The following is a 144,179-nucleotide window of genomic DNA, read 5'->3' on the forward strand; positions in this document are numbered from 1 at the left end:
ACTCAGCCCCTAAAAAACAAGCCCTCATACAGCGACGTCGATGGATAGATAAAGGAGTTACGATTTTTATTTTTTTTTGAAGGAGGGTGGGGGGGGGGGGGCGAAAATGTAAAAAAAAAAAGGGGGCCGCGTCCTTAAGGGGCTAAAGATTTACTTTTGTGTAGTCACATTCCAAGAGCCATAGCATTATTTTTCCATCAACTGTATTCCATTTTTTTCAAGAAGCAAGATTAACAAAATCTTCAATTGTGGCATGTTTTTTTTTTTTTAATTTCTAATGGTGTTCACAGTGCAGTACGAGGGGCTGCTGATAAGTCTTTGGCTTTGTGTTCTTTTTTTGTTTCTATGGTAACGAATGTTACATCACATGAAAGCCTTGTGTCTAATATATGTTTTCAAACCGTTGTGTTTGTAGCTTATGGCAACAGTGATCTAGGCACGCGGGAAAACAAAACGGCAGAGTCTAAGGCGATATTCACAGCAAATGAGAGCAGAGGAGTGCTAAAGTCCGCGAAGGATATTGATGGTGATATGTCGCAGACATTGGGGGATCAATGCCCTTCATATTCTACAGTTAAGAACTGGGTTGCCAAATTTAAAACAGGCCACTTCAGCACCAATGATGAGGAACGTCCTGGACTGAGAGAAGTTGTTATTCCGGAGCTCGTCAATGCTCTGCACAACCTCATACTGGAGAATCGGCCAATTTCAGCTAAAGGAATAGCAGACATCATGGGGATTTCTCGTGAACGTGTTTGTGTCATAATCCATGAACATTTGAACATGAAGAAGCTTTCTGCAAAATGGGTCCCCAAATGTTTGACAACAGATCAGAAAAGCATGCGAGTGAAAAGTTCCCGCTCCATTTGTCAGCGTTTCCGTACTGATAAGAACTTCCTGGATCGACTGGTCACTATGGATGAGACCTGGATTTATTTGTATGACCCTGAAACCAAGGAGCAGTCAAATGAGTGGAGGCACAGGGGTTCTCCTCACCCCAAAGAAGTTCACGGTGCAAAAATCAGCCACTAAGATGATGGTGTCTGTGTTCTGGGATAAGGAGGGCATGCTGCTAGTGGACTACCTTCAAAATGGTTCCACCATCAATGCAGGGTATTACATTGAACTTCTGGACCAATTGAAGGCAGCTCTGAAGGCTGAAAGGCATGACAAGCTGTCCAAAGGAATCTTGTTCCTGCAGGGCAATGCCTCCGCTCACACTGCACAAGCGACCACGGCAAAACTGGTGGAGCTAGGCTTCCATCTGGTAGACCACCCACCTTATTCACCAGATCTAGCTCCCTCCAACTATCATCTGTTTCCAAACCTGAAGAAACAGCATTTCTGATGCCATGACTGCTACGGATGACTGGTTTGAGGCACAAACGAAATCCTTCTTTTTGCAAGGCGTACAGAACTTGGAATACCGATGTAAGAAGTGTGTTGAATAGAGATGAGCGAGCATACTTGCTAAGGACAATTACTTGAGCGAGCATTGTCCTTAGAGAGTACCTGCCCGCTCGGAAGAAAAGATTCAGGTGCCGGCGGAGGAGAGCAGGGGGGGAATGGAGGGGAGATTTCTCTCTCCCACCCGCTCCCCCCTGCTCACTCCGGCTACTCACAGCTCACCCGCACCCGAATCTTTTCTTCAGAGCGGGCAGGTACTCGCTAAGGACAATGCTCGCTCGAGTAATTGTCCTTAGCGAGTATGCTCGCTCATCTCTAGTGTTGACATCAGTGGAGAGTATGCGGAATAAATGTAAAGTTTCATCTTCCTATCTCGTTTCTTTCTGGTAAAGCCAAAGACTTATCAGCAGCCTCTCATATAAACGGTAAGTTATATTAATTTTGCAGGCCAGTACGATTATGTCAATTCCAAATTAATAGGTTTGGTTTTTTTGCAAATTGTTCACTTTAATAAAAAAATACTATTTTGTTTATTGCTGCATTCAAAGACCTTTTTTCCCCAGTCGTCTCCACGACAGCACCAATTGAGATTGCCTCCTCCTGATAGGACAGGAACATACTGAGAGGTTAAAAGCTCCCCCCCTTCCCCACTTTCCTCAGTGTCTTCCTGTCCTGCCAGGAGGCAGGATCTCTGAGAGGGGCTGGTGGAGAAGCCAGCCAGGATTACTTACAGGCGGATCGGAGGGCAGTGGGTCAGCCTGTCCTCCCTTCCAAGCCAGAGGACTCCCGGGACGCCACATGGGGTGGTAACCCTCGGGCCAGGTTCCTCCCGCGGCGGCCCATGGGGGTACAAAGCGGGAGCCTCAGTCCTCCTCGTCCTTCCTGCAGAAGTTGCAGCGCGGCGCTCCAGAAAGCCCTTTGATGGCGGGGGGCCGCGTCACATGTCCAGCGCGATGACGTCATCGCGTCTGCTTCAGGAGCGGAGGGGGCGGGGCTTAGTGCAGGAGCGCGAAAATTTAAAAAAACATAGGAACCTGAGAGAAGCCAGAACAGCCAGCATTACAGGTCACAGGGTATCTGCAGCACTGGTACAGAAATGACTGCTCCAGCCCCAGAGACAGCTGAAACCTCAGCCTCAGCGGCCGTAAGTAGCCAGTGCGGCAAAAAATACAATGCAAATACACAGTATGTTGTGTATGGAAAAATTGCATATTTACCCGCAAAAATGCTTTGTTTGTCAGGGGGATAAAAAAGACATCCCCCCAGAACAAAACCAAGAAAATGCGTGGAATGCGGGACGAGACTGCCAGCTACGTACCAGAGGCCCCTATGCAAGGCATGCGTAGCTAGGCTAGTCAGAGAGGAATCGGGGGGATTCATGGAGGACGTTAGGAAGCTGGTGAAGGAGGAAGTTAGATCAGCCCTAACGTCACAGCTGGCACCGCCAGCGAAACGCCAGAAAAAGGCGTATGTTCCCGACGAGCCTTCCGACTCCGAGAGTTCTATCGGGTCGGAGCAAGAGGAACAGGCGGCCGAGGAGTCCTCAGATGATGAGGACCACAAAAGATACTTATTCCATCAAGACGACTTAACGGAATTGATTAAGTCAGTCAGGGCTACACTAAAAATGGAAGAGCCCAGAAAACCACGTACCTTACAAGATGAGATAATCGGGGGACTAGGGGAGAGGCGCAAGCATACCTTCCCAGTCCACAAGAATATCACCAAAATAATCCAGAAAGAGTGGAGGAAACCACACGCAGGCTCCTTCTCCGCTAGAGGGGTAAAAAGAAGGTACCTATTCGAGGAGGAAGTCTGCGCAAGCTGGGAGGAAGTACCTAGGGTAGACGTCCCGATGGCCAAAGTAGCCAGGAGGACGACCCTGCCCTTTGAGGACGCCGCACAGTTAAAAGATCCCATGGATCGCAAGGCGGAGGGCCTTCTAAAGAAATCATGGGAGGCAGCGGCAAACATACTTAGGCCAGGGATCGCAGCCACTTGTGTGGCGCGGACTCTGGGGGTATGGCTAGAGCAGCTGGAGCTACACCTAACCAATAAGACGCTGAGGGAACAGATTCTAGATTCCCTTCTGATCCTGCATATGGCAACAAATTTCCTAGCGGACGCCGCGGCCGAAACTATCAAACTCTCGGCGAAAGCTACAGCTCGCTCTAACTCAGCCAGAAGAGTGCTATGGCTGAAATCGTGGTCAGGCGACCTAGCCTCAAAAAAAAAGCTATGTGCCCTCCCGTTCTACGGCCAGTTTTTGTTCGGACCGGACTTAGACAAGATTCTAGAGAAGGCGGCCGACAAAAAGAAGGGATTCCCGGAAGAAAAGCCACAGAGAGGGAAGACCTTCTTCCGGACCCCAGTGCAACAGCCCGAGGCCTACCGAGGCAAGGGCAAGACAGGCCGCTGGAGTTACCCCAAGGGGGGCAGAGGAAGGAACATCCTCTTTAACCCCCACCAGGGGGAGCCAAAGCAGAGACCCTGACGCCATCCCCGTAGGGGCAAGGCTGGGGAGCTTAGTGGATCAATGGGCCGCGATTTCCGAAGGCCCATGGATCCCAAAGATCTTACAGCAGGGATACCGGATAGAGCTGGTGTCCCTCCCCAGAAGAAAATTCATTATCACGGGAGGCTCCAAACAACAGTTACACCTACTAAGGCAAAGCGTTCGGGACCTGCAACAACTAAACACAATATCCCCGTACCGTAGGACGAGGAAACCCAGGGCCATTATTCCAGGCTCTTCCTAGTAAGAAAACCCTGCGGGAAGCAGCGGATGATAGTAAACCTGAAGCCTCTGAACACCTGCATCAGATACAGAAAATTCAAGATGGAGTCCATCGCCTCAACGATAAAGTTGATTCCCAAAGGAGCCTACATGGCATCCATCGATTTAAAGGATGCTTATTTCCACGTACCGATCCACGAGGGGTCCCGGAAATACCTAAGGTTCGCAGTGGATATGGGCAAGGGAATAGAGCACCATCAATTCAGATGCCTGCCCTTCGGGATCTCCTCAGCACCCAGAATCTTCACCAAAATTATGGCAGAGGTAGCCGCCTACCTGAGGAAGAAGTCGGTCCTAATAGTACCCTACCTGGACGATATTTTAATAATAGCAGAGTCCAGAGAACTCCTAACGGAACACCTGGGGATAGTGCTAGAACTTCTCCAATCCTTAGGATGGATCATAAACTGGGAAAAATCCAGCCTTGATCCCGACAAGCAGAAGATGTTTCTGGGAATAACGCTCAACTCAGAATTGCAATGCTCCTGCCTACCCGAGGAAAAAATACAAAAAATCCGACGGTTAGTCAAGACTAGAGATGAGCGAGCGTACTCGGATAAGCACTACTCGCTCGAGTAATTGGCTTTATCCGAGTATCGCTGTGCTCGGGTCTAAAGATTCGGGTGCCGGCACGGAGCGGGGAGCTGCAGGGGAGAGCGGGGAGGAACGGAGGGGAGATCTTTCTCTCCCTCTCTCCCGCCCGCTCTCCCCTGCTTCCCACTGCGACTCACCTGTCAGCCGCAGCGGCACCCGAATCTTTAGACCCGAGCACAGCGATACTCGGATAAAGCCAATTACTCGAGCGAGTAGTGCTTATCCGAGTACGCTCGCTCATCTCTAGTCAAGACCTTTCGTACGGAGACGATTATGCACAATTCGGGAAGCCATGTCTCTCCTGGGAAGCTTGATGTCATGCATTCCAGGAGTGGCATGGGCCCAGGCTCACACCAGAGCTCTGCAAGCCTCAGTCCTATCCATGTGGGACAAGAGGCAGTCCTCTCTAGGGACAAGAATGTACATCCCAAGCATGGTGAAAACATCCCTGCGTTGGTGGACATCCCCAGAGAACCTGCGGAGAGGGGTTCATTGGCTACAAAACCCAGCCACTCACATCACAACGGACGCAAGCGCCTGGGGATGGGGAGCGCATGTGGGGAACCAGTTCTTTCAGGGCCCCTGGCCTCAAAGGACGAAAGAACAGTCCTCAAATTACAGGGAACTACAGGCCGTATGGCAGGTCCTACAGCAGTTAGGGAACTCGCTACGGAACTGGCATATAAAGATACTGTCAGACAATATCACCGCGGTCGCCCATATATGATACCAAGGGGGCACAAGATCTCCCGCCCTGCAAAACATCGCACAGAAAATCTTTCACTGGGCAGAGGGCCGGATCCTTTCGATCACGGCAACCCACTTGAAGGGGACGCTAAACCAAAAAGCGGACTTTCTGAGCAGGAGGCAAATAGACCCAGGAGAATGGTCTCTCTCCCTGGAGGCGTTCAGAATCCTGACCAACCGGTGGGGGACCCTACAATTAGACCTGTTCGCAACCAGGGAAAATGCCAAAGTAAGCAACTTCTCCCTCCGGCCGGGAGATCAGCCGACAGCAGTAGACGCCCTAGGCCAAGACTGGGGAGAGGGGCTGGTGTACGCCTTTCCTCCTATACCGTTGATCCCCAGAGTCTTACAACATTTCAGAACCCAGGTATGCACACTAATCCTGGTGACCCCCTTCTGGCCCAAGAGAAGCTGGTTCGGTCTTCTAGCAACATTGAGCGTCCAGGACCCAGTCACCTTCCCTACCTGGACAGATCTTCTATCGCAGGGGCCACTGAACCACCCGAGCTTAGACAAGCTCCACTTAACAGCATGGCTCTTGAGGAATCCTCACTAAAAGAGAAGGGATTCTCAGAGAGAGTAGTAGAAACGTTAATGTCCAGCAGAAAAAAAGACGACCCACCTTATCTACCAGAAAGTTTGGAGAAGGTTTTCATCATGGAGACAGGGAAGGGATCGTGGGGATTCTATCCCGGACATCCCTCTAATCTTAGAGTCCTTGCAGGAGGGGCTAGAGATGGGCCTCTCTCCAAGCACCCTGAAGGTCCAGGTCGCAGTCCTTAGCGCCATATGTGACACAAAGTTCGCAGACAACAGATGGGTCAACAGGTTCCTGACAGCAGCAACTAGATTACGGCCTAGGCCCATAAATCTTTTTCCAGACTGGAACCTTAATTGGGCTCTAAGGGCCATGACAACGGTACCATTCGAGCCGATCGAAGCACTACCCATAAAAATGCTTACTATCAAGACCATTTTCTTAGTAGCCATCACCTCCGCAAGATGGGTTAGCGAGCTGCAGGCCTTGTCCATTCGCCACCCGTTCCTGAAAATCTCGGACACCAAATTAGTATTTAAAACGGACCCGGCGTTTATGCCAAAAGTAGTATCACATTTTCATAGGTCCCAAGACATAATAATCCCCTCATTTTTTAGTAAACCTAAAAACGAGGAAGAAAAAACCCTAAGCTGCCTGGACGTTAGGAGAGCAGTCCTAGGCTACATAGAGGCGACAAGCCACTGGAGGCGGGACGACAACTTGTTCGTCCAGTTCAGTGGCCCAATAAAAGGGAGCAAAGCAGCGAAAAGCTCCATAGCCAGGTGGATCCGCCTAGCCATCATAGAGTCCTATAAGGCCCTCGGGAAGGAAATCCCCTTAGCTCTTAAAGCCCATTCTACAAGGGCAGTAGCATCCTCATGGGCCGAACATAGCTCAGCCTCAGTCGAGCAGATATGCAAAGCCGCAGTCTGGAAGAAACCCCACACGTTCGTTAAACACTATAGGGTAAAAGTGCAGCAGGACGAGGACATGGCCTTCGGCCGCAAAGTCCTCTCGGCAGCAATCCCACCCTAGGGAAACTTTAGTTGGTACGTCTCAATTGGTGCTGTCGTGGAGACGACTGGGGAAAAAATAGATTATACCTACCCGATAATCAGGTTTCCAGGAGTCTCCACGACAGCACCCGTACCTTCCCCCCCTAAATTGATAGAAAAGAAACTATAGAATATAATATAAAAAATAAATAATATAATATTATAATCAACAAAAAACCCCGGTTAAGGGAAGAAATTTAAGTTGAGCTCCTACCCCGGCAATTCGTTAGAATCCACTGAGGAAAGTGGGGAAGGGGGGGGAGCTTTTAACCTCTCAGTATGTTCCTGTCCTATCAGGAGGAGGCAATCTCAATTGGTGCTGTCGTGGAGACTACTGGAAACCCGATTATTGGGTAGGTATAATCTATTTTTTTTTCAAGGTGTGCACTGTGCAGGTTAAATAATGTACAAAATTTTTTCTATGAGTCATCATGAACACAATACCACCACGTATGGAATTTGCCATAGCAACCCATTGGGGCTCCGATAGGTCACAGAGGGAGCCACCTCCATCTGTCTGCCTTTTACATGCTGTGGTCACACTGACCGCGCCATATAAAGGGTAAAATAACGGGAACCAGAGGTATCTTCGATCCCAGCCTCTGGATCAAGTACCCAGCTGTCATCCGACATGGGCTGCAGAATAAAGCTCTTTAATAGCTGCTGTCAAAACACGTATGGTCTGTTGTTAAGTGATTAAGAATAGCCCTATAGGTCACACAAAAAAAAAAAAGCAGCAAAAATAATTTTGGTAGCCAAAGAAAAAAAAATATGGTCAATAACTCCTTAATGCTATAGAACGTACAGATCTTCCTCCATACAACCCGGGCACGGGCTGTTTCTTACCCGGCAGCAACAGCTCCAATAAGCGGCATGGCTCATCAGAGCTGTAAACCCTTTAAATGCCTTTAAATCCCCCGGACAATTTTCAAGGGTCCTATACGCACCCCCATGATGAGATCGAAGGGAGCCGTGCGGGTGTCATGGCAGCCGGGGGCCTTCTGAAAAGCTCCAGGGCTGTCATGGCAGTATACCTATCAAACCATCGCTGTGGAGTGGCTTGATTAACTGCCTGCCTGATAACAGTATGATGTAATGCTATGGCATTACATCATACTGCATGAGCGATCAAAGCAGCGCAAGTTGTTGTCCCCTGTAAAAATAACAATAAAAGTTTTACTATTAAAAGAAAATAAATAAATAAAAAGTACATGAAAGTTAAAAAAAAACAAAACCCAGAAACAACCCCTTTTGCCATACGTGTAATAAAAGAATCTAAATAAAACAAAAATACATATTTGGTATCGCTGCATTCGTAAAAGTCTGATCTGTCAAAGTAATGATTGAATTATTTAACCAGCACGATGAACGTTGTCAGAAAAAAAAAAAAAGCAAACTACAGGTCGTCCTGCAAAAGGAGCCCCCTACACAAATATGTAGATGGAAAATAAAGATGGCAGAAAATATTAAAAAATTAAATCTCTTTGAAAAAAAAAATCCCGCGGCGTGGCCTCACCGGAAAGCCGCAAGATTTCCACGGGAGAGCTGCAGCTTCAAAATTCGCAGCATTTCCCCACAGGTTTTGGAGCGTTTCGGCCGCCGGCATTCCATTGCGGCTTTCTCTCCCCATAGAGAGGAGTAAGGCCGCAACGGGAAAAGAAAAAAAAAAAAGAATTGACATGCTGCGGCTGTCAATTCTGCTCTGCATCGCCGGCTTTGCCGAGATTTTTGCAAAATCTTGTCCATGTGGCTGGCTAATATCAGGATTAGGAGCCATGGGCGAATTTGCCGCACAAAAGTTCTGCACGGAATTTCCACGGCAAATCCGTCCCGTGTGAATCCAGCCCAAGGTCATCTTTGTTGCAGTTTGTGTGCTGTTAAAACAAGGCGCACCGAAAGATGTCGGAATTTCATTTTGGTTCCCATTTCTCTCCACTTAGAATTTTTTAAAATGTTTTTCAGTACATTATATGGTACATTAAATAACACCATTAAAAAATGCAACTAGTCCCACAAAAAAAAAAACCAAGCCCTCATACAGCGACGTTGATGGATTATTGAAGGAATTCAATTTATTTTAAAGGGGGTAGGGGGGGGGGGGTTGAATAGAAGAAAAAAAAAAAAAAGGAAAAAAGCTTGGTCACTAAGGTGTTAAAGGGGCATTAAGGACACCTCGGGCAGCCAGAGAGGTTAGGGCGCTTTTACACTGAATGATCGATCAGATTCTCTGGTTCGTGGGTATCTTAACAATAACAGTTCAGCGTAAATGCTGCCAGCGAGTTCAGTTTCTGCAGGCATAGATAGCGAATGCCCATCGCCCCGTGTACACAGGCAGTCGTTCATGTATAAACAAATGCCTACTTACTGTGAATGGAGGTCGGCGGGTGGGCAGAAGCGATATCCAGTCCGCTCCGCCTCCCTTTACCGCTGGGACGACTGTCACTTAAGCATCCTGGGTAAAAGGACCCTAAAGGATCAGGAGTCAATTAATGCCCGCCCGCCCCACTTAATAGGTTTCTCCGTTTTGGGCGCTTTTATGCAGTGCGGATTTCTTCTACGAGCTGTAAACAAATTCTGCACTAAAATCCACATCTATACTTGCAGAAATCTGCAGCAGCAAGTTAGGCCTCTTTCACACAGGGACCTACACGCATAAAAAAAACAAAAAACAACTCACGGCTATCAGAACCAATGGTTTCCTATGGGAACGTTCAGATGTTTATTGCGCGTCTAAAATGTCTTCATCTGAGCGTTCCCATAGGAAACCATTGGTCCTAATAGCCACAAGTTTTCTTACGTGCCTAGGTCCCCATGCCTTGCAGAATAATTCTGCAGTGTTAAAGCCCCCTCTATAAATGATACAAAAAGTGTGTTTCAGGATATTCTTGGTGGTGACTTTACTGGTTAACCCCTTCATACCTAGAGAAAAATTTCACCTTTTGGAATGCTGCAGTTTTTTTTTAGTTTACTCTACCATATCTCACCGTTTTAAGTTTCTAGCCGTTTGCTACATCTGTACATGTTCCAATGCTACGGATCCAACGCAACAGATTTTGGTGCACATTTCCCCATTTGCATCTTCTCTGCTTGTCTGGAGAACTTCTGAGCAATGGCAGGAAAGCTGTCTCAACTTATCGTTTGCTTTGCGCCTATTCTGATATGCAGAGAAGACGCTGCAGCCACTCACCAGGGATCCCTGCACGTACCCAGTCAAATACAGAGAAGCAACACTGAGCATTTCGGACTACAATGGAACAATTAACTGAGGTGGACACAGAATAGAAACAGGTGGCGCTATTCTAACAACTTCTGGAACATCCGAGGATGAGAACCTTTTTTTTAAAATAAGTGTAAATACAAAAAATGTTTTCAATAAGGATTAATAGATTTAACTTGGAATACAAGGGTACATTTATCCCAAACCAGAGTTTGGCCAGCCAGTCTCAGATCAGTGTGACTGGAGTAAGATGCACCAGATGTAACAGATACAAGCCTCTCCTAGACTGGTTGCATCTTGGCCACCCGTGGACCACCTGCTGCATGCTAGGGCTGGGAAAGCCTGCTGTAGATTCCTGCTATAAATTTACAGTTCATGGCCCAAGTTCTAGTGAATTTGAGAAGGCATAGGTAGCCATGTTTGTCCCACCAAGCCATGCCCAATTTGTATGAAAGTGGAGAGGGCAGCAGGAAATGCAGGAGAACTTGCACAAAAATGTGCAACTCTTAACTCTTTCCAATCCACTGTCTGACCTGTGAAGACATTATGATTTAAGGCTGTACAGCTTCGATGTTGGAAGATGTCCGTCGGGGTTCTCTTACTGTATATTGCCAGCCTCTCTGCTGTCGGAGGCTATCCAATGTGTCACCTAATGCAGTACTGGCTTTAGCCAGCATATAGCGCCGTTGTATAAGAGTAAGCCCCCTAGGAAAACCAGGATACAAATTGGACTGGAAAGGGTTAACACTAGAATGTGGTGTAAAGCATCTTAGCGATAGACCTGCGACGGCACCACCTTACGTGAACCGATGAGTAAGTGTATATCCAGCCATGTTATTTCACTACATATTTTCTCCTAAGACGTGACTGTCTTGGGCATGAGGTCCACTCCATTGTAGTAATCTGTTTTTCTCCTAAGACGTGACTGTCTTGGGCATGAGGTCCACTCCATTGTAGTAATCTGTATCTGCTGTTCAATAGGATTCACAAGGCATTGGTTGGAAATCTGAATTTCACCAAAACATTTTCAGCAAAATTCCAATGTCAGATTAGTTAAATGAAACCTGCAGTAGGGAGCGCTCTGCAATGATCCTATGGCTGCAGAGACATGGAAGAAATGCAAGTGTGGCCACTATATGTCCTGGCACCAATGCGATCTTAGTGTTACATCTGCCTGGCACAGTACAAATGCCAGACTACAAGGTAATTCTATTTTTGGCTAGTCCAGCATGGAATATCTTGGTGCCATCTAGATTTCCAGACCACTGAGAGCAATGGAAATTTATTTCACTGTGCATGGCCATTATCAGATAGCAGTAATACAGCCATAATAACACAGTTCTTCTGCAGTTGGAACTGTGTAAGCAGTGATCCCCAATCGGTGGCTCGCCAGACATTTCAAAACTGCAACTTCTAGCATGCTGGACAACTCCCAGAGCACGCTGCGAGTTGTAGGATTGCAACAACTGGAGAGCTGCAGGTTGGAGATCACAGTCATAAGATGATGCAGGTTCAGTTTAAGATGTCTTAGTTCATTTTTTCTAATGCGTTTCTGTGGTCAGTGATGCTACATTTGATGACAATGCTGTAAGAAGGGGAAAAACACCAACGCAAACAAAAATATAGTTCTCATATTTATTCTGAGTAATACAAAAGAAATCCAGATCTAAAAAGTTTAATCTTCGTCTTCTTCCTCCTCCTCATCCTGGTTGATCTGGAAGTATCTTAACTCATAACTTTCCTTACTGTTGGCAACCACACGCAGCCAGTCACGTAGACTGTTCTTCTTCAGATATTTCTTGGTCAGATATTTCAAGTACCTATTAAAAGAAAAAAGGAGAGCTCAGAGACTTCAGGACGTTCAAAGCAGGATTCACCCATTCAGTGATAAACTAAAAATATAGAAAACCCTCCTACAAACATCTATCACAGTCACCCCCAAAGCTTTAACTCTACAGATGACTTTTCAGAATAGGCTGTCAAAAGATGGCTTTTGAGCGATAATCGTTGCGTGTAAGTGGGCCCTAACTTGCAGTCAGTCTCTCCCTTCCTCCCTCCTCCATACATTTCAATGAACACAATGACTTATCTTCCTCCCTTGTTCAATTGTTTACTGTCAATGGAGAACAGGCAGTGGACAGCAAACCAGAAGGAAGGGCGCCCCCCAGTGGCCAGCACTGTAGGGATTTTTCAGCGCAAAAATACTTCCGCAGAGTTCACTGATATTGTGATGGATTTTCAAACCAAGAAACAAACAAACTTTCCATTTATTAATGTCACCAGTGAAGTTTAAATTAGGATGAAATGTTTTCTCTCCCTATTTTCTGTTGTCAAAATTCGAAGATTTAGTCTGGGAAATATGATTTATATACATTACCTTTATCCTTCTTAGTTACATCTAGATGCTTAATATGTTAGTATATGCCAAAACAAGCCTCTTACAATCACTGAACTGAATGGATATTGGATGAGTAAATGATTAAGATTTACATCAAACTGGGAAACACATTTTGGGTTCCCCTTTTGTGGACACTATTACGTACTTGCTTCAGAGCAACTCACTACTTTACATCTATTAAAGGGAACCTGTCACCATTAGAGATGAGCGAGCGTACTCGGTAAGGACAGATACTCGAGCGAGTATCGTCCTTACCGAGTACCTGCCTGCTTACAAAGATTCGGGTGCCGGCAGGGGAGAACGGGAGGGAGATCTCTCTCCCCCGCTCCCTCCTGCTCACCCACACCCGCATCTTTGCGGGCGAGTAGGCAGGTGCTCGGTAAGGACGATACTCGCTCGAGTATCTGTCCTTACCGAGTAAGCGCTCTCATCTCTAGTCACCATCTTTTTATAGCCCTCTGTGAGAGCAGCACAAGGTAGTGACAGGCTGTTAACAGTTTTTCACCGTATATCTGTGCAGTAGTTTGGGAGAAACTTTTATTTTTAGTGTCAGCCAGGAAAGAGGATTACAGGAAGTAGTCCTCAATATTTATGAGCTGCAGGTCTCTCTCTCTCTATGTACAGTAACAGGATAGTAGAAAATTAGTGGCTAAAAAGGTGGGGTGGGTGGAGCTAGCCTTCATGAATATTTAGGAGTAATTCCTGTAGTCCTCTATGTATGTGCTGCTACTGATAAAATGTAAGTTTCTCCTAAACTACTGCAGTGTTACATACACTAGACCTATCAAAATTCTACCAACCTGACACCACAAGGGGATGGTGTTTTGGCGTCTCTAACTGGTTTTCCAAGTTGTAAGAACTCTGGGCAACCCCTTCCCCGTGCATTAAAATAAACGGCGATATACTCACCTCTCCTTGTTCTCGCTGTGTCCCACGACGGCACTTGGTCCCCCACTCCGGTCTTTGTTGACAGCTGCAGTCCCGACAAGTTTACGGGATATCACAGGGGCTGCAACCAATAACAGAGCTCAGCGACTGATCACTGTGCTCTGCTATTGTTTGCAGGCCCTGTGACAATCCAAAAACTAGGTGGGACTGCAGCTGTCAGAGACCAGAGGACCGAATGCCATCGCGGGCCACTGCGGGAGAGCTGAGCTTTTCATTACTTATTTTAAAGCATGGGGGAAGGGATTGTCCAGAGTTCTTAGTACTTGAACAACCCCTTTAACCCCTTGAGTGGCGGGTTTCCTACCACCCTGTCAGACCCACCAGGGCAGGTTTTTTAAAATGGTCTAATCATTGAATTTCAACTAATTTTGCAGTTGCGTCTCAAGAGCCATAACTTTTTCATTTTTCCATTGACATGGCCATATAAGGGCTTGTTTTTTGCTGGACAAGTTGTAGTTTTTTAAACAGGGGGGAGGAAAAAAAAAATGGGGAAAAAAGAAAAAAAGGGGCCATGTCATTAAAGGGGTTGTCCCGAGGCAGCAAGTGGGTCTATACACTTCTGCATGGCCATAATAATGCACTTTGTAATGTACATTGTGCATTAATTATGAGCCATACAGAAGTTATAAAAAGTTTTATACTTACCTGCTCCGTTGCTGGCGTCCTCGTCTCCATGGTGCCGACTAATTTTCGCCCTCCGATGGCCAAATTAGCCGCGCTTGCGCAGTCCGGGTCTTCTCCTCTTCTCTATGGGGCTCCGTGTAGCTCCGCCCCGTCACGTGCTGATTCCAGCCAATCAGGAGGCTGGAATCGGCAATGGACCGCACAGAAGCCCTGCGGTCCATGAAGACAGAGGATCCCGGCGGCCATCTTCAGCAGGTGAGTATGAAGACGCCGGACCGCCGGGATTCAGGTAAGCGCTGTGCGGGTGGTTTTTTTAACCCCTGCATCGGGGTTGTCTCGCGCCGAACGGGGGGGGGGGGGGGGGGGGGGGGGGTTTAAAAAAAAAAAAAAAAAAAACCCGTTTCGGCGCGGGACATCTCCTTTAAGGGGTTAAATAATGTATTAACTTCCTTCTCTGGGTCATTACGACGCACACGGATACCACATGTGTGATTGTATTTTTGATTTTTTTACAAAGTAAAAAGGGAGACAAGTGTTTTTATAAATTTTTTTATAATTTTTAAACTTTTTTTTTTTAATTTTTTTTTGTCTTTTTAGGGGACTTCCACAGGGACCCATCAGGACCCCTGATCACATTCCGGGGGTCCGATGGTGACAGCCCTTTACATGCTGCAGTGACAGCCCTTTACATGCTGCAGTCACATAGACTGCAGCATCTAAAGGGTTAACACAGCAGAGATCGGAGGTTTTCTCTGATCTCTGCTGTAAGAGCTGGTACCTAGCTGTCCTCTCACAGCCGAGCACCAAGCTCTCCCTGCCACGGAGACCATTGGCTTGCTTCTGACAAGCCGATGGTCTCTATGGCAACCTGTAAACAAACCAGGAGATTGCCGACATATCGGCAATATCTTCTGCTGGTTTTTCAAAGCCCTTGCTATGTTCTCTGTGGGTCTGTGCAGGCAGAGCACACTGTCACAGCTTGTGGCATTGTGCTCTGCAGCTCCCATAGTGATACATAGCCCGGAAATCTTCCGGGGTATATCACTATGGGCAGTGGAGCTCGTCCCAGAAATCTTCCGGGCGTGCCACTCAGGGGGTTAAGGATCGAGCCATACGGTGAGTTTCAGGCACTCCCCAATGATGTGATTTGTGTGCAATTTTGGTATTTGAAATACCCATCATAGACACACAAAAATGATGCTGACATGTTGCATGTGAGTAACAATCACGCATGACTTCAATTGAAGTCTAAGGCCCCCTGTCCACAGGCGATGCGAAGTCCCGCGGAAGATTTCCGTCGCAGGAGCAGCCGCCGATTCTCCGCCGGTCAGCCCTATCTGATAGATAGGCTGGCCGCGAGCGGAGAATCGCAATGATTCTCCGCTCGTGGACTGATGCCGGCGAAATCACGCCCGTGGACAGGCACCGTAAGCTGAAAAAGCTGCTGGGGATAAATTCCAGCAGGTTTGGATTTTTCATGATAGTAGTCACATCATGTAACATGTAGGAATTTAAATCACGCTCACAACCATTACTTGTGAAATCGCTATGCATCCATGACTGCAGTAATTGTGTTGTTCTAGCCTAAGAAGTCACAATACTACTGCTCTGGGGGAAGAAAGAAAAAAAAAAAAAAGTACCAATACATGCCGGTTTTACAATAGTTGGTGCAACTCAGCAGTGAACAAGAGCCTGAGGCTGGTTTCACACGGGCGATCCAGATTTCGCATGTGAGAGTTCGCAATGGAATCTGGTGAATCTTCGCTTTTCTGTATTGTGGATGACCCCGAACGCTCATCAGCGGTCATGCGCAATACAATTTTTGGGAGGAAATATTTCTTTTTCCCGCGCCGTCGCTAGGCGATGATGCAGGTACCCACAGCCTATCCGCAATGTCAAATTACGGATGGGCTGCGGGTCAAACAGTTTTCATTGACTTCAATGGAAGCCATCGGTGCAGATTCTGCACAAAAATAGAACATGCAGTGATTTTAAATCCCCTTGCGGAAATCGCAATCGCTATTTGCTCATCTGAGCGGATATGCGAACGTTCTATTTTTTTCAATGTGTGTGGAGTACCGCAGATCATCTGGGCGGATTCTGCAATTGAAATCCGGTCATGTGAGACCGGCCTTAAGTAGTAGATTTAAACCTTATTCACAGGACTGTTTTCAGTCTGTGTGCTGACTCTACAATGGATTAGACACAGAGCACAAGGACCAATAGCAGCCACTCAGGCCATTCACAAATGTGATTTTTCACGCAGACAGATTGTCTTTTTGAAAAATAAAAGATGCAACGTGCCCTACTCTGGCTCGTCTTCATGAGCAAAAAGACCACACAATGGTCCATGAGAATTAGTCAGCACAAGGACCGCCATGTGAATAAAGCCTTAACCAGCAAGGAAAACAAGAATACAACAAACAAAAATAAACCATCCTGTTCTCTGTGTACCACCCTTGTCCACGGACTGAATCTGCCATTACAGCAGTAGAGAAACACTAAACCTAGAAATAAAAGATAAAAAGTAAACAGGAGAGCAAATATGTAGAAATCCAGCAGAAAATGCAGGGGTTAATCTCCTGCTTCCTTCCATTTTTGTCAGGTTAATAAAGGGGTGGGATTTAACCAAGGGGCAGGGCTTAATATAGGTCCTATTGCACACATGGTAGAGGGGGGAGGCCCCTGTTACAGCCCATAGGGTAAGGCTACCTACACACTGGCGAGCGCAATATTGGGCCTGAGAAGCTCAGCCCGATATCACGATTGACCAACGTGCATTTCACACCGATGTGAGGAGGGTTTTTTTTGGGGGGGGGGGGGGGGGTCAAAAACCTCTCCCATCACTTCTGTGAAGTAGTGATCATCTGGCACAACTTTCGGGCGTGTTAGAGAATTGGCAAGAGTTTCCCATTGGGAAACCAAGCACCGCACTCACATGTACATCGCGAGATGGTTTACTGTCCCATTTAAACAACAGGCAATGCGTTCCGAGGAACGTGAACAGATTGGACTTACCACGATTTTTTCGGAGAAAATGTATAGGACTCCATTCAAAAGAATGGGGTTCATAGTCGCCTGAGTTTTGTGAGTCTCGCAACGCAACAAACTCATGCGAGATTCTCAGCTGTGTGAAACCGGCCTAATAGCGACACGGGGACAGTGAGGAAGTGGGGGGACACTGCGTACATTATATATTCGGTACTAGAGCGTGAAGATTATGAGACAGCCAACATGGTCATTTATAAGATGATAAAGAACCAGCAGGAGTCTTGCAAGAATGGAACTCAAGACTTGCTCCTCATATCACTCACCTCTTGGAAAATGGTACTTCTGATGTCACAGTGATCTTGCTCTTGCTTCTCTCGATGGTGACAACACCACCACCCAGGTTGCCAACTTTCCCATTGACTTTGATGCGGTCGTGCAAGAACTGTTCCTGTAATGTATTGTGCAGATTCAGAACTGAGATCTCACCAACGTAGCAGGCACATACAGTACATAATACATAGCTGGGGACCCCCTCTATGACATCTATGTACCCCAGTAAGGCAAATAAGTTGTGCTGATAGGATAAAGCCTTTATAGGGCCACATGCAACAGATTTGCACATTTCCTGTGTGGAAACCATACTGAAAACCTGCAGGAAAAGTTCAGTACAAAGCAGGTGAATTATTCATCACTAAATCCTGTGCACACGAGGAGAGAGAAAACAAAATACAGGAAACTTGAAGCTCCAAAAGAATCTATAATGAAGAAATGCTGGTTGGCATGGTGCCCTCCCTGTACCAACATTACATACCCCACCATAGTGGGGAATCCCTTTACTTTTAGGTACGTCCCAATCAGATGAATGCTCTGCGACTAGAGATGAGCGAGTATACTCGCTAAGGCACATTACTCGAGTGAGTAATGCCTTAGCCGAGTATCTCCCCGCTCGTCTCTAAAGATTCGGGGGCCGGCGCGGGTGACAGGCGAGTTGCGGCGGGGAGAGAGATCTCCCCTCCGTTCCTCCCCGCTCTCTCCCGCCGGCCCCCGAATCTTTAGAGACGAGCGGGGAGATACTCGGCTAAGGCATTACTCGCTCGAGTAATGTGCCTTAGCGAGTATACTCGCTCATCTCTATCGGTGACCCAACACAACAGCGGCTGCACAAAATGCTGAGCGTGGCGACAAGTTGCAGATTGCTGGACCAGTATAATACGCACCAAAACCTGAATGTTTTATACCAGAAAACTGGGACGACTTGCTAAAGATTCCCCGTTGTACATTAGAAACTTTTAGAACTTGAGTGATTAAGATTTGTTTCCATGAAACAGTTAAAGCCCTCTAAAGCATTGGGGGTCTTACAAAGTTAGCAGCATCCATGATGCCATCTTCCACCGGGTGTGTGCAGTCCAAGGTGAACTTCAGCAGCTGCTTCTTCTTCTTGCTCCCCTTCGTTGCGGACTTTTTCTAGAGAAACCAACAAGCAGTAATTAGATCGACACGCTTCCCATAACGGAAATCTGAATAAAGTCAGCCCTAGTGACCCCATAGACTAAAGTTATGGGCTCACAGGAGCTGGAACACCCAATCCAGGGATGTGACTAAGGCCTCCCGCACACAGGCGTTACGGTAAGCTCCGCGATTTAAATGGCGCTTTGCCATGATTTACTTTCTCTTCCATCCGTAGGGAGGTGCGTCTGACAGCGGAGTTTAGCATACCCCATCACTGATGAGGTGCGCTAAACGAGCAAAAATAGAACAGACATCGCTGCGATCGGGTATTTAGCATGCTAATATGCAGTGCTAGAAGACGATTGCTTTACATCGGGCCACTCAGGCCTGTGATTACACGAGTGAATGCATGTCCTATTTAGGTATGTGATGAGCACCATTATTATAGTCTGGTACATAAAACACGCAGTAAATACATGTTACATGCACATTTACTGAGTATTACACACGTAATATGCAAGCTACATTCGCTCATCTGAGTGAGCCCTTATACGTATCCTCCTCAGCATTCCTCCCATTAACCGCAGACTGCGTAGAATAAGAGGACTAGCCCTGTCATTCTATGTGGGCACCTATGTAATCCACGCTGCGCATGCATCCCTTAGCTTTCAGGGGGGACAGGGAGGGTATAACAATCAGATTCCTGGGTCACTATTGCAGCTGCTACGAGCCCGACAGATTCCCTTTAATTGTCGGCACATCCCCTCCTAGCTTATTAACATATAGTTTACCCTAAAGTTTCTTTCCCCGCGGAGCGCTGCACATATAACTGCGTTACGCTATAATCTGTATCAGCGGCTTCCAACCTGAAAACCACTTCTCCCACTGTGCCCTGCAGCTACATGCTGGGAGCTGTAGTACAGTCCCCACTGCCTGAATATTAGTTTCTTGGTCTTTCCTCCAGAGCGCTGTATACCATAACCATACAATACGGTATGGATTATAACGCACAGCTCATGTCCACATGAATGTTATATTCTACCCCAACGTGTCTGCTGCGCCCATGGACCCCTGTGTAATAAGAGGTGCAGTAATGTGTATTGCAGATAATTACAAACACCGTAAGCCACCTGGAAACTATCTATACATTCTAATGTGCTAATAGTAAGAGGGCTATCCGGCCAGGAGCTCCGTGCATTAAGATATTACAGGTCAGGCGTCAGTAGTGCCCAGAATATAGCGTCAGACATGACTGCTAGATCCAAGTATTCTAGGCCCTCTCTTGGGGAGTCATTATTATATATATATGAGAGGCTCCTGTACATCGTGTGATTGCAGATCAGGGGCTGTCCACATTAGGATACAAGAAACTGGACACAAGTACAAGTCATATGAAACATACATTAAGATTTAAAACAGATACATTAGCTAGCCATACGTTTCTAGAAGTTACATTAAAGGGTTTTCGGGGCCATGCGCATTACATTTCCTGCGTCGTTGCTTAGCAATGATGCGGATACCTACGGCTCATGTGTAATATAATTGTATATGGGCTGCAGGTATATCCGTGACCATAGAGACCAATGGGCTCCATGTTGTGGATCCCCATGTAAAATAAAACATGCTGCGTTCTATTTTCCACAAATGGATGACACAATTCTGACCCGCTAATGGGAGCGAACTGTGTGATCCAATGCGTTTGGTTGAACTGCGTATTACCGCGGATCAGACCCTCACCGAATCTGCAATTCACATCCGGCTGCGTCAGGGGGTCCGTTTTCTTGCTTCGTTTGGCCAGGAAACCCCCCTTTCCTGTTCCCCAACAGGTCTGTCTGATGACGGAACCAAACAGATGACTGTTTTTCCATTGAACTACCCAACATGTTACCAGACGAACAAAGGCCCGCGTCCAGCGCTATTTCTTCCAGGATCTTGTGCCGGATCTGTGATGGACCCCCAGCCGAAGGGTCCAACGCCAATCTGAAGGCAGCCTTCATATAGCTATGTGAACGGTCCCTTAGGCAGCAGTCACACGGGTTTTACGTATGCTAAACACACACATTCTTATGCTGCTACAAGTATATAAAGGGGTGTAGTTTATGGAAACCCGCAGCCGGAGGCAGGCGCCCGCGGGAAAACCCGCAGCCGGAGGCAGGCGCCCGCGGGAAAACCCGCAGCCGGAGGCAGGCGCCCGCGGGAAAACCCGCAGCCGGAGGCAGGCGCCCGCGGGAAAACCCGCAGCCGGAGGCAGGCGCCCGCGGGAAAACCCGCAGCCGGAGGCAGGCGCCCGCGGGAAAACCCGCAGCCGGAGGCAGGCGCCCGCGGGAAAACCCGCAGCCGGAGGCAGGCGCCCGCGGGAAAACCCGCAGCCGGAGGCAGGCGCCCGCGGGAAAACCCGCAGCCGGAGGCAGGCGCCCGCGGGAAAACCCGCAGCCGGAGGCAGGCGCCCGCGGGAAAACCCGCAGCCGGAGGCAGGCGCCCGCGGGAAAACCCGCAGCCGGAGGCAGGCGCCCGCGGGAAAACCCGCAGCCGGAGGCAGGCGCCCGCGGGAAAACCGCAGCCGGAGGCAGGCGCCCGCGGGAAAACCGCAGCCGGAGGCAGGCGCCCGCGGGAAAACCGCAGCCGGAGGCAGGCGCCCGCGGGCTCATAGCCCTTCGAGACGATTCTCGTTTGAACAAGCGAGTTGCATCACCTCTAACTTGTGCGCATTCCTGCAGCCCGTTTAATCTGGCAAATGCATGGCTGGCTCATCCAATGGGAGGCGCTCCGTCGCTGTAAAAGTGGGACTGAACCATCGTGGTTCACAGAAACCACTGCCAGCAGGATGGCGATGGCCTACGGAAGCAAACGCCTCTCGTCCGTCACCGGCTGCGTCAGCCCCAACGATCATCCTTCACTTAGGCTCATTTGAATATTTTTTTTAAATTTCCCAACGCAGCATTACGCTTCAATCTGCTTACTTTGGCGCACAGTACAGTGTGGACCGCTACGGTATTGTGTCCTGCAAGAAAAACACAGGTTTTCCCTCAGGTAGCTGCGCGGTGGGCGGAGCCACACGACAGGCTTCATTCTCTAGAAAATGTTTAGGTTTTAAAAACAGACAGAAAAGAAAAAAACTCCAAGATTCCCCTCTTCCTACTTTTTTTTTTTAATGACACCCTCCGCGCCGGCGCGTCTGTGTCATCGCCTAGTGACGGCGCGGAAAAATAAATACATTTTTTTCAAAAACACCCTGTACGGCGCATGAGCGACAACGAGCGCCAGCGGTCATCCTCCGCACAGGAAATGGTATGCGGGGTCACCGCCGGATTCCGCATGCAAAATCCGACCCGCTGGTCCGTGTGCCGCGGCCTAAACCCCCGTAAGGGCGGTGTCACACCTGCGCTGGGGATGCCCGTTTCCTGTACCGGGGAATCCCCATTGCCGGACAGTTCTGTCCCAGGATGGAACCATTGACCATAATGGGTCCACCTGTCTGTCCGCTCGGCTTCGGATGGCAGTAGTGGCGCCGCACTGCCCTTTTAATATGTTGAGGTGACCTGCGATGGAACCTCCAGCCAATCAGCTGCCGGCTCTGGGGGCCTCCTGCACTGGGCCCTGGGCACACAGCACACTCGCAGGCCCCTACAGACATACACTGCACTCAGCGGTAACCCGGCCGGCAGGAGGATTACTGGAGGCCGCTGGGGCGGAGGATGCGGCCTGCTCCTTCCGGCGCCCCTCGCACTGCAGGCTCTGCGCCCCATATAACCGGCCGGCCGCAGTCCTCCGCTCCCCGTCGCCACCCCCGCACCCCCCGGTACAGGCTGCGCCCAGGCCGCGACTCCTCACGCCGCACATGCCGCTTCCCAGCTGCCTCCACAGTGCCAGGCGGACAGCCGCGCTCACCGCAGGGACATCCCCGGTACAGCGGGAAGGCAGGGGGCATCCGGGGAGCCGCGGCCGGGAGCGGAGGGACCCAGCATGTACCGTACAACCCGAGGAGCTCCATACTAACCACAGGAGCCATGGCGACTTCAGATGGCTGAAAGGAAGAGGAAGCCGCTGCGCATGCGCTATCTAAGCGACACCTTTGCAGTCGAGCGCCGAGAGGATCGATTGGCTGTAGTGCGCATGTCTGTAGACTATACGTACGGCGACGTCATGTGCTGCTGGGTGTGGGGTGTGCTGGAGGAGTCACTGGCCTTACTGAAACCTAACTGTGTCTTAAAGGGATTGTCCACCTCTAGATACCATTTCACACTTCACATATAGAATTAATGCAAGAATGCAATTGACAAAGCAACGGTTAGGTGGATTCACAACTGCCCGAGTGATTGTACTCAAAGAGTGGTCATAAATGGCTGCACATCCAAGTGGAAGAATGTATCAAGTGGGATACCACAAGGCTCTGTCCTGGGCCCAGTGTGGTTCAACATTTTTATAAATGATCCGAAAAAGGGAATTGAGGGGAAAATGATCAAATTTGCAGACGACACAAAGCTAGGAGATTTCTTCCTGCCATGACTTTCTTCTTCACACTCTTTCCATCCTGCTTCCACAACCCCTAATGAACTACTTAGTAGCTTCTTGTAGTAATAGTGCCCATGCTGTGGTCCTATTAAGTAATAGTGCTCCCGCTGTTGTCCCCCTATATAACAGTGCCCCTGCTGTGGCCCCACCAAGTTATAGTGCAACTTCTGTTGCCTCAATAAGTAACAGTGCGCCCGTTGTTGTCCCACAAAGTAGTAGTGCTCCTGCTCTGGTACCACTAAGTCATAGGACCTCAATATGGACCCACTTAGAACTAAGGTCCCCTCTGTGGCCCCAATTAGTAATAAGACTGAATTAGTAATATGACCCCCCCACTGTGTTCCCACTAAGTGATACTGACCTTTCTGTAGCCCCAACTAGTAATGGGACCCTTCTGTAGCTCCAGTTAGTAGTAGGGCCCCTGCTGTGGTCCAACTAAGTGGTAGTGTCCCCGTTGTGGTCCCAAAAAGTAATTATGCCCTGGCTGTGGTCCCACTAAGTAATAAGACCCCCTTTGTGGCCCAAATCAGTAATAGGTATCCCACTGTGGCCTTCATTGTTAATAGTGACCCCTTTGTGGCCTGAATTCGTAATAAGACCCTTCGGTGCCCCAAATTAGCAATATGACCCCCACTGTGGCCCCAACAAGTAATACTGACCCTTATGTAGCCCCAACTAGTAATGAGACCCTTCTGTAGCTTTAGTTAGTAGTGGGATCCTTGCTGTCGTCCAACTAAGTAGTAGTGTGCCCACTGTTGTTCCAAAAAGTAATTATGCCCTCGCTGTGATGCCACTAAGTAATAAGACCCTCTCTGTGGCCCCAATTAGTAATAGGATCGCCACAGTGACAACAATTAGTAGTAAAATCCCACTGTAGCCCCAACTGATAATAGTCACCCCAGTTGGTAATAGTGACCCTTCTGTGACCTTCAATAAGTAATAGTGAACTTGTACCCCCTAACTTGTAATTGGACCTTCTGTAGGCCTTCTATAGCCCTAATTGTGAGACCTACTTTAGCTCTCTGTGGCCTTTTCAATTAATAAAAGTTTCTCTCTGTGGACAATAAAACCTGCCCCGCTGCAGAACTTACAGTAGGTTCCTGACACACACAACACGGGACTTGTGACCTGACGCTGCGCGTGCTTTCTTTCACAGCATGGCCTCGCTCCTCCTCCCCCTGGCGCTGTCACTCAGAGTACAGTGAACACGGAGCTTGGGGGAGGAGGAGAGAGACTATGTTGCACGAGATATGCGCAGTGTCGGACTAAAAGTCGCAGATCCAGTACTGTGAGTGTGTCTGTGTCAGGAACCTACTGGAAATTCTGCAAGCAACTGGTGGTAGGGCAGCACCAAACACTTGCTGGGGGCTCATACTCCCCTGCCTCCTGGCCTAGCCTGCCCCTGGGGGCCCCTGAGCCAAGAGTGGTTCCCCTAACCTCCCACATGAGCAGCACACAGCACAGTACACTCACTGCACTACATACAGATAGTGGTCTTCTTTTGGAGGGACAGTTTCTTTTATATCCAATCCCTCCGTCGATGTTTGCCTGTTACAAGGGTTGTCTAGGTTTAACAATCCTTTCCCTATGCCTCTATTAAAGCACATTGAGGTGATAGAGACTTCTACTACCCAAAGTGGACAGCCTGTACAAGCCGTGGCCCCAGTGGGCACTGTCATCAACCACTTTACATCAGGTCATCTACCAGATATGGTGCAGTAACGTAATACTAGTGCAGGGGTGTATTTGGGGGTCATGTGCTAGCCAAGGGTGACAAGTCAAACTTTCTTGGCCAGTATATAAATACACACAAGGAAGTCGGGCAAAAAGCATGGGAAGTAGCACAAGCTTACGTGATTGACATCAAATGTCCATGGATTAAAACCCGTAATCCTCTTTATTTAGTCCAGTGCCTAACGCATTTCAAGGCCTGTAGCCTCTTGTTCCGAGGGCTGGAGGTATACACAAATGCTCCATGATGGAGTTTCTGGTGTCGCATAACAAGAAGTATCTTGATCATCCTTCCTCTGCAGGTGACACCAAGAACTCCCTCAGGGAGCGTTTGTGTACTCCTCCAGCCCTCGGAACAACAGGCTACGGGCCTTGAAATGCGTTGGTCACTGGACTAAATAAAGAGGATTACGGGTTTTAATCCATGGAGTTTGATTTCAATCAAATAAGGTTGCACCACATCCTATGGTGTTTTTTACCAACTTTCTTGTACAAATCTTCCAATCACTATCCATACAATTTTGGTTGATAGCGAGTCTTGGGACGGCAGCACCTTACCCACTATACACAGGACTTACACAATCCAAGTGTCTGCGATTTACTGCCCATTGGGCTCACAGACAGAACTATCCACAGGGCCCGCATATCAGTCCCAGGAGGCATTCCATCGGATTTCTTCATTGCACATTGGCCTTTGTAGTATTTAAAGGGGATCTGTAAGCTAAGCTTATGGGCTGAAAGTAGATGACCTGCTGAGTCCAGGGATGTAAGTGTTATACTTACTTCCCCCATCATTCCCCGGATGTCCACCCATTATAAAATTAGAACGAGGGAACTACTTGGCCCAATACACTGAGCGGCAGCTTTCAGTGCTGACATTGGGGGAACGACAAGGGAAGTAAGTATAACCCTTGCATCTCCGGACTCTGCAGGTCACCTACTTTCAGCCCATTAGCGTCGCTATATAAATAGAAGTTTGTCAGACAAGGCAGGTAGGAGAGCTCCCCATTGAATGTTACTGATTGGTGATCTTTTTACTTATTTTTAGGGGGGCCGTGTCACGTCCATAGACCCTCGCTGTAGGGTGAGGGCAGCCATGTGTTGGCAGAGCACTGTCAGCCTAGATACTGTCTGCACGTCACTGGGAACTGTTCTGCCCTGGGAAAAGCCAACGCATAGCTGTCATTCCAACAAGTGGAAGCAGACCGAAAGGGAGCGAGAGCACGGGGCGCTGCCACTACTTACCTCACAGATCTCAAGTCTCTGCAGGTCAGCAAACCAATTATATTATCCAGTAGATGATTTTTATTATTGCAACTAATATTATTTATACGTCTGCCAATAATGTAACGATTGTTTGTAATCCAATACATTCTGTTGTGCACTTAGTATAGAAATCATAGGAATGAAAGGTTCAAGCAATGCTCTTGTAGTTTGTAGCACAAGGAGTTAAATATTTTCACCAATGTTTCCTCTATTTCATTGTACAACATGTTCAATCTGTAACATAGGGCCGAGTCAAGTAGGCATGTGTATGGGCAGGGGGTCGGGAGAGAGGGCTGGCGGCCAAATCAGTGTTCGGCCATCACCTATCTAAAGTGTTTATGACTAGAGATGAGCGAGTACACTCGCTAAGGCACATTACTCAAGCGAGTAGTGCCTTAGCCGAGTATCTCCACGCTCGTCTCTAAAGATTCGGGGGCCGGCGGGGGGCCCCCAAATTTTTAGAGACGAGCTGGGAGATACTCTGCTAAGGCACTACTCGCTCGAGTAATGTGCCTTAGCGAGTATACTCGCTCATCTCTATTTATGACCAGTATAAGATTTGCCAGGTTTTCAATAGGATAAGTGGGTGCTAGAGATATCTGTTGCCGCTTATCTCATCCAGAAACAATAGATTGAATTGCTTAAAAAAAGTAAGTCATAAAGTAATAAGCCCGGTTGCCCCTTATTAAAAAATGGCCACCGCAGCAACTCCAACCAACAGATTTTGGCTCTGGTTGTAACTTCTGATTTAGTAATATATGGCCACATAGGGTGATAAGCCTTTTTGAATATATATATAATATAATGACTTGTGTCTAGCATTAATTTCTCTTGCATGTTTCTGCCATCCTAGACATGTCCGGAGGGATATTCTCTCCTCTAGAGAATCTACATGACTTGGATAAGGCCAATTGTCACCCACTGGCCTGTTTCCTGTGCCATGAGCAGTATGAACACCCGTGCCTGCTGGACTGTTACCACAACTTCTGCGCCAACTGCCTCCGTGGTCGGGCTGTAGACAACCGTCTTACCTGTCCTCTATGTGGGTAAGTGACCATGAATGAAACAACTACAGGTTATATGGTGAAACCAGAATCCAAGGCATCGGGGAAAACACATTCACTTTCGCAAATGATTGCCTCATCCATGCCGCATATGCAACCATAGACCAAGAAACTATTAGCCAGTTTACACCAGCTGACATACATCGCATGAAGGTTTATTAAAAGGGTGAAATGTCTTGCACCGGATAGTAAGACGTGACAGTTCATAAGACCCATTTACATGCAACAATTATGGCTCAAAATTAATTCAAATTATGGCATATGAGCAATAATCCTTGCATGTAGACGCTGCCATCGTTCACTCTTCGGCCGAACAATGACTTTAAGGTGAGCTGTGTTCTGCATGGGAGTCGGAGTTACATTGTATTCAGCTGACAGTCTGCGCGGAGCTCAGCCCATATACGGGGATCTGCAAACAGCTCCAGGAGGCCCTTTTACATGAAAATGAAGATTATAAAGTGCTAATGGAAATTAGTGTCCATTAGCACTTTATGCAAAAATATTGCTAAAACTATTAATCTTTCAATTGTTTAAATGTAAATGGGCCTTTACTCTATATATTGTGCTCTGTTAGGTCTTCATGGAGGATGTGATCATCTTCAACAACAAAAAGTTTTCAACATTTTATAAGTGGGTCCTTGCATACCCGACATACGATGCTAGTGGAATGAGATCTGTTGGTTTCGTTGCCGATAATACAAAGGCTGCAGATAAACATATCCTTTGTTACCTCGCATTCATTCTTGACATGACACATAGCGGATCTCGGTGGCTTTAGCTGCGAACAGCTGCAAGTAGAGTGTTGCTACTTTTAGCCCAGACATAATGCCGCGACAAAGGCTTCTGGGACGGACTACAGCGATAAGTGGACTCTGCTGATCCTGATGATGTATTGTTGTCACACAGGCAGATAATCTCACATGCTCCAGTCCATGTATACTCATGTTTATGTATACTGAGGCCTTATAGTAAATTAGGTGACACTGTTACAATGACGTATGCTGTGGGAGTGCACAATACTGACACTAAGCCTGGGTTCACACAGGGCGGATTTGCTGCTGTTTTGCCGCGGATTGTCGTTGCATATCCACACTGTGGCAAAACCGCTGCGTTTGCAGTGCAATGCAGCACAAATGAGTTTTGCAAAAAAGCTGTTCTCACAGGGTGGATTTTTCCCGCACAGCCGCAGTGCGGAAATGCAACTGCAGCGCGTTTTTCAAAGATGCAGCATGTCCATTCTTCTGTCTTTTCCGCAGCGCTTTTTTCTCCATAGACCTCTATGGACACAGCACAATCCGCACCAAAATACACAGCAAAAAGTAAAAAACGCTTGCGGATTTTTCCGCAAGAAAATCCGCAAGCCAAAATTAACCTTTGAAGCGGTTTTGCTGCTGAAGCATTTCTTCTACGGCAAAACCGCAATGGAAAAACCACGGCAAAACCGCAGCAAATCCGCCCTGTGTGAACCCAGCAGTAGGCCGCTCTACTGGGTTTGACAGCATCATTGTAATGGGTGATGACTTCATTGTAAAACACATGAAAATAGAGGAGACAGCACTCCATAATTGCAGCATTAGAAATGCCATGTTTGAGCGCTGCTCTGCGAACCCCAATTGAAATCAATAGAGGCGTGGTACCGCCATAAAAAGTGGTCTGTGTGAGGGTGGCCTAAGGGCGGCTTCAGACAAGACTCAGCGTGACATATTTGCACAGTGAACGAGGCTGATTTGCATGTGTGTCTACGCTGATTCCTGTACTTTTTTATGCATGTAGGGCCTGTTCATATGTGCACAATATCCTCCACCTTGATTTAAAAGGCTATTTAGCCTAACGAAGTGTGCTTTTTTTCATGGAATTGTGCAGCGTAAAGCACATTTGCGCACCTCTGCACTGCAGATAGTGGGAGTAGAGGCACTGACTGTGAAGGGACTGAATCAGCACTGCAGCCCCTCCATTCTCAGGATTGTTGGGTGGTTCAGAGGTCAAACCTCCGCTGATCATAAAGTAATGGCATATCCTAGCAATATGGCGCTACCCCTTTGAACATAAGTATGGCGGTATGCATGAATTAAAAAATGCAATACTGAAGGGGTGCGTAGGCCGCTAATAGAACTTTCTACTACCCCCTATATAAACTAATTGCAGGGTCCCACTGCTGGTATTCTCAACTGTTAGTGCCAGAGAAACTGTCTCCTTATTATCCCCCTGCAGATCAGTAGGTGTCTGTAATACAGAGGTGCAGAGTCCATGAGCAAACTGCTGTGAGGAGCAGATCTACACCCTGGGAGAACATTGTACAGCCATCATTAGGGCACTAGAGAGAAGGAACTAGAGAGGGTCCATGCCAGATTTCACCTGAGGGCTACATCATCCATACATGTTACAATGGACTTTCATGTTTGCATATCATGTCTGTGTTAGGATGGATTCACACAGGTGAAACTCGGACCGATATCGCACTTTTAAATTTGTGATTTTGGATGTTTTTGCGTAAAAATACATCACATCTATGTACTTGGGATTTCCACATGCGTGAAAAATTCACAAGTGTTTCCAATAGTTTCAGTGATAGAATTCGCATTGCACTTGCATACAAATGGCATGGTATGTGAGTCTGATGCAAATTTTTTAAAAGATCCCATAGGAAATAATAGGCACTACTTTGCAAGGATTCACCCAAAATAGCACATGCAGCAATTTTTCTAGCTCTTAGCATCGCTGCAAGATAAAAATCAAGATATAAAGATATATACCGTAGTAGTAAAAAAAAGTTAAAAAATTAATAGCTGACGACCACCAGGTGGCGCTGCAGTATGAACGACTATTTTACTTTCTGAAGCCAACTATTTTATTTCATGGATAGGAAACATGTTTTATATGTAAGCTGCACTAATAATTATGTTTAAGATATTTTCATTCAGTAATTACCCATCCACTTTGTAATTTCACTTTCAGGGATTATTCGCACGGGCATATAATTCAGCAGAGGCCGAAACTATGGACATACTTGCTTTTTCACACATGATCTGTGTGAAAGAAATCTGTCTGTTTTTCGTGAACAGGACTAAGACATGCAATGTGCAGGGTTAGTGCAGATTGGGTTGCACATGGACGGGTGTCCGATGCAAGTTGAACTTGAATTATCTGGTGCAACATGCATGTGAATAAACCCTTAGAGTTCCACAAATTGGAGCTAAGGTATTAAAGGGGAGTATATTCTGGGAGTTTTCAAATGTTTTCTATTGGTGACCTGCATCTCGGATCCCTGCCAATCAGCTGATTCCCGGGGCCACTGTCACTGCAGTCACACAGCAGGCAGATTGTGCTGACTATAGCGCAGCAGCCCTGGTTGGTACTGCAGGTGCTACTCCCATTGAATCCAACGGGAGCTATACCAACCTGGGCTGCTCCCGGGCAATCAGTTTCTCTTTTCGTCTGCACAAATTGAGTTGGTGACTGTTGCCCAAAAGTTTGACCAGAATAGGACACGCTGCAAATTTTCTTGTGTGTTTCCTGGGCATTGAGAGATGCACAGAAATCACTCTGGATCCATTATTTCAAATGAATCTACTTACACGCATGATTTTTCTCTCCCGGCGATGTTGCAAGACAAGAAAATTGCAGCATGTCTTATTTTTTGGGTGATTTTGTTGAAGCATCACGCATTATTTGCTATGGGAGCAAGGGAAAAAAATCGTATCACACTTGCATGTACATATAAATGTGATTTTACCTTTTTGCTATTGGAATAACTTGATTTTTATGTGCGTTTTTCACAAGATGCTCCAGAATTGTCATTTCAAGAGGATTATATACAAGTATTTACTACAATGGTTATGTCAGGAGCGGTGTCAGGGCCTCTTTAAAGGGTTGCATGGAGTGCTGGTCGCACAAGAACGCTGACGCTCCATTCACTTTCAATGGGACTGACAGATATATCCAAGTGCTAAGCGATCCGGTATTTCTGTCTGTTCCATTGAAATGAATGGAGTTCCAGTTGTGCATGCTTAGTCGATGCTCCATTCAGTCTGACATCACTGCAGGGGGATAAGCGACCCCACAGTGACAGGCAGAGGGGGACACAGGACTTGGAAGGAGTCTCAGCAATGTTATATCTTTGGAGGGGGATAAGTGGCTGCTAGATAGATTGTTATTGAATACTGTCAAAATCGTCAGGACCTGCTGACAGATATCTCATGTCTGCGTATTATAGCATAGAAACACTTTACTTTTCCATCCCGCAGGCACCAGTCTGTAGTGAAAGGAACCAACGCTTTACCCCCGGTGGACAGGTTATTAAAGTTCCTTGTGGACAGCTCTGCTGACTCTGGAGAGATTGTACAGTGTGCCAACTGTGACTTGGAGAACAGAAGGCAGGTATGAAAAACCTAAGAAGGCTCACTTCTAGCTGTAGACCACCTGGGCCAACAGTGTTGAATGCAATCAAATTATAAAAGCACAGGTTGCTCAACTATAGATCAGACTCAGGGAAAGACGTGTTTTGGTATATGCATGATATATGTGTATTCAATACTATTTGCGCATTAAATCAATGAGATTTGCTTGTGTTTTTCGTGCGCATAAATACACAGCGGTTATGCGTTAATAAAAAATGCAAGGGGGGCTAAACTGCACATTGAATAGCAGAGTTTCGGTTGGTGAATACGCAGTGTATTCACGGACTGAAACTAAATACGCCTGTGTGAATGAGCCCTCACTCAGATCTTTCCTTTACTTCTTATGTAAAAATAGCTGATATACCTGGCTTAGCCCGAGTTAATTTGGTACTGGTGTTTATCTGGTGTTCACACGGAAAATCTTATGAAGTCGTGGTTACTTTAGAGATACCGAGGAAAAAAATATGTTCACCATTTTGCATAGTTCTCTGCGTTACCCACGAAACACCACGTGGAGGTAACCATGCAACGTTTCCTTTATATAAAATGACATCAGGAAGTGAGAGAATTAGATTATGTACGTAAAATTTAGATGCTAATTCTTTTGCGCTTAGAATTAAATAATCGAGTTGGGACCCATTAACTTTTCCTATTTATGACATAATCAATGCTCGTGCCAAATTTCAAGTTTCTATGACATCGAGAAGTGAGAGACTTAGATTATGTACGTAAAATTTGGACGCTAATTCTTTTGCACTTAGAATTAAATAACGAGTTGGGACCCATTAACTTTTCCTATTTATGACATAATCAATGCTCGTGCCAAATTTCAAGTTTCTATGACATCGTGAAGTGAGAGAATTAGATTATGTATGTAAAATTTGGACGCTAGTTCTTTTGTGCTAGAATGGAATAAACGAGTTGGGACCCATTAGCTTTTCCTAGGTATGACATAATCAATGCTCGTGCCAAATTTCAAATTTCTATGACATCGGGAAGTGAGAGAATTAGATTACAAACGTAATTTTTGGACGCTAGTTCTTTTGCGCTTAGAATTGAATAATCGAGTTGGGACCCATTAGATTTTCCTATTTATGACATAATCAATGCTCGTGCCATATTTCATGTTTCTATGACATCGGGAAGTGAGAGAATTAGATTACGTACGTAAAATTTGGGCGCTAATTCTTTTGCGCTTAGAATTGAATAATCGAGTTGGAACCCATTAACTTTTCCTATTTATGGCATAATCAATGCTCGTGCTAAATTTCATGTTTCTATGACATCGGGAAGTTGGAGAATTAGATTACGTACGTAAAATTTGGACGCTAGTTCTTTTGCGCTTAGAATTGAATAATCGAGTTGGGACCCATTAACTTTTCCTATTTATGACATAATCAATGCTTGTGCCAAATTTGAAGGTTCTATGACATCGGGAAGTGAGATAATTAGATTACATACGTAAAATTTGGACACTAGTTCTTTTGCGCTAGAATTGAATAATCGAGTTGGGACCCATTAGCTTTTCATGTTTATGACATAATCAATGCTCCTGCCAAATTTCAAGTGAGAGAATTAGATTCCGTACGTAAAATTTGGACGCTAGTTCTTTTGCGCTAGAATTGAATAATCGAGTTGGAACCCCTTTACTTTTCCTATTTTGGACATAATCTATGCTCATGCCAAATTTCATGTTTCTACGACATCGGAAGGTAGGAGAATTAGTGGCGAGTCAGTCAGTGAGTCAGTGAATGAGTGAGGGGCTTTCGTCTTTATATATATATATATATATATAGATCACTTACTCACCCACCTCAAAAGTATCTCCAAGTTCATCCTTTTTCACTGTGGTAACTCTTATTGTTCCTCTGATTGACTTTTAGTATTGCAGCTTACTTACTACGAATCAGTCTGCCTTCATTAAAGCCGTTTTCAGGCAATTTTTAAAATAGTGCTGGTGGCCATACCACAAAAAATAAAAGAGCCTATACTCACCTGTCCTCACGCCCTGCATCTCCAATGCCACACTTCATTCTCCCCACCATTGCTCTGTTTACTGCACTCAGTCTCTAAATAGGACCAAGGACAGAGGATGTAAAGACCAGGGTCTGACCCTCATCTTTTCTTCCTCTGTCCTTGCTCGTATCACGTTCACCCTCTGGGCTAGCATGCATTTTAGGCGGGCAACACGGGCCAGCACCATTTCTGCATAAGCCAGCTGAGAGACACCATTACCATACTTTCGGCAGAGAACCCCTTTGATCTGTCTTTCTACTCTCTTCTCCTATGAATAGAATGTCACAGGCTGCTGCAGCCAAACTTAGACCTCAACGATACACAGGGTCTGGCTCTTTTGATACCTTTGGCCAGCATGCAGCAGCCATGTTCATCCTTCTGTCCAACCACTATACCGATGCCACCACCATATGCCAATCACCGTATTGGATGCCCGTCCACTAAAAATTACAATTTAAACTTGTCACTCTTATCCATAAAGCTCTCCACAGTGCTGCACCATCTTATATCTCCCCACTTATCTCTGTCTACTAGCCCTACTAGTGCTCTATGTTCAGCCAATGATCTCAGACTAACCTCCTTCATAACCCGAACCAACCACTCCCATCTCCAGGACTTTTCTCATGTTGCTCCAGTTCTCTGGAATGTGCTACCCCAGACAGCCAGATTACCAATATTAATAGTTTTAAGTATGACTTAAAAAACGTTTCTGGCAGGATTATCACGTTTTATAAACTGATTTGTTATCTTTTAGCAATATTATTCCTCATCCCTTCATTTAATAATCCCCCCCTCATTGCAGACTAATGCACTTTATATTTGTATATAAATATGCAGCATGCTAGCTGGTGCCGCCTCATGCAGCTTTATGTATATTATCCTTTTCATGTAACCCCTCTTCCCAAATTCCATTTTGACTGGTGGCCCCCTCCACTGGAGAGGTTGGAATTGCCCCTGCTTATACTCGACTCTCAGAATCAACAGGAGACATCTACTGCTTTGTCTAATCTACAACTTTATTCTGTACCATATATCAGCAATTATCAGTACAGACGTGAAGGGAAGAGTATAGCAGCAGTTAGCGATAGAAGAGGAGAACAGCAGATTCTGTGATTTCCTTGCTGCAACTGGATCCACTGCCTGCTCCATATCCGTCCCAGTCGTAGGAAGGAAAGTCTCCACACTGTTTGGGGCTTGCTTCTGGGAAGTATCCCCCTCCTCCAATGCAATGCTGCAAAGACAAGGATGGGTTGTAAACAATGCAATAATATATAAAGGAAATGTCTGGGTTATGTTCTAAATCTTGCTGTTGGCCCGTCAATCTGAAGGTCTTTAATAATGGCATAGAGGGTTAACAACATGGGCTTTATACAGTACATGTATGGTCAGACTCTACAGGCATCATTTCTCCCTCTTAAAAGGGTTGTCGGCTCTAGACAATTCCTTCCATATATTCTGTTATGACAGATCAGCCACTCTTCCAGCCCCTAAGCGTGGGTGAGTTTAGGTGTCTTCCTTCCCTTCTACTCAATGTGACATACATAGGAGCAGACTGCTTAGAAATCTATCTTATAAACAAGGTAGACAAGGACCATCTAATGGGTATTAGGGCCTGTTCATATCTCATTATGGTCTCCCTGTCCAGGGGTGCTGTTGGGCTTTCCTTTTAAGTTCCTGAAAACTGCCCCCCTGGATGGGACCTGAATGGAAACTATTCATACTACCAATAGGTCACCATTTCAACAGGTATCCATTAGCTTCTGGAATTTTGTGCTGGAAAGAATAGCGTGATGGACTGAATAGTTTCCATTCTGACCTTTTCCAAGGGTGCCGTTTTTGGGATTTTAAAGAGAAAGCCCAATAGTACCTTTGGACAGAGACCATAATGAGATGTGAACATGCTGTTAGATGTTCAGCCAACGTTCATTCAGCAGATGGTGGGGAAAAAAAGATCAAGCATTTTGAATTTCAACATGCTCAATCCTTTGTTGTTAAGTGAGATAACCTTCCACCAGAGGAGTTTGTCAGTGACCTACTACCCGCTACCCATTAAGAAGATGTGCATGCTCAGCTGAACCCATGTGTATAGAAGGGACGAAGTAATGGCTAACAGCTATTAGATCTGTATGGCCACCTTTAGATTGTAATTTATGTATTATTTGTGTACTACGAGGGAGACCTGGGGAAGACTATATGTAGAAAACATTTTATGGGTATTTCTACAGAACAATACATACATGTTCTGGGTTACATCCGGTCACCTTCATTCCTGGACACAAAGCCAGTGCTGCCTTTTCATTGTTAAATACTCGAAACTGGATAAAACCCGGAACAAATTCAGCTGTGAAGAGGGGAGATGATTAAGGAAGAGTGTAATGGGATTCTCTTACAGTATAGCTCTACACATGAATTATATATGGCAGTGCAAAACATATGTTATGACATCTGGTCACGGCCGGTGGTATCCCCTATCTCCTCCTGCTGTCGGTCATGGCTAGTTCCATGTCCTTCACCTTCTCTGCAGTAAATATGAAAAAGGAATACCATACAAGCAGCACTCACTCGTTGCCCCTCAAGGGCGGGATCCAATGGTGCAGAGCCTCAGATCAGAACCCGGACCACGATGCTGCCTCTACACTTTACGCCTTCTCTGCAGTAGTTATAGTTGTCATTTTCCTAATGCCCATAGGGCACACACAGTTGCCTCCTAAAGGGCCAGCACGTGTACCAGATTTTCCATCCCAGGCCAATTCAGACTAGCCATTATTTAAAACACTCTCCCCTACTGAAGACTGCCTGAGCAATTAGTTCTGCAAAGGTGTGTCCTGGCTGATTGACTCCTATTTCTGCTCTACTCAGCTTTCCTGTCTTCTATAATCCTGATCTCAGCTTTTTTGTGGACCACACTATATTGCTGATTATTGCTCTGACCCACCCTTTGCTTGTCATATCATTATGCAGGTCCACCTGCCTGGACCTCATCTTTGTAACCATGTCTCTGCTTGCTTCTCTGGTACTACGCTATGGTTATCCTGACCTTTTTGTGTAAGCTGCTACGACACCAAGACTACTTCTTGGGAATTAAACTGGGGGTCTCTGTAGAGAAGACCAGATTCCGATAGGTGTGGTTAAAGGGTGAATACCAGGGAACCGCAGGTGCTGCCCTCAGAAGTAACCTCAAGCTAAGATGCTTTTTGACATGGTGGATCCAAACCTGCAGCTCTGACAACATACAGGAAACTGGTAAATACAACTAAGAAGGAGCAGCTCTGCTTGTCTCTAGGAAGTCAAGTTTATGTCAATAGTGCAAGACAACTCTACTGGCAGGACCTTATATCCTGTCAGAACAGAGAATTGGGCACATTGAAATACAACATGCCTGACCCTTCCTTTGCCAATATCTGCCATTGGAGGAAAGTATGGGGGATGGGTGGTTGGGAGAGGGGAGGCATCCAGTGTTTCTGGAGTTGATTCATTCCTAAACTACATTTTCTTCTATTTTATCCAATAGATGCATTCAAAAGTCTTCAGTTTTCTCATTAGTTGCTATCTTGGGCTGTAGAACTTTACATCTTACCACACCCCTTGCAGATTCAGCGACGTCACAGAATCTTAGAGTTGATTTCTGCTATCTATTGTTTATATCAGACATTGTACACTAATCTTATGTGAGGAAATACTTCATACTCTCACAAAGCTTGCTCCTGAATCCATTGCACAATATCATATTATGGTTTGGTTGAGTTACTCTCCAATACATTCTCCAAATGTCACATTTATCAGCTTACCTCCTCCCATAGAGGATCCTAAATTTCATGTGCATGGATCCTATCCCAAGTGCTAGGGATTCCCAATATGGCAATACTTGAAGGTAAGCACCATCCAGCAATCACTGGTATCACATTAACACTTCTGGTGTATTGAAGAATATTTAAAACCGTGTAACAAGCATCATGGGTAGGAGGACAAACATGGCAGCTATGCATTTCTGCCTTCTTCATAGCAACTAGTTTTAATATGATACTGGTGATTGCTGGATGCTGCTTTTCTTCAAGCTGTGCATTATGCTGGAGGCAATCAGCAAGATCTTGGAAGAAAATGTAGTATTAGTTATAACTAAAGAACAAAAAAAAGTAGATAATCTTTTTTACCTCTGCCAAATGGTGAGTAGTAGTTAGCCGCTGTCACGGCACTTCCAAAGTCATATACAACAGGAACATCAGGTCCGTTATTAGTTAGGCAGCTTCCAGCATTGTACTTCACTGGGTATTTCTATATAGATGAATTAAGTATGAATAAAAATGGAGCTAGGTATGATAACAGAATACAACAAAGAACATTATCTTACCAATCTGTTATTGGCTAGAGTATGTTGAGCCTATACCCCCCCCCCCACTCTTATACAATCATGAATTCTAACAATATCTGACTGCTACCCTCAAGATCTGTGTCATGGTAATAAGCATGGTGTCCATATTACCTTGTACAGATGGAAGAGGTTTCCACCTTCTCCAGGGAGGAAGCCAGTCTCAGTGTGGTATCTCAGAAGAGCTAAATCTCTCCATCGTGACAATGGAGTGTCATTGGGAACATGCCACATACCGAGATCCTCAGCACTTATGTCATGATATCCTGCATTCTTAAATAGATTATATCCAATTTATTTGTTAGTTTTAGGTCATATTTTGATAAACTAACATGCATTAAGTTTAGAAGCATAAACTATCCACACTTTTTTTTACTCAGTGGGACATCTGATGTTAGCTAAACAAATCAATTCTACCTCCATTGATGCCCCCTTGTAATATCTAGGGTGTCAATTATGTTCATCCTGCCAGTCTGGATCCAAAAGTCAAACAGATGGTGCTTTTTCCCCAATTTATAAGGCATGAAACGAACGTCTGCTTGAAGATGGAGGTAGATGAGCTGAATATCTTACATCAAGTGACATCAACATGTGAGGTGATGTGACATCAACCATCCCAGCATGGTGGCCCAGAGCAGTCTAACTCTGCCCATGCGGAATTACTCACAAAAAAATTGCTTATATACACTGATAGTTGTGGCAGCCATCAATGGGCAATCTTGCTAGTTTTGGCCACAGAGGAATCGTGTGAGACGGATTGTGATCAGCCAATTCATGTTTAGATTTTGGGTCAAATATAAAGATTCAGGGATGGAACAAACAAACTTTGGATTCAAATTAGTCCCCCAGGATAAATGATGCTCAACTATACGGTATAACATAAACTTTTTTACCTTGTAATCATCACTGGTAGCACCTCCAGTAGAACCAAAAGTGGCATAGTTTGCCCAATTGCCATCTCCTTGTGGACTTTCAGCTCGATTACCCTGTTGGCTGGACCAGCGATCCCCCACAGTACACCTTCCATACACGTCATTCTCATGGACACTAGCAACTAATGTCCAGCCTCCACTGGCGGTAGTCATGTCACAGAACGTCTGGTAGGATTCACCAAAACTGGTCATGAGGGTGTATATCCCATCTGCCATAGCAAAAGCATCATAGATACATTACATTAATAATTAATTAAGAAACACTGCTGATATCAGTCCCACAAATGTATCTGGACATCCTCAACACAGGAGATACGCGAGTAATGATCATGGGGACTTCCTGTCGGACATCCTATTAAGAATTACTGTATATAGTCTGTCTCTTCTCAGGCTCATATGACTGCTACAAGCAAATATTACATTATATTCATCTGAATAGTAAATACACATAACAAAGACTGGATTTAAGTGGCCCTTTAAATTGGCCTACGATATCTGCTGCAGGTAATTCTAGCAGGCACCTTGAGCTGGTTAGAGAGATACCTGAGAATCTGTAACACTAGATATGACCACGATACAGTCATTGTAATCACATCTAAGGAGTCACCTGTTGCATTTGGGTCAAAGATCTTGATCTCCTTGCAGTTCCTGTAGCCGTGTATATAAGGCACCATGATCGGGTCGGGCACAGTGGGTTCAGCGTCATCATTCCAGCATGCCAGCAGGTTCAGGACATTCTCCTTCTTCTTGGAAATGGGACAGTTTTCTAATCACATACAGAAGAGGCAAAAAGTGCATCTTGGAATGCATGTTCATATGATGATGGCATTTCTTCATTGAACTGGAGTAGGGAGGGAGGATACTGGCCCTTAGATAGCATCTCAACTAGATTAAGTGTTCGTATAAATAGATAAAGTATCCAGTGTATTACAAGGATATATAAGCTGGCTGAGATACTGCTATCTGGATGGAGTGCAGTGAGTGTACTGCCCCATTCATCACTTGTGTGGGGGTCTTGAAGCCCACTCCTAGCTCTTGGCCCACCAGTTGAAGCCTGAGTTTGTACAGCACTCTTCCTTCCATTCTGCTGCTCAACAGGGGTCCCAGAAGTGGGGCCCACTGATCAAATATTGACACCCTATTCTAAAAATTGCCAATACAAAATCTGTGCAAATAGTGGGCCCTAGCATCTGATCATGCTCCAATATTGTCTGTGCCTCTTTCTGCTTACAGACACTTCCAGGATGCAGTGGAGAACTGGGAATGCTTGAGGCGGGAATACCCCTTTAACTCACTACTAGCAAGAATGACAAATCATTATTTTGTGTCCGTATTTCTAAATGTTACAGTCTTGTCATTGCTACACACAAACTTTTTATAACAAGAATAGTCCCATTCACTCACAGCAAGCAGTGATCTTGAAATTGGTAATTAAATTGCAAAGTATATCAGAAAATACCAGTCCTCATTCACTGTGGTACTACTCACCACATGATGTGCATGTGGAAACATCACTTTCACCAACCACCAGGGGGAGCAAAAACAAAGAGTGCAGGAACATTTTGGTCTTCGCTACGAAGAAGCAATATATTACATTAGTACAGGGGTTAACGCTAAATGGGGATCTTTGCAATTAAGAACACTATTAATAAATAGAATGTAGACTTTAACAAAATGATGACATATCTTTATGTTTAGTTTTAATAGTTACATAACATTCCTATAGAGAAAAGATTGCAAAACTAATCAATAATAATCATATGTTGCAATTTTGTAGCCCGTGTGAAAGAGGCCTAAGGGCTCCTGGACATGAGCGGCATTCTGATGCTGAATAGGCACGTCAAAAAATTGTGTCTAAAAAGAACCCCTGGTTTCTTATGGCTTCTTTCAGATGAACGATTTTTTGACACACCGAAAAAAACGCGATTTCTCTCCATCAAAAGATAGGACATGTCCTATCTTTTGACGGCACAACGCTGGCGGCTCCCATAGACTCCTATGGGAACCGGCCGGCAAAGGGAGGGTGCGGAGGTGGAGCAGCATACTTGCGAATAGCAGCTGCGATGTGCTCATGGCTGCTATTCATTCACCTGATTTAATGCTCTGATAGCCGCGCTGCTTTAGTGACGCTCGTGTGAAGGAGCCCCCAGAATAAAGGTTTAGGGGCCTCTTAAAACAGCTCAAAAGGGATGTCCAGTCCTGTGTAGGTTATTCAGATTTATAATATACGACACCAATCCCTCAGCATTGTCAAGATACCTGCTTACTGGGTGTAAACAGAAACATTCCTGTTTATATTTAGGGTAAGTTCCCATGACGGAAATTTGCAGCGGATTCCAAATCAAATCTGCAGTAAATTTCGCCTGTCATGTGACCCATTGATTTGATTGGTAATCCACTACCATTAACTAATATTGGTATGAACTATCAGCTTAGGGACTCTTTCACACAGGTGACAGCAATATCGCCGCAAGAAAATTGCAGTGATATCACGTTGCGTTTTCTCGCGGTGATATAACGATTTTCTGTTACTACAAAGTCGTGTGTGGTGCTACAAAGTCGAGCGACTTTGTAGCTCTCTTTTCCAGGATTTTCAGGAGGTGCTTGAAATATAAGCCCTACCCTGAAAATAAGCCCTAGTTGCATTACAAAGAAGAAAAAAAAGAATACATCATCTAACAGGCGTTGCTGGCTCTGCGGCACTTCTACTGAAGCTGCAGCACTTGTCTGTAGTCTTCAGCCAGTGCCCCCTGGTGAAGGAGGTTAAAAATCCCACCTCCAGGAAGCCAGAACGTCTGTAGAAGTGCGGTGGAGCGGACAGCGCTGTTAGGTAATGTATTTTTTTTTCATACAGCTAGGGGTCATTTTAGTGGAAACAGTAGGACTTCCTACTGTAAAATTTGCATCACACCGCATAAAAAAGTCTCAGCTGTGAGAAATATTAAAATTCTGGCGGTAAATAAAAATGCATCCATTCACCAACAGCAAGCAGTGATCTTGAAAATGTGGGGAGAGTGAAACACAAACTATAGTACATTAGAGTAAACGTTGATTATACAGTGAGGCTGGCTGTCCTCTCTCACACCAGACTGTACAATGGTGAAGCTAGGAATTCGTTCACGTTTACAAAGATTCATTTAATTTCCTTACCCCACAATGTAAATGCCCTGGCCAAGGCAGACTGGTGGCAGTACTCCCCCCGGCACCCAACACCCAGGACATGTGCCCCACCAGCCCACTAGATACACCCTTCTAGACTAATGACCCAAACACCCCCCTCTATATGGCGGTGACGTACCTTCTGCAGTGCACCTGTATGGCAGGTATGGAGTCCCAGTACATGTAGCAGCGGGGGGCACACAGCTCTGATGTGGACCACTGATCTGGAAGATAAGACAGCCAGCTTCCTAGACTCCCCCCATTCACTGCCATCACAACACTCGATTCCACTACTCAACTGTCACTCAATGTTTAATTGAATAGCCTTAATTCTGTGTGCCTCTTCTAATGACCTGCAGTGTCACCTTCTTAGTGCCCTTCCATCCGCTCTCATGAAACAGGAGTGCCAAGCTGGGTTACAGCTTCCTAGTTTGGGTATCATAACACAAGGCACATGAAATCAATGGTTTCATTGTGTCTCGTTATGCGTCCGCGATTATCATGGCCGCATGATGGGACAAAAACATACCCATAAGGCTTCTTCAGACGACTGTATGTGCAAATACGCTCGCCTCAGCGCTACGTATTTGTGTATGGACAAGTCATTTTTGTGTGGTCATGGCACATAGTATTGTAGCAATAAAAAAGACTTCGGCAGCATCCAGGGTGCAAATTGATATCCAAAGTTTTATTCCCCCATCGCAGAAAAACAGGTAACGTTTCGGCCATGTTGGCCTTTGTCAAGCTCGACAAAGCTCTGGCGACCTGCTTTCTTAGTACTGTATTTGTGGCGTACGGCATGTTCACATGTGCATGCAAAACACCCTCGCCCTGATTTAAAAGGCTATTTAGCCTAATGAGGTCCAAATGTAGTCTCCCCCCCCCCCCCGTTATTGCGCAGCATATTGCACATTTGGGAGGATTCTGCAAATGTGCAATTATTGATTACATATTTGTGCACCTCCCATAGACTTCTAAGGGGCCCTGGGTGCGCAAATATGCAGGAAAATAGAGTAGGTCTTACTTTTTTGCGTGCGGAGAATGCACTCGCACAAATCTTCATGGGAATGAACCCATTGAAATCAGTGGGTTCTATTCTCTGTGCAAATACGGTCACTTACACTGTACTTTTTGCACACATGGGGTTCATATGCGCACGCAACACCCGCCCTAATTAAAAGGCTGTTTAGCCTAATGAGGTCTAGATGTGATCTCTTTTTTCTCGGAATTGCACATTTGTATGCGCATTGAACGCACCTCCCATAGAGCTCTATGGGGACCTTTGGTACGCAAATGCAGACAAAAATAGAGCAGGTCCTATTTTTTTGCGCACGCAAGAAAGAAAATGACATCAGACCAACTAAAATCAATGGCTTCTATATTCTGCATATTGTGCATGCAAATACGCCCATGTGAAGCCGCCCTCAGTCTTTATTTCCTTCACGACTTACATAATAGTACCATAATCACATGAGCAGTCGGGTCACTGCCTGCGGTGCATAGAAAAGACTACTGAGCGCACGCTCAGAATGGCGAGGAGCAGTTCTCTCTACGCATCGGCATGTAGCACAGCGCCAATATGGGGCACACAGCAGGGAACTGATACAAACCTCAGATTAGATATTGTCTTTTACACTGTTCACTGATTACTGTAGTTTATGTCGGCGGTCCGGTTCCCTTTTGGGCTCATGCCCATGAGCGTTGCGGGATACGCCTGCAGATTTACGCCATGGGAGTATGCAGTAGAAATCCGTCCGTGGTCGCATCTTAAGATACGACAAGTGATAATATGATAGTGACAATGCAAGCGATAAAGTGCTCTGTGATTGGATGAGTGACATATAATACCGGCGCCTGTTCTTCTTCTTCATCCAGGATGGTGAGATGATGTATTTCTGCAACACCTGCAACCAGCCCTTATGCACTAAGTGCAGAGATGAAACCCATAAAGCTAAAATGTTCTCCTCCCATGAGATTGTGCCTCTAAGTAAGCGAGCCAAGGATATTCACAAGAAATGTGGTAAGTGTTAAGGCATACCAGCGGTTAAAGTGACATTACTCCTGATCGTAACCCTTTCTCAACATCCACTGTATACAGTCAGCCGGCTCCATACTCAGCGGGTGTCAGCTGACATTCTGCTGCAACAGCTGGGATCAGAGACATCTTTAATTCTGGCCATTTAACCTGTTAGATGTCACAGTCAATAGCAATTTCAGAATCTAAGGAGTTTGGCCGAGGGGTCCGACAACCCCACAATAGTATTACCTTAATTGCGCTGACCTGAAGAATACAATTAGCATACCATTTTTACCATTCAGTGAATGCTGAAAAAAGCCCTCCTCGTAATCCCTAAAAATTGTGTAATTGCTATTCTTTCTTCATTTCACCCCACAACTTTTGATAATGTTTATAAATAATACGTGATTTGTTACCATTAGACAGTACAACTCGTCCTGCAAAGCAAACCCTCAAAGGACTATGTCTGGAGAAGTTGGGTTGTTAGCAAACAAAGAGATGGAGATGCGGTACTGGCTTAAATTTATGGAAAGGAGGGAAACAAACACCAGGCCTCCTGGGTGGAAAACCAGTTGCCATAATAGAAGGCAAAAAAAAAAATCACTGCTGGCGGCCATACTTACTGATATACTGATACAAAATACAAGGGCAGGTATCAGCATCACATCCCTCAGCATGCAGCGCAACCTGCTGGGTTGAATTGTATGTGGCGTCATTAATAGTTTGCAAGCCCGCATGGTATAATACACATATCAGTTGGCCTGCCGCACTCTGTATACCTTATCTATATGGGCAGGCATAATACTAAGCAGCCCCCTGCGGAATATTCAGCACCAAAATCTGCGCGGCTAATGTGCGGATTTTGATGCAGAATTGAAAATCACTGAATTCTGCCAGCAATTCCGCATCAAAATCCTCAGTTAGATGTGCAGATTTTGGTGCGGAATTCCAGGACGGCATATTCTGTAACGCTGTTGCTGGATATTCCGTCCCTTGTGATAGCACACTATACCCGCCCTAGTATCTGTATATCAGTATGTATAACACTGGCATATGTCCTTTTCCTGTGATTTGTTTGTAACCATAATGGAGGACCAATTTTGATGGCCCCCTCTCTTCTTTGTATACTGGTGGTAAGGCAGAGGATGTCTTGTAAGACAGGAGGTTAGGGTAGTATAGGAATTCCGTAAATAACTGCCCATTCCATGCCCAGCACCCTTTATCAGTTGTGATCGCACAATTCTTGGTGGATCTATATGAGGCTAAGGCTGCATTTTAGTTTCTGCATTGGTAAAAACATTTGCAACAATCAGTCGTTTCTCTTCCATGCAGTGGTCAGGTTTAAGGTGTGTCAATATTTGCAGTGCTTAATAATGATCCAAAATGATAAGAAGGAACCATGCATTACAAATAATTTATATATATAGTTTTCTAATCATTTCTGTCTAAACATTCCCACAGCCTTACACGAGGAACCCTACATTATGTTTTCTACAGAGAAGAAATCTATGCTTTGCATCAACTGTTTCCGCGATATGCAGGTGTAAGTGATAATATTGTGCTATAAGAGAAATCTATCTATATAGCTATCTATCTATCTATTTATCTCCTATCTATCTATTATCTATTTATCTATTTATCTCCTATCTATCTCATATCTACCTATCTCATATCTATCTATCTCATATCTATCTATCTCATATCTATATATCTATATCTATCTCATATCTATCTATCTACCTATCTCATATCTACCTATCTCATATCTATCTACCTCATATCTATCTATCTATCTATCTATCTATCTATCTATCTATATCTATCTATCTATCTATCTATCTATTTATCTATCTATCCCATATCTATCTATCTATCTATCTATCTATCTATCTATCTATCTATCTATCTATCTATCTATCTATCTATCTACCTATCTCATATCTATCTGTCTATCTATCTATCTATCTATCTCCTATCTATCTATCTGTCTATCTATCTATCTATCTATCTATCTATCTATCTATCTATCTATCTCATATCTATCTATCTACTTATCTATGGGCTCATTCACACGGGCTAAAAATCAAGCAGAAGCTAGCTGCACAAATAAATCACAGCTAGCGCTGCAGAAAATGGCATGAATGTGTGATTTCCCGCTATCAAGTCCCCAACTTAATTAGTGGTAAAATTGCCCATTCACACAATTGGGAGCTGCGTGTTGCAAAAAAAATGCTGCCGCTCCAGAAGGAGAGAGAGAACGATGAAGGAAAGCCTCCAGAACAGCCCCTTCTCCACGGCGCTTCCCTTAATCTCAGCAGGGCTGCAGGAATTCCCTAGCAGCAGGGAAGAGCTGTTCCCCTGCAAGGGAGAAGTAGGAATTCCCCCCGGTAGTGGGGAGAGAGGGGTTCCCCTGTAGGGGAGTAGGAGGAATTCCTTTGTAGCAGGGATAACCACTCTCTCCCCACTACAGAGGAACCTTACCTTTTCCCCCTGCAGGGGAACCCTTCTTTCTCCTGGTTGCAGTGAAATCCCTTTATCTCCCTTTGCTGGACAGCTCGCATAGTCTCCCATAGGAGATTATGGAGGCTTCTGTGATTTTCTGCCAAAAGATAGGTCAAGAGTCAAGACCTGTTTTTTCACACAGCAAGGAATTTCAGTGGCTGAATTCCTATTTTTTTGTTGTTGTGATTTTGACACGGCTACAAATTGTTCATCTGAAGATTTCAACAGGAAACCATTGGTTCTATTAGTCGCGATTTTTTGACTCATGTAGCTTAGCTGCAAAAAATCGTCTGTGTGACTCTATCTATCTATCTATCTACCTATCTCATATCTATCTATCTCATATCTATCTCTCTCATATCTATCTATCTATCTATCTATCTATCTATCTATCTATCTATCTATCTATCTTTATCTATGCCCTATCTATCTATCTATCTATCTATCTATCTATCTATCTATCTATCTATCTATCTATCTATCTATCTATCTATCTATCTATCTATCTATCTATCTATCTATCTATCTATCTATCTATCTATCGATCATGGCCCAAGCAACAAGGCCTCTCACTAGCCAAGCTAGAAACCAATTGCACACTGATGAGGGGCAAAATCCCTGAAACAGCTGTCTGTGTATGCTTTCTATGGCTTGATTTTCAATTCTCAATCATTGTTTTGAAGACTTGTTTAACCCATTCCCGCTGCAGGGCGTAAACTTACGTCCTGGAGATAGCGCGGGATCACATATGATCCCGCGCTATCCCGCTGCGGGAGCCGGCTGTCAGTCACAGCCGGCGTCTCGCTGCAACAGCGGGGGGACATCGGAGATGCACCCGCCACTGTTAACCCCTTCCCTGCCGCGATCTAAGTAGATCGCGGCAGGGAAAGAGTTCACAGAGGGTGCGCGGCTCCCTCTGTGTCTCCGGCCGGAACTCGCGATGTCATCGCGAGAGCCCGGCCTGTCACCATGGCAACAGGACGCCAGACACTGGCGTCCTGTATTGCCTATGCCTGAGATCGCTGTATGAGCGATAAGGCATGGGAGAGCAGTAGCTCTGTCATGCCTTATGACAGCGATCATCAGGGCAGTGGTTAAAGTCCCTCAGAGGGACACAAACAGTGTAAAAAAAAGAAAGATTTTAAAAATGAATTTAAAAAAATGTAAAAAAAAAGAGTAAAAAAACCATTTTTTATGCTTTTTCTCAGATTAGCATAAAAAAAGGTAAAAAAAAAATAAAACCCCACATATTTGGTATTGTCGCGTCCGTAACGATGCGTACAATAAGTTGCACATGCTTTTGACTGTGCACGGAAAAAAACGCTAAAAAAAAAAGCTAAAAAACTGAGGCAAAATGCTCATTTTTAGCATTTTGCCTTACTAAAAACGCAATAAAAGTGATCAAAAAAGCCGTATGTACGCCAAAATGGTACCAATAAAATCTACAGCTCGTCTCGCAAAAAATAAGCCCTCATAGAGCTCTGTACATCAAAAAATAAAAAAGTTACGGGACTTTGAATGCAGCAATTTAGAATAGAAAAAAGATTTCCAAAAAAAAGGGTTTTTATTGCAGAAAAGTGGGAAAACCTAAAAAAAATGTTAGAATTTTGGTATCATTGTAACCGTACCGGTCTGCAGAAAAAATGGAAAGTCTCATTTATGCTGCATGATTAACGCTGTAAAAAAAAAAAAAAAAAATCTATGGCAGAATTGATGCGTTTTCTCTCTCTGCTATCATTAAAAAAAAAATAAAAATTTTACAATATAGTCTATGTACCCAAAATTGGCATCGATAAAAAATAAAGTTCGCCACGCAAAAAACAAGCCCTCATACGGCCGCGTCGACGGAAAAATAAAAAAGTTATGGCTTTTGATAAACGGAGAAGAAAATCCGCCAAAAATTGTTGCGTCCTTAAGCCCAAAATAGGCCATGTCATGAAGGGGTTAAAGGGTCTGACATTGCTTTGAAGGTATGCTGCCATCCAATAGATGGCGCTACAGAGGTATTGTTCCATCTTCCTTATTTGCATACAATTAAATTGGAAATGTACTAATATAATGTTACTATGGGGGTTTATAATTCTATTGCTGGAGTGATCTGATAGCAGCTTTCAGGGCTGCAGCTGATATTCTGTGATCTTTTGGTGGGAGACGCAAGAAATGTAAATTCATGCTGCACCAAGGTCATCAGTTTCTGGACACTTACATGCAAGGCTATACATACATAGAGGCCCTTATAATGTGGGGCCACAGGTCAAATTTTCCCCATCTTCCTTACCTTTAGTCGTTATGAGATTGTGTGGGTCTTCCCCACTTCCAGTTGTGGGAAGGAAGGTGCATCAGGCTAAGGGTCGCACCACCTTACTGTACTACAAGAGATAGGAAGAGATTCTGAACAATCCCATATTGTATTGTGCTATGTGACCCCGCTGACTATGTGTTACTCCGGTGGCCACTGTTCTCATCAGAATATATATAATTCTTCTTTTTAAACAACATGTTTCATTGTGTGTTTATGGGTTTTCAACAGAGAAAGTCGGGCTCATTGCATTGACATAGAAACAGCCTATATCCAAGGATGCGAGAAGCTGGATCACGCTGTTATGGTAGGTGGAAGCCATAAAGGGTATTGATGCTGCAGCTGCTCCTGACCATTCTCACTGGTTCTCAGTGCTACAGGAATACAGGGTGGGCCATGGAATATTAGCCCGTCACCCCACACGCATGAAAGCGGTCTAAAAGGAATATCTGTCTTGGTTGCCCATAGCAACTAATCACAGCGCAGCTCTAATCTTACCTCAGCCGTATAAGAAGTAGCTACCAATCACAGCGCAACTTTCATTTTACCTCCGCAGTATAAGAAATAGCAACCAATCACAGCACAGCTTTCATTTTACCTCCATAGTATAAGAAATAGCATCCAATCACAGTGCAGCTTTCATTTAACCTCAGCAGTATAAGAAGTAGCTACTGTAGTGGCCCAAGACACCTATATCTGGCCCCTCCATAATTGTCATACATGTCATGTCTTCAATGTGGATGCACTGTGCAGTGTCTTGTCTGCTGTTATGTGTATTGCACAGCTGCAACATGTGAAAGGTTAATGTCTGAAAGTGGCTGGGATATGTCTTGGAAAGTAACAGTTCTGTCTAGTCACTTGATGTCTACCCTCTATAAGTACGAGTGATTGAGAGCAAGGTAGGGTCCTTCTACTTCAATGGCTGAGAGAGGAGTGAGAATGCTGGCCACATGGGGGTACCTTCAACCCTCATGTGGTGAAGTGATGGAAGAAGAGGAGAGGTATCCAGATTTCCACCAGTCTAGGAACCACCTCTGAGGAGTGCAAGGAGTGAAGAACTCCGCCATGCGGTGTTCTACAAAGCAAGTTCTGAATAAGTGTCAGCAGAGTGTTGTGTCCCCCTCCGGAGTTATTCAGAGTCACAGAGTGTGTGTGTGTATCCAGGAGCAGAGCACCGAAGATAACTTAGACTGTGGGCCCGGTTTCATCCTGTGTTGTCCTCCCTGACCATCTGCTGAAACACTGTCCTTCCTGCACGTGCGAATAAGCTGTATTTCTGCAAGAAGTAAAGTTCCAGTCACTGCCCGTTCCCAGTGATTGAGGTATTCAAAGCTAATTGTGGACTCTCTTATTTAACTGCCGAGAATTTGCCGGTGTGAAAGGAACAGTGGTGTCACACGTGACATCTTCAAGTCCACTACACTTATACCGGTAACTGCTGTCCCAGCGTTGCCTGTAAGAGGCCTAGCGGTGCCTTGGCCAAGGTTCTATGTGTCTCTCCGGGGAGGAGTCTAGTAGAGCCACCGTGACAAGTCACACTTCTACCTCACCAGCTCCTCATGTCTTGGTCGCCGTGGGGCACCACATTACCACTCACAGTGCAGCTTTCATTTTACCTCAGCAGTATAAGAAATAGCAACCAATCACAGCGCAGCTTTCATTTTACTTCAACAGGATAAGAAATGAAGGCTGTGCTGTGATTGGTCGCTATCGGCAACAAAGACAGATTTTCTTTTAGACCACTTTCATAAGAATGCGGTGTCGGCCTACTTTTCTGTGGTCACCCTGTATAACAACATCACTATATGTGGTCGTGTGCTGCGACTTCGTCTGCTATCACATGGCCATAATATAACCACATTTTGGCATCAGTATTATGGCTGCAACACCAGGAACCACTCTAGTTTTACAAAACCCAAGTATAGAACCCTATGGCTCAGTACAGCATGGAGGGCTGGGATTTGTAGCCTCCAAACTGACCATAAAATGTGCAAAAAAAAGAGACCGTGTTTGTGGTCAAAACGTTGTCTGGAGAAATAAAGGCGCATCGTCAGTTGATGCAACATTTTTTGCACTATTTATGCTGCTTTGGCCTTTTTCTTTTGGAGGTTATGTCTAAGGATTGTGGAGTTTCATTCCGATTTCTGGAGCTTTGCATACTATCCACTTCCCACATTGTTGGTTTCCTGGCAGTGCTGCTGATACCTATGTACTGATGACCATGAAATCTGGTCATACAGTATTCCAGCTATGTGAAATCAGGCATATGCTAATTATAATGGAGTAAGAGTCCTTTTAGACGAGCCGGTTAGTATTTGAACGAGCAAATGATGTAATGACTTGCTCGTTCGCTCTCGTGCAGCCTGTTTAGATAGGCAGATACATCGTTGGCGCATTTTGTTTACATTCGCTGTGTAAGTGGATAAGAGGAACTGGACAATTGCTGTTTAAACTGAACGATTAGTGAATGGATCTGTGCCAGCGGTACCAAACCAGGTCGCTGCAATACGGCCAATGCTATCTGCTTTCAGAGAGTGGTGCAGCCATCAGCTGAACACCAGTGATGCTGAGTGGTGGTCCACTGATTTCACCCCTTCAGATGCAGGGGTGAAGATTACTGCAAATCTGCATCAAAATCTGCACCAATTTGACAGATTCCTTTTCAGATTTTCTGCTGTGGAACACCACACTGATTCCGGTACTCTAAAAGAATTGCTGGATGGTTGGCAACCCTGGATCTATCTATATCCATTTATTATATACACATATTATACACATTACCAGTCTATATATTTACAGTTTTGGTTATTTAATGTAGACAGTGAAGGAGCTGCAGACCTCAACCAGAGAGGCAATTTTCCTACTGAAGGCCTTAATTGAAGAGGTCCGGAACAGCGCAGATGAAGAGGAGACGTCAATCAATACTCTGTTCAGCAGCATGCAGGTATCCTGGGAACATACACAGCATGGATCTAAGACAGGAGTAATAGTACTAGACACACATATTCAGACGTGTGGTCATACTATAGAAGGGGTAGCCAGTATGCATGTGGAATTGAAACTAACACTACATGATTTGCTGCATGAGTAAGATATGTGTAGGATGTAGTGTCAGAGTGTGTGTTTGAAAAAAAACACATAAAGATAGGTCCTGTCCTATCTTTCCTGCATGTAGTATTAACTAGGGGTAGGAAAGGTAGGGCAAAGTCCTATATTTTTTTGGACGCAGTATTCACCCCCCAGAAAAGAGCTAGTGAAAACGAAACCATTGAAATGGTTTCATTTTGTCCTGTTATGTGCTATATACTGCACGGAACCGTGTGGCGTCTGCCAGTTTTCTGGGTTAAAGAAATCTGCTACTGGATAGAGTCAGGGGTAATGGGGGACAGACACTATAACTTAGAGGGGCAAAGAGGGGGACACTATAACTTTGAGGGGAATTCTCTGCACAACTTCAAACAGAAAGTTTTATATAACACATGATAGCTTATGATCCAGCAACGGATGTGACTACAAGAGAAAATTATATAATTGCAGATGTCCCGTATACCTGCCTGTATTTATGTATAAATGACACTTTCATGCTGGGATGTAACTTGAAGCTTTTGCAGTTTGCAGAAATTTGATCACCATAGTTAGACTCTTGGGGTCTAACCCTCTTTCCACTCATAAGATCCAGACCATCCCTTATGAGGTAGACTCAGGGGGTCCTTGGCCTACAGCTCTCATTTTGAAATCACTGCTTGATACTGTGTATGTATGTTTGACAATCCCCTGCATCAGCCTCCTCATAGTAACATAGTATGTTAGGCTGAAATAAGACGTATATCCTTCTAGTTCAGCCTATTATCCCCCCAGTGATAACCTCTCTAGGTATTGTAGTCCGCTTATTCCATTTATTACTTTAGTTGCCCACCTTTGTACCCGCTCAAGCTCTGATATGTCCTTCTTAAGTATCGATGCCCAAAACTGTCCACAATATTATATGTGTGGTCTGATCAGTGACTTGTAAAGAAGAACAATGTTCTCATCATGTGCCCCTAGACCTTTTTTGATGCTCACCATGATCCTATTTGCCTTAGCAGCAGCTGTCTGACACTGGTTGTTCCAGTTAAGCTTATAGGCAACTAAAATCCCCAAGTCCTTTTACATGTCAGTGTTATCCAGTATTTTCCTATTTAGTGTTTAATGGTGACATGTATTTCCTCTGCCCATGTGCATACCTTTACATTTATCAGTGTTAAATCTCATTTGCCACTTTTCTGTCTAAGCCCCCCAACCCATCCAGATCAATTTGTAACTGGATTCTGTCCTCTCTTGAGTTAATTACTTAACATAGTTTTGTATCATCTGCAAATATTGATATTTTACTGTACAATCCTTCTGCTAGGTTATTAATATATTAAAAAGAATAGGGCTCAGTACTGCCCCCTGTGGTACCCCACTAGTAACAGTGACCCAATCAGAGTATGTACCATTTAGAACCACCCTCTGCTTTCTATCACTGACCAGTTACTTACCCACTTACACATATTCTCACCCAGACCAAGCATTCTCATTTTATATACCAACCTGTCGGGGACATAGATGGGGGACCTGATCAATCCTGCTTCTATCACCGATTTGTGACAGATTGACTACACCAAGCGCTGTTGTCACTATGACCGCTTGTCATGGCCTCAATTGATTACTTTAGCGAGGTTGCAAGTGCTGAGTTGTTAGAATACAGGTGGATTTGTACCCAGCTTTCCCAGGCTTCTTCATGCATGCAGAACGGAAGCTCAAATCACCCCTGACTCGGTTTAAATGTCTCCAGCACTCTACAATACCCGCACACACTCACTGCCACCACCAGCTTTTATATCACAAGCAAACTGGAACCCAGACTATGAATCATGAACACAGCCTTCGGAGTTATGACTCATTTAAAAGCGGACAAGGTTCGACTAATAAATTGCAGATTTATTCTAAAAAAAGATTATCAGTGCTAGATTTCTATGTAAGTACAAAAATATACAGAAAAGGATGTTACAGTGGAGATAAGGTTTACAGGCAAACAAAACAGTCAGTACTTAAAATAAACAAGGAAGAAATAACAGAAAGATACCAGATTTGGGATGTTCGGTCTAAGCTTCCGATTGTGCAGAATCACAGGAATCAAACAGGAAAGTCCATATGCCGTAGCGCATCTCCGAAGGTCTGACACTGGGTCTGTCTGACCCCCAATTTTTAAGGTTTTCTCAGAACACACCTTCCCCCGCCCCTCCAAAGTCATTCTGTTAGGGAGGGGGGGTAAATGTGTTCGTACCTGTGAAAAAAACCATAATTTCCCAATTCAGTCAAATCTCCACAGGAGATCTTTCGATTTGGAGTATATGCCTGGCATATTTCCGGTCATGATTTTATCTACTCAGCAATACCAAGCATCCAGAAAGTATACCCAGGTACACGGATACACCATTTGGGGGTGTTCTAGGGCCTGCAGCTCCATTACTTTAGATGCGCTTTAATCAGCTGGCCTGCCTAATTCCGAAAATATAATTCATATCAGGCTAGGACTTTCATGCGACCAATATCCATATTAAGAGATTTCCCCTCTTAATCTGATTTTTGGAGCCAGGGTTTCTGTGAGAAATACTAGAGGTGTCAATGCTTGCTGGCAGGGAGGTAATTAGCATCCCCTGTCACTGGTTAACTTTATTGTTATCATGATCAAGCACTTCTGAGGCCACATGCATCAGAGTTCACTTTAGGAGGGGTAGAGATGAATATTGAACAGCCCACTCAACTTTTCCTTAGTCCAGAATGGTGGCCAGTTGACAGATAGTTGGGTGACACTTTACCAATATCATTATATATAAGATATACAACTCTCCCCGGTCCAGTCTAGAACTTCCCTCCTCGTAGAAGCTGATCTAATTGGTTTGACAGGAGTGACCTTTTATAAACCCATGCTGATATGGAGTAATACAGCTATTTTCCTTAAGATACTCCAGGATAGCATCTTCTAAAAGCCTTTCAAACATTTTACCCACAATAGAATTAAGAGTTACCAGCCTGTAGTTCCCAAGTTCACTTTTCAGCCCCTTATTGAATATTGGCAACACATGAACTATACGCCAACCCAGTAGTACAGACTCCGTCATTATGCAGTCCTTAAATTTCAAAAATAATGGTCTGTCTTTTTACATTATTTAATTCTCTTATAACCAAGGGGTGTATGCCATGAGGACCCGGCGATTTGTCTATTTTAATCCTTTTTAAGGCGGCTCTGCACTTCTTTCTTGGTTAAACTAGTGACATTTAGTGGAGAGTTTACTTTCGCACTCTGCATCTTATCTGACATTTCATTTTCATCTATGAATGCTATGCTATCCTTGAATTTTTGGTAAAAAAGGGGAGTAAGACCTGAGAAAACTCAGACCTCAAGGTTGCATTTCAGAAAGGCAGATTTTGAAGAACTCAGAAAGAAGGTGGGAAGAATCCAATGGCTGGATGTTCTTAAGGACAGAAATGTCCATGAAGGTTGGGAAATATAGCGAAATGAGATTCTCAAAGCACAATCGTTAACAATCCCTAAAAGAAGGAAGAATGGGAACCAGGATAGATGAACACAGAACACAGAACTTGCACACATGTTAAAAAGGAAGAAAAATATGTTTATCAAATGGAAAGAGGGGGGATATCTAAAGAAGAATATAATCCGGTCTGCATAAACTGTAGGGCAGGTGTCAGAAAAGCTAAAGCTGATAATGAATTGAGGCTTGCAACAGAGGCCAAAAGCAATAAAAAAAGGATTTGGAGGTATGTCAAGAGCAAAAGAAAATAAATTGTTGATTTTATGCCCCTCAATTTGGACCTCTGTTATTCTGTCAGGTCTATTGGTTAATATTAAGTGCAAAATGGCCGTCCTACTAGTTGGGTCCTGTGCAAGTTGGGTAAGGTAATTATCTTTAGTAATCGACAGAAAGTTGTTACCTTTAAGAGATCCACGGGTTTCGGCACCCAGTTTATATCCGGATAGTTAAAGTCTCCCATTATAATTACCTCATTGTGATTTGCTGCTTCTTCTATTTGCCTCAGTAATAGATGTTCAGCGGCTTCTGTTATATTTGGTGGTCTATAAAAAAAACCTATGAGGATTTTATTATTGTTTTCCCCTCATGTATCTGAATATTGTGTAGCTTATTCTTCTAGGTAATATGTATCACTGTGAGTTTAGAGTATCTGTTCTATAGAAAGACTTGGGCTTTACAATTAGCTACATCACTAAACTTCTTGAAATGACCTCTGCATACGTTATAAGAAAATCATAGAACTAGTTAGTACAAAAAAATCTCATGCAGTCTTCAGTATATCTCATTCCTTTGATCCTTTAAAATCTTCACAGGAAAAGCTGGCCGAGCGCAAGAAGATCCTTCTGAAAGCTGTTCAGTGGTGAGAACTCATGTTAAACTGTTTGATCCATTCTTAAGTTAGGAGGAGTGACATAACACTTTTTACCTGGGCCTACGACGCAACCAGTAATAACTCCACATTAGTTCTTACAATTCATGAAGAGAACAAAGACACAATATTCTTGCTGTCAAAATGATTCACAATAAGAAAGGACTCCAACAGTCCATATTGTAAGTCAATGGGTTCCATCACGCGCCATTGGGGACCTATTGTACAATGGATCTGCTATTGTATTGTGCTTTCCATTCTGACTGGGCGCCATGATACAAATGTTATCAGAACCCTAAAGTGCCCATACACAGTAGAGGAAAGCCATCTAAACATACTTTGGTTGAACCAGTAGCCTGTCAAGTGTGTTTCCAGGGATCCTGACTCTCCTCCGATGGCAGATGTAGTGGAAGAAGGATTAAGTATGTTCAACTTCAACATGTCTGATTGTTCACACAGGAGATACATTGTTACTTGAGCTGTCTGGCCGTTGGTTACACCACTCTCTTTTTTGGTATTTAGGTGAGCTAATAACCGAGCGGCACCGACAAGTGAACGCTTCTGACTCACTTGCCTTATCAGGTCCTATGTTTACGCAGGATGATAGCTGCCTGTAATTGATCGTTTGAAGGATTACTTGGGTGACTTTTTGCCCCTATATAAGTACCAAAAGGTATATGTGCAGCTTTAGGCTGGTTTCACAAGAGTGTATTACAGCCTAACCAAAGGAATCTATGATGCTGTGAGTTCAGGTCAGTAGAACCGCGGTTGGTCCAGGATACTCGTCTATTTTATGGGCACATAAATGCACCCATAATATGCTCATGTGAAACTGGCCTCATAATGTAATATTTCTAGTAGGGAAACATGTTGTGCATTCATTAAATTGTTTTATTCTTATATTCTTTTTTTCATGTTTGCAGCCAATATGAAGAGAAGGAGAAAGCCTTTAAAGATCAACTCTCTCACCTGGCTTCCCTTCTACCCACCTTACAAGTAAGTGACCTCTTGTTACATCTGCAACACATATACAGTGCTGAATGTTACATAATAACCTTGAATCACAATGATTACAAAGAGGCTAGAGTGCATTTACACTGTCCTTTTTATATACCTTAGGTTTCATTTATTTCTATTTGCAAGATATCTGCTTTCCATTAGAGCATTGAAACATTCTTGAGATCAACCCGAAAACTTGTCCTGATGATATCCAGCTTGTATGCAGCATTTGTTACAGTGTATCAGATCTTTCTCTTGTGATAGCCAGTGTATCATTGTCAGCTGCACATGATTAGGACAGTTTTTGAGCCTCAGGATTTAATCAAGTATGTATCCATTCACTGTTAGCAAGCAGAAATCTTGAAAATGGTGAAAGATGTAAACGAACAGATGTAAACTATGTACAAGAAAAACTGTCTTTGTTGTGTATAATAATCAATCATAGAGCAGCTTTCATTTTTCAAGGGAGCTACAGGAAATGAAAGCTGAGCTGTGATTGGTTGCTAAAGGGAACAAAGACAGTGTTTTTTTTTGACAGTGTCATAAATCTCACCCAATGTACTAAAGAATGATACAAAATTTTTATATAAAAGGGGAAGTCTTTTTTAACCATTTATTATTTGCAATGTTTGAGGGGGACTAGGAAAAAGGGGACTTTGTGCCCCCAGACTGGTGTATTTCTTTGAGCATTTCTTTTTCTGTGTGTTAGGTCCATCTGGTCACATGTTCTGCATTCCTCAGCTCAGCTAACAAGGCTGAGTTTTTGGACCTTGGCTACGTAAGTCTCTTCATATCATAAGAGCACATATATACATCAGCTATAGGGTGATTCAGGTTTTGTTATGAGTCTCTAGAAATAATCTCACATAATCGTCCTACAGCAACTAATGGAACGTCTGCAGAAAATTGTAAAACTTCCACATCGGTTGCGACCATCACAGAGCAGCAAGGTAGGTTAAATTGTTGCTAACTTTTTGACAAACTTGTGCTTATGTGATCGCCAATGCGATTACTAACAAAAGTGCAAATCACTTTATTTACTTAATATGATGTTTTTGTGCTGAAAAATCATGCTAAAGCTCTGGCCTCTAGGCGTTTTTCCTTTCTTTTAGGCCGCTTCCACATGGGCAACACGATATGGATGCGAGAAAATTGCAGCGCTATTGCACCGGTGGTCCATGCGATATCGCTGCGCTTTTTTGCGGCGATAATACGATTTTGTGTCACTACAAAGTTGCACGTGGTGCTAGAAAGTCGTGCGACTATGTAGCACCACGTGTGAGGATTTTCGGGGGGGAGGCTTGAAATATAAGCCCCACCCTGAAAATAAGCACCAACTGCATAAAAAAAACATACATCACCTAAGAAGTGCTATCAGCTATGGCGCATCTTCTCCCCGGTCCCTGGCAGTTGACTTTAGGCATTTCTCCCTGGTCAGGGATTTGTGAATCCCCACCTCCAAGAAGCGCTGCCTCTGATTGGCTGAGCGCCATGGCGCTCAGCCAATCAGAGACAGCGCTTGATGGAACAATCACAGCCCTTCATTGATTCATTGAATGACTGTGATTGGTTTATTGAGTGCATGGCACTCAGCCAATCAGAGGCAGCGCTTCCTGGAGGTGGGGATTTACAAAACCCTGACCAGGGAGAAATGTGTGAAGACAATGCCGGGGAATGGGGAGAAGACATGCCAGAGCTGATTATTCTTAGGTGAAGTAATGTGTTTTTTAATGCAGCTAGGACTTATTTTATTGCTTTTACAGTAGGACTCTCTACTCTAAAAGTTGCATCACACCACACGAAAACTATGTTTTTGTGCAATGCAATGCAACACATAGGAAGGCTCCATAGGGAAACATGGGCTACAAAAATCGTGGCTGTATAGAGCATGCTGCAATTTTGTAGTCTCGCAATGATGCAGGCTACAAAACATCGCTCGTGTGGAAGAACCCATAGGAAAGCATGGGCTCTACATACATGCTATTTGTAGCACTGTCACATTGCAATAAAATCGCATGAGAAAATCACCCGTGTGGAAGTGGGCTTAATTTTCTGTCCACTGTTTGCTGTCATGGGAAGCCTGTCTCCACTAGTAGAGACACCTGCCATAAATAGAGTACAGGAAGTGTGTGCGGGGGAGTTTTTGCTTGCTGTTGTCATATGTTACTCATATAAGTTTTTGAAGAGGAGTGGGGAAGTTGTAGATAATACATAGTGATTTACTGTCACAGCTACTGAAATCACAGCTACACTGCTCACTGCTGATGTATTAACCAGGGCTGTGGAGTGGGTAAGCCAAACCTCAGCCGCCTCAATTTTCCCATACTCCAAGTCCCAACTCCTTCATACATGACTCATGTTTTTTTAAGTGATAAATTTACTGTATTAGAATGGTAACATTTGTCATCACCATTTTGATAAAATAATCAGGCTATTTAGATAGAACATAAAACATATTTATTGGAATACAATTTCAGAACACAAAACTTTAATAAACTCTTATGAAAGTAAATATGCAAGAAATTCTGCATTGAATTAATTACACCAGATTTATAATACATGAATTCATAATTATAATTTATAATATTTTTTTAAGACGGGGTCGGTACGTTTCTAGTCTCCACCTAGCAGCTCAAGGAGAACTGAGAATTAGAGAAGCAGTCTGCAGAGAGGAAAATTAGTGAAAAATGCAAAATAAATGTCATATAACGACCAGAAATACTGTTATTCCTCATGCACATGTATAACAGCTTATTCTACAAAGTAATCTAAAAATATAAGTGGTGCTTGGGCTTGGAGAAAAAAAAAGACCTTTAGAGTTTTGCCTGAGCACCATTTGGAGGGAAAGGAGGGGGAAACAACTGCTATTCTAAGGCTGCCTTCACATGGACGTCAAAATCGCACAAGAGTTATGCATTGCGTTGCGAGACGCACAAATCTCGCACAAATATGAACTCCATTCTTTTGAATGGGGTTATACACATGAGTGATGTTTTCCTGCATGGCATCGCAATACAATGCTATGCAGGAAACAATGGTGGAGAGCGAGATATGGGGCCAGGATTAACAGCCCCATATCGCACTCGCCCGTGTGAAGTTAGCCTAAAGGTTTAATGTCTAGTTGCAAACAGAGCAGGTTAAAGCAGAAGTTGCATGTACTTGCAACTTGCAGCTGTCACTTCAGCCTGTGCAGAGGAGAGAGAGGGCCAGCAGAGGACAAGCGGGGAGTGAAGAAATCATACACAGATCCCTGTATGGTTTCAGATGACCACAGAGGAAAGGGCATAATAGACTTTTGACCGTGATCTTCTCCCCTCCTACCTTAGCAAACATAGAGCATGCTTACTTTTTGATTGCAAATAAGGGAGATGGAACAATACCTCTGCAACGCCACCTATTGGATGGCAGCATTCCTGCAAATCAATACCTGACTCTAAAGGCATTGATTTGAAGGAATGCTGCCATCCAATATGTGGCGCTGCAGAGGTATTGTTCCATCTCCCTTATTTGCATATATTTCCCAGAGAGTCTCCTCACTCACCAGAGTTTCTTAGAAAGTTGCAGATCTTTTTCTTAATACAGTGCTGGAGATTCCAATAAACGTGCTGGTGTGAATTGCAGATCAATACAGACTATGCCGCCGAGTTTGCACGTTGTCTGGAGCCACTGCTAATGTTCAACCTTCGGCGTGCTGGCAGCGTGAGCAGCGCATGTGGTGCCTCGGGACATGGAAATGGATGTCTGTAAGTGTTAGTGGTATAAAAACCTTCTCATTACACACATACAGTATGTGGGGAACATTTCAGGATTTCAAAGACTAAAGACATAACAAATAAATATGTGTTTGTCGGAGAAGTTATTGTATAGCACACTATGGACTTCATTCTCAAAGAAGAACATTGCAGTTAGTCTGTTCCCAGCCTGACACTGCTGATTAGGTAGGACAGAACTTTGTTAACTCTGTCAGTCCCATAGAAACTGAATGGACCAACACTGCACATGTGTGACCACTGCTCCATTCAAATTCCTCCTGAGATGCCCATTCTAGTGATAGTCAGAGTACTAGCAGTAGGGCCATACATTTGTCACAATTCCTGTGGATAGGTTAACATTGTTTTTTTGTAGGATAACCTCTTAAGGAACAGTATGAGACTATTATTTGGGCAGTATTGAGAAAGTAATGGCCTCTGCTTACCTTATTCCGAAAGGAAGAGCGTCCCTCATACATATGTTGGCCAAGGGCCTCAGCTGATCTTCACCCAATCCTGGGGAGTATTCATATTTTGGTTATTGCTTGGCGAGCAGAGCAGCTGAAAAGTGATTTATGTTTCAGAGTTGTTGTCACTTTTAGGCTAGGGCTATAAGGCTACTTTGGTCACCACATGTCGCACAGCCAAAGATTGCAGTATACCCTGCAATATGGCAAACTAATAGTGCAGCATCCAAAAAGCGGACCACGGCCTAGGAGACAGCGGGGTAGAGTTTGGGCCTTGTCACGGTGGCTCTACTGTCTCCCACCCGAAGGGTAACCAGTGACACATTCAAGGGCAGGTTATTAAACGGGGAAACCCAACATTGAATCACTTTGGTCTCTTTTGTCATGGGTGACGCCACCGTTTCTTCTGCAATGAGAAATTCCTAGATGGCGGAGTAAATCCTCTCTCGCGTAGCTTCCATGGGGGAATTCCTGGTTGTCGGAGTAAATCCACACACACATGGGTACTTTTAAGAAGCAGCCTCCAGAAACGGACGGGCAACCGGTTGTTTTACTTAACTTCAGTAACAAATACAGTTCAGCAATTTCCTGGACAGGTGGAGTGATAGGAAGAACTCATGGGACCACAGGAGAAACCACAGCCACAGTTATCTGTAGGTCTTGGCCCGGTACCACACTCTCTTCTCTCTCCTAATCTCTGTCAGTCCACACTCACGGTCAGGTTCACGCTGCCGAACTCCTGGGTGTAGTAGTTCCCGACAGTCGTTAGGCTATTCTCTAAGCCTCTTCCATTCTGCACCACACAGATTAAGGCTGGGTTCACACAGGGTGGATTCACCATGGCAGATCCGCTTGTGGCCGCTAAACCTATGATTAGCCAGCCTTGTGGACGAGATTAATCAGCAGCATGTCCATTCCTTTTTATTCTTCTGTTTCGGCCACGCTCTCCTCTGTGGGAGCGCCGGCTGCAATGGAAAAGCGTGTGGCCATGTCGCTTCAAAACCTGTGGCTAAGTCGCGGCCAAACCGCGAGATTTCCACCAGGAATACGCCGTGTGGGAACCCAGCCTTAGGCCGGCAGCACACGGCCGTGACGGGCTCCGACGCGGAATACCGCGGCGGAGCCCGTCACGGCGCCCCCCAGAGACCCCTATACTTACCTGCGGATCCGGTGTCCTCACTCCCGCATGACGCTTCGGCGTGACGCGCTGCAGCGTCATGTGACACGCCGGCCAGGTCACATGGCACGCCCACCACGTCACATGAAGATAGCGTGAACGGGCGGCTTCCATTGACTGCAATGGAAGCCGTCCGCGCGTACACCCGCGGCAAATAGAGCATGCCGCGGGTGAGGTCGGGTGATTTCACACGGAATTCCGCACCGTGAGCCCTGAGCTATTAGGTTCAATAGAACCTAATAGCTGCGGGCAACGCAGCGGATTTCCAACGCAAATTACGCGGCGGAAATCCGTCCGTGGGAAGGAGCCCTTAAAGTACCTGTGTGGAATTTCTGAAGATCTCTCTTCTGCAGGTCCAGAACAGAACACTTTCAACTCCAAACTCTCTCAGAACTCCCTTGCACAGGCCTTGCAAGCACATATTGCACAAGGTCACATAACAAATAAACAAATACATTTTTCAGACAGTTAGCTCACATACAAGACAATTAACCTTTTCAGTGCTGCAGCTAGGCAATGCACACCATTCTTGCAACATAGAAGACACTGACAAGACAAATAGATGCATACAGTTATGAATCAGCCTTGTTGTACTCCGCAACTACAATAGAAGTCGCACTGTCTCACAACTTGCCAGACCCCGACTACAGATTGCAAGAAATCCAAACTTACTGGATTTCTTGCATTCATCGGATCACAACAAAACCACATTCACATCTGTTAGTTTCCGATGTTGTAGCGCTATGCTGTGATCTTTGGCTGTGCAGCATGTGTCGCAACCAAAGTCACTGCGTAGCTTTAGCCTCATGCAGACTATGTAAGGGAACTAAGTTTTAGACAGGTGTGGAAAAAATGCTGCAAAGTAAGAATGTTTTCAAAAATAGAAGTATTAATACCATATATACTCAAGTATAGGCCTAATTTTTTAGCACATTTTTTATGCTGAAAAAGCCCCCCTCGGCTTATACTCGAGTGAGGTAAAAAAAAAACAACAGCAAAAAACTCGCAATACTCACCACCCAGCCTGCGTCTGTGTCCCCGACGAGATGGTCTCCCCGGCGGTGTGGCAAGCTGCTTGATTGCCGGCTGTGATTGGCTGGCGCTCGATCCAATCACAGCGCTTACTTACACAGCGTTTACGTCGGGAGAATTTAAAGCCGAGCAGGGAGATGACAGAGGGGAGAATTCTCAAGCAGACAGCTGGGAGGTGAGTATTGCAATTTTTCTTTATTTAGTATATACTCGAGTATATAGCTAGGCTTATACTTGAATCAATAAGTTTTACCAGTTTTTTGTGGTAAAACTTATTGACTCGGCTTATACTCGGGTCGGCTAATACTCGAGTATATACGGTAATTTATTTTTGTCAATTAACTAAATGCAAAGTAATTGAACAAAAGAGAAATATTTGGTGTGACCGCCCTTTACTTTCAAAACAGCAATTCTATGAACATTGGCAAAAATCAGGGATTTTGAAGGATTATAGTCAGTTGTATGATTAATCAATTTTACAAAACAGGTGATAATGATCCTCATTTTCATATGTAGGTTGAAACACAGTCATTAACTGAAACAGAGACAGCTGTGTAGGAGGCTTGAAATTGGGTGAGGAACAGCTAAACTCTGCTACACAGGTGAAGTTGTGGAAGACAATTTCATGGCACAGGTTATACACCATGGTGAGACTGAGCACAGCAACAAGACCCAAGGTAGTTATACTACATCAGCAAGGTCTCTTACAGGCAAACATTTTAAAGCAGCCTCTGGTCTCAAGATGTGCTATTCAAGCTCTTTTGTAGAAGCACAAAAAATGGGCAACACCGAGGACTGTACTGCAGCAGATGAAAGACAGTTTGAAATCAAAAGATGTCCAGCAATGCCAACAGCTCAAAACTGGCAGAAACCAGTGGTATCCAGGCACACCCATCTACTGTTCGGAGAAGTCTGGCCAGAAGTGGTCTTCATGTAAGGACTGGGGCCAAAAAGCCACACCTTCAATGTAGAAACAAGGACAAGCAAATCAACTATGCACGAAAACATAGCAACTGAGGTGCAGAAAGATGGAAGCAGGTGTTCTGGACTGATTTGTCACAATTTGAAATATTTAGCTGTAACAGAAGGCAGTTTGTTTACTTGTCAAATGGCTGGAGAGCAGTACAATAATGAGTGTCTGCAGGCAGCAGTCAAACATGGTAGAGAGCGGTACAATAATCAGTATCTGCAGACAACAGTGCAGGTCCTTATTGGTGACGGTTCCTTGCAAGTCTGGGACTTCATTTTAGCAAATGGAGTTGGGATTTGGTCAGGATTACTGGTGTCCTCAATGCTGAGAAATACAGGCAGATGCTTATGCATTATGCAGCACCATCAGGTAAGTGTCTGATTGGCTCCAAATTTGTTAAGCAACTGGACAACACCCTCAAAAACATCCAGCCAATGTCATTATGTTGGAATAAGTTGGCGCTATACAAATAAATATTATTATTATTATGAACTATCTTCAGTGTAAATAAGAACAAGGAGTCCTGGAGGTGATGATACGACCTTACATGGCCCTAATCTTAGTATCATAGGGTCTATCTGGGATTACATGAAGAGGCAGAAGGATTTGAGCAAGCTGACATCCACAAAAGATCTGTGGTTAGTTCCCCAAGATGTTTGGAAAAAGCTCCCTACTAGGTTCCTTCAAAAACTGTGTACAAGTGTAGCTAGAAGAACTGATGCTGTTTTGAAGGCAAAGGGCGGTCGCACCAAATACTGATTTGATTTAGATTTCTCTTTTGTTCATTCACTTATGCATTTTGTTAATTGGCAAAAATAAACTATTAGCACTTCTATTATTAAAAGCTTTCTTACTTTGCAGCATTTTCCCCACACCTGCCTAAAACTTTTGCACAGTACTGTAAATATTCATTCATCTCCTGGTGAAGATTTCAGAGGTGGAATTCTCCTTTACTTACAAATGTTCTCATTGAGTAACAAATTATTCCTTTTAGTGATCTAAAGTGTCTCTGTTATGATTATTTTCTATCTTGCGCATTTTAAATTTCCTTCCGGGCCATTAATGGAGCTTGTTCTTGTCACAGTGCCTGGGAACAACTGTATGCATTAGTGACAAGCAGGTGACCTGGTTATGACAGGGTTGAGCACTGCATGAACTGATATTTCCTGGAACAGTGGACACGGAATACAAGACCAACTGCACAGAGAGAAGTCAGCAGCAGAAGACCTTAGGGCTCTATTTTCTGTTCTAAGCAGCCACTCCAATTTGTGAATACCAGTTTTATATATATTAGTACAGTATTATAGTAGTTTTATTCTTGTACATAGGAGGCAGTATCATAGTAGTTATATTCTTGTACATAGGAGCAGTATTATAGTAGTTTTATTCTTGTACATAGGAGGCAGTATTATAGTAGTTATATTCTTGTACATAGGAGAAAGTATTATAGTAGTTATATTCTTGTACACAGGAGGCAGTATTATAGTAGTTATATTCTTGTACATGGGGAGCAGTATTATAGTAGTTATATTCTTGTACACAGGAGGCAGTATTATAGTACTTATATTCTTGTACATAGGGGACAGTATTATAGTAGTTATATTCTTGTACATAGGGGGCAGTATTATAGTAGTTATATTCTTGTACATAGGGGGCAGTATTATAGTAGTTATATTCTTGTACATAGGAGGCAGTATTATAGTAGTTACATTCTTGTACATAGGGGGCAGTATTATAGTAGTTATATTCTTGTACATAGGGGGCAGTATTATAGTAGTTATATTCTTGTACATAGGAGGCAGTATTATAGTACTTATATTCTTGTACATAGGGGACAGTATTATAGTAGTTATATTCTTGTACATAGGAGCAATATTATAGTAGTTATATTCTTGTAATAGGGGTAGTATTATATCAGTTATATTCTTGTACGTAGGGGGCAGTATTATAGTAGTTATATTCTTGTACATAGCAGGCAGTATTATAGTAGTTATATGCTTGTACATAGGAGCAGTATTATAGTAGTTTTATTCTTGTACATATTGTCAGTATTATAGTAGTTATATTATTGTACATAGGGGACAGTACTATAGTACTTATATACTTGTACATGAGGGACAGTATTATAGTAGTTATATTCTTGTACATAGGAGGCAGTATTATAGTAGTTATATTCTTGTACATAGGAGGCAGTATTATAGTAGTTATATTCTTGTACATAGGAGGCAGTATTATAGTAGTTATATTCTTGTACATAGGGGGCAGTATTATAGTAGTTATATTCTTGTACATAGGGGGCAGTATTATAGTATTTATATTCTTGTACATAGGGGACAGTATTATAGTAGTTATATTCTTGTACATAGGGGGCAGTATTATAGTAGTTATATTCTTGTACATAGGGGCAGTATTATAGTAGTTATATTCTTGTACATAGGAGGCAGTATTATAGTACTTATATTCTTGTACATAGGGGACAGCATTATAGTAGTTATATTCTTGTACATAGGAGCAGTATTATAGTAGTTATATTCTTGTACATATTGCCAGTATTATAGTAGTTATATTATTGTACATAGGAGACAGTACTATAGTAGTTATATACTTGTACATAAGGGACAGTATTATAGTAGTTATAATCTTGTACATAGGGGGCAGTATTATAGTAGTTATATTCTTGTACATAGGAGCAGTATTATAATAGTTATATTCTTGCAATAGGGGTAGTATTATATCAGTTATATTCTTGTACATAGGGGGCAGTATTATAGTAGTTATATTCTTGTACATAGGAGGCAGTATTATAGTACTTATATTCTTGTACATAGGGGACAGTATTATAGTAGTTATATTCTTGTACATAGGAGCAGTATTATAGTAGTTATATTATTGTACATATTGGCAGTATTATAGTAGTTATATTCTTGTACATAGGGGTAGTATTATAGTAGTTATATCCTTGAACATAGGGGGCAGTATTATAGTAGTTATATTATTGTACATAGGGGACAGTACTATAGTAGTTATATACTTGTACATGAGGGACAGTATTATAGTAGTTATAATCTTGTACATAGGGGGCAGTATTATAGTAGTTATATTCTTGTACATAGGAGCAGTATTATAGTAGTTATATTCTTGTACATATTGCCAGTATTATAGTAGTTATATTATTGTACATAGGGGACAGTACTATAGTAGTTATATACTTGTACATAAGGGACAGTATTATAGTAGTTATATTATTGTACATAGGAGCAGTATTATAATAGTTATATTCTTGCAATAGGGGTAGTATTATATCAGTTATATTCTTGTACATAGGGGGCAGTATTATAGTAGTTATATTCTTGTACATAGGAGGCAGTATTATAGTATTTATATTCTTGTACATAGGGGACAGTATTATAGTAGTTATATTCTTGTACATAGGGGGGCAGTATTATAGTAGTTATATTCTTGTACATAGGGGGCAGTATTATAGTAGTTATATTCTTGTACATAGGAGGCAGTATTATAGTACTTATATTCTTGTACATAGGGGACAGTATTATAGTAGTTATATTCTTGTACATAAGGGGCAGTATTATAGTAGTTATATTCTTGTACATAGGAGCAGTATTATAGTAGTTATATTCTTGTACATATTGCCAGTATTATAGTAGTTATATTATTGTACATAGGGGACAGTACTATAGTAGTTATATTCTTGTACATAGGAGGTAGTATTATAGTAGTTATATTCTTGTACATAGGAGCAGTATTATAGTAGTTATATTCTTGTACATAGGAGCAGTATTAGAGTAGTTATATTCTTGCAATAGGGGTAGTATTATATCAGCTATATTCTTGTACATAGGGGGCAGTATTAGAGTAGTTATATTCTTGTACATATTGCCAGTATTATAGTAGTTATATTATTGTACATAGGGGACAGTACTATAGTAGTTATATACTTGTACATGAGGGACAGTATTATAGTAGTTATAATCTTGTACATAGGGGGCAGTATTATAGTAGTTATATTCTTGTACATAGGAGCAGTATTATAGTAGTTATATTCTTGCAATAGGGGTAGTATTATATCAGTTATATACTTGTACATAGGGGGCAGTATTATAGTAGTTATATTCTTGTACATAGGAGCAGTATTATAGTAGTTATATTCTTGCAATAGGGGTAGTATTATATCAGTTATATACTTGTACATAGAAGGCAGTATTATAGTAGTTATATTATTGTATATAGGGGACGGTACTATAGTAGTTATATTCTTGTACATAGGAGGCAGTATTATAGTAGTTATATTATTGTATATAGGGGACGGTACTATAGTAGTTATATACTTGTACATAGAAGGCAGTATTATAGTAGTTATATTATTGTATATAGGGGACGGTACTATAGTAGTTATATTCTTGTACATAGGAGCAGTATTATAGTAGTTATATTCTTGCAATAGGGGTAGTATTATATCAGTTATATACTTGTACATAGAAGGCAGTATTATAGTAGTTATATTATTGTATATAGGGGACAGTATTATAGTAGTTATATTCTTGTACGTAGGTAACAGTATTATAGTCGTTATATTCTTGTTTATAGGAGGCGGTATAATAGTAGTTATATTCTTGCACATAGAGGACAGTATTATAGCAGTTATATTCTTGTACATAGGGGCAGTATTATAGTAGTTATATTCTTGTACATAGGTAACAGTATTATAGTCGTTATATGCTTGTACATAGGGAGTAGTATTATAGTAGTTATATTCTTGTACATAGTTTCAAGTATTATAGTAGTTATATTGTTGTACATAGGGGGCAGTATTATAGTAGTTATATTCTTTTACATAGGAGGCAGTATTATAGTAGTTATATTCTTGTACATAGGAGGCAGTATTATAGTAGTTATATTCTTGTACATAGGGGACAGTATTATAGTAGTTATATTCTTGTACACAGGGGACAGATTATAGTAGTTATATTCTTGCACATAGAGGACAGTATTATAGTAGTTATATTCTTGTACATAGGGGACAGTTTATAGTAGTGTAACAACTGTGGATGTGAAACCACTGTGTCAACCTAACGTGTAGGTGCTGATCTAGTCGAGCATGGTTGACAGCCTACCCCGGCATTAGAGGTAAGATACCAGATGTATGAACCCTATATGGAAACTAGGGAAAGCATCCTTCCCTGAACTAATAACCAGGAGAGGGAAACCCCTGCCTATAAGCGGAGCATTCGTCTCAATAAGGACGACACAATGGTCTTCTTCTAGGCGCTGACTGACCTTGACAGGGCAGAACAACTATAAAACAAACGACAGAACAATACCGGGGCGTACAGGAACAAAGGAGGTACAGGCTGACAAGGATAAACAGAGAGGCAGACTCACGAGGATAACAGACAGCAGGATACACAAACAGAGAACACAGAACACAAGCAGAAGGCAAGGTAGCAAGTAAACTGCCGGAGCAGCAGCTTAACATGGAGTTATGGACACAAATCACACAACAACACTACAGCACTGACTAAAAGGCCCAGGGCAGCTATATAGGGAGGTGATTAGAAAAGGTGCATCAGCTGAGCCGAAGGCCCAGAAGCAATTAACCTAAGAAGTGCTGGAAGAGAATAAATGTAAATTCAGTGAACAGGGAGAGCAGGATGATGCCCTTGCCTGCCAGACACAGAAGCAGAGGATTGTGTCTGAACAGTGCACCTAAAAGGTAGTTATATTCTTATACATAGGTAATATTACTGTAGTTATTCTTGTAGACCAACAATAGTATTATAGTATTTTTTTTATAAAGGGCAATATTATAGTTCTCATGCTAAGTCTTGTCTCACACGAGTGTTTGGTAATTGCTTTTACGGGCGCAAAATACGATGTACCAATATTACATATGATATCACATAGACAGTCATTTGGCCGCTCACACTAATTGCAAATATTATGCGCGTAAGAAAAATCACAGCATGTTTAATCTTGGCGCATATAATGCGTGCATACATGCCAAGATAGTACATGATGATGGGCGGCCCCCAGCCTTTTCGCAATATCATTATGTACTGACTGTGTGCCACGTGGATATCTCGCAGCCTACACGCTGCAAGATACGCTCATGTGAGCCTGGCCTAACAGCTTACTATATATTGCAGAGATTAGATACTGTATCAATACAAACAGAAAATAAATACAACACTGTGTGATTTGTTTGCAATTTCTTGAACATTTTCATTTTGCTATGTTTTGTGGTTCTGGCCGCTAACCAGCAGCATTTCTTTTATCTACATAGCGCTCACAGTCAGCAGGTCACCTGCCCCCTATGTGTTTGCACCTGGGTGATTAGTGGCACGCCAGGGTTACAGACAAACTTGTGAGCACATGCCTTGGCCGGCACTATTTATATCAGAATTTCAGGGAACTCTCAAAGCTCAAATCTTTAGCACCGTCTATATATATATTTATGCCAGGGAATGTCACATAAAGCTCAAGCTTCTTACATGCAGCGCAGATGGAAGGTGGAAGCTGAGAGGGAACACGCTGTCTGCATGCAGTTACTCTAGCACTAAAGCTGAGACAGTAAAGGACATTGCTTTATTCAAGTCAGCTGATTAAGGTAATTTAGTTTTTAATGGGTTAACACTAGACAAAGGTATGACTGTTTCCATATGTTGGGGTATCAGTGCATGATAACAATGTAATGAAGCCGCTTCAAGCTGCATTGTATTCACCTTCCATCCCTCTTATTGGATCATATAAGAAATACTTTACCATCATTAGAAATTTTTGAAATTTCATAAATAATTTCAAACTTCCAAATGTTCTGAACTGGGTGCAGGGGCATAGCTGTAGGGGGTTCATAGCCTGCAAGCAACCCATGGTGTCTAATGAGGACCAATGCCCCTTTATCACGCCAGTTCAATAACGATTATTCATCTTATAGTTATGTAGCACTTTTGCTGTGATTTTCCAAAATCACAGCAAAATCTCTCAGTTTTTGGATATTTGCTGCAAGAATCGCAATATGACTGTGACGTGTGTGTAAACTCTAGGTACCCATACAGATAGTGCTTTATTGCAAGCGACTGGGAACCACAAGGTTTTACATGTATGTACACCGTGTATGGAATATGTTGGTTTTTGGACCCTGGTAATGCTTGTGCATTCGGGCCCACAGCATGAAGTTATCCCTTTGACTAGGTGCACATGGCAAATGTCAAACTTCTGTAAGGTACCCTTTAAACTACCTCTATCCCACTGCCTCAGTTTAAGTACATTGTATGCTTTCTTATCATCTATCTCTTCAGCTATTGGGGTTTACCAAATATACTGCTCAAAAAATTAAGACTTCCATCTGCAGCACTTTACAGACAGAATATGTGGTGCGCCGTGTCATTAACGTAGTGCGCTTACGCTATTCATGTAGCCCCACAGTCATAAACTGGTGAAAGTATACCTGTCAGTATATAGTTCGTTGTATAAATCACCAGTACATGTGAATGTTTTATCCTCTGTTCTACTGTATATCACATCTTTAGGATCTCCAGCAGTCAGTGCCCCAAGGCGTTAATGATGCCTGGATGTACATCCTCCTGCGACAAAATGTCCATCACTGGGACCATTGTTCGTAAACCTACCATGCATCGCTATATCAGCACCAAAGTCCTGCTGGCCGAAGGAGGGGAAAACCCTTTTACTAAACATTGTCGTAGTTTTGAAGACATGTACAGGGTAGGTTACGGATCCATTCCATATTGCCTGTATTGCTTTGACTGCGTAATGTTACCATCACATACTTACCAAGTTTAGAACCTCATGACAGTTTAAGCCCTGCTGTGTTCCCCGAAAAATTCCCCCCAATTGGCACTTCCTGTTTTATTTATTGTAAATTAGCATAAGCACTTTGAAGTGTGCGTATTTTACCGTATCCTTTGTGTGCGCATGAAAAAACACGTAAGATTCTTACCATTGATTTCAGTGGGCAGTTACGTTTAACATGTGCTTTTTCGTGCGCAATATGCACGGAAATAAAACTTGCTTCGTATTTTTTGCACAAATAAAATGCGTGTGAAAAATACGCTCATGTGAATTAACCCATTGAAATCAATGGGTTCTATTCACTGCATATTGCGTGCGCAAATTTTGCATGCGTAATATGCAACGCAATACAAATCTGTTCGTGTGTGTATAAGCCTTTAGTCTAAGGCCAGTCTGAGCATTAGGTTTTATTCACACAGGTATATTTGCGCACATACGTAGAAAATAGAACCCATTGATTTCAATGGGTTTACTCATAAAAGCTTATTTTGCGCGTGCATTTTGTTCAGCGCGCTATTTTTCCCGGCGCTTTCGCGCAGGGAAAGAGCACATATTGAACTGATTATTTGCTCATTTCAATGAATGGAAACATGGTTTTATGCTTTTTTGCACATGCAAAAAGTGCAGTAAAATATGTCGTTGCGTGCAAATGCACAAAAGCCATTCTGCAAAAACGCACGCAAATACACTTACGCTGGTGTGAATCTGGCATTAGACTAAGAGCATATTGTACACCTCCATAATACGCATGCCATCAGTATTTGGTTCGCAGTTGCCTCCGTATTTACTGTTATTGGTTTCATTTCTACTGGATAAATAGTGATCTGGATTTGCCCAATAGAAAAGAATACTAATGCGGAGGCAAAAATGGGAGAAAATAGGTAGTTCTGCGTTTTTAAAAAGCAGCAGTGAAAAATCCAGCCATGTGAATAGTTCCATAGATTTACATTATTTTCATGTTACTGTCCACCAAACACAGACCAGGTCCAGAGTTACAATACACTTGTCTGGAAGAAGTCTAACATCTATTTGACATGAGCGGAATATATGGGCACATTTCTGCACCTATATTACGGCCGTAAGCCCTGGCCGACCGTGGGGCTAATGATCCCTACTAATGGCATCGTAGGGAACTATATCTCATATTATGCTTTAGTGAAATTGGCCTTTGTGGTCCTGTGGAAGCGTCCATATCTACAAGCCCTAATGTTGGACTTGATATATGTTGAATAATGTTATAAAAGAATGAGGAAAAAAACATATTTAGAAAGCACACGTAATTTGTTCTTCAGACCATCCAGTTAGAAATCCAGAACCTGAAGGACCAGGTCCAGGAACTGCACCGAGACCTCACCAAACACCATTCCCTTATTAAGACGGACACGATGAGTGATATCATACAGAAATCCCTGCAGGTGGACGGTCAGATTGCATCCGAATATTCATCAGTAGAAACAATGAGGGCCGCGTTTGAAGAGGTGAGCGCCCCCGTTATCTCAGCTGGTGAGCACAGGCATTTCTACTTCATGGCAGGCACAACCTACAGTAATATGTGAGAACAACTACTTATGTTTGCAACGTTTTAAATTGAGGTTGTGGTCATTCTGCAGTTTTGCCCACAGACAGTTTAAGGTCTCTTTCACACGAGCGTCATTTTGGCGTCATGGTTTACTCTAGGTTCTTTCAGACAAACAAGTTTTTGATGTGCCTAAAAAAATCAAACGTCAAAAGATAGGACATAGGCATGATTTTTTTGACGCCTAGATTTCTCTCCATCTAAAGGTCGGACAAGTACTATCTGTTGACAGCTCAATGCCGGCGGCTCTATAGTCTCCTATGGAAGTCTATGGAGCTGGCCAGCAAAGGGAGGGCGTTGAGCAACTCAGAGCGCTAGAACAATGAAGGGAATCCCTGTGGGGATTTTCTTCATCTTCGCGGCCGCCAGAACAATGAAGGGCATCCCCGAGGGATTTCGGGGCTGCGGCGTCAGTGCACTGCAAGACGCCGCAGCCAGCAGTGTAAACTCTCGGAGAATAGCTGCGACTTGGTCGCGGCTATTCTTCATTCACGCGATTTAGCGCTCCGATAGCCACAATGTTTTAGTGCATCTATAAGAGCGCTAAAATGACGTTCATGTGAACAAGGCCTAAGGCTACATTCACACGGACAAGCGCGATATCGGATTGAATGTGAGTTTTTCACTCAGATGTGATGTGTTATTCATTCAGAAACACCTCACATCACTTCTGTGAAATTGCAGTCTTCGGCACGCGTTTCACGAGCGTCAGAGGATCGCAAGTGTTTCCTATTGATTTCAATGGGAAACATCAAATTGTATGGCATGCAAATGAATGCAATGTCTTTTAAGGTCCCATTGGAAACAATGGGCGAGGCGTTCCGAGGGAATGCTAAAAGATAGAACACTCTACAACTTTTATCCTTGCTACAAGGTAAGAAAAATCACCGTTGTGGAATATTCCATCCCGTGTGAAAGGTCCCTAAATGAGTCATTTCATAAGGATTTTTTTTTTAAATGGAAGCCAGTCCAGCGATCATCTGATTGACACAGGTTTGGCTTCAGAAACCAAAGCTGGCCCTGCAGTGTACAGAAGCCTCCATAACAGCTATGGGTCCTAATACTTTGTAGTTGAGGTACTTTGCCCATTGGATACCCACATGCAGGTATTCTATCTAATATTACTTATTTATTTTAGATATGGGAGGAAACATATCAGAGGGTTGCAAATGAGCAGGAAATTTATGAAGGTAAGATGGCTTCGGATTAAACAATACATAGGCTGGGTGCACATATATTCCTTGTTTACAGCTGATTGCTTTGTGCTGAGCTGGACACAACCGATGACACATTTGTGCATTTTGGGTATCGGCCCAGCATCCACAGCTGGACAGAAAAAGCTGCATGCTACTTTTTTGTCTGCGTCCAACGTGGCAAAACCAATGTGTCGGATGCCATGAATGATCCAGCTGAAAACGATGGGATCAGTTCTTGCATTGGTTTACATCCACGTAGGGAAAAAACATGATGGCTGGACATATGGGAACACGGCCATATATTGTCCTTGTGATCAGTATGGATCCGCCGTACACTGATCAGCATATCCTACCTATTAGGGTGATTCACAGGGGACGGACGGAGTATTACGTAAGATAGTTTTGATTTTTGAATTCCCCTCCACATGGCTTGTACTGTAAATGTTGTAGAATTTTGAATGCAATTTGGAATGAAGATCCGCAGCATCTACGGCCCGTGTGAAGCCCTGTTGTGGTCAATTTTTCTGGAACTGCTTGAAAATTCTGTAGTTTTGCATCAGTTTTGAAAAACTGCAGCAAAACCCGCAATGTGACCACAACATGTGATAAATATTTCAGGCCTCTATCAGACATCAGTCCTATAAAGAAGCCTATAAGAAAAACACCATATCCACAGCATGTTATGTTGTGAAAAAACACTACAAACTACCAAAATGCCACAAAAGGACGGCAAAAGCAAAAACCCTTTTAATTTGTAATACACTTTAAGGGTACGATCACACATCATGGACTAAATGGGGGTTTTATCATAAAATTCACTCGTTGCATTGAAATAGATGAATTCTGCAGTAAAAATCCACAGCATTTCGCGGCAATAGAGCATGCTGTGGATCTGAAAATCTGCAGTATGACTATCTTCCACTGCTGTTGTTTTACCTCTGTAAGGGCTTATCCACACAGGAGTATTTGTGTTATGTAATCCACAGCAGGCCTATCTATACTGCAGATTTAATCCACTGAAATACATGTGTTAAAACCTGTGGCAAAATCCACAGTAAAAGCCACACCAGGTGCGGATATGCTGCATGTTTTCTATGGGTTTTCCGCTGCACATTGTTTGGACATTAACCAATACTCTCCTCGTAATGACAGCTCAACTACATGACCTCCAGCAACTGAAACAAGAGAACAGCTACTTAACCACAATTGCCAAGCAGATTGCTCCATATGTACAATCAATTGCCAAAGTTAAAGAGCGTTTGGAGCCCAGGTAGGAAATAGAATAATGTAAGTGTCTGGGTCTTCCACTGATCTTAAAAATGAGGCCCTCATTCCCAGGAGTATCATGGAATGACATGGCAATGAGTAGGACTTCTAGAATATTTGGGTGATTCACCGTGAACATGGAGCCGGATTCTCACATTTGGTGAGGGTCTTATCTACTGGACCCAACCAATCAAGTTTTTACATTATGACTAGAGATGAGTGAGCATACTCGCTAAGGGCAATTACTCGATCGAGCATTGTCCTTAGTGAGTACCTGCCCGCTCGGAAGAAAAGATTCGGCTGCCGGCAGCGGGCGGGGAGAGGCTGGGGAGAGCGGGGAGGAACGGAGGGGAGATCTCTCTCTTCCTCTCTCCCCTCCGCTCCCCCCTGCTGACTGACGCAATTCACCTGTCACCTGCTCCGGCAGCCGAACCGTTTCTTCCGAGCGGGGAGATACAATGCTCGATCGAGTAATTGTCCTTAGCGAGTATGCTCGCTCATCTCTAATTATGACTTATGTGTCATGTAAACGTTTAGCTGTTTAACCCCAGTGAATTGATAGTTGTACAGCTACAGAAAATACAGTGAACGATTCAGCCCAAAAAATCCAAAACACCTCTACTGTTTATTTCATTGGCCTCATCCTACATTCACTAAAGTGAGGAAACCTTCATAGACTCCTGATGTCTTCTTGGTGGATTCATATTTCACTTTTTAGATTTTTAGATTGTGTCATTCAATGCAGAGAACTTGGAGTTCTGTCCTCTGATCCATGCCGTAAGAAATTCAGAAGAACAAAGCTTGGGGAGTATAGTTTATAGATTTAGTGTCACTACTTTGCCAGAAGTGAACTTCCCCTTTAACTAGGCTCCTCTGGGCAGGTGGCTTGTTTGCCTCTACAATAAATAAATTGATGTCTATGTGTTTTATGCCTTCTAGACTGAAAGAGCTGAACAAGCAGAAGGATGATGGGTCTGAGAAAATATATGAGGATTCTTCATGCATGGATCTTCAGAACAGGTACGAAGAATACATATACGCTATCAAAACGCGTTAAAAGACATGTTGCATCTGTATATCTATCCTGTCTATGCTTGGCTCTGAGCATTTAAAGGGACAGAAAACTTTTTAGTGATATAGCTTGAATATCCAGAAAGGAGAGAGGAAGAGGCGGCGCTCCTTGGTATTCAGAATTAACAGCAGCACTTTATTTCATATAAAAAGATAGCAAAACCAGGACACGGTGCACAACAATTAGGCAATTATGTTTTGTGCACTGTTTCCTGGTTTTGCACCTGCTACTTTTTTATATTAAATAAAGTGCTGCTTTTAAGGAGTGCCGCATTGTCATCTTTCCTTTTTGGATATTTAATATTCTTTAATTCAGGTTGAAACACCTTTGAGTTACCGAGTTACAGAGACGCAGTCAGCGGTGGTCATCCATTGGTGAGTGCCATTTACCTCCTTCCTAAGTTTGATATAGTTTGAATATTTCAGTCTTTTGGGGTAAAGATTTTGCTAAAAATACTTATAAAAGAAATGTTTCTACTTTGGATATATATTATATAGGAAGTTAGGGATAATCAAATAAGTCTCTGGGTCCTCGGGGGTGGGGTGGGTGGGTTTAAATCATCACACGGGGAATGACAGTATTTAGTGCAAGGGTATAGTTACACAAGCGATTTTTGCTGTGTGTGTACAGAAATAGACCCCATTGTTTTCATGTGCGATTTTTCTCTCATAGCGATGCTGCAAGATGAAAATCTCATTTTTACAAGTTTGATACCAGCGCAAGTTTTTTGGACCGTTATCGCACTCACCCATATAAACACAGCTTAAAAAATCAAATGAAAGGCTGGGTGTCCAAAGTTGCAATTGGATCAGAAAACCAGATTGGGAACCATTACAAACTGCACGGGAACACTTTAAGAAGTCAGGCTTCTGTATCTGCACTGCATTGCATCTGGAAATAACACAGAACTGGAATAAGTCAGGCAGATAACCAAATTTTACTAGAATTCTAGATATGGCTTCTCTCCAACTAGTCAATTAAATCCATTCTCCATGTCACATGAGAGACAGGAATGTGATACTGATAAAGTCTCCAGACAGAATGGTGATGCCTGTAAATAGGGGGTTGCAGGACAAGTCAAGCTCATTGAGTGTAAAATCCTACATAAAATTTTTACTTAACAGGGGACCAGTCAACACCATCCCATCCCTAAAACTAACTTCACTGGCGGGCAGAGGATTAAAAATCAATCACGTCTAATGCCCTCTGTTTTCCAATTGAGCCCATATACCTGCACAATTAGGTTCCAAAGTTATCACACGTCGTTTGCAAATCAGCAGAGAAGAGTCATCTGGCCGAGAAGAGTCACGCTGATTCATGGGCTGCTTAACCAATCATCTCCACTTTCTCTTGATAGTCAACTCATTACATTTCCCCATTACACAGAAAATCCTGTCTGTAAGGAGAAAATGTGGTATGGCGAGCTGGGCAACACTTGAATCAGTGTGACTCTTTTTGGCTGGATGACTCTTCTCTGCTGATTTACATATAGTGCAGTATAACTTTGGTGCCTAATCACAGAGGTACATCGGCTCATTGGCAAAAGAGAATTCACTAGAAGGGATTGATTATCCATTCCCTGTTAGCTGGCAAAGAATGTTTTAGGGGAGGTCCAGAGAGGGCAGATTTGATGTAGAATTTCCCTGTGGACCCTCCGTTTGAAAATTCCACGGCATTTAGAGTAGCAGCAAAGCGGATGATATTTTGAAAATCTTGTCCACAAACTGATGAAATAATCTGCACAAAATCTGTGCGGAAATTGACTGGTGGTGCAGAATTCTATTCCACAGCATATCAATTTTATTGCTGTTTCTGCTCCGGAATTCACCTCTTCTCTGCTGCTATGCATCTTCACACACCATCCTTGTCTATATGTTGCACATTAAAGGGGTTGTCCAGGCGCAGTGAAAAATGGGCGAAGGGAGAAAGATGACTTAAAATGATAAAAGAACCATTACTTACCTGTTAAATCAATCGCCCTCGCTGCTGCAGCGATGACATCATGTTAAAACACTTGACCACAGCAGCCAATTAGCAGCCTAAATGGTGGACAGCAAGAGAACACTGAAGCCAGTTATATCATAGCGTCAGGACAGTAAGCAAATACTGGTAGGGTCCACCAAAGTGATGATGCTGGAGTGTTGGGTAAGGCTACCTACACACGGGTGAGTGATTGTGATTGTGTGTTTTCACTGCGATGCAAGGCGTTTTTATGTCAAAAACGTCTCTCATCACTTCACTAAAGCTGCATCAGAGGATCGGTAAGTGTTTGCCATTGTTTTCAATGGGAAACCTTGCATTGCACTCTTGTGCACATTGCATACCGTGCAGTGAGTTTTACTGCCCTATTGAAAACAATGGGTGATGCGTTCCAAGGAACTCGGATAGGACATATGTAGTGGCCCAAAGCTGTGGTGTAGATGCATTTAAATGACTGTTGTGAGTGATTCTTGTGTGTGTGTCCCTTTACTGTGTGAGTGGCGTGATTGAATGTCTCGGATAGTTGAGAGGCAGAGTTTAGAGGAGAGTAGAGAGGGAGAGTTGAGAAAATGTAGTCAGAGGTGGTGTATGTTCCTGCGCAGGGCTAAGCATAGAGTAACGGGTCTTCTGCCATGACAAAAAGAAAAGGGAAGCCGTTGAGTGGCCTGAGAACAAAAATAGAAAGCATGAGTGAATGCTGATTTCTGAATCGGGAGTACATACCCCACGGACGATCTATCAGATAACTGGGACTGAAGACGGCTAGAATCCAAAGGGAAGAGTGTCTCCTAGAAAGCGTGTAACATGGAAAGTGTGGAAGACAAGTGGAAATCTGAAAAGGAAATTTGTGATTTCTGCACAGCATCCTACTTGTAGAGGAATTAAAGCTGGAAAAGTTGTGAGTAAAGTGCAACCGAGCACCTCTGGTTGGTTTTCTAAAAATTCATTTTTGGACCGTGGACTCTTTATTTCACGCTGTATGAATAGCGGCCTAAAAGGGGTGCTGGCGTCACGTGACATTCAAATTCCTTAATTCTACGTTTTCCTGTTCACTGCAGGCGACCGAGCTAGGCCAAGCTGGCACCCATCCCTCTTGTTTCCCTGTGGTCTCCCCTGTCATGGCGGGCCTCTCACTCGGGTTGCCTCATTGCACATGCAGCTATATATATTGCTTATGTATATGACTTCATTCAAAAGAATGGGGTTCATATTCATGCGAGATTTGTGCATCTCGCAAAGCACAAATCTCGCTTGATTTTTTTTGAGTCATATGAAGCAAGTAATGGTTCTTTTATTATTTTTATGCTATTTACTCCTTTTTGTCACGCTTTTTGCTGATCGCGCGTTTTTCATCCTAGGAATGACTTAACTGTTTGTTCAGAAGACCAACATGAAAAACAATTGGAAGTGAAAATGAGCGAAGAAGCATTGTTAAAAAGTAAAGAGTACTATAAGCTCAAACAGAACGTGCCCAACTGGAAAAGCACATGAAGGGCAACTCCTTGTAAAAACGTGACCATAAGATGTACAGCTGCAAGAAAAAGAAAGTGAACCCTTTGGAATGACCTGGATTTCTGCATTGCTTACTAATACAATGTGGCCTGGTTGTTATCCAAGTCACAGGCATGTACATCCTAACTAGTCAGGCAGTATTCACTTTTCCTTTCCGTTTTGTGAACATTTCCCACTGATTTCAATGGGATTTTTAGGCTTACACAGAAATGCTTACTTACAGATTTCTGTTCATAAAAGGGAATGGAAATGCAGAAAATGGGCGGATATATATGGTGCTTGTGTGAATGCAACCTAACTCATAAACCGTTGTAAAGATTCATGTTTTATTATTGAGCACATTGGGTAAACATTCACAGTGCAGGGAAAAAAGTAAGTGAACCCTTGAATGTAATAATCTATAGATGCCGCTTTATTAGCAATCACCCTCACTAACTATTTTCTGTAGGTGCAAGTAAGATTTACACAGATTTGAGGGGGAATTTCGGACAGTTTCTCCATGCAAATGTGTTGCAGTTTATCAATATTTGTATGATGAATGCAGCGCCCCCATCAGGTCATGCCACAGCATCTCTATAGGGTTAGGCACAGTAATCTGACTGCAAAACACAAATGATCGTTTTCAACCATTCTTTAGTTCATTTGCTGGTGTGCTCCTGGACATTGTCATATTGTATCACCCAGCATGCCTTTAGCTTGAGGTCATGGGCTCCTGCCCTTACCTTCTCCTATACAATGTATTGATGCACCTTAGAATTCATTGTTCTATCCAGGATCACATGGTATCCAGGACCTCAGGCTATGATGCTCCCTTACTTGGGATGGTGGTTTTGGTGTGCAATGTGCTTTCTCGTCCAACCATAACATTGTGTATTTGTGTTAAAAAGCTCTACTTTTGTCTCATCTGTCTATGGAACATTTTCTCAGATGGATTTGTGGAACATACAGGTGTTGTCGAGCAAACTAGAGACAAGTAGCAATGGCTTACTTTGTGTTGTCCTTCCATAAACACCATTCTTGTTCAGTTTCTTATTCTGGACCCATAAACAGAGAATATACACTTTGTTAAGTCTTCTGTAGGTCTTTTGCTCTTACCCTTGGGTTCTTTCTTGCCTCTTTCGGGCTCACTCATTGTACTCTTAAAGTAGCAACAATTAAGAATTTCCTCCCTATGTACATAAATTGTTGATGTGCACCCAGATCGTTAGCAATGCTTTTGTAGCTAGTTCAAGCTCCATGCAACTCTATAAGAGGTCTTCTGAAAATTGTTTGCATCAAGGCATTGTTCACACTAACCAGTCTTTTGGAGAACAGATTTGTCAGTGACCAGGCTTTATATGTCTATATTTGATGGACGCAGCACTTGTGAAACCCACACTAGCAATACCATCTCCTTATGGCCCTTTTACATGGGCTGACAGTCTTTCAAACGACGGCACGAGCGTTGATGTCACTGCTAAGGTCATTAGCGCTTGCAGAGAGTTTACATAGAAAGACCTGCTGCTGGATCGCGGACTTCTCATCCGCTTCTCGCTCAGCCCTTCATCTCCTATGTGAAGTGCTGAGCGGAGAGCATTTACACAGGATGAGAACAGCGAGCCAACAAGGTTTTTTAAGCTGACTGAAAAGTCAGCTCAAGAAACTGTGAACAACAAGTGAGTGATTTTTGCACAGTTACACTGAACAGTTATGGCTCAAATTCTTTCTTTTGAACGAATTATGAGCGATAATCGTTACGTGTAAATGGGCTTTTCGTTGAAACTCCTTTTGCTAATTAGCTCTTGTAGAAGTTATTAACACAAAGGATCACTTAATTTTTCTCCCTGCACTGTGGATGTTTACTCAACTAGATTGGCCCGATGTTCGCTACGCGAACATAAAATGTTTCAAAAGTGGTGGTTGTGAACTTCTAAATCTGCTTGGTTAGGTGATTATTTAGAGTGTCACTTTGTATTTGGTCAGATATCTAATATAAAAAAGCCTACAGGTCTCTCTCTGTTTGTCTGTCTTTCTGTCTCACTCTGTCTCTCACTTTGTCTGTCTCTTTCTCTCTCATTGCCTGTCAGCCTCTCTCTATCTGTTTCTTTCATTGTCTGTCTTTCTCTGTCTGTCTGTCTGTCTATCTCTCTCTTTCGGTATTGCTCTGTCTCTTTCGTTCCCTCTTTGTTTGTCTCTTTCTGTCTCTATTGCTCTCTCTCTATCGCTTTTTTCTGGGTCTCTCTATCGCACTCTCTCTGTCTTTCTATTGCTCTCTTTGTCTGTCTACCGCTCTCTCTCTGTCACTCTTTCTCTGTTTGTTTCTCTCTATTGCTATCTCCCTATTTGTTTCTATCGCTCTCTGTCTGTTTCTCTGTCTCTCTATCGCTCTCTCTCTCTGTTTCTGTCTCTCTATCACTCTCTGTCTATCGCTGTCTGTGTCTCTTTATCTTTCTCTCTCTGTCTCTCTACCACTCTGTTGTCTCACTGTCTATCGCTCTTTCTCTCACTGTCTCTCTCGCTCTCTGTGTCTGTCTCTCTATTGCTGTCTATTACTCTTTCTCTCTCTGTCTCTATTGCTCTCTCACTGTCTCTCTATTGCTCTCTCTGTCTATCACTCTTTCTCGCTCGTTCAATAAAATATGAGTGGTACAACTATTTGCATATTATTAGCCTACTTAGATTGTGTTTGTCTAGAATTGTGACTTAGATAACGATCAGACTACATTTTATTATCAATCAGTATTAGTATATCAGTATGAATGCAGGATTCTGGGTGATTCCAAAGAGTTCACTAAAGACCCATTTACATGTAACAAATATCGCTCAAAGTTCTTTCAAACGAACGAATTTGAAGGATAATTATTCAGAGTGAATGCAAAAAAAAATCGCTCACATGTCATTCGCGGTTGTTTATGCTGACTTTTTAGTCAGCTTAACAAACCTTGTTGCTTTACTGTTGTCGTCCTGTGTAAATGCTCCCCCTCAGTACTTCATATCGGAGGTGAAGCACTGAGCGAGAAACGGATGAGTAGTCCGCAAACCGCCAGCAGGACTTTCTGTGTAAACACCCTGCACAACCGCTGATGACCTTAGCGGTGATGGCGCTCGTGCAGTCATTTAAAAGACTGTCCGCCCGTGTAAAAGGGCCTTAACTTGTTCTTGCAGCTGTATGTATGACCCCTGTGTAATGTTAATCATTTAGGTGTTAAAAGGACATCCACTGTTCACTTATGAGCACTAAATCCATTCTATAGTCCTCATTATGTCAAAAATCTGGACCCCAAACTGAGAGTTGAGGGTCCTCTACAACTATTTGATGCATGTCCATGTAGTACTGAGCACTTTATATATCTGATATAGACTTGTGTAGATACAGAAAATGTTATTTATTGCAGCATTCACCTGAGCTGTCGGCTTCCAGATTATTGGATGGTCATAGAACAGTATATGAAATAAAGTTGTAAATGTACAAAACCTCAAGGACAAAGACCACCCAAAATAAAACAGCCTTGTAATTCGTTATGACTGATGAGGCTTCTGGTCTTTAGTCACGAAAATCATGCAGTTCTGTTCTGGAAACAAATGTGAACTACCAGAATTTCTGGATTATCAACTGTGAACTAAAAGAAGTTCAACGTAAAATGTAAGTTCTCTATCTTGGCAGTGTTGTCTCTAAGTATACAAAATAGTGTAAAAGGGAAATGTCCTTTCTTCCCGTATCTGAATATCCAGAATATCTGATAGTTGGGCATTTACATCTGGCACATAACTGTATCCAGAAACTCAGGGGAACAGACTGTGCTAAGTTTGTTGTAGATTGCCCTTTTTCTTTGGGCTTGTTTCAATGATCTCTCCTCTTACTAATTCATAAACTTTTCTGTGACCAACTAATAGTCCACAATGTTTGACAATCTGGCACCTGTCTGGTCCTGTTAATGGCAGATAAATGGGATTTGTCCCTGTAATTATGTTAAAGTGCTTCTTCATTCAGTTTGTTCTCCACTCATATTAGTAATATAAAGCATTATACACACACTGGGAAACTGCATTTTGCTCTTACTTGGTACATGGTTGTGGCATCTGAGCAATTACCCTTATGCACCAGCTACCGTGTTTCCCCAAAAATAAGACACTGTCATATTCATTTTTGCCCCAAACGCGGCACAGGGTCTTAATTTCGGAGGTTGTCTTATACTCAACTAGCAGGCGCTGTTCAGGTCCCTCCCGCTGGTCTTCAGTGCTCTGGCAGGCTTCCGTGTAATCCTCAGCACTGACAGAGCTTGCTCTCAACAAGGGATTGCTCTCAGCCTCAGCCAATCAGAGCCAGTGCTTAATAAACCAATCACAGCCATTCATTTTTCATGTAGTGTAACTAGGGTGTATTTTCAGGGTAGGGCTTATTATCGGGGGTAGATCTTATTTTCAGGGAAACATGGTAGATACTGATCGGCCTTGCTCCGTGTCTAATTTGTTACATTGACAGGTTCACACTGAGGGCTTTTTCACACGGGTGTTGAGATTTGCGGACGAAAATCAAAGGAAAGAGAAAAAGCCGCAACCAAGTCGTGGCTAAATCTCCTGTTTTCTCTCCCATTCACATGGCCAGACTGCAGCATATATACACCGCAGCCTGGAATTCCATGAGTCGTGGGGAGAGGCCTTAGTGTGACTAAAGTCTCTCTCCCTCCCCTAGAGTTGAGCGAACGTACTCTGACGAACTTGATGCTCGTTCGAGTATTAGCGTACTTGATGGTGCTCAGGGAGACAGAGAGGGAACACACGAACCAAGAAAAAAAAATGCTCAAGTCCCCCATTGTAGTTAATGGGGTTTGTTACTCAAGCAGAGCTTTAGAATTTTACGAAAAGTTCTACTCGAATAACGCGGACCCGAGCATTTGAGTGCTCGCTCATCTCTAGTGACCACCCTTTACCTTCAAAACAGCATCAGTTCGTCTGGTTACACTTTTTTGCAGTTTTTGAAGGAACGCAGCAGGGACGTTGTTTCAAACGTCTTGGGAGAACTAACCACAGATCGTCTCTGGATGTTGACTTGCTCAAATCCTTCGGTCTCTTCCTAGAATACCTACAGACTCGATGTGGAGATCAGGGGGCTGTGGGGGCCCTATCATCACTTCCAGGACTCCTTGTTCTTCATACTACTGATAGTTCTTAATAGCATTGACTGTATAGTGTCATCCTACTGCACAATAAATTTGAAGTCAAAGACCTTTTTTTTTTTTTTTTTAAATCACTCACTTGCAGCATTTTAATACAGGCTTAGGAGGAAGCTCAGTTCCTTGACTGCCCCATTTTTTTAACAGAACTATTGTCAAGCAGAGTCCGGTGGAGTAGATGATGGATGCTGCAGCGCACATCTTCTCCAACAAGGCTCTCCCTTCTTTTGTAAGCCTAGTGTTGGCACCCTGCGGCTCCCCAATAACTCCATGTGATGCAGGAGCGGTAATAACGCCGGTGTTCACACTTGAGACCTTTTGAGCCTCTGGTGCAGATCCGGCACAAAATATTCGACAGTAGCGCAGCATTACAGAAGCGCGACGAACCCCATTGTAGTCAATGGGATCCATCCAGCATGTGAGACATCCATCCCTCGGTGAGAAGGAAACTGGAATTGCCAAATGCTGAAGTGACCGAATCCCAATAGCGGCACATATCACTCATACGCTAGAAGAGTGACTAACAGATGCATGTTTTACAGGATGCCATTATACCCTACAAGGGTGTTAGACACCCATCACATTCTCTGTAAAATGTATGAGGGGGTACACAAAAGAAACTGGAATCTTTTTTGGGTTGGCGGGGAAGGTTGCATTTGGCTCCAGTGATATTTTTTACCACAATTTGGTTTTTTTGCCTATTTTACAATGTCTGATTCATACAAACAACATGCAGCGGTGACATTGTGTTTCCTTTTCCACTGTTCAAAGCAATCGTACAAAAAAGAAGCACAGAGCAAGAGAGGTTGAAGGAGGGTGAGGCACGGGTATCATGACATTTTCTGCCAAAAATTATTCAACAGTCGGTGCCATATGGACAAACGGGCTACTGGTACTTCCATCACAACAACACAGCTGGGTTGTTCCCATGAAGCAGCCATTGCAAAATAGGCAAAGACACTGAATAACTTGTTAAAAAAAAATAAAAGCATTGGAGCCGAACGCAACCGTCCCCAACGACAATGTCTGGTGTACCACCTAAGAAGGGGTCTGCAGACATTCACCTAGCAACAGATGCCTGTCCTAGTAACCCCCCCGCCCACCAGAAGAGGCCTCCAGTCTCTTTAGGGTACCCTTTCCTATAGGTCGGTAGCTTTTTTTAGGAAAATACTTAAATGGAAGAACCTCACATCAAAGTGCGAGAACGATGTTTGCCGGAGGAGAACAAAACCATGAGACCACGACCAGTCAGATGAGTAATGACTGAGGGTAGAACTGTAAAGCGATAGGATGTTTTATTGTACGGTCGGTATGTTACTATTTACACATGCAGCGTGTCTATAGGTACAACATATACAGGTATATAAATACAAAGTAAAACCATTTCCCGCTGTATAATCCCCGAGTGAAGATACGGAGCCCGACGCAAAGGGTTAAAACTAACTTTATTTAAAGAAAAAATATATATATTACACACATGAGCAACGATTCCCGTCCCCCGCGGTAAACAGAACCCTCCGACTCCCATAGAAAGTATTCTGGAATTTGATTGTCTGCAGGAAAGCACAGGCAAGGCTACGGCGGCTGGAACTTATGTGCAGGAGGCGGCCATCTTGTAGGCCAGCAATAGACCTCACAAGGTTTTTCTATTCTTTCTTGAAGAAGAAATTGTACTTTTTGGGCCCCAAATCCTCCACTTTGTAAATACTTTACTTATCTAGCACAGACTTGACTAAAGGTTTTCTTCATTCACAGTGTTGCTTGTTTCCTGTCCCGATAGAGCAGTGCATTGTGGGAGCTCAGGTAACAGTTACATGCTAAAAGTGGATGTTAAACTTTGGATAGTTGTTTGGAAAATGCCCCCTCTGTTAATTTCTGCAGCAATGGTGAGAGAATGAGCTGCTGCAGAAATCCAACCTGCTCGATCCTTGTTTTCCAATAACTGGCATTGGGAGTGTTGGAACAGGTCTATACATATTAAATAGTCATCCAATCCCACCGAAGTTCATCATAGGTGCATATCTGACAACAGGGTGGAGCTAAACTGAAGTCTGTTTCCAGGGACAACCAGCAAAAATTTGATAACTATGGCTGTGAAGGAAGAAGACCAAAAATAACCCAATTTGTGCAAAAACAGTTGACTCAAAGACTTATAAATCGGTCCACTTAGGAGATATAGAAGGGATTAAACATTAAAATGTCAAAAATGGAACAATTAAAGATACACAAGTCAAACTCAAGGCCCATGGTCCGAATCTAGCTGCCCACATCATTTTATGTGGCCTGCAAAGTGTGGGCACAGAACGACTCGCTCTCCACTTTCCCTGGTGGTGCAGCCAGCGCTTGTCAGAGGGGGCCGTGCCAGCACAGAGTGGGTGCCATCTTGGATTTTGATCTCCGTCACAAACCTCCACACAGCTATTTAGCAACTCCCAGCTGGTGGCAGCTCTGACAGCCCTACCCAGATACCCTAGCCCCCCTCCAAGACAGGAATCTTGTGTAGCTCCTGCCCAATTTCACCCAGTGCCTCAGTTTTTGCATGGAATCCAGAGAAACGGTGCGTAGAGCCCTACAGCCGTGTTACAGGATAGTTATAAAATCTTAGGACTCCTTCACAGGGGCGTATGCAGTTTCCGTTTTCTTGGACCAAAACTGTGCGTATTTGGACGTTGCAGGGTTTTTATGCGCACATAGTCACTGCGTTTCTTGTATGTGCACAGAAAAAAAAAAAAAATAAACCACAAGAGTGTTTCAAAGAATTCTCCTACCTCCACATGCAAGCACGCAGTGACTACACACGTACCATGCATATTTACGCAATGCCATTGACTTTAATGGGCAATTTAGATCCATCATATGGACAAAGTCAGAGCATGCTTTGATTTTTTTTTTTTTTACCCCATAAAAAATGCACGCATGTCTGATCACCCCCATTCAAGCAGTCCGTATTACACGCATAGTATGGAGTGCAAATACACCCATGTGAATGAGCCTTTACAATTACAAACAACCATAAAGGTGATGTGGCTCTCGGTGAAAAGAAGTTTGACACTCCTGCTTTAAAGGTAATTAATTAAATCATAAAGCTGTATTACAGATGCAGTCAAGCCATGTGCTTTCTAAGCTATTAAAGGAGTATCCGAGGATTTAAATTTCTTACCCGTAACCACTGCATCGGACCAGCCACTTCTTACTGTGTTCCAGCAAGGCGTCACTTTGTACCACAGGCGGCCATTGTTGGTGCATCATAGGTGAGAGATGGGCTATCGGGTTGTGATAATAGTTAAGCCAGCCCAGAAGTGGTTGGTCCAACACAGCGGGTCCCAGTAAGAAATTTGAATCCCTGGCTAGCCCCTTGCAGAGGATTTCCAGTAGTCTTTACACAATATGCATTATCCTGGGCCTGTGTATCGCCCCTAATGGAAGAATGTGTGGTCATAACTCTGATAAATATAATTTAGGGAGTTCAGGGTACATTAGTTTCACCGTTGCCTGATCGAGTATGAACCCCCCCCTGTTTTTGTGTACCATCTACTTAATACTGATTAGTCCACAAGCGTGGCCTGCATCGTGAGGTATACATGATGGTCATAGCAGTGCTACAAATACGGAGAGGTCACCCAGAAAACAAGATGGAGTAGCCCCTTTATGCCAGGGTGCTTCCCTACTGTGAAGCTGGCAGACTAATGGCACAAGTTGGCACAAGTCCCCGTGTGCTTTTAGCTGATCCTGCCACTTGCTTTCTTATACTTTACTTAAAACTGTGTTGTCTGTCCAAGCGCCAACACTTGGTGCTCTTCCCCTGGCAGCATCCTTTGGAGTTACCCCTGCCATGACAGGAGGAGGAAAGTAAAAGTGGTTGTATTAATAGGGCAGAAGCAATATGAGAGCAGGCGCCCCGATGTGACCTGGCACCACGTTAGTACTTGCCCATAAATGCCCTCTCAGAAGGCCACTTATTACTGTGGTACGCTGGGAAAACTTAATTATTTAGTAGTTTTACAAGCTGCCGCCCCAACTTGTGCCCATCTGCTGTCAGAATGCAATATGTGTGTATCTATGTATATTTTGGCCATAGTACCCAAAATCCCCTAGGACTAAGATCACCAAAATGTACCTGTATTAACTCTTTGCAATCCAATTTTGGATTCGGGATTTCCTAGGGGGCTCTCTCTTTCTGCCATTATACAATGGCACCATCTGCTGGCTAGAGCCAGTAATGCGGTATTGGACATGCTGGAGAGGCCGGCAATCTACAGTAAGAATACCCTGCCGGATGTCTTCCAACATCGGAAGCTGAACAGCCTTCAATCAGAATGTCTTTAGACGTCAGTGGATTGGAAAGGGTTAAAGTTAAGCATTCTGGCATCACTTGTATAGGAGATTGCGTTGACCTCGTCTCTGGATTATAACCAATACAGCAATTCGCACTGCGCCAACACCTCACAAGGTAACCTTTTACATCAGACCCCAGGCATGATTTTGACATGTAACATGTAGGTCAGTCTTTGGTCTATGTAGTCTCATGCTAATGATTACTGCAGGGTTTGTGGCATGAGACCATACTATAGCGGTATTATTAGAAGAACCGCTAACTGCAAGTAGAGGCCAAATGTCAGGAAATGTAACCAGTTCTCCGTAATACTGTGACGCCATGCTGGATGCAGCAACATGACAATTTAGGATGTACAATTCAACTGACAATTGCACATCAGGAATACATCGGCCGGGTTCCCATAAACCACTAATTTCTGGCCAGCTGTGTTATGGACACCTAATGACATTTTGGTTCATTCTGCACACAGGGCTGGCATCCGCAGCCCAACAGAAAACAGCTGCATGCGACATATTTTTGTCCAGCTCAGGGAACATTGACCATGGAAACAGATGTGCCGGATGCCATGAAAAATCCCACAGAAAACGGGACCAATGGGATCAGTTCTGGCATCAGCTTCCCTTCAGCATTTCACACCAGCCGGCTATGAGAATCTGGCCTTCGTTATTGGAGGGCCTCCTGCTCATTCTTTCTCCGTAAGAACTGCCCTCCGTGCCCCCTGCACCCGTGCCCTGTGTAACAAGTGTGTGATGCTTTGTCTGTGGGTAACAAAATAATGGTTCTAACAAGATCTAGTGAGCCCGACAGTCTCAGTACTTTGTTATCCATGACCTATTGGTGCTTCCAGTCCTGCAGCAGGAGGCTGTAAAGAACAAGCAGGAACCCCTGGAAATACAAGGGCCAAATTTCATCTGGCTGCTCCCTTGTTGGGCATCCCAAAATGGCTGGTAATGCAAGCTGTGGCTACCCTGCAATTCTTTTTGTGGCTGAATGCGACAGCTGAAATTATTCCACGTGGCCTCGGACTAGACGGACATATTAGGGTCCACATTACTGGGGCTGCCTCCTCCACCATCATCATGTTGTAGATTGGTGGGGCAGAAGGACTCGGGTGATGCCTCCGCCAGTCCCTATACAGTGTATGAACCAGGTCCCATACATACAAGCAGTCAGTACAATAGCTGGCATGATTTATAGAGATGTATGGCATGATATAAGAGGTCAGAGCTGAATATCATTACACCTCTTATCTCTTGCCCAGCATGTCACTTTAAAGTGGCATTGCCATGATACTAAGTGTTGGCATATTGCTAGACTCTGCCATGACCTACCGCAGCCTGATCCCCACCATAAAGTGTTACTTCTAGCTTATGTTACAGTACTGTTGGGAATATCTCTCTAAAGTTCCAAAGTCACATTATAGCCCCCTCCTTCGCACCCAACACAACCCGTATTTCCCCAACAGCTTCTTCTAATGGAAGAGTTCCACCAGTTCTACGGAATGCCTCACATCTGCAAGACTGATATCGGCACAAGATGGCTACTGGAGCAACCATCAGTGCGTTTGCCATATTCCTGGGTCTTCACCTCTCTAGAGTGGGCATGTGTAACATCCAAGCATACGCATGATCCTGAAGAAAAAAAAATAGTCATCGGTCTGTGTGGATCAACGTCCTTCAAATATATTTATGTATAAAAGGTTCTATAAAAATGTTTTCTACCCCCTCCCTGTATTATGAGATAGGATTCCAGAAAGGACCGCTGAGCATGTTCGAATCAAAGTGCAAAAAGAAAAAATATACATCTGCTCGTTGGTGTCAGTCGTCATAGCCCTTAATGAATCCTCGTGACTTCATGTAAAAGACTGAGGCCGGCTTCTACTTCTTCTCCGTCTTGCTGCTGGTTTCTGGGATGGAGCTGCCAGGTAAATCCTCACTACAGGAAGCGCGTCACTAAGTGCTGCCGTTCCATCCTATGGCTCCACCTTGACTCCATTTATGAAGGGTAAGCCCGTGGGGACAGTCCTTTTATAATCTATATATTCCTGCCCGAAGAAGTGAATCAGCGAGAATTCCTCCTCCTCGACCCGTTCGCGGAAAAATCTCCAGGACGCCAGAGTGTAGCCAACTAGACAGACAGGGTTACAGAGCAAAACCTGCAGAAGTGCAAGAGAATTCTGGGTAAGCAGATAATACAGTTTTCATAAGTTTACTAGTTCTAGTCTTGTTCATAGCAGCGATGGTCACTCCATCAGTGGACCCCTGATACGATCACAGGCCACCAATGGGCTTCCATGTCAGCTGGGGAACTAATGGTGGCCCTCTAAGTCTGCCATCTTTGTACTCCTATTAGGCAGGAACTAATACCATGTCTGTTACAATTACACAGACAGACATGTTATATTGCAATATGGAAGTACTGCAGTGTATACGATCAGCAAATGCAAGATAATGTCACAAAGGGGACTAAAGAAAGTAAAAACAAAAATATCTTTCAAATTAATAAGGCTTTATGAAAAAAATAAAATAAAAATACACTTAAATATTGTCAAAACCATAATGGCCCATACTGTACAATGTTTTACTTGTGTGTATGCTGTAGAATAAAAAAAATAAAAAAAAAAACTATTTTTATTTCATTCTATCTACTGAAATGTGGAATAAAAATTAGCCGAAAAGTTGTGTTTACCCTAAAATGGCACCACACAAAAACCACTACATCTCATCCAGCAAAAAATAAGCCTTTTCTAAAGATATGTATGGGGGAAAAAAAAAAAAAAAAAAAAGGTCTGGCTCTCAGAATATGGCAGCACAAGATATAAAAATGCAAAAAACCTCAACAAATTAGTAAGACTTTAATCAACAGCTTATATGTAGCCGAAAATCTAACTAGTCATAAGAACAAGCCATCATACAGCTGCTTCAGCAAAATAATAAAGAAAATATTTTTTGGCTCGTTGTATGCAGCAACACAGAAATAAATCCAAATAGGCCAAGTCCTTAACCCCTTGACGATCACCGATAGGTCTATTGCCAGCCTGCAGCTGCAGGACGGGTATGAAGGGGGTAATCGCGCGATTTCCCTCCATACACCGCGGCTGCTTCTTACAGGCGGCAACAGCTCTGATAACCCACGTGGCTCATCGGAGCTGTTAACCCTTTAAATGCCTCTGTCAATTTTGACAGCAGCATTTAAGTCCCCCGAAAAATGTTTTGGGGGTCCTGTATGGCCCTCCGCGATCAGATTGCAGGGAGCCGTGTGGCTGTCATGGCATCCAGGGGCCTTCTAAAAGGGCCCCAGGGCTGTCATCACAGAATGCCTGTCAAGTCATGCCAGGGGACAAAAAAAAAAAAGGAAAAAGATCAATAAAGTTTTGGTAATTATTAAAAAAAGAGAAAGTAATAAAAGTTTAAAAGACAAAAACCTTTTTTCCATATTTATAATAAAAGGATCTAAATAATAAAATAAAAATACATATTTGGTATCGCTGCGTCCGTAAAAGTCCGATCTATTAAAGCAACGCATTATTTACCCCGCATAGTCGGAGAAAAAAAAAAGAAAGAAAGCCAGCAATGTGCTTTTAAGGTCAGCCTGTGTCCAAGAAAAAAACTAAATAAAAAGTGATAAAAAGGTCGTATGTATTCCTAAATGGTACCAACGCAAACTACAGGACGTCCTGCAAAAAATAAGCTCTCGTACAACTACGTCGATGGAAGGATAAAAAAAAAAAAGCTATTGTGTGCAGAAGATGGCGACAGAAAATTTTAAAAAAAAATTCAAGTACAGCAAAAAAAAAACAACAAAACAGTTTGTGCGCCGTAGAAACAAGACGCACTGAAAGATGGCGGAATTTCATTTTCTTTCCATTTCACTCCACTTAGAATTTTTAAACTGTTTTTCAGTACATTATATAGCACCATTGAAAAATACAACAACTTGTGGCCCGCTACAAACAAGCCAGCTACTTTGATTGAGGAATAAAGGAATTTTTTTTTTTAAAAGGAGGGGGGGGGGGGGGGGGGGTGCACAAAAAAAAAAGCTTGGTCACTTAGGGGTTGAAGGTGTTGGTCCAAGATAGAACGTTATACTCTATCCACAGGAAGGAGATAACTTTCTGATCCCTACATGAATCCCACCACCACCCCAAATCACTTCAATGGGATCACTTGTACTCAGTAAGTTTTGGAGCTTCCATTGGATCAGGAGGTGTGACCTTTCTATGGTAGATGGCGCTCCCATTGAATTGAATGGAGCAGCAGCGCACATGTGCAACCACAGCTCCATTTCTGTGGGGAATATGCCCATTGTATAAGCACTCCTTATTACAGGATGTCCGAGCAGCAAGAGCTCAGAGTTACTGCCATACACCAATAAGACATTTTAATTAGTCAAAATTTGATTCAGAATTACTGCAGTCAAGGAGAAACGACGCTGCGAGCAGCGGGACTTGTGAGTATGTGGACTGTACGCCTATCACAAGTATTCATCTGTGCTGAGGGGCAGGAGGGGGAAGGTTTCTCCATAGGGAGAGCAGATAGACGGTAAGACTTATAAGGCCATGCATGCTCCTCTGGGAAATTCAAGCAAATGAGAGTAAGGAACAATGCCTCTACAGCGCCACCTATTGGGAGGCAGCATCTTCTAAGTCAATGTTTGACCTTTTATGTGCTGAGGCTTTATTATGCTTTCATTTGTTTCCCTGCACATTAAAGCAGTGCATCTCAAAAGCATAGCGGAGGGAGTAAAAAACAAAAGCTTTTACCTGCGTCCCAATGCTCCAGTAGAACCAGCCCACGTAGGACGGGTGCCTGAACCAGGCGTACACGCCGCCGGTCACCAGAGTGTGTGTTTCCGATTTCTCATTTTGAACGATGTGATTGAAGTTGGAGCCGGCTGTGAGCATGGCGGATTTCCTCAGAGACTCCCCGAAGAGAACCATAAAGAGCCCAATGACGCTCAGCCACGTGATCTGCTTCAGTTCTGGAAAACAGGGTAATGCCGTCAGGATGGAAGAAAGCAGCGACAAACCTCGGGACTAGTGGCCGACTACTATGGGGGTCTGTAGACTTCTGCAAGCCTGTTTCACCCCGATGTATATGGAAAAAAAATGAAACAAATTTGCTGATAGTCTTAAAAAGAAACCTTGAACACTTTGAAGATACTTGAAATCTCCCACCCCTTTTCTTAAAACACTGCTGTGATGTCCCTCTGTTATTCCTCCTGGAAACTAATACATTGACAACTTGTTATTAGTATTCCCTTGGTCATTAGGGCACTATCAGCACTGACTGAACAGTGCTAAAGCACGTGTCAAACTCTAGGCCAGTGATGGACAACCTTTTGAGCTCGGTGTGTCAAAATACGCCAAAAAAGCGAGCATAACTCGGGTGGTGTGTCACTTAGTGAGAAAAAAGTTTGAAAAACGAAAAATATCCCGCGCCTTGAAAGAAACCAATCTTTTTTTATTTTGTTTAAAACAACGCGTTTCAACACGATTGTGTCTTTATCTTTTTTTATTTTGTTTAAAACAACGCGTTTCAACACATGATTGTGTCTTTATCAAGATAAAGACACAATCATGTGTTGAAACGCGTTGTTTTAAACAAAATAAAAAAAGATTGGTTTCTTTCAAGGCGCGGGATATTTTTCGTTTTTTAAACTTTATCATCCAAACCAGACCGTGATTACAAACACGGTGAAAAGATTTCCCCGGACGCCGCTCCAAAAGAACAGACGGAGAAGCAAGAAACCTGCTGAAGGCAAACGTGGACAACAGGTGCAGAGGGGTTATTTCCTTACCATCGGATTAACCCTTCTGGCACCGGGTAAGTCCACTCTTTCTCTTTTTTTAAGCTATAAAAGCACTTGAAATTGCTAGTGAGGCGCATTCTAAAGTATATTTTCTAATAGTGAGACAAAAAATACATTTGCGATATTTATACTTTAAATAACAAAAATGTATAATTGTAATATACAACTGTATTTAATAAGCCCAAACCATCCATAGCACAGGCCCTCGCCTCTCGCAGCCTCCCCCTCACTTATCTCAGTAATGATCGTCCCCCCAGACCCAAATACTTACCCCTCCACCTTGTGGAAGCGCCACTCCTCCTCTGCCCGGCGCGCCGCTAGCAGCGATGATCTCCGGCACACACTGTGATGTCAGTGTGCTGCCGGATGCCTCCTCCCTCTGCTTTTGCGGAACCAAGTAGGAGACGTCGGGGGAGGGGGGATCCCAGCTGCACACTGACATCACGGTGTGCGCCAAGATCAGCACTGCTTAGCGAATACCGGCAGAGGAGCCGCAGCCCCTGCCGGTATTCACCACTAACGGGTTAAACGGCCGACAGCGGCCGAGTGTCAGTGACACTGGCTACGTGTGTCAGTGCTGACATGCGTGTCATAGGTTCTCCACCACGGCTCTAGGCCCATGGGCTGAATCCAGCCCTGCAAGTCATCTTATGTTGTGGACGCAGCCAGAGCTATGCAGATGGGGGCGGCGCCAGCGCAGGGACTGAGTGCCATTTTGGATTCTGAGCTCTGGTGCGCACCTCCACGCCGCTCTGTTCAGCAACTCACAAGTGGTGGCACAGCTCTGCCAGCCCTACCGGGCACCATAGCCACCCTCCAGGATAAGAAGCTCCGTGCTAAAGAGGTGGAAGTGGAGAAACTCCATCGTAGTGCATAGAGCTCCAGGGCCATGGGAAGGAGGAGTTACATTTAGGGCTCATTCACGGGGGGAAGGGGGGGGGGGGAATGCAGTTTTGGTCCATGAAATATGTAGCCTTTTCAAATAGAAACTGCGCATATTTCTTGATGATACATTGCCTTTAATTTCAAGGCAGAATGGATAGGTGCTGTTATTTCCTGTGAAATACAGGGATTTACAATGCAAACCGCACAGGAGAGCCAACGACCTACCGTTTTGTGTATACAGCTCATACGCAGACCTATGGTTACAGGCTACAAAGCATCTATGTGATCTGATCCAGCAGTTATGTTACTCCCTTCCATCTGCCTCCAGGTGGACAAGGACCCCACGACTGCAGGATCAGACGGTGTACAGGTGTGTATATGCAAGGCAGACGCTACCATAAACTGCGCCAGTAGACCGAGATCATGGACACCCACCTGGATAAATGGTTTGCTCTATGGTGAACTCTACCCAGGAGGAGATGGCGGCCAGCGTGTATTCCAGGCTGTGGTTCAGCAGGAAGGAGTCCAGCGACAGGCTCCTGGGATTGTTCATTGCAGTAATTAAGTATTCAGAGTAGTGGAAGAACGAGAGGGAGCACATGTACCTGCAACAGAGGAGTCACATCAGCACCACCCAGAGAAGCCGTAGAGTCGTACAGTAACATAGCATGCAAGACCAAAAATGGGGCAAGAGGGGTGTCACGTCTCCTTAAGGCCTCCTGCAGACGGCCGGGAGGCAAGCCATGCCCCTGCAGTGACCGCGGCTCACCTCCTCCCTCGCCATCTTGCTCTGAACATGTGCCGGCGCGTCACTAGGGCCGTTTCTGTGCGGGCCTTTGCGAGGCTCGCACAGAAATAGAACGTGCTGCGATTTTTTTACAACGCAAGTTGTCACACAGTCAAATAGCAGCTGTCTGCATAGGACCGCATTGTCTAATGCAATCCTATGGCAGCGGGCACCGGCGGAAATTCTGCGGGAAATCGCACCACTGAATTTCTGCCTGTGTGAAGGAGGCCTAAGTAGAGCACCCAAAAAGTAGGTGCTCTTCTAGGGGGTGAGTGGGTAAGGGGAGGGCATAGTCTCTCCCCAAGGAGAGCACCCAAAAGTGGTGTGGGGACACCTAGAAAGTAAGCGAGGAGACTTAAGGTCATGCTAGCTAATTTATGCAAATAAGGAAGATGGAAAAATACCTCTGCAGCGCCACCTATTGGATGGCAGCATTCCTTCAAATCAATGTGACTTTCTAACAAGTCTTAAAGGGGTTGTCCCGCGCCGAAACGGTTTTTTTTTTCAACCCCCCCCCCCTGTTCGGCGCGAGACAACCCCGATGCAGGGGTTAAAAAAGAACACCGGAGAGTGCTTACCTGAATCCCCGCGCTCCGGTGACTTCTTACTTACCTGATGAAGATGGCCGCGGGGATCTTCTCACTCGGTGGACCGCAGGGCTTCTGTGCGGTCCATTGCCGATTCCAGCCTCCTGATTGGCTGGAATCGGCACGTGACGGGGCGGAGCTACACGGAGCCCCATTCAGAAAAGAAGACGACCCGGACTGCGCAAGCGCGGCTAATTTGGCCATTTGACGGCGAAAATTAGTCGGCTCCATGGGAACGAGGACGCTAGCAACGGAGCAGGTAAGTGAAAAACTTCTTATAACTTCTGTATGGCTCATAATTAATGCACAATGTACATTACAAAGTGCATTAATATGGCCATACAGAAGTGTATAGACCCACTTGCTGCCGCGGGACAACCCCTTTAATGATTGGGAATAGGAAATTGGTGCTGCAGAGGTATTTTTCCATCTTCTTTATTTGCATAAATTACCCAGAGGAGCGTGCATGGCCTTCTAAGTCTCCTCGCTCATTTTCTAGATGTCCCCACACCCCTTTTGTATGCTCTCCTTCGGGAGAGACTATACCATCCCCTTACCCACTCACCCCCTAGTATCGCCACACACTTTTTGGGTGCTCTCCTTAAGGAGACACAACACCCCCTTGACCCACATTACAGGCCTCTCACAAACTAAGTGAAGTCTGTGCACACTGATGCGGGGCAAGCACCCCGATACAGCAGCCTGTGTATGGATTCTGGCTTGGTTTCTTACTCCCAATCATTGTTAGGTCTTGTTGGAAAGTCACATTGATTTGAAAGAATGCCGCCATCCAATAGGTGGCGCTGCAGAGGTATTGTTCCATCTTCCTTATAAGGCCAAGAGAAGACATATGTCCATCCAGTTCAGCCTATTAGCCCCCAATGTTGATCCAGGAAAATTTCCCAATCATACGGTATCTTAGAGGGGTCCGGCACTGTTATAATCAGGAAAAGCGACAAATGTGATCTAGCGTTATGTGTGACGCATTTTGGAGGTATAAACGCGGGATGTACATGTGTTTTTCACGGGTGTGGAAAAAAACAAACAAAAAAAACAAACAAAAAAAAACACACACGTGGTTCCAATACTTAAGATGGTAACATTCGCATCGCACCCGCATGGCATTTCAGGTGGATACTATATTTCTGCTGCCATAATGGGGGATTCTTGAACAAGAATCAGCCAAAACTGAGCTATGCGGCCATTCCTCAGCCTCAGACCATCGGCCGGGTGAACCATCGCTCATGTGATGTAACCCACTGAAGTTAAGGACTTCTTTTCATCTGCGAGTTGTCCTCAAAACAGGACAGGACTCGCGCATGAAAGTTGTTCATGTGAATACGGCCTTACTTCTACGCTAAGATATGAGATTCAAGAACCAAAGTGGCGTCCAGTGGTGCCGACCCCTTACTGCAGCGGCCGCGACGGAGAAGGCTGACCCCCGGCAATGTCATCATGGCCAACGAGAGAGGGTAGAAAGACCCCATATCATGTGACCTGATGACAGAACTGGCTGGGAGTCTTCCCCTCCTTGGATAACCCCTTCACAGCTCAAAGGGAAACTACATTCTGCCACTCCACTGACCCGTAGTTTGCCCAAGACGGGGAGGTAAGTGACCCGTGTGACTGACCTGTAGACAATACTCACCACCCAAAGTGCCTCCATGGTGACTGCGTGATGCTCACCAACAGGCCACAACCAAACGCAAAGCCTAAGAAAGCAGCTCTGATGGCAACCTGCGGGCACAGACAACAGATATATTAGTCTTAGTAACAGCGGGCACCTGTTCGCCCTCCCAGCCCCCACTGCTGGCAGCTCCTTCACGCTGATCTCTGGAATCCTCTTAGATGAAATCTCCTGCAATCTTCTAACCTCCTTCCCGGGTGCTGAGCTGGAGACGTAGGAGCTGACGACCGCCGTGGTGACCGGGGGCCATGTGTAGGCTAGAGGCCTCTGCAAAAGCACTTAAAGGGGCTGTCCAGAGTGGCAGCAGTTCTACTAGGTGACATCACAGACTACCAATCAGAACAGAGAGCTTCTACGGAAGACCCCACAGCACCATAAGGGGGTCACTGATATTAAGGGGTAATGCACTGCAACTATAGGTGGGCTCATGCAGCTAGTTGTGTCTCTCCATAACCTCAGGAGGGCAAGGATCACTGGTGGGACACATTAAAGGGTTGCACCAGAATTACAAGTTATCCCCATTGGTGGGGGTCCTGTGTATCTTGTGTGCCTTACTGCTGTCTGTACCCCCCGCAGTAAGGACGAGAATGAGTAGTGCAATAGTCAGGAAAGCCTTGTGCCACTCAATTCATTTCCAATGGGCCTGTGGAGAACAAGCGCCGGGGTATTACTGTCCGCCACTGAGAAATGAATGGCGCAATGAATGCACATGCTCAGTTATTGTGACGTCACTGCAGGGAAAGAAGCGACCCCTGCAGTGAGAAGAGGGGGACACGGGACCACCAGTCTCAGCATGTTATTCCCTATCCTGCGATTACTTGTAATTCTGGTACGAGCCCTTTAAAGCATGTGTGCACTCCGGACCACCCGCTGATTCCGGGGAAGCTGGGGGCATCAATCTGACTGCCGGCACGTTTATAGGTGGTTGTCCTGGGATCCTGAAGGGTTAAGTCCACCAGATATGCAGCAAATATCACCAATTCCATGTAACGGGGCAGATTGGGGGGACACTCCTGAATAGCGTTAGGGCCAATTCATAGGAGTGTATTTTCTGTCCGTGTGCTGTTAGTACTTCTTACTGACCGAACACGGACCGCGCACGGGCACATTCATGTAAGGCAGTGTATTCGGATGGGTTTTTTTATGTGGTCGGATGTTGAGTTTACAAAAAGAAAATAAATTGTAGGTGGTCTTATTTTGGTCACTATTCACCCACAACATGCGGTGAAAGAGGTCGATTTTTTAATGGACTGCAATTGCATCCATCGGTGTGAATGAGCCCCTACTGGGGGTTTTTCAGGAGTGAACTATTGGTGACTTCTCTTCAGGATCGGTCATCAACAGATGATTGAGATCAGCTGATCACAGTAAAGCCGTGATTGCCACTTCAGTCACAGCACTGTACGCTGTCTAGTGGCTGCGCCTGGTACTGCAGCTCCATCCCATTCACCTGCATGGGATTAAGCTGCTCTCAGGCACCTGACGAATGAACAGGACGTCACCGGCCTGAGAAGAGGCTGCAACGCTCGGCGGACCGCCGTGATCTATCCAATCAGGCATCTTGAACTCCGCTAATCAACCTCCGCTGGAGACCGCTGTAACAACGGGTCATACAAAGACGAGGCGGGGGTTCACAGATTATATGCGGCGCAGCGATATATATATATATATATATATATGCCTTAGTCCACAACACGGATCACGCCGAGCGTCCAATGTAGTAACCAGCTCCCATGTCTCATGAACTAAAAAACTGGGGGTCCCGAGTCGGCGCCTTCCTCCTCCAACAGGTCACATGGACAATGCCACAAAAACACGGAGTCGTCCTTGAAGTCGCACGGGTCTGGACACTTCTATAGGAAAGCAACAACCACTAGTAGCGACATCAGGCTCCGCCTCTTACGACAACCACAAGACATGAGACCACCCTGCTGATGGACACTGAAGACCTCCCTCCCCAGCCCGGAGGGCAGTGCCCCCGCCGCGGTGCCACACTGTACCTGGTAGAAGGGAGCCCGGTAGAGGAGCAGCAGGACTCCGTTCATAAGCGCTACAAACACGAGCAGCGTTATCCTCCCCGGCGAGCTGCCCAGCAGGGTCTGCCCCGGCTCCGTGTACCGGCTGGTGATGAACGGCAGCGAGATGACCGACACACCGAGCACGAAACTGAACACACTCACTCTGCCCTCCACTACCAGCCCGACGCCGGCCATCTTGGTGGAGGCAAAGAGGAAGCCGGCCGCACACTTCCGGTTCACTACCTGACGTACAGGACGCACGCTAGGAGTTTGTGCAGATAGAGCGACACCTGCTGGATGGGAACTGGTAGTGCAGCGCTGTACTAGAATTCTGCATCAGGATAAGCAGTCTAGGCAGGGATGGAGTCCACACTAACGGATTTGATTTACAGATTCTGTGATCACTGTTCACATGTATGAAACACATTGACTTTGCCGTTCGCTCACACTTGCGAGTAGGAATTGCGGAATCTGTGAGTGGAAGGAAAATCGCAGCATGCTTTACTTTACTACGGATTCCACGTGTATAAGCTCCTTTGATCCTTATGCATGCGTTTGATCTGCAATGCATACGCAATTAAATTGCGTATGAATGCGAATTGAAATGCAAGTTGCTAGGAGACCAGATACAAATGGAATAAAGAAAGCAGGACAGTCTGGGGAGCAGCACACCATCCAGCCTGCTGTCTGCAGCCTCCGCTTGTTCTTTTGGACTCTTCCTCCACAAGAAGAAGTTGTTTTTTTAAAGTGGTTTATACTACTTCCAAAATAAGTAGTGTAAACCAGCCAAGCATCCCATCCTGAAGGCTGTCAGCTCTCACCACGACAGCGCAGGAGAATGTCGCCTGAGCGATAGAAGGGGGTTTCCAGGGGGTTGGGGAACTTTCTGATGTCATTCTCTGCTTGCCTTCGTTCTTCCGCGCAGATGATATGCTGTCTATCCACGTACATCCGCTTGGAAAACCGCACGCATATGTGACCATTCGTAATTTGTTTCCGTGATCATTCGCAGGTCTTCCGCTGCGAGCCCGGCCTTATAGTGTAATGAGAAGTTTTCGCAATGTATTATCGTATTTGCTGCCCGTATTTATGAACTCGGCTTGCTGTCAGTGAATGGCAGCTCACAGAGGTGTAACTTGAAGTCTTGAGTGCGAATGTCAATATCTGAGCCACCAGCCTGTCATCTGTCATTTATAATATTGCTGTCCTCTTATGTGGCAGAGGAGCTGTTGGGCGCTCTCCATGCCCAGGCAAACAATCCCCTGCCACCTCTGCCCCCAGCTATGGCACAGTTGGCACCCATTCGAATGGCTAATTAATCTAATGAGTTCCGGATCAGTTATTTTTCCAGCGGAATTACGCAGCGTATTACGCATCTCCTTGCGTATTGTGTGCGCATCCCCCCCATCCCCATTGATTGCACAGAAAAGTAGAGCATGCTGCGGTTTTTCTTGCGTGACCAAAATGCGCAGTAAAATACGCACATGTGAACGAATCCAGTGGAAGACCGCGCGGAAAATCATGGTGCCAAAGTGCTCCCCTGCGGCGGCTCCCACAGCGGAAATCCGCAGCGGGATATCACTACGCTCGTGGACAGGCGGCCTAATAGCGTTTTTCCTTGCAATGTTCACGCTGAGGAATTCTACCGCGGAATTCTGCAGCGTGGAAGAAAAACGCGCGCCCGGCTTCCATTGTAGTCAATGGAAGCCGTCCGTCACACAATAGTCCCGCCGGCTGCGCATGTGCACTGGCTCGCCGCAGGGGTCTCTCACGGCGAATCTGGAGAGGTGAGTATGGGGTCTTTGTGGGGTGCCGTGTCGGACTCCGCTGCGATATTCCGCTGGGGAAGTCCGCCACGGCCGTGGGCATGAAGCCTTAGACGAACAAGTTATGCAGATTGATGCAGTTTCAGGACAATCACATAATCAGGGAATGTGATAAAAGGGGAAAACCGGTCTGTGAGGCCAACTTCGGCAAAATTGTCACAACTAAAGAAAGTGCTTTGAATACTTGTTTTCTGTGTCTGGCTAAAGATTAAGGAGTGAAGATGCCTTTAAGATACCGTTGAGCACCATTTCATCAAATGGGTGAGATTACTAAAGGTTTCATCTCAAGACTACGTACAGCTGATTGGCCTTTGCATCGTACAGACTGCCCCACCCTTCCCGACGCAACATCGTTGGGAACACTTGTAGTGGTGTCACTCCAGAATTACCAGGCGTGAGGAATGGCGGTGTGGTGTTAAGCGACAAATCGAGATTCTGTCAAGCAATGACGACCGATGAGAAGGGCTGGCAATTGGGATGAACCTTCTGCCATTTTGAACCGCCACATAGCTGATTAACACAAAGTCATGGTTTGGGGTGCCATCAGCATTAACAGCTGATCACCTCTCATACACATCAGGGGCACATGCATGGCACGCCCCTATGTTGATGAGGTGCTTCAGCCTGTTGTACTACCATATCTTCAGGGTGTACCCAATGCCATTTTCCAGCAGGATAACATGTGGCCAGGGGGAGCCCCTAGCCTTTCTATCGATTGAGGCGAATAATGAAGTGGTGCGCCTCTCCATGCCTTCCAAAAAGTATTATATATACACTTACTGTCCAAAGAAATCCCTCCCCTAGTAGATGTTGTCAGAATGGAATGACACTTCCTCTGTGTGATTGTAACATTGATATAAGTGATTACAATATTAGAGTAAAAGGATCATTTATTGCGGAAAACTGACCCCTTGAAGGGACGATCTAGTATCTTGTTGTACCGCCACTAGCTTGTATACAAGATGTGATACGGGCGGGCATGGAGGCTCTAGTACCCTGGTGTACCACCTCAAGCTTGTATGTGATACGGGCGGGCATGGAGGCTCTAGAACCCTGTTGTACCGCCTCTAGATTGGAAACAAAATGTGATACAGGCGGGCATGGAGGCTCTAGAACCCTGTTGTACCGCCTCTAGCTTGGATGCAAGATGTGATACAGACAGGGATGGAGGCTCTAGTACCCTGTTATACCGCCTCTAGCTTGGATACAAGTTGTGATACGGGTGGGCATGGAGGCTCTAGTACCCTGTTGTACCGCCTCTAGCTTGGATGCAAGATGTGATACAGGTGGGCATGAAGTCTAGTACCCTGTTGACTGTCTCTAGCTCGGATGCAGGCTAGAAATGCTACAAGAGGTACGCAAACATTTTTAACCAATCAGATCCATATCTGTGCCTTGTCATAAGTATGCATGTTATAAGTGTGTATAAATATCCATGCCTCTTCAGATCCAATCCATTAAGCCTGAAGAAGAACCCTGCGTTGGTTCGGAAGCTCGCTATTACATCCTGTATTCTTGTTAGCCATTAAAAGGTATCATATCTACAAGATTACGCAGTTTCTCTTGCTGGGAACAATCACATTTAGCTTACTTCTCGTTCTGGGTTTTGAGTTTTGTCTCATTTTAAGCATTTCTCCATGGTGTGACACTTTCTCTGCGAGACATTGTATTTATCTAATGTTTGCGTATCACTTTTCCTCTCATTACAAATGGGTGACATTCTTTGCTTGTGGATGTGACTGCATGATTTTCGACATATTCCAATGTTTCCTGGACTCTGCTTATCTCTGGCTCTTCTTATCTCAGATCCCTGCTCTCCACCCTTCAAAGAAGCCAGAATTTCCCAGATGGCAGGTATTTGTTCTGAAGCAGAGTTGAGTCAGGCACACTGTCTTAAAGAATTCTAAGTTACTCCCAGAAGACAATGCCTCTTAAACCCACACTTTTCTTTCAAAGAGCAGGGAAGGAGGCTGAGTATAGTGTGGGAAGCATCCCAAGGAAGAAGGATGAAAGAGGCAGCAGCGCTCATGTATAAGGGGTTGTAAAGTGCTGGACTGACTGACAGGTCAGGAGGCCATGGGAGACCATACAAGACAAAACTCCACAAAGAACCAGCAAAAGAAATCACCTCCTAAAATGCTTTTTAAATGTACGTTTGTGGAACAAATAAAACATAGTTTACAGCGAGGCTGAAGGAAGTGAAATGTTGGGCTTTAATGCAACTTTTTCACGTGTTTATATGCTTCTCATTAATATCAACACAAATGATGTTACAGCCAAATAATTATCTCTATATATTATACTCTGCAGAGAGAGTGGTACATATTATTTGTAGAATAACTCTATACAGGGTTTTTTCATCTTCCTACAGACCCCTGTACACGGCAGTATATTTGCCGGCGGTAAACTGCCGGTGAATCCCGCCGGCCAACGCTTCCCATAGCATTGCTATGGAAAGCGCCAGCACCTGTCCATGAGCGGAGAATCATTGCGATTCTCCGCTCGCGGCGGGCAATTCGCAGCATGCGAATATTAGATAATAGATATTAGAATATCTATTAGATAGGGCTGACTGGCGGATATTCTGCGGCGGCTCCTGCTCCCGGACGGCGGCTCCCGCGGCGGGGCTTCACCACGGGATACCACGTTGCTTGTTGACAGCCGGCCTACCTGTGAGACCCCCATTAAACAGGGAAGATTGGTTTCCAAAGCTTGTCGTTTTCTATGCTTCCCATAGACTTGAATGGAGAGAACTGTACAGGTACTAACTTATATCTATCTATCTATCTATCTATCTATCTATCTATCTATCTATCTATCTATCTATCTATCTATCTATCTCACATCTATCTATCTATCTCATATCTATCTATCTATCTATCTATCTATCTATCTCATATCTATCTTATATCTATCTATCTATCTCATATCTATCTCATATCTATCTATCTATCTATCTATCTATCTCATATCTATCTTATATCTATCTATCTCATATCTATCTATCTATCTATCTCATATCTATCTATCTCATATCTATCTAATATCATATCTATCTATCTATCTCATATCTATCTATCTTATATCTATCTCTCTATCTCATATCTATCTCATATCTATCTATCTATCTATCTATCTATCTATCTATCTATCTATCTATCTATCTTATATCTATCTATCTATTTCACATCTATCTATCTTATATCTATCTATCATCTATCTATCTATCTATCTATCTATCTATCTATCTCACATCTATCTATCTATCTATCTATCTCATATCTATCTATCTATCTATCTATCTATCTTCTATCTTATATCTATCTATCTTATATCTATCTATCTATCTTCTATCTATCTATCTATCTATCTATCTATCTATCTATCTATCTATCTATCTATCTATCTATCTATCTATCTTCTATCTATCTATCTATCTATCTCATCTCTATCTATCTATTTCACATCTATCTATCTTATATCTATCTATCTAATATCTATCTATCTATTTCATATCTATCTATCTATCTATCTCACAAAATAGTAGATCTATGTGAAGAAAGATCTATGTTCTTCCGAGATGCTAGAACTTTGGACTAGTTCTCAGTGCTCTGAGGCAATTCTAGCACCTTGATAGGTCCAAATATTCTTGCCCTAACTGCTAAATCCAGGTTTGATTGGCAGAATTATTTTCATGTTAATGGCCACCTTGGGTAATATTTGCAGATTATAATCTGCTATAATGTACAGTCACATCTAAATTTAGTTACTATAAACCTATAAAGGTTCCAGAGGACTATCTTAATCCTTAAAGGGGTTAAATTGTCGCTGATCTCTTTCAGAAGGGTTTGGGAAGGTTATCTCAAGTACAATAGGCAGATTTGTCTTACGGTTGCCGTCACTTGTAGCAAAGAATAATAGCAGAATAATGGAATGATTTAAAGTTCACATGAAAACTATTCTCATTGCAGCTGTGGCAAAACCAGCCAACAAGCCGAGGCTTCTGGAAAGAACAATGTATGGGGATCTATGGTCTGAACAAGGCTTGAAGCGTGGAAATCGGCCAGTCCGCCTCCTTCTCCACGCTTCCCTAAGAGATTCGACACACTCTTCTACAATAGAGGCAGCAGCTCCTGGGAACAGGTCCCTCACATAATAAATCAGGATCCCTTACCATTGCTTCTCATACAGACCAGTCACAGCTGCAGAAAATCTTGTGGATACTGTACGTTGTGAAAGTGATCAAAATATATCCATATACAAGCAAAATTACACTAATCCATCGATTTTGGAACTACTAAGGTGCAGGATTGTCAAATATACATACAAATACATGTATACATGTACAAATACACAAATGGAAACATAAACAAATAGGTATATGGACACATCCAAATATTAACACACACAAATATATACAGTCATAAGCAAATAGATACATATAAATACATACAAACAACTACATACAGACAGTCACAGATACTTACATATTAATACACACAAATATATACAGTCATAAATACAAATAGATACATATACATACATACCAACAACTACATACAGACAGTCAAAGATACTTACATATTAATACACACAAATATATACAGTCATAAATACAAATAGATACATATACATACATACCAACAACTACATACAGACAGTCACAGATACTTACATATTAATACACACAAATATATACAGTCATAAATACAAATAGATACATATACATACATACCAACAACTACATACAGACAGTCAAAGATACTTACATACTAATACACACAAATACATTCATGGTTACATGTACCATGTATAGACACACCTATGTAAACACACAAAGGCCGGGCTCACACGGCCGGATTTTCATCGTGAAATTTGTGATCGCTGTTTGCGAGAAATATCTGCGGTAAACCGTGGGCATTGAAAGTCATGTATTTTAGATTTTTCGTTCACACTTATGGACACAAAGTGCGTATTCTGCAAACGGAAGAAAAATTGCAGCAAGCTTTACTTGTGGATTCCGCATGGATGGCACCCGTTGAAGTCAATGGACGCAAGTGTTCTTTCGCCCATATGCAATTAACATTACGTATGAGCAGCGGAAAGGCCAGCAATTTCAGAGGAAAATAGATAGAAAAGCCGGAATGCCGGCTGGAGGGGAGAGAGAGATCTTTCTTCCATGCAGACAGTATTCCGCATATACGTGTACATTTGCCCGGAAAACGCTCGCATCCATGATTTTCCGCGATCATATATACATAGGCAACTTCCATGCGCACATGAGAGATTGTTCCACTTTCTGAGCATAAATGAGCAGTGTTAGGAACTGTATGGATATTGTGTTGCTGTGTACCATGGTAGACTGATAGATGTTTTTATGCGTTTCTAACACTTTGCATAAATGACCCCACTGTCTATATATAAATGTGTGTTAGCTGTTTGCCACTCATACACTCACATACTTTCACTCAAATATCCACCAATGTCTTGTTGTACGCCAATGTACAATCTCTATAATGACTGTGGCCTGTTAGCTGTGATGAAGCTATTCAGCCAGGCAGTAATGATATGTCGGACAATGCAACACCAAGGTTTAGGCTAAAGATGGGCGGCTGCGGGAATTAGAGGCAGAAAATTGGGATTTTGTGAGGACTTGGATCTTGGAGGAAAGAAAGCATGGACCAAGAAAGGAAGACTGAATGGCTGGGCTGGGGGGTGACTGCTGCCTCTTTCTAGAACCCACCCATACCATGACCAGGCACATTAGCTGCAATTTTATGGAGGATTTTAAGATAATTCACAATTCTTCAAATGTACATTTTAGGGTCACGGCCCAGATTAGAAATAGTGCATTATGTCAACCTTAATAGAAATTTCTAAACAATACTGGGCAGGACTATCTTATTAAAGGGGCTGTAGTCCTAGGCCCACCATGATAGCACTACCATCAAAGTATTCCTAATAGTGACCATTTTCTTCTAAAACTCCCAAAACATATCATTAGTAAATAGAGGCCCTGAGTATCAATAGGGGTTGCAGAGGCAACAGTCACACCTTGGCCCAAGAATCTGAAGGGGACTAAAGGCTTCTGTGCCACATAAGAAGTCACCGTTATTATAAATGGCACATACAGTTTTAAGTGGGGGACCCTGCCACACATTTTGTATTCCAGCTCCGGAGCTTCGAGATACAACTCTGCCGCGGGGGCCAGCGTTACCCAAATCACAAAACAGTATGTGGGAGATGAATTAACAGCCATATAGATGGTCAGACAGTTTCCTGACCCAGACAGAAAAAATAGCTGAATAGAACTTCTAACAACTTGACACAAGTTTGGACACAAGTCAAAATATGGATTTTCCACAGAACTGTGTAGAGTGACAGTACTCTTGGCTACCACTTCATACAGCTCCTCTTCACCAAGGGCATAACCGGTTTGGTTGGTTTTGGGGATTGGAGTTGAGATCTCCTTGTAGCAATTGGCTGGAGTGATAGCAGGTAATGGCTGAGATAACCCTTTAATAGTAGAACATGCTGGTTAATTTAGCCCAGAATCACTAGTTTTTGCATTTTTCTTGATTTTGATGCTGACATGTTAGATTTGTTTTAAGGTCTAAAATATGTGTGCAGAAGATGATTAGAGTTCACATTAGTCTCTTCATATTACGAAGTAATTTATGCATTTGGCCAGTAGAGGACAGTACTGAGTATAAGACTTATGGTGAACAATGGAGGAATGCAACCAAATAATTCCTAGGAAAATTTAAAGATCAGTTCTGGATGGATTAGCAGTAGAGATGAGCGAGCATACTCGTCCGAGCTTGATACTCGTTCGAGTATTAGGGTGTTTGAGATGCTCGTTACTTGTAACGAGTACCACGCGGTGTTCGGGTTACTTTCATTTTCTTCCCTGACAAATTTGCGCGCTTTTCTGGCCAATAGAAAGACAGGGAAGGCATTACAACTTCCCCCTGCAACGTTCAAGCCCTATACCACCCCCCTGCAGTGAGTGGCTGGCGAGATTAGGTGTCACCCGAGTATTAAAATCTGCCCCTCCCGCGGCTCGCCACAGATGCATTCTGACATAGTTTAGGGAAAGTGTTGTTGATGCCGGAGCTCCTATAGGGAGAGTGTTAGGAGTGATTTTAGGCTTCAAGAACCCCAACGGTCCTTCTTAGGCCATAGAAATCGCAGATCGCACCTATGTGCGATCTGCGATTTCTGTTCTCTTCTCTATATGTGCTCAATGGGGCCGGCAGCAGCAGCGCCGACTCCATTGAGAACATATAGAAGACAAATCATTCTTCTCTGCCACAGCTGTAACAGCTGTGGCAGAGAAAAACGATGTTTGCCCATTGAATTCAATGGAGCCAGCAATACAGCAGGTTCCACTGAAAGCAATGGGCTGCCGGCGATCGCGGGATGAATTGTCGGGAAGGGCTTAAATATATAAGCCCTTCCCTGCAATTCATCCAGAAATGTGTTACAATAAAAATATATACCGGCGTATAAGACGACCCCCCAACTGTCACCTTATACGCCGGGAATACAGTGGAGCAAAGAATAAAAATCATTACTCACTTTTCCTGGTGTTCTGCGCCGCTGCTGCAGGCTGTCGCTCCCTCCTGGTTCCCGGCAGAGCATTGCTTTCTCTACGAAGGGCTTTAAATCCCCGCCTCCAGAAACACACGTGCCTTCAGCCAATCACAGCCAATGACAATGATGTCATTGAATGGCTGTGATTGGCTGAAGGCACGTGTGTTTCTGGAGGCGGGGATTTCAACCACTGCGTCCAGAAAGCAATGCTCTGCCGGGGACCAGGAGGGAGCGACAGCCTGCAGCAGCGGCGCAGAACACCAGGAGAAGTGAGTAATGATTTTTATTCTTTGCTCCACTGTATTGCCGGCATATAAGGTGACAGTTGGGGGGTCGTCTTATACGCCTCGTCGCCTTATACGCCGGTATATATTTTTATTGTAACACATTTCTGGATGAATTGCAGGGAAGGGCTTATATATTTAAGCCCTTCCCGACAATTCATCCCGCGATCGCCGGCAGCCCATTGCTTTCAGTGGAACCTGCTGTATTGCTGGCTCCATTGAATTCAATGGGCAAACATCGTTCTTCTCTGCCACAGCTGTTACAGCTATGGCAGAGGAGAACGATCTTTATGCTGACAGTGGGGGGGATGGCCCACTCTTGCCGCTATTGTGGCTTAATAGTGGGACCTGGGAACTTGAGATGCAGCCCAACATGTAGCCCCTCGCCTGCCCTATCCGTTGCTGTGTTGTTCCCATCACTTTCTTGAATTGCCCAGATTTTCACAAATGAAAACCTTAGCGAGCATCGGCGATATACAAAAATGCTCAGGTCCACCATTGACTTCAATGGGGTTCGTTACTCGAAACGAACCCTCGAGCATCGCGTAAATTTCGTCCCGAGTAACGAGCACCCGAGCATTTTGGTGCTCGCTCATCTCTAATTAGCAGCAGACCTGATCTTTGTTTTTTTCTGTTTACTTGGTCCCCACTTAGCCAATGATCCTTTTTATTTGCACCAAAACTATGTGAATAAAGTTGCCATACCTAATTCTGCTCATTGACACATGTTCTGTATTGGCTGAGTACTAAGAGCTTCTAGCAGTAACTAGGGTTTATATTGATGAGACAACCCATTTAATGTTCCTGCAAAGTTGTTTTGCAGCTCTCTGTTGAAGTGACCACGCAACTTACGGTACTAGTTTCTTTGTTAAGTCTGGCTTCACACGGGCATATTGATAGGCCAGCAATAGAAGATTTGCGGGGATCTGACACCAAGGACCCACTCTGAATGGCTGTTCACCTGCCTGGTGCTTCCATATGCTGAGCTGATTTCTGCAGGAAGCAGACAACTCTGTTCCCCCTACAACGCCAGGCTTGATATTAATGGCAAAGTTCCTATTCATTTCAGTGAGTAACTTCTCTGTAATACCAAGTCTGGCCATTGCAGTGAGTGCGGAGCTGTCTGCTTTCTATAGAAATCAGCTCAGTGCATGAATACACCAGTCCGGTGAACAGCTAATCTCATCTACTCCAGTGAACATCCACTCATCTACTATTGACAGCTTGTCCTAGGGACTGTCAACATTTTACAACAGGACAACCCCTTCATGTACTTATATACTCTATGTAATTCTGAGACGACTTGTAACATCTTTCTTACACTTACATGTGGGTTTTGGTATTTTACTTGGTGCATTATACATGTATTCACTTTACTACGTCATGATTGGATACAATGATACTATATTATATGACGGTGCTTGGTGATTGCCGCTCTTTACAGTAGTGTGAATTTCTGCATGATTGGACCCGAAAGACTCTTCATTTTTTCATCTATGGCAAGGTGACCTTCATTTACTGGTCAGTCCAATGATGCTATGAGCCTCGTGTGCAGTCCTAAGCTCTTGCTCCCGACCTGAAGGTTGCGGGTTCAATCCCCTCAAGGTTGACTCAGCTTTCCATCCTTCTGAGGTCGGTAAAGTGAGACTGGGGAAGGCAATGGCAAACCACCCTGCAAAAATAGTCTGCCAAGAAAACGTCATGTTACATCATCTTAGGAGTCAGTCATGGGGACTTTACCTTTACCCACTGATGCTAATGAATCTAATGGCTCTAGTGGAATCAAGAAGGATTAATTGGCCAAAGACGTCACAAAGACTTCATGCCCTTCTTCTGACCTGTCTAGCTCTTCTTGAGTAACGGCCTGTGTATCTGCTGCATGCTCTTGTGACTGTGTTGGGAGACAGTAATCTTGAGGCAGCATGTACCATCCTGGACGAACGGCTGCATGTACCGCCTCATGCTACTACAGTAGTGAAACACAAAGCTTGAGATGAATTAGGAAGGATAAGGAAAGGGTAATTGTCTTGCTGCTGTTACTTTCATGTGTGCTTAATAACTAGACAGATTGATATCCTTGAAGTTTTAATGACTTGGGTTATACTGTGATGCTTAAAGGGGTTGTCCCGCGAAACAAAGTTGGGGTATACACTTCTGTATGGCCATATTAATGCACTTTGTAATGTACATTGTGCATTAATTATGAGCCATACAGAAGTTATTCACTTACCTGTTCCGTTGCTAGCGTCCCCGTCTCCATGGTGCCGTCTAATTTTCAGCGTCTAATCGCCCGATTAGATGCGATTGCGCAGTCCGGTCTTCTCCCTTCTGAATGGGGCCGCACGTGCCAGAGAGCTGCTCCTCGTAGCTCCGCCCCGTCACGTGTGCCGATTCCAGCCAATCAGGAGGCTGGAATCGGCAATGGACCGCACAGAAGACCTGCGGTCCACCGAGGGTGAAGATCCCGGCGGCCATCTTCGCAAGGTAAGTAAGAAGTCACCGGAGCGCGGGGATTCGGGTAAGTACTATCCGTTTTTTTTTTTTTAAACCCCTGCATCGGGTTTGTCTCGCGCCGAACGGGGGGGCTATTGAAAAAAAAAAAAAAACGTTTCGGCGCGGGACAACCCCTTTAAGTGTTCCCTTAATTTTTTGAGCAATTTATATAAAGCACCAAACTACGTCTCATTGCTATGCATGGAATATAGTCACTCAGTAATTGTCCACAATGGTGTCCAATACCAACCTAAATGCACCATATATATAGGGCCAAACAACCAAATTGTTCAGTATGTCTTGGAAAAGCAGCACCTACTGAGCGTTCATGCTTGTCCACAAACTACAGGTTGTCTCTTGAACTGATCCTTCTATCTGAATAATGGTACATTTATATAGGACGACTATTGCTCCTTGCTTTTACACAGGAGTGATAGGCCGGCTTTACATGGGGGGGATTCCAATTGTGGAATCCACAAAAAATGTGGCCATTGCAAAGCATTCAAATTCGCTTTTTTGCTCACACTCACAGACATGAATTGCGTATTCTGTGAGCGTAGGAAAAGTCGCAGTGTGAGGGTATATATATATATTGCCATATGTGTTTTTTATGCTTTTATACCTATATGCAAGTTTTATTCAATTCCAAATGAAAAAAAACGTATATGTCGCCTTACATCAGATATTTCAAGAGAGATGTTCTAGAAGTTCAGAGAAAACCACCGAACCAGACATGAAGGACGCATGTACTTGGCCGATTTCCCAGAAGCCCATATCAAGATGTTCAAATGTACATAATTTTCACTGTCTTAGGCCGAAATCCGGACTTCTTAGAATAGAATGGGTGATTCTTTGTACTGGAGTTAATTGAATACGTGATTTTCTGTACGTAAGCCAGAGGCGCCAGTATCAAGATAATGACTGTTGTATGACTTTCACTGTCTCAGTCCGCAAATCCGGACTGCCCATATCTGGTTATAAGCCCATCACCCCTTGGTGGTGAGGGGGCAGAATGTATAAGATCTCATGTAATCTGTAATAAAGCACGTTGGCAGGTCGACGTCAGCGGAGAGCCATGTCCCGTGTGAGAAACTATACCAGACCTCTGTGTGGTGTCTATTCTTACGGCCGGCAACGGGGCAAGTGGGGTGGGCCCGATTGGTGTTGCACTTAGAATTTTAACCCTCATAAATGGCGCCCGAACGTGCGGCGGTAAAATCGGAGCTTACAGCGCAATTCACCCGGATCCACGCTACTGAGAAACCGTCCTGCTGCAAACCGAGCCTGATCAACTCACTTAGAACTCCAGGTAAGACAAGCATATATTTATGTTGTGTTTTATACTGCGAGTCTTGCAGCAGGACTGACTATCTGTGGTTTGTGACCGGACGGGTTGGGTTAAGAGTTCTACACGGTAACTCGTGTGGGCTCCGGGTTTGCCGTCATGGACCACTGACCGTGATATGCGCACCAATGGCTCACCCAGAAACTAGTCTGTAGTTTATTTGTACTTTGAAGTCCGTAGCGTTTTAGCGATAGTGGAGATTGTTAGATTGTTTGTTGTATCTGCAGAGTTTTTTTTTCTCTTACTTTTTATTTTGTCTCATAGAAGAAGGGACCCTCGGGTTTAGTTTAGTTAGTTAATGGTTTAGCTGAGGAGGAGACGCACTCTATGAGAAGTCTCATAGAAATAGGGACTCTCGGTCGGTTTGCCTTATATATGGGGCTAGCGATTTGATTTCAGAGAGATGCATTTTTATGGGACTGGTTCCATGGAAGAAGATGTCCTCGGTTGTTTTGCCGGTATATAAGGGGCTGACAATTTGGAATTAAGAGGGATGCACTCTATGGAGCGTGTTATTATTATTATTATTGTTGTTGTAATATGCGTAAGATCTTATTAAAGAAGATAGAGCCCCTCAAGGGCTGCCGCCGTGTGGATGAATCAGTAGAATGTAAGAAAAATCTAATGAAAATGTGTGACACCGACCCGCATGGCAGATTACAAAATGGTGTCTGGGAGGAGGTCTTTAGGACCCAGAGGTGCCTTGGAAGACCAAGGTTTGCTAGAAGGAGAGAGAGAGACAGTCAGAGTAAGTTAGGTATGTACACATTATTTGTTTAAGAAAGTATCCGTAAGTGAAATGTTGAAAAGTACAGTAAGTGATCAAGAGGGCGTCAGGAGAGTGTCTATTGAAGGTTATATTGGCAGTTAGGTAGGGGAGAGAAGTACAATGCACGTGATTTGTTGGCAAAGAAAGAAAAAAAGTGTATAATACAAGATAGATAATAGATAATATGTATAATCCATACTAGGTGGATATATGTGTATATATATATATATACTGTAGTGCAAATAGTTAACTGAGCTGGCTTGTAGGGGAGAAGAGTCTGTTGACATGTAGCTGCTAACTTGTGTTTAGTCTCCAAGGTCAGGAAGATAACAGCGAGAGAGAAAATGCAATAATAACCTTGGTTAATATCGTTGCTTGCTTGCAATGAATTGAAATGAATTTAATTAGTTATACTGTCTTAGTAGGCAGGGAAATATAGTAATTTCTAATGTATATTCTTACTTATACAGGGGTTGAAAATGAATGTTGCAAGGTCCCAGCATATGTGTTAATTATGATTTCAAAATGCAGGCAATAGTTTAAGCTAAAACTTATTCAGTCTGTGTCTCATAGTCGCGGAGAGATAAGAAGATGTTTTAAAAAAGTGGGGGCTTTCAGATTCACTCTGAGCTCAGGGTCACAAGGGGGGTTGAAAAATACCCAGAGATTCTAAAACACTTCAGCGTTTAATACAGCATATAATAGCTTCAGTAGATAAGAAATATAGAATATTTCAGTCACTCAGCAAAACTTTTTTCACATAATTTGTCAAAGATAGCGTTCATTCACAATCTCATCTCACTAGAATCATGTAATTTATAAAATAATAGCACTCACCTCGGTGTTTTTCAGCTGATGTATGTATGTTTGTCAAACTTTTTTTGTCAGTGCATCTGTGTGTACTGGTACACCTTCAAGGGGGGTGACAGAGCAAACTTGAGAGCATGGATGGATGTGAGTTAGTGACCCGTGTTTGAGCTGTGGTGGAATGTGTGATGTGGATAATTGACTGGGGATAACAGTCCTCCCCATGCATGGGACTTTGCTTGGTTGAGATGTGGATGCTTGGACTGTTACGCTGAAATGGTTCTGAGAAGACGGACGCAATGAGCCAATATCGAAGGGGTGGAGCTAGATGATGTAATAGTACGTAGTAATGTTTCATCCCTCCTGCACAAGGGAGGGGTGAGAATTTTGAGCAGCTAGTAAAAATTTTTTGTTTTGTTTTTTCTCCTGTCTGAAAATTTGATAAGACTGCAGGCAGGAACAGACTAATAATGAATTCACTTAAAGGGATATCACATTTCAAATATTAATAGATGTTTTGTAGATTATTCTGCCCCGATGTAACTCATGTTTCTGTTATACATGCTAACATCTTACAGGCCTTATCTGCTTCCATCAAATCTTTTTACAATGTTATAATAACTTAAACCCGGCTACTATTGTTCCAATTGCGTACCCTGGCTTAAAGGGGGGGAGGAGAAGGCATAGGTGATCTAGGTATTGCAAGTCAGCCATTTTAGGTATTGCAAGTCAGCCATTTTAGGTATTGCAAATCAGCCATTTTTAAATTTTTTGCAAGCCATTTTTTCAAATTTTTAAATTTTTTTTGCAACAAGGTTCTGATCTTTTTGAAATATAATATCAGCCTGATTGTCTAGCAGTGATGCAACAAGAAAATTTAAGTTTTAAAAAGTTACTGAAGCCCTTGTTAATAATGCATATTTTGAGTTGTTTTTTATAGATGGTACCCAGGGTGATTGATGACTCCACACTGGATATACGGTGGTTACACAACAAGATGTCCTAAAAAGCAGAATGTCTCCGCATGTCGCAGTACAAGAAGCGGAATTAAAAGCACTCACAGAGGCGTGTAGAGTGGAGGAAGGTAAGACGGCAAACATTTACACTGACTCCCGGTATGCATTTGGCATAGCTCATGATTACGGCCCAACATGGAAGGCCAGACAGTTTTTTACCACAGCAGGACAGCCAATTAAGAATGTTGCAGCGGTGCAGTCTCATGGAGGCCCTACTTCTACCTGACAAGGTGGAAAGCTCACACCAATTCCTACACCGGAGAAGCAAGAGGCAACGCCATCACAGGCCACACAGCAAAGGCAGCGGCCCTCAAGCCGTGGAAGAACAGAAGAAAAGAAGAATTTGATAATAACTTTGGACTTTGACTACTTTGATATGAACTTGGACTTTGATTTGAACTTGGACTTTGATAAAAACATTGGACTTTGATATGCTAAAGACTTTACAGTTAAGAAAAAGACAAATGGACTAAAAAGGGACGGCGTATGGTGAACAGTCAACAGAACTTGCTTACCATAGTCCCTGTGCCTCATAATGGCCCAGCTGATGCACGGAAAGACGCACCTCTTAAAGCAGTAATGATGTCGACGCTTGAACAAGGACGGGTGGCTCCTTGGTTTTCTGTAGCTGCTGCATCATTTGTCCAGTTTTGCATGATCTTTGCCGTAAAGCAACAGGGCAGAAGTAAATTTGCCACATCACACTTGCCGAGACCACTCTACCCATTTCAGGGATTGCAAATTGTCTACATTCAGCTACCACTTGTTGGGAAGCATGAATATGTGCTTGTTGTTGTTGATTTCTTTTCAGGTTGGAGACCTACCCTGTTACCAAAGTAAATAAGCAGGTGATCGCACAGAAGCTCATGAATGAGGTAATCCGCAGATATAGGGTACCGGAAGTGATTGAGTCAAACAAAGGTACACACTTCACAGGTGAAATAATGCAACACACCATGTCTGTTTTGGGTATATTCCAGGCTTTTCATACACCCTACCATCCGCGGAGTAGTGGGAAAGTAGATATAAAAGGCAATGAAGAAGGTAAAATTTTGAATTGAGTGTCTCCTATTAGTTTTTTTCCTTAGGAGGATACATGCCACAGTAGCTGAGTTTGGGGAATGATTTTCTTGTTAATGTTGTCATAAGCCTCTCCAAGGAATTGTTAATAATGTATTCTGTAGTCTCTGCTTTTCTCCCAGGTCCTACAGATGAGTGTCACAATCTAAAATCAGGTGACAGGGTCTATGTGAAAAAGTTTGAGAGAGAAACCCTGTTTGAATGTCCTTACCAGATGTTGTTCACCACCCCAACTGCAGTCAAGCTCGAAGGAAAACCCACTTGGATCCACACTTCGCACTGAAAAAACTAATGATCCTGTATATCCTTTACATGCTATAATGTGGTACAATTCCTCTAACACACCTTTGACTACTGTACACTAGCCCCCTGTTTCAGAACAAATTAATATAATCAAATGTGCAATATGGAGACTACACTGAGGGTGAGAATCCAATACCGCATCGTGCTAAGAGAGAAGTTAACGTTCAAGATGGTAACTTTGACCCACATGTATCAATAGGAGTGCCAAGGGGGGTGCGAGATTAATTTAATTCTAGACATCAGGTTAAAGCAGGTTTTGAGTCCTTATTTGTTATTGTCACTGTTAATAATAATGTAGATTGGATGAATTATATCTATTACAATCAGCAGAGGTTTGTAAACTACACCAGAGATGCTTCGCAAGGGTTAGCTGACCAGTTAGGGCCCACTGCATCCATGGCCCTAGAGTAGCCCTGGATATGATTTTAGCAGAAAGAGGTTGGGTATGTAATTTTCTGTATGTGTATTATCCCTTTGATCAAAGAGTATGAGTAAGGGACTGGATAATGTGACCAAAATTTCCCTTGTTTGAAAAAAGATGAAGAGTCAGTTCCGATAGTGCCAACCACGTATGTTACCAGAAGAATGGAGAGATGGACTAGTACTGTGTCTGCCTCAGTCTCATAAGATGGACTGTCAGTGGACTTCCCATTTGCCTAGGGAAAGTGCAGAAGACCTTAGGTTCCGGCGAGGGCACACCCTGTGGGGTGTTAACTTGTACAGATAGAGGGTGTGGATGCCCGGAAATAAGCCCAGGGAATCCATGGCCTCCTTCTGAGGTGAGGTAGGGATCCCTCCCTTTTAGGAGTAGGGACTTACGGGCAGTGGAGAAACCCTGACGCAAGGGAGAGACGACCGAGGAAGAGTGCAAGGTCTGATGCTTGATCTCCATATTAAGTTTTTTAGGGGGGTTTGTGAGGGTATATATATATATTGCCATATGTGTTTTTTATGCTTTTATACCTATATGCAAGTTTTATTCAATTCCAAATGAAAAAAAACTTATATGTCGCCTTACATCAGATATTTCAAGAGAGATGTTCTAGAAGTTCAGAGAAAACCACCGAACCAGACATGAAGGACGCATGTACTTGGCCGATTTCCCAGAAGCCCATATCAAGATGTTCAAATGTACATAATTTTCACTGTCTTAGGCCGAAATCCGGACTTCTTAGAATAGAATGGGTGATTCTTTGTACTGGAGTTAATTGAATACGTGATTTTCTGTACGTAAGCCAGAGGCGCCAGTATCAAGATAATGACTGTTGTATGACTTTCACTGTCTCAGTCCGCAAATCCGGACTGCCCATATATGGTTATAAGCCCATCACCCCTTGGTGGTGAGGGGGCAGAATGTATAAGATCTCATGTAATCTGTAATAAAGCACGTTGGCAGGTCGACGTCAGCGGAGAGCCATGTCCCGTGTGAGAAACTATACCAGACCTCTGTGTGGTGTCTATTCTTACGGCCGGCAACGGGGCAAGTGGGGTGGGCCCGATTGGTGTTGCACTTAGAATTTTAACCCTCATAGCAGCATGCTCTATTTCTCTGCGGACAGCCTAACATTGGTTATGGGCTGCGGGTATCCGTGTCATTGCTAAGCAACGCCATGAAATATATAAACATTGAAACACAACAAAACTGCATGGCGCATGACCGACGGTGAGCCGCCGCGCTTATCCACAATACAAGAAACCACAGGTAGGCAGGGTTGCTGGCCCGGCTTACAGCCAGATTCCGTTGTGAGCCTCCTACATGCGGAATCCGGTCCGCTCATGTGAAGCCAGCCTACGTTCAGTGAATGGAGGTGGAGTGGGCTAGAGATCTCTTCCGACCGCCCACCTCCATTCACAGTGGACAGTCATTCATAGATGAGCAATTGCCTGTTTACACAATGAATGAGAAGTTGCTCATTAGTTGATTTCTTTCAGTGAGCTGAAACAAAGCAACTAGTGATTAACGAGCGGTTTATTGTTCATTATCCTGTCAGATCCTACTGGAATAATTATCACTGAAAATCGCTTATTTGAGCGATTTTTCAGCTGATAGCCACTGGCGTACTGTGAGGGGAAGCAGGGGTCGCAACAGCGACCTGGCCCCTGCACTGAGGGGGCCCAGAGGCTCCGCCATATTCAAAGTGCACTGTGCGTTCATTACCGGCACTGTTGGCTGCATGTTCGCTGAGACCGACAGTGTGTTTGTAGCGGGAGGCGGATGGAGAGAAGAAGAGAGAGACGGGAGACAGCGTGGCAGGTCGGCAAGAGCAGAGGGGAGGGTTGTTACACATGGAGTCGGCAGCCAATTACAGGCTGCAGACTCCCATGGCGCGCGGCCCTCCCACTGACAGGCTGAAGCTGTGAGTGGTCACAGCTGCAGTCTATCTGTCTCTGTCGGCCAGCGATTACGAGGGGGAGGGGCTAGTGTGGCTCTACTCACCTCCGGAGCGATGGATGCACAGCCTATACATGAAAGTGCAGGAGGACCTGTGGTTACAGATCAGATGACCCGGCTCTGGTCATGTGATCCACGGACCAGGACTTTCATTTACAGGCTGCCCAGACAGTGCTGCAGAGGTGAGTAGAGGAAGGAGTGTAATTATATATGTTATACCAGCTGTATATATATATATATATAATTATGTACAGGAGATACACAGGGTATACCAGCATGGGACATACCACTAAATACAGGGATACAGGGGGATATACATCCTGTATATAGTGATATGTACCATGCTGATGTAACCTGTGTATCTCCTGTATATAATTATGTATGTACAGCTGGTAGACGCTCTACAGCCTGTATATAGTGATACAGACCATGCTGGTGTCACCTGGCCCAGTTTATATCAGCATGCTCTATATTACTATATACAGAATGTATAACTTATATCAGCTGTACATGTATAAATATATACAGAAGATATCCAATTTTGGGAGGTTTCACACCTGTATGGGGAATTCCACTTTCCTGTTCCGTTTGGGGAGCAGGAAAGGGGAATCCCTGCGGACGAACGATCCGTCTGTGGACAGAGACGAATAGCGCCGGAAGGACTCCATTAAATATAATGGGGTCCATACGATTTCGGCCCGGCTTTTGGATGGAAGAAAAACGTGGTACGCAGCACTTTTTTTCTGGTATTTGGTGCCGTATCTGTGATGGAATCTCCGGACAGAGGTCCCGACGCAGATGTGAGACCGGCCTTACACCAGCATGGCTGATATCACTGTATACATGAGATGTACAGTATATACTTACAAACCTCCTGTATGTACCATGCTGGTGTAACCTGGAGATCTCCTGTATATAATTATTAGAGATGAGCGAGCATACTCGCTAAGGCAAACTACTCGAGCGAGTAGTGCCTTATTCGAGTACCTGCCCGCTCGTCTCTAAAGATTCGGGTGCCGGCGGGGAGCGGCGGGGGAGAGCGGGGAGGAACCGAGGGGAGATCTCTCTCTCATTCTCTCTTCCCCGCTCACTCCCGCAACTCACCGCTCCCCCGCGCTGGCAGCCGAATCTTTAGAGACGAGCAGGGAGGTACTCGAATAAGGCACTACTCACTCGAGTAGTTTGCCTTATCGAGTATGCTCGCTCATCTCTAATAATTATATATGTACAGCTGGTATAACCTGGGTATATACTGTATATTTGAACACTTTACACACAACTAAAAAACGCATCAGAAACCTGCATGCAGCCTAAAAACCGCATGTATTGTTTGAATCCACGTGCGGTTTATAATACTGCATGCGGCTTTGGGATGTGATTTTCATTGTGGTTCAAAAATGCAACAAAATACGTGAACACAGTCTTAGGCGGGCTGCACACAAGTGGGTCGGATTCCGCATGCGTGAGCCCGCAGCAGGGTCCAACCCTGTGCCCCGCTGGCATCCGCGTGTACCTGTAATTTCTTTCTTTTTTCTGTACTGCGAATGGTCCACAAGGCGAGCCGTCGGACCCGCGCAGTACTGTCTTTTTTTTTTCTTAATCACTGACTTTCCAGCACTGTCGCTAGGAGATGACGCGGCTGCCTGCGACTTTTCCGCAATGTCAGGGCAGCAGGTTGCACTGAGTTCAATGGAGGCCGTACATGCAGAATCTGTACTAAAATACAGCATGCCGTGATTTTTCCTTCGTGAGCAGAAAACCACAATTGCTTTCCGCTCATGTAGAGGAAAAAGCGCTTTTCCATAGCATGTTAGGGGCGGTACATACTGCAGAATCCGTAGGCAGATGCCCGCTCCATATTCCGCAATGCAAATCCAGCCATGTGTAGCCAGCCTTAGGCTAATTTCACATGGGTGAGTCTGATATTGGGCCATGAAACTATGCCCCGTATAACACTCACCAACGTGTGCTGTACACACGGATGTGGGCGGTTGTTGTGTTATAACCAGCTCACATCACAAAAATCGCTCCTGTGTATGATCGTATTCAAAAGAATGGGGTTCATATTCATGTGCGATTTGTGCGTCTTGCAATGCACAAATCTTGCGCAATTTTTGCGGCCGTGTGAAAGCAGCCTAAGACGTTACCAACAGATTTTTACAAGGAAAGGAGTCATGATGAGAAGGCTTACGCCAAGAGGCTGCATCATGTTTGTAAATTAGCACAGTTTAGGTATAGGTACGGGTACAGATGGAGGGATGGGGGGGGAGCTGAATTTTTGCACCCAGGCCCCTTAGCCTTTAGGTACGCCCCTGCTGATAGCCCATCGAAAAGTACCGTAACTCTTTCTCTAAATGATGATTTGCTGGCGATCACCAAGGATCCCGTATTGTTCTCCTACAGCCACTGCTACAGGAGAATTGTGAACAAGTGCCCTGGCAGCTTGAAACGTGTAGGAATGTGGCACTTTGTATGGAAGTTTTTATGTACATATTAAATGTTTGAATAAAGAAGATTACATTTTATTCTCGGAGGTGCTGGATTGTCCTTCTTCCTCTTTTGACTAGTCACTGACAGCCATCCAATCAGTCCTATGCTCTGTGGCTGAATGGATTATTGAAATATTGCAATGGTGAGCTCGCTTGGGACTTTTCAACCGGAGAAATGGGCTTTTACAAACCGCCAATTCAAGTGCATTTATTACTTGAACAGAATGAGTCTTCCATAGTGCAAGCTGCTCTTTACAGAAGTTCTATGATCTCGCTAATACCAGTAGAAGGCGTCCTGAACAGTGTCCACATTTCTTTGATGCCCCTATGACGTGAGGCGGCAGGGTTTGATCTGAGCGATGCCATTAAATAACACAAATATAAAATAAGCAGCAGAATGGCTCCTTTTACACACAGGAATCTTCCATTCATATACAGGGTCATTAAGTATGAATTTGTCATCATACCTATGGCTAAAACTTTAGAAGCTTCCCTGTTGTGATAAGTATTCTATATTGATTTATTGCAATTTTTGTTATAGGTGTTTAGTGTTGCTAGCAGTGGCTATCCTCAGATAAAGATGTAGATGCTGCAATGCTTTGGCTATTGACCTGAGGGAGAAGTGATGGGGCGGGGAAGGCCTTGCATGATCTGACGCACTAGTTGATCATCTTTTCACACTGGTACTGACCATTACTAATTCAGTTTTTTTCGGTGAATTTTCCTTGGGCGCTGCCCCACAAGCAGGGCTATACACACCATATGTTGCACAAAGCCAGCGAGATGCTGCGAGCTCCATATCTAATTGACTGTTGTAGGAGCTGACACCAGTTAAATCAGGATTCTGTGTTATACAGAGGACAGTCAGTTGGGTTGAAATAATAGGACAGACCCCACAAGTGCTGAGTATTACAGAACCCGCAGCGAATATTTCACTTCCTACATTGTAACATAAGTTTGCACAGCATGGGATAAATCTGGTTATAATTGCTTCATGGAGATGACAACCTGGTCATCAGCACATGAATGAATAGACACACAAAGTTGCAAATGAACACATGTGGGATTGTCGAGAAGTTTAACAACCCCTCTGCTGTGAGAAGTGGCCTCTAATGCAATAATTGTGGTAGGTTAAATTGCACTGAAAGCTTAAGGGTGCTATTACATGACGCTGGCAGCCATGACTTGCCTACAATTGGCGGGCTGAACTTGCAAGTCCAGATGCAGCCTGGCAATTAGCTCTATATTGTCAGCAATACTGGCACTCGTGTAATAGCACTCTTAATCTTTATGGAAAACTATAATGTCAGTCATGTTTACTAAGCTTTCATAGCTACAAATATTAGAAAGTACTGAACTGAATCTTTAGTAATCTCCACATCCTGCCAGCAAATAGTGTATCCTTGCTTGTATGCAGACCCTGAAGGGTGTACACAATCCTATCAAAATGAATTGGACCCCTGAGCAAGAATCAAAAGTAGTATTTAGTTACATATTTTAATACTTAGGCTGCTTTCACACAACTGAGAAAATTGCACGAGATTTGTATGTTGCCATGGGCGCACAGTGTGCCCCCTCATATGCCAAGCTCTTTTTTGGTTGGTGAGAGGAAGCACATGTGTACCTGATGTTGCCCTTTTGGCAAATCGTTTGCTAAATGGTTATATTACTTCTTGTCCTATGGACGGATACTAATTTGTTACAGTTTTAAATGCCAACCCCTGGAATATTGTTCTAACATCTGGTTTGGTGGTGCCCCACAGCGACCGAGGGATGAGGCCCACGCTAAGGAGCTGGCAGGGTAGAGGTGTCACTTGCCACGGTGGCTCTACCAGACTCCTCCCTGGAGAGATGCACGGAACCTCGGCCAAGGCACCGCTATACATCTTCCAGGCAATGCTGGATGGCAGTTGTCTGAATCAGTGTAGTGGACTAGATGAGTTGTCACGCGTGACGCCACAGTTCTTTCACACCATTGATTCTCCGGTGGTAGAATAAAGAGAGTTCACACACAGAAATTGAACTTGAAAACTCAATCACTGGCAACTGACAGTGACCAGTGAACTTTACTGTATTCTTGCAGAAAATACAGCTTACTTGAACATGCTGGAAAGACAGCTTTTCCGTAGACCATCAGGGAGGAGAACACAGGATGAAACCAGACCCACAGTCTCAGTTATCTGTGATGCTCCGCTCCTGGACACACACACATTCCAGGACTCTGAATAACTCTGGGGGAAGAACACAACACTCTGCTGACACTCACTCAGTATTCTTGAAGTAGACACTACACGGTGGACTCCTTTACTCCTTTCACTCCTCAAAGGTGGTTCCTGGCATTGAGGGCATCAGGGTACCTTTTCTCTTCTCCCATCACTTCACTACATGAGGGCTGAAGGTACCCCCATGTGGCCAGCACTCTCCCTCTTTCTCAACCATTGAAATAGAAGGACCCAAGTCAGAAGACCACGACAGAAGAACAAAAACCACACCTAGCTTTCATATTTATAATCATACGACATCACGTGACTAGACAGACTTGTTACTTTTGCAGACATATCCCCCCCATTTTCAGACATTAACTTCTTGCATGCTGCAGCTGTGGAATACACATAACAGCAGACAAGACACTTTGCACAGTGCATCCACACAAAAGACATGACATGTATGACAATTATGGAGGGGCCAGAAATAGGTGTTTTGGGTCACTACAGTTTCTCTACAGACTCCGTCAATTTCTTGGAACTCAAAATCTCTGCCCACGATGGCTATTTTATCTATTGATTTATAGTGTAAGACTACAGCAACCAATAGTCTTCTTAATGATTCAAGTTTTTCATCCCCATCATTAGAGGAACAATACTCTTATTCCCTATGGTCAATTTCTCAGATTGAAACGTAACTGTACTTTTTAGGATGACTTCAGGAAGCAGGCATTGGATTTAACAGAGGCTCAAAGAACGAGGCTACCTATGCCTTTAGACGAGTGAGAAATACGGATCGACGCCAGTTGTTTACACCCAAATTTTGAAGTTCTACACAACAAGTGAGACTGGTGACCACCTTCAACAATCAATGGCAGGATCTCATTAGTATTGTAAACAAAAACTGGCAAATCCTAAGAACAGACCCCAGGCTACATAGTCTTATTTCAGACAGGCCTAACATAGTAGCATGACGTGCCCCTAACATCAAAGACTTGGCAGCCCACAGTCATTTTAAAAGGCCTACTGTCCCTCTTGACAGATGCTGTAGGCATCTTGGTAGCCTCCTGGACTCATTTTCTTCTAGCCTTTTCATCAATTTTGAGGGACACACAGTTCTTGTTAATGTCCCTGTTGTGCCAAATTTAATCCACTTCTTGATCACCATCTTTACTGTTTTCCATGGTAGATGTAATGCACTGGAGACTTTTTCATCCTCTTCTACTGACTGTCATGTTTTGCGGCCGTGAAAATCACGTCCACAAAATGTAGCAAAACCATTAATTTCAATGGTTTTGTTTTAGCTAGCGGGAGTCTTGTGCGATATTACTACGTGCAAGAAAAGATAGGACTTTCCCGATCTTTCTCACTCGTAGTTTTTCTACATGCAAGAAATGATAGGGCAGGACCTATCTTCCTGCTTTTCTTTTTCAAACTTGCACATAATAGCACAGAGTTTGAATAGTCGAAAAAAAAAAAAGAACGGTCTATGCGATAATACGCTCCATACCTGTGAACGTATTTGCGCCAGTATGAAGCTGCCTGAAATGTGATTGGCTGATTCTGAACACAATCACATCCCCAAATATAAGAGGGTGCGAACACTTATGCAACCACATTATTTGAGTTTTGCTGTTTTTCCACCCTAAATGACTTCAGTTTGTTTTCCAATGGAATTGTACAGATAACGGGTCACAGTGAAGGTGGAAATAAATCTAACATGATTCCTCTTTGTCACATTTTTTTTTTTTAATATGACAAAAACCTTGTATTTTAACAGGGGTGAGAAGACTCTATTCCCACTGTATGGTCCCATCTCAGCAGAAGAGCAACCAGTTGCCTTGTCTATTTAATTACTTTTCTGTATGCTACTTTTCAGTCCAGTATGCGCCATGTTCTCATTGAAGAGCAATAAAATGTGACTTTCAGAGCAAATTCCCTTTCAAAGGTGTTACTCAGGCTGCAATGTATCGGCTTGTTGTATCAGCATAACAAGGAGCCTGCTGATCCGTCACAGGGCCCCCTATGAAAAACCCAAAGGAGCAGAGCAGTTTATGATAAGGAAGAACATCATTAGGTAACAAATTGCCCTAAACAAGAGCCCTAGTTATCCTGACAATAGGAGGTCACTGGATGTCCCCACTCACATTCCCCACACAATGCAACTGCTGCCTGCACAATGCAACACATCATCTCTGGAAATGATTGTGCTCCACTTCAATGGGGGAAATCTCCATGCACTTCATTCAAAGAGGTGAGACTGAAGCGTGCTGTGCCCAGCCGCCTGGAAAAAGGAGATACAGTATAGTCCCTAGTCACAGCAATTACAGAGCAGGACTGCCTCATCTATGCATCCCCAGATTCAGGCGCTCACCTACTAAAGAGGATCTGTTATCCGTCACTACATTATTTTAAGGTTACATGGGACCATAAGTACCCAACAGCTGTCCCACCAACTATCACATAGGAGCAATAGTTGTTCAGAGAGTAAAGGCGGAATTAGTCGGAGTTCGCTTCCAGCTGCCCGTCTCCATTCACTGCAAACAGGCAGTCATTTATAGATGAACGAATGCCTGTTCACACGGGCCGATGGCTGCTTGGCATTTAGGTAGGCTAAAAACTAAGGGGCTTCAACAAGTGAGTGATTTTCCGCTCAGCGCCCTGTTGGTGGCCGCGGGACAATGGTCACTGAAATTTGCTGTTTCCATTTGAGAAATAATCACCCTGTCTAAAGGTCCCCTTAATTGTGTGTCTGTACAAGCTCCTTTTATTGGGCCTATGGTCATACCTTTTAGGCTACCCTCTCCCCTTTATAAGTTAGTGCAGAGAGCCACTGAAAGGAGTGACTACCACACCACCATATATATTTCTCTCTACAACTAATGTCGCCATCCTGATTCATCTTGATTGTACCCAATTCGCTTGTTACGCAGCTTTCCTAAAATCTTCACTTCTCTACAGTTTTCCTGGGAAGTTTTTGCTCTTATTCCAAGTCAGAAAACTTTACAAAACTTCTACAAGCCTATAAAAATTCTCATGGGCTGAGTGTCCGGATACAGCAGAGAGCAGGATGGAGACATGTAACTTTATTCCTGGGTATGTGGATGCCAGTCTGCTGGGACTTGTGGTGCTCCAGACAGGCAAGGTCATTCTGTAGAAAGCTCTAGTGTTGCAGGTCAGTTAGGGGAGATTTGTGGTGCTCCTGGCAGGACAGGTCATTCTGTTGAGGGTTATAGTGCACTGGGCAGGAGAAGTTACACTGCTGGAAGTAATACTGTCTGAGTGCAGGTTTATTCTGCTGAGACTTGTTGTGCCCCAGGCAGGAGAGGACATACTTTTGGGAGTTGTAGTTCCTAAACTAGGACAGGTTATTGTGCAGGGTAATATAATGCAGCAGACAGTATAGACCATGCTGATGAGACTTGTGAGGCCTCAGACATAGTACTGACCAAGCTGAAATCCCTTGAAGTTGTTCCGCTGGGACTCTTGGTGCTCCAGATACTACAGGTTATTTTGCTGAGTCTTGCAGTGCTCTATGCAGAAGATGTCATCTTGCTTGACCCCAGAAGAAAATTCTCTGCTGCATTTGTGGTGCCCCACTTAGAGGTAATTCTGCTGGGACTTGTAGTTCCATCACAAACAGGTGCTTCTGCTGAGACTTAGGATGGCTAAAGAAAAGAGAACTGTTAAAACTTGCAAGTAGAGATGCACGCGGGATAATCCTGCTGTCCCGGGCTGGAGAGGCTGCATTGCTGGGAATTATGGTACCTACCGTGTTTCCCCAAAAATAAGACAGTGTCTTATATTAAGTTTTGTTCAAAAAGGTTTAACTTTTTTGCATGTATAGCTGCCTGGACACTATTTAAATTGACTTTTTAAATTAATTGTTAGCAGGGCTTAATTTTGGAGTAGGGCTTATATTTCAAGCATCCTCAAAAAGCCTGAAAAATCATTTTGAATTCTCAAAAATTCTGGAAAATCATGCTATGTCTTATTTTCAGGGTATGTCTTATTTTCTGGGAAACAGGGTAGGAAAGAACAGGTCACTCTTTTGCATGCCTGATCATTCGTTCCCACAGGAGATTGGCCCTTGCCAGAAAACAAGTTGACCCGAGCATGGACCTACAAGAGGAAATTAGGTGACAGTTACTGAAGGTGCATGGAAACTTAAGGGCAGCGTCAGCCAAGTGTAAGCGCAAAAACACATGTGATAGCACAACTTTTTACGCTGAGAAGGTCGTGTTACCGTGCATGTATTGGTGCTTTTTAATGTGCTTTCTGCACTGCCGTAGACCGCTCACACCTACGTGTGACTTAAAAGACTTTGCAGCCTAATTAGCCCCGGTGTTTTTGATTTGACTGCAAAATTGCACATGTCGCTTTTTTTTTTTTTTTGCACATGCAAAAGTGAAAATGAACCCATTGAAAACGGGATCGTCAAGGGTCTCCTATTGTTTTGTATGAAAAACCTCACATCGCAGTCACGTGCACATGGCATGCAATGTGATGAGTTTTCCTGTCCTATTGAAAACAAGAGGCAATGCATTCTGAGGGAACGCCCAAAGATAGGACATGCCGTGTTTTCCTTTTCCCGCAATACGGAAAAAAAAATCGCTCGTGTGTATGAACCAATTCAAAAGAATGAGGTTCACATTTGTGCGTCTCCCAACGCACAAATCTGGGCACAACGCTGTTGGGTTTTATAGACTCCTATGGGAGGGAGAACGGCATACTCGCAAATACTAGTCGCAACATGCTCGTGGCTACTATTCGTTCACGCAATTTAACGCTCGGATGTTTTAGTGCGGCTATCTGAGCATTAAACTGACGCTCGTGTGAAAGAAGCCTTAGGGTGGCTATTTAATGTCCATTCCCCACACTATATCATAAAAAAGTAAAAGTTTTTCCTAAAAATATCCGAGACTTCAATGATGTATAGTGTATAAATATATATGCCTCATTTTCAAAGAGGAAGTTATTGCTATGCCCCCTGCTGGAACAGTCTGTGCATAATGGGGCCGGGCTCTGTATAACCTATATATACCGCAGACTATAGTCCAGCAGTGCACAGTTTATGGGGCAATATCTGCAAAGGCTATTAGATCCTGCCCCAATCTCCAGTCTTGTTTTGTTCCTTTTAACTGCAAATGACGTGGCAAGATGGTGCTATCCCCCTGCAGGCACAGCCAGAGCATCATTAAATAACAAATTACCTCTACAGCTCTGCTAATTTGTTAATTTCAGGCTTTTGTCTTGCACACCACACTGTTTTAATGCAGAGAGGTGCTGCTTTATTGTAGTGCTGAATTACACCTATTAATTGCCAGCCACAAAGACCCTGTATAGAACATATGCAGGGGGCTGACTCTACTATGGGGGAAATATTACACTAGAAGCCTCCTATGGTTCTAAACTCACAACTGTTCTAGTATGTTCCTTTATCTTTGCTAGTTTTATATATTCTCCTGCCTTTCCCACTACATACCATCCATCACTATGGCAGGTCCTCAAAAACTAGGAGTTCAGTCTCTGCATGCATGTACATGGGACGACTGTCGTTCAAAACCCAGAGAGGCACGGGGTTTTGAACAACTCTTAACGATAATCGTCCCGTGTAAATGGGCCTTAAGGAACTAAATATACAAGTTCTAAAAAAATGATCTTCCTACTGATAACATGCACAAGAACTGAAAGTAAGCAAACACTGAATGAACTGACTTTAAATTCAACCTTGAACACCACAAGTGTTGCTAATGAGGTCTATAATCAACCTTAGGGTGAAGCCACACGAACGTATATCGGCTCGGTTTTTACGCCGAGCCGATATACATTGTCCTCCTGTGCAGGGGGGGGGGAGGATGGAAGAGCCAGGAGCAGGAACTGAGCTCCCGCCCCCCTCTCTGCCTCCTCTCCGCCCCTCTGCACTATTTGCAATTGGAAGAGGCGGGGAGGGGTGGGGCTAAGTTCCGAGAATTAGCCCCACCTCCGTCCCACCTCTCCCTATTGCAAATAGTGCAGAGGGGCGGAGAGGAGGCAGAGAGGGGGGCGGGAGCTCAGTTCCTGCTCCTGGCTCTTCCATCCTCCCCCACTGCACACGAGGACAACGTATATCGGCTCGGCGTGAAAACCGAGCCGATATACGTTCGTGTGGCTTCACCCTTATGGTGAGAAAAGCCCAGTTTTTCTGATTTTAGAACTCAAAATCCCCTACATCAGTGTTTCCCAACTTCAACCCTCAAAGCACCCCAACAAGTCATGTTTTAAGGATCTCCTATAGTAAGAACACCTGTGGTAATGTCTGAGGCACCGACTATAATTACATCACCTGTGCAACACTGAGGAAATCCTGAAAACATGACCTGTTGGGGGTCCGTGAGGGCCCTACATAGACATACAGTTAAATGTTAAAAACCTGGTTGCCTGCATCCACCACTAGAGGGAGCTCGCTGCATACTGGTTATTACATTAAGCCCTAAAATAAGTGACTACATTTTTTTATTTTTTGCTGTTAACTCTTTTATTTATCCATTGATATACATCTCTGAGGGCTGTTATTAAAATTGCTTTATTTTTCAATGGTACTATTTAATGTACCCTATAATGTACTGAAAACTTTCTTTGGTGGGCCTTGTCTTTACAGGATACACACTGCGGCAGAAATTACATAAATACTTTATTCAATGGATCAGTATGATTATGATGATGCCAAATTTATAGTTTTTTTTTTTGATCTGCTAGTTTTAAAATATATAAAATATCTTTGGGAAAAAATGAAATTATCTTCTGACTGCCATAACTTTTTTATTTTTCCGTCTATATAGTTGTGTATGGCTGCCTGCACACGGGTGAGTCGGGACCCTGTGCCCGGTCGGCGTCCTCGCGGAAGTCTTTTTGCTGTACTGCAGATGGTCCGCACAGTCAGCTGTCAGACATGCACAGTACAGATTGTTTTGTTTTCTCCCAGCGATGACGCGGAATCCGCAACTTTTCGGCAATGTCATTGCGGAAGGGCCGTGGATTGGACGGCTTCTATTGACATTTATACGACGGACTGACTTCTCATATATGCTTTCTGTTTTAAATGGATTGCAGACCTGAAGCTTTGTGGAGTCTCTTTTTCAATGTGTACATTGCTGTACAGCAAAAACTAAAGTAATCTAGCATCTCCTGATTAAATACAAGACTTGTCCAGCCTCTTTAAACATCAAATAAAAGTCCTATTCTTCTAGTCCTGTGCAGAATGTCAGCACAACAACCTCCTTCTCTCTTCAAGGAATTGTTACATTACAGAGAGTAGACCTTGAAGATAAGTGTATTTCTGCACCTCCTCCAGTCTCCAGCCTATTCTCCCTGATTCTCCACACTCTTGGAAGAAGAATCAGCTGAGTGGGCACTAACAGCTGCTGCGCGCATCCAACTCTGCTGCATTGTAACTCATTGTGAAGAGATTTGGTAGATAGATAGATAGATAGATAGATAGATAGATAGATAGATAGATAGATAGATAGATAGATAGATGATAGATAGATATGAGATAGATAGATAGATAGATAGATAGATATGAGATAGATAGAGAGAGATGAGATAGATAGATATGAGATAGATAGATAGATAGATAGATAGATAGATAGATAGATAGATAGATATGAGAGATAGATAGATAGATAGATATGAGACAGATAGATAGATAGATGAAAGTGAAAGGGGACACATTTGGAGAATATTTTTTTACTTTTGACCTACAGGGAGCATAAAAATTTCTATAATGAGTCAGCACATGGGGCATGGAGGGTTGGCTGTAGATCCCATCACATTGTGGAGTCACCTGCTGGGGAACAAGCCCTGTGTGGGGTGCTATACAGATATTAAGGGTGTCACAGTCACATTTCCTATACCCTAAGTTTACTATGGAAAAGCTTATCTCTGACCCTCTATTATCAGCATCTTTAGTTATCTCTCTCACATATGTAGCAATCTGTTGCATGTCCAGAAAATATTTAAATAATATATCAGTATATATACTGATATATTACTGATATATTATTTAAATATTTTCAGCTTGTCAATCTCCTTGGAAAAAGTTAGTTGGGTAAATTAGAAAAGATTAAACATGTCACCCATTTCATAGGAAGTTGGTAGGCATTCAGCTAGACATATCTATTTTTCCCCACTGGTAGAAGTTTGTACAATTCTTGCCAGAATATCTGTTATGTTCAAATCATAGTGAATGCAATGTAGAGTATCTATCTCATATCTCATATCTACCTATCTAACCTTATATATGTCTGTTGAGAACAGCAGTGCAGAATCTCTTTTGTGAAGCAGGTTCTATAAAACCAGTGTTTCTTCAATCATTGTGCTATGAAAGAGTTCATGGTTGATTGGACATTGGAGTCAGTCTTTTGTCTTTTGATGCCCAAAAGCCACAGGTCAAGTGTCTTATTCAGATGTAAATGACTGGATTGTATAAATGGGATTCCTTCAGTGCCAACATCACACTTACAGCTTGTCTTTCCAGAGAAGAGTCAATAATCTCCACCATGGTGACCAATCTAGAGTCCAGCAGCTTCAGGAAGGTCAGTATACTCTCAATATGATGTTTTCTCCAGTTGGCACAATTTCTATTCGGGTATAGCCAATTAGCAGACCACTGCCAATGACTGTTATCTTCCAGGTCTCCAAACCACTGATGGAGAAGAAGAGAAGAGCCAGGATTAATGTGTCCTTGGAGCAACTGAAAACTCTCCTGGAAAAGAATTACTCCCAGAATGTAAGTGATCTGTTTTCTGTTCTCTGACAAATGTTGGGTAATTCTTATTAAAGCTCACATACAGTATATGGAAGGCAGAGCTGTTAATATGAAATTCCATTATTTTGTTCCTTTACAGATTCGAAAACGCAAGTTAGAAAAAGCAGATATTCTGGAACTTACTGTAAAATACTTGAAAACTCTCCAGAACAGCGTACAAGGTAGTGAATGAAACTTCATCCTGTCTGGCTTGCTTTCAGGTTTCTTCAGATATGACTGATTTATCTATCTACCTATTACTTCATATCTATTGATTCATTTCCATCTATTTATCTTCCCTCATATCTGTCCATTTAATTATAGCCGTTCATTCATTTATAGCCGTTCATTCATTTACAGGCGTTCATTCAATTACAGCCGTTCATTAAATTATAGCCATCCATTCAATTATAGCTGTTCATTAATTTCTAGCTCTCCATCTAATTCAATGTTAAAGAAGCTGACAGGACTAAATAAACAGTAATATTGCTAAAGCAAGTGGAAATGGGGATTGAGGGATAGCGGTAATGGATTGGGGCCAATGATTTGAGGATCTTTAGATTTTTCGTTGAAGCTAACCAATGATCTCTCCATCCAGCAGGTGCTCCAGTCTTCAGAAGTTCAGAATATCAAGCAGGGTTCAGGAATTGTCTGAACATTGTTAGCCAGTTCCTGCTGAAGTCTGAGGAGTGTGGTGGACACGTAGGACATCTCACTCTAAACAAGGACCAGTCCCTGGTCTTGCCGACACCTTGTTTCAGCACCAAGGACAGCAGCCTAATTTGTAGTGCTGAATCTCCTACAAGATTCTCCTCTGACCAGAAGTCCACAAATTCTGCGCAGCCCAATACATGGAGTCATCAGTCCGACAAATTCAAGTGCCCATCTCATGAAGCAGCACCTTCTTCATGCAGCATTGAGCAGCCAGCACTGTCCATAATCCCCAGTCCTGTTATTCTGAACCCCAGTAGCAGCAGATCTCCAGTGCAGAATGTGTGGAGACCCTGGTGATCCATCTAGACCCATAGTATCGCCTCCTCAGGAGGCAAACCTCTCTGTTCTTTATAAGAATATATGTAATCTTGGGTATTAGATGCAGCTCAGTGAGATTGTAAAGTGTATATAGCCTACATGAATCACTCTTTTTCTACTGATCATGATATATGTGAAGTTAAATAAAGGTAGAAATGTGTAAAGCTAGAGTTTGCTCAAATATATTTAAATGATTTGGGAGTTTGGGTATTTTATACATTGTTATAGGAAATAGAAAAGTCATAGAAAAGTTACCCAGGCTAGAGAACCTTTAGCCTTGTTCTCACTGTAATTGGCAGGTTGCCAATAGTGAATACTGGCCGTGTTAACTTGAGTTTTGGCAGTTATAAAGGACTTTTCCCTAGTGAACCCCCAGTGATCATATCCAATCTGTGGGGGAACATGGCCAGTATTCAGGGCCACGGGTGGAAAAATTAACCATTAAACAGCTCCCGGTGAAATCCATGAACTGTTTATATGATGCATGAATGAAAGGTGCACTGATTAGATGCTCATAGTAGCTTCTCTCTTAAAAATGAGGGACCTCCTCTGTTTTGCACATAATGTCTTACTGGGGTGTTTGTATTTTTTTTAAATTGCCAATTTCAGTATAGTTCTTTTTATTGCTATGAGTGACCCTAGGTATGCAACATCGAGTATTTCTAGTGTGCCCAGCCATTCTTTGTCTGGTACAGTGTGAAGGCACTATACATTGTAATATATATGTTTGGTGTTAGGGGCGAATGGTTTGTATTATGTATGCACTATGCTATATATCACAGGTATTATATGAGCACTAGGGCTGTTTTTAGTAGCACTATAAGTGGTGTTATTACATGTTCACACTTGATGAATTGCCACCCACTCTTGTGGTCTTTTAGTATCTAATTAGTATCATGTAGGCATTTAAATCTTTGGTCATTTGATGTACTACGTTACTGTGATTATTATACATTAGGATTCACTTGTACCACAATAGTTGTATTACATTTCTCCCTGCTTTCTCTGAGTGATATGTGCTGCCTCTTTTTATTTGCTATTTTATATATTAATTCAATAAAGATTTACATTTTTTGATAATGTTGTGGTATATATATATATATAATGATTAGCATGTAAATGTTCAGTAATTAATACATAACTTTTCTTAATATTAAAAGCCAAACCCAAAGGTTAGACTCATGACTTGACTCTTGGCTGAATGATATGTCACATATAGGAGTAGAAAGACTGTATCTTGGGAATGCATGTATATTGTATAGAGCAACAGTAGTTGCCCCTATAAACCTTTAAGACACAATTGCGCGGTGCCGATGGGTTCACATGGTAGCCTGGAGCCTAGTGAAGGATGCTTACTTTGTTTTCTAGCATTACTTATTATCCACTTTTTTTTGTGCACCCCTTGACTTAGGGCTCCTTCACACAAGCATTTGGATAATTACGCGCACCTCAGCACAACATATTTGCGCGTATCGGCATATTAGACTGTGCTTTTTGCACTCGCAGACCATGCTCATTTGCAGACCAACACGCCCTGATTTAAATGGCTGTTTAGTCTAATGAGTTCCAGATGTGTTCTTTTTCCAGTGGAGTGGTGCTGTTTTTAATGCATCTGCATTGGTGCACACATCATAGACCTCTATGGGGACCTTTGGTGCACAAAAGTAGGGTATGCTGCATTTTTAAATTTTTATTTCTTCGCACGTACAAAAATGGAATTTGTATGAACCCATCGTCATCAATGGGTTCTATTATCTACGTATTGTGTGCACAAAAATGACCTATCATCTGAGAAATCAGAGCAGAATAGGGCATGCTGCCATATTTTTATACAGGCCATGTCTGCACAGCCCTATTGACTATAATGAGTCTCAGTATGCGGTCTGGGTGCAGTCAGTTGCACTCATGTGAATAAGTCCTTACTAATCAGCACTGGCAGCACATATAATCTCTTCATTAATAGAGGCCATATCAATTATGAGGTTTAACATTCTGAATATATCTCTTGTAAATAAAACACTTCATACGCAATGACCCGCTAGCGTTCTACTCATTAGACATAATATGCAATGAAAAGAGAAAAACGAGCAAGACGTTATTACATTCTAAAACATAATTCATAATTCCGGCTTGAGCAGTGCTCCGATTAAAAGCTTATGTCTCAGCAGGTCTCTGGGTATTGTCAGGGCCAATTACCGACTCTGCGAGTCATTGCTGGATCAAGTGCTGATTTTATCAAATGTTCTCTGAGTGGACCAGGCAGCGCTCTTTACTGATCGCATGCAATCAGGGAAGAAAATCCTATTTGTTCCATTTCAGCTAGATGGATGCACACTATGCACATTACCCAGAATATGCGCTATTCCCGAGAGACTCGAGTGCAACTTGCACTGAACAGTTCACGGACACCCATTCGTGTGCTGTCCAATATACACGGACTCTGTACACTGACATGTCCTATTTCTTATCCATTAAACGGACAGGAATAGGACATGCCATCAGTTTTTTTTTTCACGAAGACCATCAGTCCGTGTGAAAAAGCGTCCATATTTATACACTTAGGGCGGCTTTAGACGAAGGTATGCGCAAATATGCGTGACTCACCGCAATGTATTTGTGAAGTGAACGAGGTTAACTTGCACACGTATCAGCGCATAGTACTATACTTTATGTATACGCAGGGCCTGTTCACTTGCACGACACCTTGAATTAAAAGGCTATTTAACCTAAAGAGGTCCACATGTGTTCTTTCACAGAATTGCGCAGTGTGTTGTGCATGTTCTGTTTTACGTGTACATTGGTGCACCTTACATAGAATTCGGGCTTCTTTGGACGGACATATTTGCGCACGCAGCAAAGGTCCTATAGGAGGTGTGCATTGTGCAACACGCTGACTATGCTTTTACATGAAAAAACACATTTGGACCGCATTGGGCTAAATAGCCTTTTAAATCAAGGCGTTGGGGTGTTGCGCGCACATATGAACAGGCCTTGCGTACGCAAAAACTACTGAACTATATGCCGCTTGACGCACAAATCAACCTCGTTCTATTCTGTGTTAGGCACGCAATGTTTGCATATACAAATATGTCTGTCAGAAGGAACCCTTATAGGCGATAATGGAGCAGCGTATGGCCCTAAATATACAAATTTGATTAATGCTACAGATACCCTGTTTCCCTGAAAATAAGACATACCCTGAAAATAAGACATAGCATGTTTTTCCAGAATTTTTGAGGATGCAAAATGATTTTTCAGGCTTTTTGAGGATGCTTGAAATATAAGCCCTACTCCAAAATTAAGCCCTGCTAACAGTTAATTAAAAAAGTCAATTTAAATAGTGTCTAGGCAGCTATACATGTAAAAAAAGTTGAACCTTTTTGAACAAAAATTAATATAAGACACTGTCTTATTTTCAGGGAAACGCGGTAGTTGTACAACTAAAAATATTTCACACTATATCCAGTGTAAGAGACAGACAGACGATAAGTAGCTATTTGATTTTCTGAAATTCCCCGATGCCACACTCCCCTCTAGGCGATTCTCAGTGGCATAAATAATTGGTACAAAATGCTTATCCAGCAATTCTTGTCCCTAACGGCTATTAATAGTGCTAGTCCATTCTGACATTAACTAGTGGAAAATTAGGCGACATGTCCCATTAAAGTGAAGATGTTATGGTCCCAGCGAGGGGTGCAGCCTTCTTCTTGTGGGATGGGACTGCTCCCGGGATGTGTAGAATCGGTTTCACGGTCTATCTAGGAGCACAGCTTCTTGCTAATAACTAGCTTGTCTCTGCAAATTTGCAATTCTATACGCTCCTAGAAATAGTGCCCAAGCCTCCAGGACAGTCTCTCACACTGAGTACACTAATAGAAACATTATTTTCCCCAAATCCCAATCCTGGGGACATTAAATAGGGTAAAATAACAGTATCCTACCAGACTATATGAACATTTCATATGGATCATATGGAAGTACTTAAAATAATTTAGAAAATGTATATTGTTTAGAGTACAAACTACACATGCAGTATATACTGCTCAATGCCCACTATATACTATCAAATAGCTACAAAAACACATGTAATGCAGTTAATAAAATAATAAACCGGCAAAGTAATAGCCAAATACATTTTAAAAGAAAAAACTAATTAATGAATAGATACATTACACAAAGGTCCACTCAGTATGGCTTTCATGATAGTAAATAACAACAAATGTAATAGGACTATTTATTATTATAGCAATATAACAGCAGCAACAAAAATAACAAGATATGCAAGATATGTTACATCACTTTAGATAAGCCATCATTTATATTTCTTTATCTTAAACAGGTCATCCAGGACCAAAACTAGATTGGCAGCTGCTCCGGCCCCTGCCAATCAATTGATGACAAGCAGCTACGGATGGCCAGAACTGTCAAAACACCATCCATAGCACAGTGGCCCAGTTTGGTATTGCAGCTTTCTCCCAACCATCTCAATAAGAAAGATCTGCAATACCAAATTGGGCCACTGCTCAACAGATGGCATTTTGAGATAAGCAGTGGACTCCCACCAATCTGCTTTTGGGGACCTATCTATACTCACCTTCTTTCGCCCTGATTGGTTCTTCATAGGTTCGGCCCATGGCGCTCTTAATTTGTTAAGTGGGTGGTCCCTATCTATCTCTCAATGGGTAATGTTAGACTTAATTGACAATCCAACGACACCCATTGAAAATCAGCATTGTAAACCACCCAGTCTGTAAACTGGGAAGTGAGGACATCAATTGCGTTCTAGAAGAGGAATAATGTTCCATTCTTGTCTGATGTAGGATTCTAGCTGCTCAACAGTCCTGGTCTGTCTTTGCTGGATTTTTCATTTCATAATGAACCAAATGTTTTCTATTGGTGACACGTCTTGACTAGAGGCGGCCAGTTCAGCCCCCGGACTCCTCTTCTGCAGAGTCATGCAGTTGTGATAGATGCAGCATGTGGTTTAACTTATTTTTGCTTAAATATGCAAGACCTTCCCCAAAAAAGACGTTGTCTGGATGGGAGCATATGGTGTTCTAAAACCTCTATATACTGCTCAGTATTGATAGTGCCTTTCAAGATGTATCAACTGCCCGTGCCATAGGCACTAATGCAAGCCCATACCATCAGAGATGCAGGCTGTTGAGCTGTGCACTGATAACAATCTGGAGGGTCCCTCTCCTCTTGAGTCCGCAGACACGGTGTCCGCTTCTTTCCTAAAAGAATTTCAAATTTTGATTCATCTAACCATAGAACAGTTTTCCATTTTACCTCAGTCCTTTTTAAATGGGCTTTGGCCCATAGAAGATGCTGGCATTCCTGGATTGTGTTGATATATGGCTTCTTCTGTATGATACAGCTTTAACTTGCATTTGTGGATTATATTGTGAAATCTGTTCAGAGACAATGATTTCTGGAAATATTCCTGAGCCCATGCACTAATTTGCATTGCAGAATCATGCCTGTTTTTAGTGCAGTGCCGCCTGAGGGCCCGTTGATCTCAAGCATCCAATATTGACAGTCAGCTTTGTACCTTGTGCACATGGATTTTCTCTGAATCTTTTGATATTATGTACTGTAGATAGTGAATATTCTAAATTGTTGCAATTTTATATTTTCTGAATTTGTTCTACAATTTTAAGTTGCAGTTTTTCAGATTGGTGAACCTCTTAGCATCTTTGTTTCTGAGAGACTCTGCCTCTCTAACATGCACTTGTTATAAACAGTCATGTGACTTGGCAGAACATTTCCTCCCAGCTGTTTTTCATTAGTACCACTTACTTTTACAGCTTTTTGTTACCCCTGGCCCAACTTTTTTTGAGATGAGTTAATATATTTTTTAAATGAAATGGAAAAATGTCTCACTTTCACCTTCTGATATGTGTGGTATATCAATATATCTGATATTGCGAATAAAATATGGTTATATGAGATTTCCAAATCCTTGCATTCTTTTATTCTTTACATTTTACACAGTGTCCTTATGTTTTTGGAATTGGGGTTGAACAACACTTTTCAGCTTGGAGGGATACAGTTCCTTATCTATAAACCCCTGATGTATTCTTGATGCAGATCCTGATGATTACTTGGGACTCTTATTTTGCAGGATCCACAGGAAAATTTTCAATTCAACAGTGTGACAGAGAAGCTCGAAAATCCAACCTGCAGTGAGGAAAATTAGAGTACCGCCCTTTACTACTGAAGTTATTTCCCTGGCCTGGCTATAATAACTAAGCTCTACCCCAGCCGTGCTGTGTTCAAATTTGCAGCATCCCAGGGGACTCCACCTATGGATGAGATCCATAATATTAAGTTAAAATGGAAAGTAACCAAAATATGTAATACATCGATAAATTAAAGGGATTTAAAGGGCACGTGTCCATCTTCAGCAATGTAATCTCAGATCAAACAGAGAGCAGAGAATTTCTATAGAGTTGACTATAGAGTTGTTTAAGGGCCCTTGGTTTGGTTTGGGGACAATGGCTGATGCCTAGGCTGTGCATTTGATGTGAGGAGCTAAACAGGGGGACTAAGGGCTTATTAACATCATATTGTGTTACTCAACCTCTTCATGGACATAATAAAAGGGAAAGTAGATTTATCTGCTACATTGTCAGTAAAAGGCTTTCTCTTTGCAGTTCAGCTCTGGAAGAAGAAGCCTCAATAGAGACAAAGGCTTTGGCTTCATTGTTATACATGAGGCCGATGCCATTGTCTGCTGTGAATTAGTAAACATCTGTCCTGCCACTTCACAAGGCTTAACATGACAAAGGGACAAGGGGCTTTGAACACTGTATAAAGTTACTTCTAAACCTCACAGCCATGTCTCTGTCACAGTATATACAGTGTTTGCCCATGCCATGAACATGGAAGCCTTCTACCACCATGTCAGGGTTATCTAGAAAGGATACCGGAAGTGGGGGGAATACGAGTTCGTCTACACTGTCATATGGTCATCCCTAAAACACGCACATTTTTACTTCAAAAAGGAAACTAAAAACGTAGCGTTTAGAGATGAGCGAACGTACTCGGATAAGCACTACTCGTCCGAGTAATGTGCCTTATCCGAGTACCGCTGTACTCGTGCTCAAAGATTCGGGGCGCTCCGCTGCTGACAGGTGAGTCGGAGCAGGGAGCGGGGCAGAGCGGCCGGGAGAGGAGAGAAAGATCTCCCC

At 43.6% G+C, this 144,179-nt stretch overlaps 5 protein-coding genes across 5 annotated transcripts; 2 read left to right on the forward strand and 3 right to left on the reverse strand.

Moving 5' to 3' along the window:
- Positions 1-11,976: 11,976 nt before the first annotated feature.
- On the reverse strand, positions 11,977-22,867 carry RPL22 (ribosomal protein L22). Its single transcript, XM_066607324.1, has 4 exons — positions 22,763-22,867; positions 18,676-18,780; positions 17,640-17,764; positions 11,977-12,175 (listed from the first exon to the last, which is right to left on the reverse strand). The coding sequence occupies exons 1-4, from the start codon at positions 22,772-22,774 to the stop codon at positions 12,031-12,033; spliced, it is 387 nt and encodes a 128-aa protein (XP_066463421.1). The 5' UTR covers positions 22,775-22,867; the 3' UTR covers positions 11,977-12,030.
- Positions 22,868-26,207: 3,340 nt separating this feature from the next.
- RNF207 (ring finger protein 207) lies at positions 26,208-82,803 on the forward strand. Its single transcript, XM_066605698.1, has 18 exons — positions 26,208-26,277; positions 27,128-27,320; positions 31,583-31,715; positions 44,084-44,228; positions 45,687-45,768; positions 49,258-49,333; positions 51,845-51,970; positions 56,417-56,463; positions 57,396-57,468; positions 58,181-58,249; positions 58,353-58,421; positions 61,093-61,214; positions 72,414-72,606; positions 73,986-74,171; positions 75,408-75,459; positions 76,618-76,735; positions 77,671-77,751; positions 81,142-82,803. The coding sequence occupies exons 2-18, from the start codon at positions 27,130-27,132 to the stop codon at positions 81,272-81,274; spliced, it is 1,896 nt and encodes a 631-aa protein (XP_066461795.1). The 5' UTR covers positions 26,208-26,277; positions 27,128-27,129; the 3' UTR covers positions 81,275-82,803.
- LOC136631695 (intelectin-1-like) lies at positions 34,830-40,610 on the reverse strand. The gene is made up of 7 exons (XM_066605983.1): positions 40,538-40,610; positions 39,657-39,815; positions 39,011-39,258; positions 38,232-38,390; positions 37,903-38,023; positions 35,989-36,092; positions 34,830-34,982 (listed from the first exon to the last, which is right to left on the reverse strand). Exons 1-7 carry the CDS (start codon positions 40,608-40,610, stop codon positions 34,830-34,832), a joined length of 1,017 nt encoding a protein of 338 aa, XP_066462080.1.
- Positions 82,804-87,876: 5,073 nt separating the features above from the next.
- On the reverse strand, positions 87,877-102,765 carry ICMT (isoprenylcysteine carboxyl methyltransferase). The gene is made up of 5 exons (XM_066607325.1): positions 102,542-102,765; positions 100,503-100,591; positions 97,916-98,085; positions 95,547-95,764; positions 87,877-92,939 (listed from the first exon to the last, which is right to left on the reverse strand). Exons 1-5 carry the CDS (start codon positions 102,752-102,754, stop codon positions 92,757-92,759), a joined length of 873 nt encoding a protein of 290 aa, XP_066463422.1. The 5' UTR covers positions 102,755-102,765; the 3' UTR covers positions 87,877-92,756.
- A 32,938-nt stretch (positions 102,766-135,703) lies between these two features.
- HES3 (hes family bHLH transcription factor 3) lies at positions 135,704-136,962 on the forward strand. The gene is made up of 4 exons (XM_066572368.1): positions 135,704-135,739; positions 135,838-135,933; positions 136,052-136,133; positions 136,553-136,962. The coding sequence occupies exons 1-4, from the start codon at positions 135,704-135,706 to the stop codon at positions 136,960-136,962; spliced, it is 624 nt and encodes a 207-aa protein (XP_066428465.1).
- Positions 136,963-144,179: the final 7,217 nt, after the last annotated feature.

This window comes from Eleutherodactylus coqui, chromosome 6, assembly GCF_035609145.1.
Source record: "Eleutherodactylus coqui strain aEleCoq1 chromosome 6, aEleCoq1.hap1, whole genome shotgun sequence".
In the NCBI taxonomy this organism is placed as follows: Eukaryota; Metazoa; Chordata; class Amphibia; order Anura; family Eleutherodactylidae; genus Eleutherodactylus; species Eleutherodactylus coqui.

Bases quoted from the DNA above. Each gene is read 5' to 3' on its own strand.
- RPL22 (XM_066607324.1), bottom strand. The intron at 17,765-18,675 runs GTAAGACCCCCA...AATACATTACAG, and splicing joins TCATGGATGCTGCTAACTTT to GAACAGTTCTTGCACGACCG. The intron at 12,176-17,639 runs GTGAGTGATATG...TTCTTTTAATAG, and splicing joins GAAGTACCATTTTCCAAGAG to GTACTTGAAATATCTGACCA.
- RNF207 (XM_066605698.1), top strand. From the start codon at position 27,130: ATGTCCGGAGGGATATTCTCTCCTCTAGAGAATCTACATGACTTGGAT. The intron at 31,716-44,083 runs GTATGAAAAACC...TTCTTCATCCAG, and splicing joins ACTTGGAGAACAGAAGGCAG to GATGGTGAGATGATGTATTT. The intron at 57,469-58,180 runs GTAAGTGACCTC...TCTGTGTGTTAG, and splicing joins CCCTTCTACCCACCTTACAA to GTCCATCTGGTCACATGTTC.
- LOC136631695 (XM_066605983.1), bottom strand. From the start codon at position 40,610: ATGTTCCTGCACTCTTTGTTTTTGCTCCCCCTGGTGGTTGGTGAAAGT. The intron at 39,259-39,656 runs GTGACTCCTTAG...TTGCTATGGCAG, and splicing joins CTTTGACCCAAATGCAACAG to ATGGGATATACACCCTCATG. The intron at 34,983-35,988 runs GTATGTATTGTT...TTGTCTTTGCAG, and splicing joins CCGGATGTAACCCAGAACAT to CATTGCATTGGAGGAGGGGG.
- ICMT (XM_066607325.1), bottom strand. From the start codon at position 102,754: ATGGCCGGCGTCGGGCTGGTAGTGGAGGGCAGAGTGAGTGTGTTCAGT. The intron at 95,765-97,915 runs GTGGGTGTCCAT...CCTGTTTTCCAG, and splicing joins AGAGCAAACCATTTATCCAG to AACTGAAGCAGATCACGTGG. The intron at 92,940-95,546 runs GTAAAAGCTTTT...GCACTTCTGCAG, and splicing joins ACTGGAGCATTGGGACGCAG to GTTTTGCTCTGTAACCCTGT.
- HES3 (XM_066572368.1), top strand. From the start codon at position 135,704: ATGGTGACCAATCTAGAGTCCAGCAGCTTCAGGAAG. The intron at 135,740-135,837 runs GTCAGTATACTC...GTTATCTTCCAG, and splicing joins AGTCCAGCAGCTTCAGGAAG to GTCTCCAAACCACTGATGGA. The intron at 136,134-136,552 runs GTAGTGAATGAA...TCCATCCAGCAG, and splicing joins TCTCCAGAACAGCGTACAAG to GTGCTCCAGTCTTCAGAAGT.